Source organism: Oncorhynchus keta, chromosome 28 (genome assembly GCF_023373465.1).
Source record: "Oncorhynchus keta strain PuntledgeMale-10-30-2019 chromosome 28, Oket_V2, whole genome shotgun sequence".
Taxonomy (NCBI): Eukaryota; Metazoa; Chordata; class Actinopteri; order Salmoniformes; family Salmonidae; genus Oncorhynchus; species Oncorhynchus keta.
The window spans coordinates 70,856,585-71,000,763 of NC_068448.1; the positions used below are offsets into that span (position 1 = coordinate 70,856,585).

Sequence of the window (144,179 nt, forward strand, 5' to 3'; positions counted from 1 at the left end):
ACGTTAGATAATATTCTTCAAGTACAAAAAGCCTTTAGCTAGCAATATTGCCATAGCATGTTAAATTTGCATGTTGATAAGCTAGCTTTGCAAGTGGTGGGCAGGCTACTAGCTAGTAAGTTAGCAGTGCATTTAATCGCCTTTGCGCTGTTTCTAACCTTTGCCTTTTTTGTGTAAGTTTTATATGAACCAAAATAGCTATGTAACATATTACCTACCTAGCTTCCCAAAACATGCATTGTCAGCAAGCATTAGAGTAGAACGGTGCCATTGCAATTTAATATTTGCTCCCCCAGTCACACTCTACAAGAGGAAGCAGTTTAAGAAAAACCTTTCTGTGGTGAAGCGGGTAGAATATGTACTTGATGCAAAGAAAGGAAGATGTTTTCAGTGTGTTCCTATTCTGCAGTCACTGTTACAAGTATTGAGCAACAAGAATTTTCAGGAGAAAGCTTTAAAAAGTAGGCCTACAAGTTTTTCTCGATTACAAGTATTTTTATGATGGCACACATTTCAAAGAAAATGACTGTTTATCAGGAGATGAATTAACCCTATCTTTACTTCTCTATGTTGATGACTTTGAAGTGTGCAATCCCCTTGGAACATCCCGCGAAAAGCACGATATCCCAGGAGTCTATTGGGTGTTGACAAATGTCCCATTACAGATTAGGTCCACACTAAAGTCTATTTACTTAGCTGTTCTCTGCAAGTCTGTTGATGTTAAAACATACGGATATGGGAAGGTGCTACTACAGACACTTTTAAAAGATCTTGCAAAATTGTAGGAAGAATACCTTTTCATTCCTGTGCTGGGAAAGATACTGAAGGGCACTGTTGTTTGTGTGGTGGCAGATAATCTTGGAGCCCACTCTACTGGTGGATTTGTAGAGAGTTTTAGTGCAACGCATGTCTGCAGGTTCTGTTCGGCTGAGCTGTCTGAGATCCAGGTAAAAGAAGTGAGAACTGGGGCATTCCAACCCAGAACAAAAAAGCAACATTCTGAACAAATACAGACAGTTTTAGAAAATTCCACCTAAATACATTGCTATGCTATGGTGTGAAAAAGCAATGTGCTTTGACTGAAAAACGGAAACATTTTGACGTGCTGTCTGGCTGTCCACCAGATGTGCTGCATGACTTTTTTGAGGGAATCCTGCCTCTGGAACTGGCATTGTGCTTAAAGGTTTTAATCAAGAATAAATATGTTACTCTGTTGGAACTCAACAATCTTATCACCCAGTTCCCCTGTAAGTGGACTGATAAAACTGACTGCCCACAATCAATTCCTCTTGACTTGATGAATCCAAGGAAAATAACTATGGGAGGAAATGCTCATGAAAACTGGTGCCTACTGCGTCTGCTTCCATTCATTATAGGAACTAAAATACCTGTAGGTGAACCATCATGGGAAATTCTTATGAACCTCAAAGATATTGTTGAACTTGTGGTTTCGCCAATTCACACAGAATAATCCATTTGGTACCTTGACAGCAAGATATCCAAGCACAGGCATAAATTCTTAGAGGTTTTTCCTCAGGGTAGTTTTATCCTGAAACATTTCAATGAACTCTACCCGCAGCTGATGAAGGCCTGTGGACACCTTATAGCTTTTTGGACTCTATGCGCTTTGAAGCTAAACACAGCTTTTTGGACTCTATGCGCTTTGAAGCTAAACACAGCTTTTTGGACTCTATGCGCTTTGAAGCTAAACACAGCTTTTTGGACTCTATGCGCTTTGAAGCTAAACACAGCTTTTTGGACTCTATGCGCTTTGAAGCTAAACACAGCTTTTTGGACTCTATGCGCTTTGAAGCTAAACACAGCTTTTTGGACTCTATGCGCTTTGAAGCTAAACACAGCTTTTTGGACTCTATGCGCTTTGAAGCTAAACACAGCTTTTTGGACTCTATGCGCTTTGAAGCTAAACACAGCTTTTTGGACTCTATGCGCTTTGAAGCTAAACACAGCTTTTTGGACTCTATGCGCTTTGAAGCTAAACACAGCTTTTTGGACTCTATGCGCTTTGAAGCTAAACACAGCTTTTAGGACTCTATGCGCTTTGAAGCTAAACACAGCTTTTTGGACTCTATGCGCTTTGAAGCTAAACACAGCTTTTTGGACTCTATGCGCTTTGAAGCTAAACACAGCTTTTTGGACTCTATGCGCTTTGAAGCTAAACACAGCTTTTTTAAACGGATTGTTCGACAGACCGACAGCTTTCGAAACATTTTGCTGTCACTTGCAGTTAAGCATTAACTAATGCTTGCATGCAATCTGCATGGCACCAATCTTGTCAAGCCTGCCCTATCTGCCACAAAGCTGTCCACTGTTGCTTTGGAGATGTTAAAGGATGACAAAGGAAGCGGTACAATTTTCTTTTCTAGATGAGACTTTTGTTCAGATGGCAAACACACTTTCCTGCAATGGTACCAACTACTCGGTTGGAATGATCCTAACCTACGGATCCACTGGAGGTCTACCAGACTTTGTTGAAATCATTTGAATGACCGTTGTTCATGGTGAACTTGCTTCTATTGCCAAGTGTCAGAATGCTTGGTATAGTGAGCACTTTAGGGAGCTGGAATCCACACAGAAGTTTAAGGTCATTAAGCAAAAGGAGTTGGCAGACATCTACCCACTAACAGCATACACTTTTGGCCAAGGTAAACCTGAAGCACCATATTTGCCTGCAATATTAGGTAACAACCTTGGCCAGCAGCATACCACCCTGCATACCACTGCTAGCTTGCTTCTGAAGCTAAGCAGGGTTGGTCCTGGTCAGTTCCTGGATGGGTGACCAGATGCTGCTGGAAGTGGTGTTGGAGGGCCAGTAGGAAGCACTCTTTCCTCTGGTCTAAAAAAAAATATCCCAATCCCCCAGGGCAGTGATTGCCCTGTGTAAGGGTGCCGTCTTTCAGATGGGACGTTAAACAGGTGTCCTGACTCTCTGAGGTCATTAAAGATCCCATGGCACTTATTGTAAGAGTAGGGGTGTTAACCCCAGTGTCCTGGCTAAATTCCCAACCCTCAAACCATCACGGGCACCTAATAATCCCAGTTTACAATTGGCTCATTCATCCCTCTCCTCTCCCCTGTAATTATTCCCCAGGTTGTTGCTGCAAATGAGAACATGTTCTCAGTCAACTTACCTGGTAAAATAACAGATAAATAAAATGGAATCGTTTTAAATGTGGTGTATTTATACATGGGTTTAAAAACAAAGCATAAGTCATGACGAATTTGGTATAGAATTGCTTGGTTTTGGACGTTTTATTATGAGATCTAGTAAGCAGCACTTGATATCGATTTAATGGGACACCAATGTTTGACATCATACCCATTTGATAACGTTAATGCATTTTTTCTTGACAGGATCACTATCGCTACAACCGAATAGGATTGTCTACCAGGCTACAGGCCCTATTGGAGGGCCCTGATATCCGTAAGCTAACATTGCCTTCTGGAATCCCTGCTACTGTGGCTGAGCATGGCACAATTGTGAAGAGACATTTCATCTTAAAAAATAATTTGTTCTACAGTACATGGACAGTGCATTTGGAGATCAGTTATTTTCTTTTCTTGATACTGAAGACCTAAAGGATGAAGACACCATCAAAGTGGATGACCTTGACTGCCCACCTCTTATTACTTTAAATGTAAATGTAAATTACTTTAAAAGAACTCAATAACAGTTCCACAGAGACATCTGATGAGAGGGGCTCCCGTGGATCACGTGATACTGTCCTCTCCAGAAAGTACCTCTTCCCAACGCTCCAGTCCGTGGCCATCTGAGTCTGAAGTTCCTCGCTTTGCTTATGATACAGAGCTCATTCTTGAGGCAGCTAAGGAAGCACATATGAAGGATGGAATACTAATCAACAATCTGTGAAATCAGCCATCCTGGAAAAACTGAAAGGATCTTTCAGTTAACAGCCTATCCGTCATGTCTACATATTTGTCTGGTTGCAGAAGCTTTGGTAAAAAAAAGTATGCATGTCTTAAAGAGCCTGGGTCCTTCTCAGGCCTGTATGGATGGCAAACCAGCCTGAAGTACAAGATGGGCAATTACAGATTGAAACTGAGAGGAATTGGTTGCCCAGAACTGGAAGTGAACTCTGTCAAGAGAAAATTACCAGAGGACAGGTCCGTTGCCAAGAACATAAAAAAAACAAAGAAGGCGGAGGTAAATGACCTCCAACCCCACCCTGTTGGAGAAACAGATGAGACCCTGGAGAGGGAGCGAGTGGAGCTACTGGGAGAAGTACAAATATGTGACAACCACAACATTGTGAGTGCCAAAATGGCAAAGACCTTTTCATATGGAAGACAAGATGTCGTTCAGGCCCTTCCTGTGAAGGACTTCAAAGAAAGACGGCCAGCCCTGTTCCAGCCCACCCAGGTACAAAATACAGCTGAATGAAAAGAGTCAATGTAAGTAAAAAAAGTATTTTGATTTAAATATTTATAAGATCATTTTTTTTCTCTCTCTCAAGGAAGAATTCAGAAGAATTACAACCCTTGCTCTTGAGTCCAACGTCGTCTAGCAGAAACTAGACGAATTTACACCAAAACTATTGGACTTGTTTAAGTCAAAAGGAGGTGCTGTAAAGGCAGACAAGCAGATAATCATTGAAGTTCTGTACAGGGTATGCACAGTAACACCTTCACAATAGTATTTAGGTTATATTGTGCATTTATTTCCCGGTATTAAATGCAATTATTTGCATAACATCATATTACAGTGTAATACCATCCAGGAAAGAAGAGACAGTGTGATCCTTGGCTTGATCATACACCTCTGCAAGAGGGTTGAAGACCTTATCACAGAATACAACGTAAAGGTTTTTATTTCTGTATCCTTATTTATCTTTAAATTAGGTATCTTCCTTTCTTTCCCTCACTTTCCTCTCATGTTTCACAGTTAATCTAGTAGCATAGTCTGTTATTTCTTAATTTTTTCACTCGTGATGCTGACGACACAATGATCTGAGAGGACCTCGTTCAGCAGGTGATGAAGGTGTTCACTGTGAAGGATCTGCACCAGAATACAGAGCATGGGATCTGCACCAGAATGTAGAGCATGGGATCTGCACCAGAATATAGAGCATGGGATCTACACCAGAATGTAGAGCATGGGATCTGCACCAGAATATAGAGCATGGGATCTGCACCAGAATATAGAGCATGGGATCTGCACCAGAATGTAGAGCATGGGATCTGCACCAGAATGTAGAGCATGGGATCTGCACCAGAATATAGAGCATGGGATCTGCACCAGAATGTAGAGCATGGGATCTGCACCAGAATGTAGAGCATGGGATCTGCACCAGAATATAGAGCATGGGATCTACACCAGAATGTAGAGCATGGGATCTGCACCAGAATATAGAGCATGGGATCTGCACCAGAATACAGAGCATGTGATCTGCACCAGAATGTAGAGCATGGGATCTGCACCAAAATATAGAGCATGGGATCTGCACCAGAATATAGAGCATGGGATCTGCACCACAATACAGAGCATGGGATCTGCACCAGAATATAGAGCATGGGATCTGCACCAGAATATAGAGCATGGGATCTGCACCAGAATGTAGAGCATGGGATCTGCACCAGAATGTAGAGCATGGGATCTGCACCAGAATGTAGAGCATGGGATCTGCACCAGAATGTAGAGCATGGGATCTGCACCAGAATGTAGAGCATGGGATCTGCACCAGAATGTAGAGCATGGGATCTGCACCAGAATACAGAGCATGGGATCTGCACCAGAATACAGAGCATGGGATCTGCACCAGAATACAGAGCACGGGATCTGCACCAGAATGTAGAGCATGGGATCTGCACCAGAATACAGAGCATGGGATCTGCACCAGAATATAGAGCATGGGATCTGCACCAGAATATAGAGCATGGGATCTGCACCAGAATATAGAGCACGGGATCTCCACCAGAATATAGAGCATGGGATCTGCACCAGAATACAGAGCATGGGATCTGCACCAGAATACAGAGCATGGGATCTGCACCAGAATATAGAGCATGGGATCTGCACCAGAATATGGAGCATGGGATCTGCACCAGAATATAGAGCATGGGATCTGCACCAGAATATAGAGCATGGGATCTGCACCAGAATATAGAGCATGGGATCTGCACCAGAATATAGAGCATGGGATCTGCACCACAATACAGAGCATGGGATCTGCACCACAATACAGAGCATGGGATCTGCACCAGAATGTAGAGCATGGGATCTGCACCAGAATATAGAGCATGGGATCTGCACCAGAATGTAGAGCATGGGATCTGCACCAGAATATAGAGCATGGGATCTGCACCAGAATACAGAGCATGGGATCTGCACCAGAATGTAGAGCATGGGATATGCACCAGAATATAGAGCATGGGATCTGCACCAGAATATAGAGCATGGGATCTGCACCAGAATACAGAGCATGGGATCTGCACCAGAATACAGAGCATGGGATCTGCACCAGAATATAGAGCATGGGATCTGCACCAGAATATGGAGCATGGGATCTGCACCAGAATATAGAGCATGGGATCTGCACCAGAATATAGAGCATGGGATCTGCACCAGAATATAGAGCATGGGATCTGCACCAGAATATAGAGCATGGGATCTGCACCAGAATATAGAGCATGGGATCTGCACCACAATACAGAGCATGGGATCTGCACCACAATACAGAGCATGGGATCTGCACCAGAATGTAGAGCATGGGATCTGCACCAGAATATAGAGCATGGGATCTGCACCAGAATGTAGAGCATGGGATCTGCACCAGAATATAGAGCATGGGATCTGCACCAGAATACAGAGCATGGGATCTGCACCAGAATGTAGAGCATGGGATATGCACCAGAATATAGAGCATGGGATCTGCACCAGAATATAGAGCATGGGATCTGTATCGAAGGAGCAGAGGTCCTGGCTGGTATTCCCAGTGTTACACAGTCATGTACATTGCTTATGGGCCTCATCAATGGCTTAAATCTAAGGTACCCAAAGAACTGAAATATACCTTTGAGGTGTTGCAAAAAGTATTCTTGGAACTTGATGATCTCAGGACGTCCCCACGGGTCTAAGCTCTAAAGATGACGTTACTTGTTTTCAAAGATATCTATGAGAACTCTCAAAGGGCCACTCACAAACTGTGGTCTAAACCCTACTCAGTAAGCCGAACAGCTAGTTGCTAGGTGTTATAGGACCTACAGTTTACATTATGCTCTTTGTAAGGTGAAGTCATAAGAGACATTGTCAATTCCTGTTTTTAAAAAACTGCTTTGTTTTAAAACTTACTCCATATGCATTAGTGGATATCTGAGACTACATGTCAGGTGCAGCAATCTGGATGTAACTTTACCTAAGGAGGCAAGGTGGAGTTATACCCAGAATGCTAAAACCTGTCAAAATAATATGTCCATACGGGCTTCACTTGTGCATATGGAGTCAGGTTTAAGGGACAATTTTGCATATATTGTGTAACAATATGTGCAATGTATGTTTTGAAAACCCATGTTTTCCTTAATCTAAAACAGTTTGAAGGAGGTTGTATTTGAGCTAAAGTTCATATTGTGCTTTGTGTAAAGTATGTTAAGACAAATCATTAATTTACGTTTCTGTTAAAATATTGCTTTGTTGTTAAGGGGCACACAGACCACCAGAAATGTCTTGCCAAACTGTACAAGATGTGAGGTCAAAGTGCTAATTCCAAGCTATCACCTAAACTTTATGCAGTTTTTATTTATTTATTTATTTTATTTTTTATTTTTTTTACCTTTATTTAACTAGGCAAGTCAGTTAAGAACATTCTTATTTTCAATGACGGACTAGGAACAGTGGGTTAACTGCCTGTTCAGGGGCAGAACGACAGATTTGTACCTTGTCAGCTCGGGGGTTTGAACTCGCAACCTTCCGGTTGTGAAGATCTAAAATGATTTGTTGTCAGGTGCAAGCAATCTGGATGTAACTTTACTTAAGGAGGAAAGGTGGCGTTATACCCAGAATGCTTACAGATTACAAAATACGATTGCCTAACGAGTAGGGTTTAAGGGACAATTTGAGATTGAAGTTTGAAGAAATTATAAAATTCGAACATTTATTTTATTAAAAATAAAGGTGTGGAAGTTTGAAGTTGAACACTGTTGTTTCTTTTTGCGTTTTCCCTTGTATAGAAATTATATATTTTTTGTAAATTATCCCAAGTATATTGAGGTAACTATTTGCATCAACTTTTTGAGTATATATTTCAATAGTAGGAACCCAATTTAAATACATTTTACTAACCTGCATACCATAAGTAACTGAGCAAAAAAACATTTGTAGATAAAACATGGAATATCAATTACCATACTGAGTAAATTCAGCAAATTAAACGTACAATATTAGTTCTGTAACTGATTACATTAAGTGTATCAAACTTATAACATTAGTTCTTGGACTTGAATGATTTAAGCAGGTAAAAAAATAAATGTTCTGAACCTGATAAAATGAAGTTGAATGAAAGGAATTTTGGAGATCCAGTTAGTTGTTTGCACTTCATATATTTGAGTTTGGAATACACTAAAAGCGAAGTATATTATACAAAAGGTCCTCCTTCTTTGATTTACTTAAAAAGCTGATGCAAATAGTTTTTAAGTAAAAGGGGCACAATATTTTTTACAGTGCGGGTTTATTCTGTTTTTCTCTCAAATCATATTCAAGAAATAAAATCATTTTTGAAAAATGTCACTTGTAGTCTAGTTGGAATTGACTGAATTTAAATGAAATTGACCCCGTGAGTACCCTAACCCATCCTATATACAGTACTTTAATAAATTATATATTATGCTTATTTTGGCATTGTACAATAGGGCTATAATAAATTACATTAGGTCTAGTGTAAAGACAAAACCTGGCTTACTTGTCAAATGGGGGAAAAACTATTAACTGTACATGAACAGGACAAGGATGCGATGCGCGCGTCCATCAGAACCCATATTCTAACCAACTAGGCACAATTGCGGCAAACGGAATTGATGGAGACTGCGTCCATTTTTTTATTGGAGATTTGAAAATACCATTGGGATGAGAATAGCCTATGGTTTATGTCGTGAGAATGGTGTGATACTTTGCGGCACACGGCATTGAGCACCGCGGGGTGATTCGCCTCCTCTGTGGGTCTCTATCAATATGTTCTCAGTTTGCGTCCTCTTGGTCCGCCTCCAGGCAGAGCGCGTACAACCCTCATCGAAGCAGCTACAGCCGCGCATGGTCGCCAATCTGTCTCGTTTATGGGTCACAGCATCATTTTAGGCAGCCTTCACCGGAGGATAGCGAACATTTGGACAAAGCAGTCCCTTACAGGATTTCGAATAACATTTTACCGGGTATTCTTTCAAATAATTATGCTCTTTTTCATTATTTAGGCCAACGTTTCCTTGCCAACTGGATATTTTGTCTTTCTTGAAACCCTTATGGCCAGTCTTTAAATCAATGAAATGATACGTCTGCTGTGCGGTCCTGCGCGTCATCGGACACCTGGCTGGTTTTACAGGGCGTGGTGTTCATGTAAGTATTCCATTTATCTTAATGTGGATTTATAAAATCTGTATAGAAAACGGATGTATCAATATGTGGCATGTTTCTACGGGTACATGGCAGGTCGTCCCGATTCACATTGTGGTGGTGCAGAACGTCATGTGACGCAATTAATCCCTGAACGGCAGATGGATGGAATAGGTATTTTTATTATTGAGCACTGGCATAATATTTGTCGCAGCGTTTGCCCCATTAATTGGTGAGCATCACAGTCACCCATTACCTGCTTGTGTACCAGCTATACGTCAGTCTTGCTAATGATCCTTATTAGTAACATGTACAAAAATAATACAATACGGTTTATGATAATAGCCTAATAATTATTATTAGTGTTATTACATAACATTCATAAACTCTTTTGTTAATCATATTTGAGTTTATCATATAAAATGCATATATGATTTGCCTACATTTTGGCACACTTCATTGTAACGAATGCAAATGCGTGCCTGTTATAATTGAACTCTGATCTGATGACTATGCACAACAATATAGCTAATGGGTTTCTCCATGAAGTCAGCAATACCCGCCAGTGTCTGTATGTCATTGAAATGGTCAGCCCTTATACATGACCCAAACCTGGGCACTGTTGGAAGAAGAAAAAAAAAGAAGGGATTTTAACTTCCTCCCTTTCCGTGGAATATGTACTGATCTGACATGATTCGACCTGTAATAGATACCGTGCTTGATTTGGGCAGGAGCTCAACGGAGCTGAGTACCCACACCTCAACATCTCTACTGCTTGAGCTCCTGCATTATAGAATATTAGCTCAAAAGTCTTATGGAGCTCCTGCACCTTAATATAACCAGTGCAGGCACCCAACATGAGTACCTGAACCTACTTCAGTCCAAGTCAGCACTGAATAGATATGAGGTGGAAACACTACTTCCTCCTATCTATACTGAACAAAAATATAAACTCAACATGTAAAGTGTTGGTCCCATGCTTAATGAGCTGAAATAAAATATCCCACAAATGTTTCATATGCACAAAAAGCTTATTTCACTCAAAAGTTGTGCACAAATTTGTTTACATCCCTGTTAGTGAGCATTTATCATTTGCCAAGATAATCCATCCACCTGACAGGTGTGGGCATTTCAAGTTGCAGATTAAACAGCATTATAATTACAAAGGTGCACCTTGTGCTGGAGTGCACATGTGTAAGGCCACTCTAAAATGCGCAGTATTGTCACACAACACAATGCCACAGATGTCTCAAGCCTTGAGGGAGCATGCAATTGGCATGCTGACTGCAGGAATGTCCAACAGAGCTGTTGCCAGATCATTTTAATGTTAGTTTCTCTACCATAAGCCTCCAACGTCGTTTTAGAGAATTTGGCAGTATGTCCAACCGGCCTCACATCCGCAGAGAACGTGTAACAACGCCAGCCCAGGACCTCCACATCTGGCTGTATTTCTGTCTGTAATAAAGCCCTTTTGTGGGGAGAAACCTATTCTGATTGGCTGGGCCTGGCTCTCCAGTTGGTGGGCTGGCCCAACCATGGCTGCGGGCCCCTGCCAAGTCATATTAAATCCATAGATTAGGGCCTAATTAATTAATTAAAAAGGACTGATTTCTTTATATGAACTGTAACTCAGTAAAATTGTTGCATGTTACGTTTTGTTCAGTATCCGTGCTTAGCCTATAGGCCTACTCTAAGGAAGAGAAGAGAAAGGATGCATGCGATTAATTTTCAAATGGGATCCTGGGATTTGTGCACTGGTGGACCAGTTATGCTAAACCTCTCTGTCTTTCTAGGCTAGACACTACAGGAGACACAGATCAGGTGTTGTACTGGAGAGACACGTGTGCTGGCTAGACGCCACTAACAGCAATGTGCTGTACAGCAACCAAGACTGTTTCCTAAGCCGGTGTAAACAATAGTAGTTATCCAAAACACAGATATAGAGAGAGTGTGAACTCGACAAAAAAAATGACTCACTTGCAAGCGGGCCTGAGCTCGGAGACCACGGAGAAAGCTCGGCTGGAGCTCAACGAGAACCCCGACAGCCTCCACGCAGACATCCAGCAGGTGCGCGACATGATCGTGACTCGGCCCGACATTGGCTTCCTGCGCACGGACGACGACTTCATCCTGAGGTTTCTACGGGCGCGCAAGTTTAACCAGGCAGAGACCTTCCGGCTCCTGGCCCAGTACTTTCAGTTCCGCCAGCAGAACCTGGACATGTTCCAGAGCTTCAAGGTGGACGACCCGGGAATCAAGCGGGCGCTGATGGACGGCTTCCCAGGAGTCTTAGAAACACCGGATCAGCACGGCCGGAAGATACTCATCCTTTTCGCTTCCAACTGGGATCAAGGCAGGTGAGTGTACAGGCATTTTAGTAAGCACATTTGTCTCACTGAAATTACTTCAGTGATGTCTCACTAAAATGGCTTCTGTGATGTCTCACTGAAATTGCTTCTATGATCTAATTGTTTCGTCAATCAAATAAGCAATTGTGCTCTAGCTACTGATTGATACTGATTTGATAGAATACTTTGGAACATTTAGTTTGGAACAAAATAGCAAAACTCACTTGCCCAGACAGTTTACTCCAGCCCTTGTCTGGACAATGTCAATGATCAGACACATTAGAACAGAGCCGGAACAAAAATCATTGAATTATTGTAATAGTCTTGATACAGCACAGGGCTGCATTCTTCTGGATTTTATCCCAATCAGATGTTTCCTTCTCTCTCTGTGGTAGGAACTCTTTCACAGACATCCTCCGAGCCATCCTCCTCTCCCTGGAGGTTCTCATAGAGAACCCAGAACTCCAGATCAACGGCTTCATCTTGATTATCGACTGGAGTAACTTCTCCTTCAAGCAGGCTTCCAAGCTCACACCCAACATCCTCAAACAGGCCATCGAAGGGCTGCAGGTAGGCCTAACCAGGGTTGTGTTCAGTAGGCATGAAACGGAACAAAACAGTCTGAAACAGTGAGGTACTACAGAATCTGATCTTGTCCAATAAGAAATGCTTATTTTCATGTTACTATGGTGTGCCCTAATGAACATGACCCAGCACTGACTGGATTTAATCGACCCAAAGCAGATAGATGTTGTAGCTAGTTAATAAGCATGAAGTTGAATATACAGTAGTCCTGGTTGTATAGTACAGTTGGATTGTACTGTACAGCTATTATGTAGACATTTTCTTGAAGTAAATTGTGCTGATTGGTTAGCTGAGCGAGAAAAGGTGGAAAGTGATGAGTATCATCAACACATTCCTACTGGGCACACACTGGTAGAACCAATGTTTTTTTCCACATTATTTCAATGAAATTACATTGAAACACGTGGAATATACGTTGAATTGACGTCTGTGTCCAGTGGGTTGTGTCCTGATCATATAGAGTGGCAGGTAGCCTAACGGTTAGATCGTTGGGCCAGTAAATCAAAGGTTACTGATTCAAATACCAGGGCTGACAAGGTGAACAACCTGTTCATGTGCGTTTGAACAAGGCCCTAATTTGCACAGTTCACTGTACCCATCTGGTGTAACAATTGTTACTGTACTGAATGTTGAAATGAAGATGGATTGTATGGTTTTCGTCTAATCTACAGCCACATGTCTCTACGCTCTGGTTTGATTATTCAACCCAAGTCTATTCCACTAGATGTTTTGACCCATGTATTATGTGGAGCCATCGCACACTATATGGCCGACTCTACAGTCAACTTTTTTATTGCATCATTTCAGGGTTCTTCTTTATCGGTTCTAAGAACAGACAGATAGACAGCGTATCCTGCCTTGTAGTGTAGTCTATACTATATGACTACCATTAACTAAAGATTTCTATACAATATGATGATGATCCTGACTTTAGGTCTACATACCAATGGGATGTCCTGTTGCTAAGTAACAAGGTGAAGCACAGCAGTTAGTGTATGCCCTGATTTTAAATGCTATGATAATCAGACAGTTAATGCTGTGGACACATTATATGGGCAGATCAACAAGAAGACAGTGGATATATCAGGGAATATATTAATTTGAAGTTGAACAACAAATAGATAGTTAGCCCAAAAGTGTTGTGAAAACACCAAATGTTTATGGCTTATGAGAGAATTATTTAGCAATGACCATGATACGTCTCAGATGTACAACCAATCCGGTAGCAGTATTCCACTTTACATCAAACTCTATTTTTAAATTTTTTAAAAACACTTTCATAAAATGAAATCCTATGAGATGCATGATTGAATGACCCAGCATGTAACGATTCTCCTCCTCTTCTGAGGAGGAGTAGGAAATATCGGACCAATGGTAAGTGTCCATGTTGTTTGTTATAACCGGAACACTGAAACAAAAACAAAAGTAGAACAAAACGCAACAGTTCTGTCAGGTACTCACACAAAACAGAAAACAATCACCCACATCTCAAAATGGGAAAACAGGCTACCTAAGTATGGTTCTCAATCAGAGACAACGATTACCAGCTGCCTCTGATTGGGAACCATACCAGGCCAAACACAGAGACAGAAAACATAGAATGCCCACCCCAACTCACGCCCTGACCAAACTAAAATAGAGACATAAAAAAGGAACTAAGGTCAGGACGTGACAGGACGTGACAGTACCCCCAAAGGTGCGGACTCCGGCCGCAAAACCTAAACCTATAGGGGAGGGTCTGGGTGGGCATCTGTCCGCGGTGGCGGCTCTGGTGCGGGACGTGAACCCCACTCCACCATAATCTTGGCCCACTAAAGTGGTGCGTTTGGAGTGGCGACCCTCGCCGCCGACTGGGACTGGGGACCCTTGTGGAGTGAAGGGGCGACTCCGGCAGCTTAAGTTGGAGTCATTCAAACTCATTTTCAACCACTCCACACATTTCTTGTTGACAAACTATAGTTTTGGCAAGTTGGTTAGGGCATCTACTTTGTGCATGACACAAGTCATTTTTCCAACAATTGTTTACAGACAAATTATTTCACTTTTAATTCACTGCATCACAATTCCAGTGGGTCAGAAGTTTACATATGCTAAGTTGACTGTGCCTTTAAACAGCTTGGAAAATTCCAGAAAATGACGCCATGGCTTCAGAAGATTCTAGTAGGCTATTTGACATCATTTGAGTCAATTGTAGGTGTACCTGTACGTATTTCATGGCCTACCTTCAAATTCAGTGCCTCTTCGCTTGACATCATGGGAAAATCAAAAGAAATCCCCCAAGACCCCAGAAAAAAAATTAGCAGACCACCACAAGTCTGGTTCAATCTTAGGAGCAATTTCCAATAATAGTACGCAAGTATAAACACCATGGGACCACTCAGCCGTCATACCGCTCAGGAAGGAGATCTGTCTCCTAGAGATGAACGTACAATGGTGCGAAAAGTGCAAATCAATCCCAGAAAAACAGCAAAGGACCTTGTGAAGATGCTGGAGGAAACAGTTACAAAAGTATCTATATCCACAGTAAAACAATTCCCACATCGACATAACCTGAAAGGCCGCTCAGCAAGGAAAAAGCCACTGCTTCAAAACCGCCACTGCACATGGGGACAAAGATCGTACTTTTGTCCTCTGGTCTGATGAAACAAAAATAGAACTGTTTGACCATAATGACCATCGTCATGTTTGGAGGTAAAAGGGGGACGCTTGCAAGCCGAAGAACTCCATCTCAACCGTGAAGCACAGGGGTGGCAGCATCATGTTGTGGGGGTGGTTTGCTGCAGGAGGGACTGGTGTACTTCACAAAATAGATGGCATCATGAGGTAAGAAAATGATGTGGATATATTGAAGCAACATCTGAAGACATCAGTCAGGAAGTTAAAGCTTGGTCACAAATTAGTCTTCCAAATGGACAATGACACCAAGCATACTTCCAAAGTTGTGCCAAAATGGCTTAAGGACAACAAAGTCAATTTATTGGAGTGGCCATCACAAAGCCCTGACCTCAATCCTATAGAAAATATGTGGGCAGAACTGAAAAAGCGTGTGCGAGCAAGGAGACCTACAAATCTGACTCAGTTACACCAGCTTTGTCAGGAGGAATGGGCCAAAATTCACCCAACTTATTGTGGGAAGCTTGTGGAAGGCTACTCAAAATGTTTGACCCAAGTTAAATAATTTATAGGCAATGCTACCAAATACTAATTGAGTGTATGTAAACTTCTGACCCACTGGGAATGTGATGAAATAAATCACTCTCTCTACTATTATTCTGACATTTCACATTCTTAAAATAAAGTGGTGATCCTAACACCTAAGGCAGGGAATTTTTACTAGGAATAAATGTCAGGAATTGTGAAAAACTGAGTTTAAATGTAGTTGGCTAAGGTGTATGTAAACTTCGACTGTACATGGTTTTGTCATGGGGACTACATTGTTGGTCTTGCACTGCAATCATTAAAGGTGTCAATTGCAAGGGTGAACGGGACATGTCCAAGCAATGCGTTGTTGCAGTACTGCACACTGTAGATGGCTTGCAGTTTCAAACAGCAAGGAAAATCCTCATAATCAACTATCAATCAATAATCAATATATTAAAGCAACAAGGCTTGAGAACCTGGGGATGATTGTGTGAAGGAGCAGACTTTAAGAGTATGTAATCATAATACTATTCTGTTTCGGGGGCTTTTACGTTTATAAAATGTATATATATGTAATATATATATATAATGTATAAAATATATATATATATATATAAAATGGTTGCCAACATATAAAAAAAGATGAACAACATGATTTCATTAACAATGTTATTTTAATGAGTAAATGTGTTTTATTTCATCCTTCCAGCATACAGTATAGCCTGGGCAAAAGCCAGTCGTTTAGTTCTGATATTCGGAAGTTGCTAGCCAAACAGGCTGGTTGTCCCTTCCGTTCTAAGCAATGCGCTTGGCCTGCTCCCCCCAGTTCATTTTGCTGCAGGCTACTGTGCTGTCAAAAACCTTTTCAATAAAATAAGGAATGCCATTTCGTTTAGCTATAATAACAGAGAAGAAAGAGGAACTGGGTTAGCCTACCATTTAATATATATATTTCTTATGCTATTGAATTTCTAAAGTCTCTCTATTGCAACTAACATAAAAGAGTGAGCAGAGTTTGAAAGAATATTTAGTAAAACAAATATAGCAGTATTTGAGTATCTCAACCTATTTTCCCCTCCCTGCTTCACTACAGGACAGCTTCCCTGCTCGTTTCGGTGGGATCCATTTTGTAAACCAGCCCTGGTACATCCACGCCATGTACACCATCATCAAGCCTTTCCTCAAGGACAAGACAAGGAAAAGGGTATTTGCCTTTTCACTGCTTGGTCACTTTCTCTAACCCCTCCTGTTCTTTCTATTCATTCCGTTATAACTGCCTCAGTTGCAGTCCTGTTGAATGGTCTGGTAGAGGTAGAACACGAAGCCAGATAGAGAGATGTTGTTAAATACCTTTACTAGTTGAATAAAATGAAAGGTGACACAAAGGGGATGTATAATTTAGTACTTCAACCTTTCCTCAGGGTAGTGCAGGTTAGATCAATGGAAATGCTAAAAGCTATTTTGTAATACAGCTTCCTTCAAAGAGTTTAATTATTTTGGGGAGGGGTGTGTGATTACACTGGTTAAAAGGGGAAGTAAGAGAACAAGAATTGTGGATAGTTATGAAATGTATTGGCCAGGGCTCCCATAGAATGAGAACCCCTAGATAAATAAACATTCTTCCCAACAGATTTTCCTCCATGGGAACAATCTCAACAGTTTACACCAGTTAATTCTACCCGATTGTCTACCGTCCGAGTTCGGTGGTACGCTGCCGCCGTATGACATGGGCATCTGGGCACGGACCCTCTTAGGGCCCAACTACAACGACGAGACGGAGTACACACTCACCTACGACGCCCTCCACGTCAAAGAGAACTATGGTGGCGGAGACAAGGAATGTGCCGACAAACTTCTGAAAAGGTGAGCTACAAAAAAGGCGCCAAAATTCAACTAATTTTCAAGCGGGAAAATATCCATGGGAATATATGGGATTTGTGGGAATTTAATGGAATGTTTGGATGATTCCCTTCCCTCGCAACCTTAGCTACAGTATAGCAGTGCAGAAAACGAACAAAAAACTAAACAAAGTTAGAGAACACAAACGATCAATCCAGCGCGGTCATTCTTCGTCGTTAGTATAGACATGCCGATTGTTTGAAGTTTGTCAGGGCAATTACGCAGTCCAAAGACTTCCAGATAATGACCGCTATGGGGCTGATCACTGACTAGTGTATTCCCTAACAATTACCCCTTTCAGTACGTGGTCATTACACTTGAGATTTTCTGACTGCTGTCTCCTAAACAGCTCAGAGACCCACTGCAGTTTGCCATTAATTCTCGCCCCCCCCCCCCAGATAAAAAAAAGACTCCTCTCTGAAACACAAAGGTTACACCAGAGCTATGTTTAGAGCAGTGGAGGCTGCTGAGGGGAGGACGGCTCATAATAATGGCTGGAACGGAGACAATGGAATGGCATCGAAACACACAGAAACCATATTTGATGCATTTAATACCATTCCACCCATTCCGCTCCAGCCATTACCACAAGCCCACCCTCCCCAATTACGGTGCCACCAACCTCCTCAGGTATAGAGGTACTGTATATGGCTCCGGGTAATATTTATTTTAGGTTCAGAGCTATTGGACATCGTGCCCTTTTAAAAGCTAAAGGCTTATCTATAAGAATGAGCATGAATGAATACAGTATACAGTACTGTAGATGGACGCTTTGTCCTAAAGCAATGGGGAAACAGAACATCTTTGAGAGAAGAGAGAGACATCTAAAAAGCATGCAGAATCTCTCCCATCTGCAATCAACAGAAAGCCATGTAAGATCAGGTCTCGGGAGAGCGGGCTCCTCGGAATTGATTTAATTAAAAAAGCACATATAAGACCCTCTTCCTGACCCCAGCTAGTGTCTGCTCCAATCCCAGGGACCCCAGTCACATTCGCTTGCCACGATAACACAGGGGATGACAACTGGAGGGAATGGGGCGTAGATGGGGGGTTGGTGCAGAGAACATGAACCAGCTCCCGTTCATCATGTTGATTGATTAGATTAGGGTTCACACTATATAGCCAAGCTGCAAAGTCAAAATTGACTATATTATGAAAATGTATTAGCATGGAAATGAGCTTTTAGTCCTTAATTTAATGGTTAGGGTGAGGCACATGGTTAGGGGTATGGGTGAGGTTTTCTTTCAAAATCTGATTTGTTTGGAGAAGCTGCCATACGACTGGCTTTGTAGCTTGGCCCAATAGTGACAACCATTGAAGGATCTTCAAATCAAATCAAATGCTTGCCTGTTATTGGTCATCATTGTCATTAGTGCATCCTGTTATCATCGTAGTCATGAGCAATGAGATGGCATGAGCCCCTGGATGCAACAATCAGATGGATAAAACAGATTATTGAAGATTGGGTCGTTTCTGGGTTGGTTGAATATGCCTAATGTTCTATGATTAGATCAAGGAGGGCTTGTTAGCCTTTGATTGCCGCTGTTTTGCTCCAGTGTGGACTAAGTAGGCCATTTTGCCTGTAGTCCTGCAAGGCTGTGCAGCAGAAGGGCCTGACAGATGTAAGATGTAAGAGAGAGTAAGGCTGCTAATGACCAGTGAAGGACATCCTCCCAGAAACAAGATGGCAGAATAAACTAATCTCACTGATTGTACTGACTAGTAGAATTTTGCTACGATTTGATAAGCTCCAGATGTAGAGACCCTGCTATATAATCCATTATAAACTGGGTGGTTTCGAGCCTTGAATGCTGATTGGCTGAAAGTTGTGGTGTATCAGACCATATACCGCGGGTATGACAAATCATTTATTTTTACGGTATATTAGCCATATAACACACCCCTTCAGGCCTTATTGCTCAAGTAGAATAGGTTGACCGATGCATATACACTGAGTATAGAAACATTAGGAACACCTGCTCTTTCCTTGAAATATACCGACCAGGTGAAAGCTATGATCCCTTATTGATGTCACTTGTTAAATCCACTTCAATCAGCGTAGATGAAGGAGAGGAGATAGGGGCGGATCCTTAAGAGGTTCACCCCCAAGAATTTAAGCTTTCTGCCAATATCAGATATGTCTGTGTCTTGGGCAATGTTCTTGTTACTTACAACCTCATGCTAATCCCATTAGCCTATGTTAGGACACCGATCCCAAAGAAGATGAAGGGTTTTTGAGCCTTGAGACATGGATTGTGTATGTGTGCCATTCAGAGTGCGAATGGGCAAGACAAAAGATTTAAGTTCCTTTGAACGGGGTATGGTAGTAGGTCCCAGGCTCACCAGTTTGAGTGTGTCAAGAACTAACATTGCTGGGTTTCACACAACAGTTTCCCGTGTTCATCAAGAATGGTCCACCACCCAAAGGACATCCAGCCAACTTGACACAACTGTGGGAATCATTGGAGTCAACATGGGCAAGCATCCCTATGGAAGCTTTCAACACCTTGTAGAGTCCATGCCCCAACAAATTTAGGGATATTCTGAGGGAAAAAAATGGGGTGTACATGATCCGTGAAGCTCTATGTATGTTTTATAAAGGATTATGGAGCGGCTTTATTAAGCCTTATAAAGCTATACTTCTACATTGAGATATAATGTGAATTGGGACCTTTCACTGACATAAGCATTTCATTTTGTGAGTCGCATTCAACTATATATTTGAGGCAAAATTGAAAACGTTCTATTTAATACTATATTTATCATGTTAAATCGGATAGATATTAAACAAAGCTAATTTTGGAATATCTAAATATCTCAGTACTCTCAATGCGACAGGACAGGAGACAGAAGGACATGTTTGTGCCACTGTTTGTCTGTCTTTCTGTCTGTCCTTCCTTCCTTTCCTTAGCAGAGAGAGTTCTGGGTAGGCTCCATTTCCACCAGCTGGTGATTTTAATCAGTGGGCTTACAAAGGGAGATGAGAGGAGAGCTAAGCTCCCCACTGGTGTTAAACAGCACGGAGCAGGGATTTAGTCTTAGCCCCATCGGATTTCCCTCCTCAGCTGGGTCATTAAGGTCATCTTTAATGGACCAGTCATAACCTAGCATGTTATAAGTACTTCCTGGTAGCTAAAGGAGACAAGAACACAGAGGCTTTGTGATGACGCATGAAAATGAGGGTAGAGAAGAGCACAGGGAGGAGTGATTATGGACGAGGGGTATTACATCATGCATTTTACCATTGGCAGTGTGCACTTTTCCTAATCTGGATTTCCCCCCAAAATGGTTGGTTTTCAGTTTGTGTTCAGACATGGCCCCTGATGGACTTTCTCCATTATACTACTTATAGTAGCCCACCTGTGTCTTACAGGAAATGACCATCACTTGCTGTTGTTGTTGTTTATCTCAGGTCCCAGTCAGCCGTGGAGCCGGGTACCCTACGACAAGGAGACAGGGAGAACACGGCACAGCCGCTCCTGGCTCTGGACTGATCTCTCCTGTCCGTCCACATTGGATTCAAACCCCTCTCATTAGGATTCCAACCCCACTGACTCCAAAACCTAAATCTGAACTTTGAGAAAGTCAAAAATTGACTCGAAAAGGAGACTCTAAACCCTTGTTCACATGGAGCTGCTGTACTGAAAACCTCTCATCTCTTGACTCTGAGCCAGTGGCAGTTTCAGATCAGGACCTTCAAAATCTGTGCCATCCACTTTCACTGGCAAACCTGTCAGTCATCAGCCATCCAAATCAATGCTGATAGGAGTAGAATGATTAAACGAATGTCAGTGTTACCAGTACCACTAGGAGGGACCGAGTTAAATGTCAAAGTGTCTCGTGAACAAAATGCCAAACTGTATCTTACTGTTTTAGGGGATGTCGTTTCTATGAAAGTCAATATATTTCAAGATTGTATATTTATCAGGGCAACTGCACTATCAGTGTGACCTCCATCGAACTGCAATGTATTTAAGTAATCTTTAAAAGAATGTATAGAAAAAACATTTTTAGTTGTGTGCTAATTACGTGTGTGAATGTTCAGGTTGTCATTGAAAATCACACAAAGGAGTAGAATTTCAAATGAGAGGAATCAGCATTACAATATACAAATTAAGCTACCTATGTATTTAATGAAACTACACAACATTCTGATCACCTGACACCATTTTGACAATTGTTTAATTTACTGAAAAAAAAAGCTTTACAATTTTTAATAGTAACTGATTACAACACACAAAATAGAATTGAAAGAAACATGACTTATTTGGCAGGCCAGTTTCAACAGCTCAGTGATTTCAACATCATAAAAGTATTAACTTCCTAAGATGAGTGATAGCAATTCATAACAGAGGACCACAAAAGGTGAAATCTCAAACAATGTGGCTTTGTAAAGGTGTTGGATTTGTTACCCTTGTAACTAAGGGAATCATTTGAAGCATGGAGGAGATAGCTTGAATGTGTCATCGTCATAACACAAACTGATAACCACAAATACCCCCAAGACACCAATGACCATGACAATGTTGAAAGGCAATCCAATAAGCCTAAGGTTTTGACTCCATCCCTTTGGATTGTGTGTTCACATGCTCCTCTGAAGTAGGGGTCAAATTATGTTAGCCAAGTTTCCCACACATATTGCTCATTATGAACACTTTGGGACCTCAAACTCGTAGTTTTGACGAGTCCCTGGGATTGCCAAGAATTTGTTAGTCCAGAGTTTCTAATAGCACATGAATGCTGCATAATACCACCGGTCTGATTTGGACATAATATATATATGTTTTATTGTCACATACACCGGAGAGGTGCATTTCATTGCTGCAGTGAAGCTTGACTACCAATGCTCATAGAGAATGATAGAACATGCTTTGGCATTTTTCTTTTGAATAGCAACAACATTGGTCAGGCAAAGCCCCTCTAATCAGCTCTGCTATACATGGAATGCAGCAGACCTGGGTCCAATACTTTCAAGTATAGCCTATAGCTTGATTTAGCCTGGGGTTCTCCTTTTAGGGACCATTCCATTGGCTCCATTGTACAAGGCAAACTAAATTAAGCGCAGCGGAAGTATTGGGAAGTATTTGACCAAGGTATGGAATGCCGTGTAACAAGTCTTGCATACATTCAACATGCTCCTGCTGAAGTTTTACACAGGGAAATTGTCATTTTATAAAACATAAAATGTTTATGTATCTGACAAATACATGCCTTCAGTCACATGTTCATATTTGACACATTTAAGAATGTAAATACACACATTGTAAGATTTTAAATGCCAAAAGACAAGCCTGTTGAGTAGAATGTCTGTGTGAGCTCCTAGGTCAAGGCGCAGTTCAAAATAGTGTATATTGTTAGCGTACAAAAATAAGATGTAACAGTCAAGATTCTTGGCAATATTAATTCTGCAATAAAAACATTCTTGGCATTGTGATTTCCTATCCATTGATCCAAAGAGACATGCGAAAATCCTACAAGTGAAATGGAATGGCCTAATAAGCAGTGTGTCTGTATTACAATTCCCCCCCCAAATACAGTAAGAGGCAGGTTACTTTATAAAGTTATGGAAATTACAGGACATATATTCACAAATCACGTTAGAGAAACAACATATTTAGGTTCCCACTTTTCAGCTAGCAGAAGTTTAGCTAGCTTAACATCTTAAAAAGGGATCGTTTTCTGTGTTTTAACCCACATCATTTACCTACCTCATAAGTAATCAAATACATTTTCTTGAGGTAAGAAATTCATTAAGATCGGGGTAAAGACCTGAAAAACTATCAATTTTAAGTATCAGTAAGTGTCCAACAGTAAAGTCAATAACTGCAATAGTACAGCTTTGTGCGGTTACCGTATGTTAGGTATGTTTCAGACATATAGCACTTCGGTTCCCTAATGAAAACAAAAATGCACTTGTGACAAATTTACAACACAACCTACGTGATATTCAACCCACACCTTAACGTTATTAAAAACAATTCACATTTATGCCTAAAAACCTACTTGGCGAGTACCACAGTTAGCAGTCAGTGTTCCCAAGGGTCGTTGTAAGGCTTTTTCCAATCTGAGAGGGCCTTTAGTAACTCTTCAAGATGGAGCCAAAATGGCACCCTGGACTGAGCAGAGGCAAGTGTCACAATTGTCCCGTTTGACCTAAAATGGCTGGCTGTGGGGTCAATACTTGTGAGGGAATGGGTTGACAGATACCTTGGACCTGTCAGTCAGTCTGTCGGACAGTCTAAATGGGGGAGAGAGTCTGCCGTTGGTACTGGGTGAGCTCGGGGTGCCACACGTCCACGATGAAGATGAGCCGGTAACTGTCGGCGTCCTGCCACACCTCATGCTCAAAGGAATCATCAAAGATGAGCACTTTCCCCTCCTCCCAAGCCCTGGAAGAGAACAAAAAACAGACCATAGCCTCTCTGTTAATGAAGCCACATGGATCCAATGGCAGTCCAATGGCAGCTCCTCCAGTTAGTTTGGTATAAAGCTGAGGGATGGGACTGGGGAAACGTAACCACTCAAATTCATAGGCGGAGCTATGGATGCAAAGACTTACAGTCCACAAGATCAGACAAGATAAAGTTAAAGACATTTTGCAGCAATACTTAGTCTTGAGTGATATTAGGTACTGAGCACTCCTATGGTAAGTCTCACACTGTACCAAAAACTAACAAGTGGGTGATGTTATTAGATGTAAAAAGGCTTGACGTTGATGGCAGTGGAAGGTGTTACCTGGTATCGTTGGTGCACCTGATCTTGCAGCCCGTCTTGGGGATGACCAGGCCCAGGTGCATGCGCAGGCGACAGTTGGTGGGCCCCGTGTGGGGCCAGACATGAGTACCAGGCTGCATCACCGAGAACTTGATCTGGAGCCCAGAGAGAGAGCGGGGCGGTCATACACCCAGAGAAAGTAAACACATCTGAATTTAAAGTATTAAAATTAAGTATGTTTAAAAATAAATCTCACTTGTTTTATTTTTTTAAGCAACCTATTAGCTCAAAGGCACATTGGCCAACCACATTCACAAAATACAAACATTTCCTATTTTTGCAACAGAAATTTAAATAAATTGCAGTGAGTGCAGCATAGTGCCTTTATAACTCCATCCATCTCCAGCAGGAGCCTGCAGGGCCAGACTGTCTGTCCATCCCCTGCTCTACAGCAGTGGTGGCTGGCATGAAGCCTAATAGTTGGCATGTCATTCACGTCTGCGGAGGGGTGACCTACCTGTCCTCTCTTGCAGCCTGTAGCCTCTGGGTAGCGCTCCAATAGGCCACAGGTCTTTGGAACACTGCGGCAGGACTCCCCTGCCTTCTTGCCTGCATGACCAGGAGAGAAAAACAAGGAAATAGAAGCCAGGTTCAGACACCACTAACCCCTAATCCTAAGGCACTTTTTTATTTCAATTAAGTTCAGTGTATTTGTACAATAGGAACTTGCCAGGTGCTAGTTGTGATGGGTTTGATTGCTTTACCTTGCTGCCAGAGGGTGAACTGGCCCCACTCCCCTTTTTCTCTGAGGTTCTCCTCCTCTGGAACAAAGAGGCCAGTGGTTTTATCCATCACAGACTGGGCCTCGTCCCTGATGATCCTCCAGTTCCTCTCCAGGGTCTGTTCCATAGACAGAGGTAGGACACGTTAGTTTATTTCTACGGTCTTCCCCAGGTACAGCAAAGGGAATACATGGCCAGCTTTATGCCCGTTCAAAACTCAAAGAAGAAAGCTACTTTAAGACGCAGGCAGCCCTCTATGTTCAATCAATCAAATATATTTTATAAAGCCCTTTTTAAGCAGTTGTCACAAAGTGCTATACAGAAACCCAGCCTAAAAGCCCAAAGAGCAAGCATTGCAGAAGCACACAGCTAGCAAAAACTCCCTTGAAAGGCAGGAACCTAGGAAGAAACCTAGAGAGGAACCAGGCTCCGAGGGGTGGCCAGTCCGCTTCTGGCTGTGCCAGGTGGAGATTATAAGATTACATTAGGGAAAGGGGGATACCTAGTCAGTTGTATAACAATGCAATAACAGAAATGTGTCTTCCGCATTTAACCCAACCCCTCTGAATCAGAGAGGTGTGTGTGTGTGTGTGTGGGGGGGGGGGGGGCTGCCATAATCGACATCCAGGTCTTCGGCGCCCGGGGAACAGTGGGTTAACTGCCTTGCTCAGGGGAAGAACGACCATTAAAGCCAGATCGTTCTTCAGATGTCCCTGCCCACGCTGTCACAGAAGTGATCAATGGAACAGAGAGGAAGTAATCGCTCTAGGCTTTATTGAACTCGGTGACATTGATCAATCAACTAGCAGAGAGAAAAGACAACCAGCTGAGACATTATCACGTCTACCATCATCAGTACCTTGACTAGATCCATATATCCAGTGTCCTTGGGCGTCCACCACGGCTGGGCTTTGAGACCGTCCACATTATAAAGAGATCGCTGCCATACGGAGGCAAAGTGACCTCTCTGGTGCCCTCTCTCATACCACTTGTAGGCCTGTGAAAGGAGAAGACCATGGGGCATGTAGTATTCAAAAACCAACACATTGGAACTCAGTATTTTCAAATTATCTGTTTTTTCTTATTGTCAGAAGAAAAAGAGTAATCACAAGAAGTCATACTGTTACCATACAAAGTGAAGTTACTCTAGTGAATACTGTTGGTGTTGAGTCAGTATTGGTGTAAGCTTGGTGTCTGAGTTTGATCTTAACTCACACTGTCGTCTCCCATTCTCTGTAAAGCGTCTCCGAGGTGGAAGTAAAACCTGCCGTCGTCTGTGCCAGGGTCTCCTGATTCCAAACCATCCTGCAGTGCAGAGGGGGTTCAGTGCAGAGAGAGGGGGTTCAGTGCAGAGAGAGGGGGTTCAGTGCAGAGAGAAGGGGTTCAGAATCAGAAGAGTGGTTTGAATGTGTGATCATGATTCATGTATTATTTATAAAACACACAGTACTTACCCGGAGGAATGGGATGCTCTCTGCTATCTTGTTTTCTGATTTGAGGATGAAGCCGTAATGGACTTTAGCAAAGCCGTCACTTGGTGCAGTGGCCAACACCTACCGGGGAAACATCATTCAAAATCAATTGTTAATCAAACAAGAACACTCATTGAAGCTTCCCTACTGAAAGTGGCCACATTTCATTTACTTGTAAATCTTGCAAATTACGATCACATTTCAATTGTGTTTGCTGAAGCACAGACATGGGTGAAAAAGTGCAACACAATAGCAATCCATTTTCTACACATTGTTTCACCAATATGGTGACGACTTTGGCTCACCTCCTCGTAGACCCTCTTGGCACTGTTGTTGTCTCCGATGAGCAGGTGGGCCACACCCAGATCGTTCTTCAGGGCCATGTCCTCAGGGAAGATCTGTACCAGTTTCTCCAACGTGGCCAAGGCACCCCTCATACGACCTACACCAGAAAGAGAGAGAGGGGGGGGAGTCACCCTATGTACAACCAGACTCCCCAGAAATCTCAGTTATAAAAAATATATAATAAATAAAATCTACATGAGAAAGACAACCACTACAACCCCTTTTCTATTAATCTGAGTCCAAATTGGTATTCAAACTTAGTACACAGGAGAAATGGACAATATAATATCCTCTCTCCCTTCAAAAATATGTGTTTGTGTGCGGTCACTCCAGCATGCTGGGCCTTGTGTATTACCGAGGAACTGCTGACGCTCAGCCCGTTTCTTCAGTGTGGCCTTGATGAGGTCAGGTGTGGCGTTGGGCAGCTCTGACGCCTCCTTGTATGTGCCGATGGCCTTCTGCAGCATGTCGTTGCTGAGCATCTTCTCTGCCAGACCATCCTCAGCCTGAACTCACATAGCACACACACAATGAGCCCTACAACATTTCAGGTATTTTCCCTATTTGTACATGGGTGCAATTTGTTTATGCTCATAGTATACAGTATTTAAGTGTTTTGTTAAAGTGTAAAACACTAAGTGTTAAACGGTTACAAATTGTTCGACCAGTTCAAAATAAACCAGGAAAATTGAGACGTTGTTCTCACCAGGGCTTTCCCATAGCGACATCTGGGACTCTGAGGATACTGCAGCACTAGAGTTTCAAAAGCCCGGACAGCCTCTTCCACTTTCCCCTGGGTGGTGAAACAAGACAACAGATCAGCATGGATTCAGCCATTTACTTTCAAGATAACAACATGTTCATTAAAACCTTGCACAGGCTTATAAAGAGGACAACACCAGACTACCTTTTTACGTAACTTCTCAGCAGCGTCAATCTCCGTCTTGATCGTTTTCTCAAATTTATTCAAGAGTTTGGGCTTCTTCTTTTTGGCTGAAACGAAGAACAGAACCTCACTGAGGGGTTGGTTGGATCATTCCAACCAACCATTCCAACCAGGGGCGGCAGGTAGCCTAGTGGTTAGAGCGTTGGGCCATTAACCGAAAGGTTGCTAGATCGAATCCCCGAGCTGACAAGGTAAAAATCTCTCGTTCTGCCCCTGAACAAGGTAGTTAACCCACTGTTCCTAGGCCGTCATTGTAAATAAGAATTTGTTCTTAACTGCCTTGCCTAGTTAAATAAAGGTTAAACAAAAAAAATTGAAGTGTGTGTGGCTGCAACCTCAGCATGTGACTATTGTATGCAGTTTCTCAGTGAAAATGGCAGAGCACACTGTAATCACGGTTATTTTCTACTCTGAAGTCACTTCCTCATTGTGACTCATTTCAATGACATCAGTATTCACAATTAAACGACTGACACAGCGTAATGTCGACGGAGGACAATAACTACAATACTATGGTGCGGAAGTGAACAACCCTCCTGCAGAGCTTCGGCGTGTGCACGATTTTGCTACAGGCCTACACTTAAACACCCGATTCAGTAAATCAAGGTCCCCGAGGAGGAGAATTAGTAGGTGCGTCAGTAGCGGTGGAACAAAACCCCAGCTCTCCAGGAGGGTCGACCACCCATTGCTATCTTGCTTCTGTAAAACTCATGTCCGCCATAAAAATATAGATAAAATAAGCAATTACCTTTTTCTTTAAGCTGATCCTTGGGATGGTCCTCAGCATTTTCTGAACGATATACAAAGGGAAGAAAATGACAGCTAGACAAATGAATGCTAGCAACATACTGTGGCAGCACAAATAACAAATATTGAATAAAGATTTTCAGATCCATGTAACTAAAGCATGGTCTAAAAAACATTACAAGATTTTCAATAGTTCTTATAAAGAAAGACACATTTAAGCCCCAAGAACAGATCTGGTTTAAAAAGCATAATGATTTTCTTGGAAAAAACAAAGGTTTATTTAAAGGATTATATTGAGAATAAACTGGTGTCCACCAACACAGTAAAGTAAACAATAACACCAACAGCAGCAAATCAATGATTTATATATAGTAGACACTAAATGACTGTGCTGAAGCCACCATCTTGGCACTCCCCTACCATGAAATGCATGAATTAATGTCTACATTGGTTTTTGCCATGTTTATTTTATTACAGACACCCTACTTTTAAATTATATTATGTGAGCTAAACATAAAAATTATATATGTAAATAATAAAACATTTTCCTCAAAGTATATTTTTTGAAAGTTCTAATATTACGGTACCCACTTCACCCAAAACAAAAAATACATGTAATTTTGTCCTTGAAACATTTAACAGAAATACTGTAGAATTCCATTCATTCTTAAGGACATTCTTGCTTGTTCTGGGGAGGGCCAATATGGCCGACCGGTGGCTTCAAAGTCTCTCACTGACCAATACATAGCATTACAAACACTCTGCAATAATAGACACTTGACATTGTAGAGGTCTGTTTTTTCATGACATTGGATACAGGCCATAGGCCAGGGATCTGGGGGGCTTTTTAAAGTGCACTCCACACTTCCATCTTCAGACCAGTGGGTTTTTCCCCTACTGCTGTGTAGGCAGGGTTCGTCACACCACAACATTGTCCTTGCAGTTAATGACCACAAGAGGATACTGACGGGCCGGTTTAATCAGTCAAGGCTTATTTAAGAGGAACTGTGTGACTTTGATACCTAGTCATGTAGTGATACAGGTCTATTGAACATCTTACAGCCAACTCATTAAATGTCAATAAGTGACAATTTTTTTAAATTAGTTTTTCCTTCAGGGGGTGCTGCAGCAGCTATGGGAACCACCCCAAAAAAACATCCGGCACAAATGTTTACTGAGAATAAAGCGTGAACGTGTGTGTTGTTGGTGTGCCGACGTTCTGAATCTAACCTATGGTGTTTTGTCCTCTACCACCACTGGCTCCTCAGCTACAATCCACACGTACAGGTGAGCAGGTACACTGCACTTACAGTAAGAAATCAACACTATTCACAGGAGCTCTAAGTGAGAATGTTCCTTTAAAAAGCAATGGTTTGAGACTATGGTATAACACGTGTTATACTCCTAACCTTTCAGTTCTGGAACAAATTCAGCTTCCAGTTCCAGAACAGATTCCACCTCTGGTTCCACGTCAGCCTCCGGTTCCGGAACAGATTCCACCTCTGGTTCCACGTCAGCCTCCGGTTCTGGGACTGATTCAGCCTCTGCATTGTATCGCAGTTGTACTAAAGATTAGATTTCAGTGCCATATGTAAGATTGGGGACTTATCTAAGATATTCCATTGGTGTTTGTGTGTGCATGCATGCACCTGTTTCCTTTGTCTCCGGGGAGCCTGGTTGGTTGTTGTATTGCTTTGATTCTTCTGCAAGACAAGCAAATAAAACACGTCATAAATACACAAAGTAGATACAGACCATTCACAACGTCTAATAAACACACCATCACCAATGGTCATATGGAAACATATAAATGTAGAATCAGTACTGCAGCTTACCTAGTGTCTGCTGTGGCTGTGCCTTCTCAACCAATTCTGAAAATATACATCCAGTTTATTTAGTGCAAATATGTCTGCTTAGTATTCAGTGCAAGGTTACAGTTAAGACCAGTTAACCAAGGAGAAGGCAAGGAAGGAGAGTAGAAGAGTATTTGTCCAATGAATAAATCAAAACATTCTGAATCTCACCTCCTTTCGTGTCAATGGCATCGTTTTCATCCTCTAAAAAATAAATGCAAAACAGACTCATGTAAGTATGGATGAGTTAAAGACACATGGTAAAACAAAATTGAAGACATACTAACCATAAGGATGTGTTGCGTCATCTCTACTATCATCTAAGGAGAGACAAGACAGAACATTTAAAAACGTTAACTATCATGCTAAAACACAGAGCAGCTTATAAAGGGTACTGGTACGATAAGTAGTAGGGATGTAACGACTCTGGATTCAAAATGTTTAAGATGCAATCGTAACGGTCCCACTGACCCCAAACCGATCCAAATGTAGCGGTCAGAAAATCGACTCAAACGTTACTAAAATGTTTTGCTTCTATTACTTTCCGCCTACCTTGTGAAAATGAGTCATCTTTTGTGACAACTGGTGCATCCTCTCCTTCAGTGTGGAACTAAGCACGTAACTGTGTTGAGTGTCATTGATCTACATGTCATTTTGCATGCTGAACAGCCCTAGGCCAGGGTTCCACAACTGGCGGCCTGTGGTTTTCTTTGGCCCCCCCAAGTTCTGAGCAAAAAATAATCATAAATATATACAGTACCAGACAGAAGTGGACACACCCACTCATTGCAGTGTTTTTCTTTTTTTATTTCATTTGGAAACATGTAGTAACCAAAAAAAACTCCAAATATATTTTAGATTTGAGATTCTTCAAGTTGGTTGAGAGAATGCCAACAGTGTGGAAAGCTGTCATAGAGACAAAGGTTGTCGACTTTGAAGAATCTCAAATATAAAATATTTGGATTTGTTTAACACTTTTTTGGTTACTACATGATTCCAAAAGTCAATACCCTTTGCCTCGATGACAGCTTTGCACACTCTTGGCATTCTCTCAACCAGCTTCATGAAGTAGTCACATGGAATGCATTTCAATTAACAGGTGTGCCTTGTTAAAAGTTAATTTGTGAAATGTCTTTCCTTCTTAATGCATTTCAGCCAGTTGTGTTGTGATGAGGTAGTGGTGGTATACAGAAGCCCTATTTGGTAAAAGACCAAGTCCATATTATGGCAAGAACAGCTCAAATAAGCAGAGAAACGACAGTCCATCATCATTACTTTAAGACATGAAGGTCAGTCAATACGGAAAATGTCAAGAACTTTGAAAGTTTCTTCAAGTGCAGTCACAATAACCATCAAGCTCTAAGATGAAACTGGCTCTCACGAGGACTGCCACAGGAAAGGAAGACAAATAGTTACCTCTGCTGCAGAGGATAAGTTTATTAGAGAGTTAACAGCCTCAGAAAACGCAGCCCAAATAAATGCTTCACGGAGTTTAAGTAACAGACACATCTCAACATCAACTGTTCAGAGAAGACTGGGTGTGAGTCAAGAAATACAAGCAATGGACATTAGACCGGTGGAAAATGAGTCCAAATGTGATATTTTTGATTCCAACTGCAGTGTCTTTGTGAGACGCAGAGTAGGTGACTGGATGATCTCTGCATGTGTGGTTCAGACCGTGAAGCATGGAGGAGATGGTATGATGGTGCTTTGTTGGGGACAATATCGCAATTTATTTTTAATTCAAGGCACACTTCACCTGCATGGCTACCACAGCATTCTGCAGCAATACGCCATCCCATCTGCTTTGCGCTTAGTGGGACTATAATTTATTTTTCAAAAGGAAAATGACCCAAAATATACCTCCAGGCTGAGTATGGGCTATTTGACCAAGGAGTGCTGCATCTGATGACCTAATTTGAATCTCAAATATATTATGATTTGTTTAACAGTTTTTTGGTTACTACATGATTTCATGTGTTATTTCATAGTTGATGTCTTTACTATTATTCTACAATGTAGAAAATAGTAAAACTAAAGAAAAAACCCTTGAATGAGTAGCTATGTCCAAACTTTTGACTGGTACTGTATCTAATAATCTTAAAAACTGGAGAGATGCATCTCTAATGAATATATATATATATATTTTTTAGATTTATTGAACGTTTTTATAACTAGGCAAGTTAATAATGAATTATTATTTAGAACTACCCAAACCAAACCCGGATGACGCTGGGCCAATTGTGCGCCAGACGTGATACAGCCTGGATTCGAACCAGGAACTGTAGTGACGCCTCTTGCACTGAGATGCAGTGACTTAGACCGCTGCGCCACTCTGTTACAGTAAGAGTATGTAAAAGAGCCTATTTTGAGATTTATTATAACATGTTGTGCAAGCCATTGCTATGACATAGCATGTGTTTATAATTGTTGTCACATTAAATTAAGAGGAGACGTAACACATACCTGGGATAAAATCATCCGATATCGGGGGGAGAGGGACAGCAGCTGAAATGACATTGACATGAAGCTTGAGGAAGAGAGAATAAATACTGAAACTTGGAAGGCAGTCACACCATACTGTACAGCAGAAGCTTTTTTAACTAGGGTTAAACTGAGCTTGATGGCATTTCAAACTACGCCGGTTTGCAGTTATGTGCTTTAGCCTTTTGCTGTTGTGGCCATTGACAGGTACAGAATGCTTTTATTGGTAGGTAGTGGGCCAATCCAGGGCTTCCCCATTATTACTTTCCCCAGGCGGGTCGTATCAGTTTGTACAGTTGCCAGAAACACTCCGGCTACCTTTTCGGGTGGTTCTCAAGGTCCCCAAAGCAACATCCAGGGTCTAGTTAAGAAACATTTTCTATGGGAATAGGAGAGGAAGCACTGGGCCAAGCAGGTTACTGGTCCTGCCATTGCTTTGACTTCTCCAGCCTTTTCAGAAGGATGAGCCATCACAGTAGGGTTAAAAGGTATAGTATTAAATGAATGGAGCCTAGCAATTGCCTCATCTTTCCAAAGGTATTATCATAACCTGTGCGGCAGAGCATTCTCAATACAAAAAATAAATCAATGTTACGATAAGATCTCTGAATCTGAATAGCAGCTTTTTATTGAATTCCAAATCGGGATGATAAGAACGAGTGACACGAAATAATGGATAAAGAGGCTGGTGCCGATTTAGTATCCATCCAAAACGGATCGGACCAATGGTTCTTCTATGGGTTCATACTTTGAGGGCTTGCAGAGATAAGACAGCCAAAGTTGAAATTTGTCAATTTTTTTACTGATCATGGATGTGTAATGTCTTCTTCGGGCATTTGATCCGTCTCTGTGTGGCCGGCACCAACGATGCTACATGACTGAGGTGAGTGGAGAGAAGAGCACTACAAGCTCTTGACTACTTCTATCATTCACTATTAGTCTGAGTCACACAAACCTTGGATTTCAGATTCCACATCCGTGTTCTGAGATCCATCAACTGTTATGAGTAACGACATTAAAAAGGTCAGTGGATAGGCTAGTGAATGTTACAGTCTGATGGTTAAGACGGAAACAGAGAAAATATACCATCATCATCAGGAGGGGGGACAGCATCTGGAAGGAACAGACAGGACATGTATTGCTATTGCAAATGGACAGAAACCAATTATATTCTGTGATTCCATTATTCTGCAATGAAGCACAGCAACAGAGTGAGTGGAATATATTTTCCTCAAGAGTCACAGTACACATATCTCCCCACTGAAACTGTATGCCAACAGACTGACATGTTGATGGGACTATGCTTAGCTACACATGGAGGAAATGGAACAGCAGTTGATATAAGCCATGATGACAGTATGTAGCAGGTGATAATGATGTTTACATTCGTACCCTGGTGGGATTGGGACAGACCATGTTTTATCAAGAGGGGTATTCACCTTCCACTACCTGGACAGCAGCCTCAGAGAGCCTCAAATGAGCCTGCTTTAACCTCCAGTTTCCCCTCAAAAGAATCCTCAGAGGTAGCTTCCGATTTGACTAGAGCTCCCTCAGCATTCGGACTCCCCCCTTCAAGGGCCTGCAGATCCTGTGACGGGGGTTGGTGGATGCTGCTCTTCTTCCTCAGTCCTCTCTGTTGTCTGGACAACTTACTTAACAATGGGCTCGGCTCAAAAGTTGAATTTTACAATCCAATGACATTCGTTTAGGGCAGGGACTCTATCCTTATGAAGACATGTTTGTCAAAACGCATCTGTCGTAAGTGGGAGTTTTACCCTCTCTTTGAGATACAAACCACAGCTTACATTGATTTTTGTCCTTCATTTTTAGACGAGTTGACAGTACTGCATGGCCAGGCAGTGTAGCACGACTCCATCATTTGTTTTTGTAGCTGTATGGGGTTCTGCTGGCCGGAATTCATGCATACGTTTTGTCATTCAAATACCTTCCCTTTGTGACAGTCGCTGACCAAATACCAAAGTCATGCTAGAGAATGTGTACCGGTTGTGGGTCGTTCCACGGGTCCTACAGTGCAAACTCTGCCCAGCACATTGAATGAGGATTTCCAACACTCCTATACTAGGTGGTGTTTTGAGATGTTTATCTGTGTAACGAAACATTGTAGAATAATGGCGAAGACATCAAAACTATGAAATAATACACATGGAATCATGTAGTAACCAACAAAAGTGTTAAACAAATCCAAATATCTTTTATATTTGAGATTCTTTAAAGTAGCCACCCTTTGCCTTGACAGCTTTGCACACCTGTGGCATTCTCTCGACAAGCTTCATGAGGTAATCACCTGCAATTCACCTCAATTAACAGGTGTGCCTTGGTAAAATGTTAATTTGTGGAATTTCTTTGCTTCTTAATTCATTTGAGCCAATCAGTTGTATCGTGACAAGGTAGGGGTGGTATACAAAATATAACCCTATTTGGTAAAAGACCAAGTCAATATTATGGCAAGAACAGCTCAAATAATCAAATCAAATGTAATTAGTCACATGCGCCGAATACAAAAACCTTAGTGAAATGCTTACTTACGAGCCCCTAACCAACAATGCAAAAAAAAAAATACAGATAAGAAAAATAAATTAAAGTAACAAGTAAAGAGCAGCAGTAAAATAACAATAGCAATACACAACAGCCCATCATTACTTTAAGACATGGTCAGTCAATCCAGAAACATTTCTTGAACTTTGAAAGTGCAGTCGCAAAAACCATCAAGCGCTATGATGAAACTGGCTCTAATGAGGACCACCACAGGAAAGGAAGATCCAGAGTTACCTCTGCTGCAGAAATTGCAGTCCAAATAAATGCTTCACAGAGTTCATGTAACAGACATCTCAACAACTGTTCGGAGACTGCGTGAAATCAGGCATTCATGGTCAAATTGCTATAAAGAAACCACTACTAAAGTACAACAATAAGAAGAGCCAAGAAACATGACCAATGGACATTAGACCAGTGGAAATCTATCATTTGGTCTGATGAGTCCAAATTTGAGATTTTTGGTTCCAACCGCCTTGTTTTTGTGAGATGCAGAGTAGGTGAACGGATGATCTCCCCCGTGTAGTTCCCACCATGAAGCATGGAGGAGGAGGTCTGATGGTGTGGGTGTGCTTTGGTGGTGACACTGTCTGTGATTTATTTAGAATTCAAGGCACCCTTAACCAGCATGGCTACCACAGCATTCTGCAGCGATGCTCCATCCCATCTGGTTTGCGCTTAGTGGGAATATCGTTTGCTTTTCAACAGGACAATGACCCAACACACCTCCAGGCTGTGTAAGGGCTATTTGACCAAGGAGAGTGATGGAGTGCTGCATCAGATGACTTGGCCTCCACAATCACCCGCAGCCAACAAGTGCTCCACATGTGGGAACTTCTTAAAAAGACTGTTGGAAAATAATTCTCAACCAGGTGTACCTGAATGCCAAGAGTGTGCAAAGCTGTCATCAAGACAAAGGGTGGCTACTTTGAAGAATCAAAAACATTTTTTGTTGTTGTTTAATACCTTTTTGGTTACTACATGATTCCATGTGTGTTATTTCATAGTTTTGATGTCTTTACTATTATTCTACAATGTAAAAATAAAGGAAACCCCTTCAATGAGTAGGTGTGTCCAAACATGTGACTGGTACTGCAGCCGTAGGACAGGACAAATACATTTTCTCTTAACAAATAAGCCCAGAGGGCTTCAGTTGAGTGAGAGTTACACCCACTCTAACCTGTCCTCGAACAAAATAAATGTAAAAAAAATCTGGTGAGGATATGTACACAGGCGTCTTTGACATCACAGTATTTTTTTCAATGTAGTATCACAACCTCATTGTCTCTTGGTCGGGAAAGATGGATCAAATCACATTATGCATCTGTGTTTTTTGGGTAAGAAGAGTATGTTTGTGTGAGTAAGATAATACCTTCCTTTATGCAATATGAATGGACACTAAGTTTGGCCCTTGCATGGAATCCTTGAAAAACAATCACTCAAGAAGGTGTGGTCTTACCTGGTTCTTTCACAGCAGATTCCTCCTTGGCTTCCCTCAGCGACACAGAAACCGGACTCTCCTTCAGTCCTGTTAGTTTGGAAATGTTCATGTGGGCATGTGAAACATTAGGTTAAAAAAAAGCAGCCATTTCTCACCACCACACAACTCTAGAAACCCAATCTCAGCTAGTCTATTTGCAACACAGACAAAACAATAACTATTTCACAAGAGTATCAATTTCAACTGTCAGGAATATGATTGATTTAAATACATTCATATGTTACAAGAAGTGAGAATAACCAAAGAATTAGGTATTTTGTAGAGCCCGACCGATATATTGGCTCATCGATATAAAAAATATAAAAAATAAATAAAAAAAAAATAAAAAATTTAAAATAAAAAAAAAAACGGCCTTGTACCGATATATCGCTATCAGCCGATAACCAATATTCTATAAATAGGATGACAAAAGGGAATCACTTGTCTGAACACTTGCGGTCAATCTCATCACATATCATTATTCTCACAATGTAAGAAATCAATATCTGAAGCATAGTGATTAGACAATTGCTCTTTTGGATGCCAAATTATGAGAAGTCAGTGTAGAAAATGTCACTTTTTATTTCCCCGCAGTAAAAAAAATAAGTTTTGTCCCACTCCCAAAAAATCTTTATCGGAACCAAAAATACACATTGATCGAGCTCTGGTCTTTTGAACCACAAGGCCAATAAATGAAAGAATAGTTTCTGTAAAGATTAAGGGAAATGAAATGAGTCATCAACAATGCACAACTGACTTGGGTTTACAGTTTGACGTAACAGTGCCTGATCCAGCAGGTATGGGAACACTTCCATGGGCCATTAGTCACACAGATGGATATAACATCCTGAACTATTAACCCCCTCCCAACTTGATTGGTTGTTTTAAGGGGATCCTTTGACAGTCCTGGCCATGCCCTAAGCAATGTCAACATTGACATTTTATCAATCACATATCAGGGCTACTGGCAATCTGATCGAAAAGGGCACTACTACTAATGTAAAGAACAAAATATGTACTACATGCTTGAAGATGAAACAGGTTGGGGTTGGGCTACAACATTTTGTATGAAAGTTGCTATAGATAAAGTAGTTATAGCTATTGAAGGAGCACACACCAATTTGAGAACTGATCTTTAATAAATCAGAGGCTTTACATTGAGGATACAAGCTTCCCTTATCTGGTATAATTGCATTTTTGGAACAAAAACTAAGTCAGTAATGATATGATTCAACAAATAACCTGAAATTGGTGTTTCAGCAGTACTACCAGCACCTAAGAAGATTTATGCTACACAAAATTAAGAAATAGCCTACATCTAATTATGAAAATACACCTCAGCTGTTTCAAACACAAAGACACAAAAACAAAGATTCTAAAAAAAGGTAGTGTTTTTTTCTGTCATCCAATTTCTAAATAATACCTTTACAGCAACAATAACACAGTACAGGTAGGATTTACAACTGGTAAATGGCAATAACAGTGGTCTAAAGAGTTGCTAGGTTTTTCCACCCGGAGAGTTTCACCCTCTCACTAAAAAGGCATAATGAAATATCTACGAAAAAAATCTATGTACAGCCTGGTTTCATAAGGCTTTTCACATAATATGCAAAGAGGTGCCCAGGTTTTTACTGCAGATACATTTCTCTCTAAAGGATCAATCTTATTGTCATCACACACAAAAAAAAATACAATAGCTAGCTAACACAATAAATATTATTTAACTAGCCTATAAGTGGAAAGCGAAAACTGATAGCACACAGTTGACAGTTAACAATTGAGTCTCTAGCGCTCGTATTTGAGATGGGTATTTCACAGACATTTCAATTCACTGAGAAACATCTTATACTAACACAAATATCTCTGTTTCGTTTTCAAAATGGAGAAGAAAAACATTGCTTCAAGCAAATGATCTTACTTCATGTCTCTAGTCTGAAATGGATCATACTTCATGTCTCTAGTCTGAGTTGATCATACTACATGTCTCTAGTCTGAAAAATGGATCATACTTCATGTCTCTAGTCTGAATGGATCATACTTCATGTCTCTAGTCTGAAAATGGATCATACTTCATGTCTCTAGTCTGAAATTATCTTACTTCATGTCTAGTCTGAAATGGATCTTACTTCATGTCTAGTCTGAAATGGATCATACCTCATGTCTAGTCTTAAATGGATCTTACTTCATGTCTCTAGTCTGAGTTGATCATACTTCATGTCTCTAGTCTGAAATGGATCATACTTCATGTCTCTAGTCTGAGTTGATCATACTACATGTCTCTAGTCTGAAAAATGGATCATACTTCATGTCTCTAGTCTGAAATGGATCATACTTCATGTCTCTAGTCTGAAATGGATCTTACTTCATGTCTAGTCTGAAATGGATCTTACTTCATGTCTCTAGTCTGAGTTGATCATACTTCATGTCTCTAGTCTGAAATGGATCATACTTCATGTCTCTAGTCTGAAATGGATCTTACTTCATGTCTAGTCTGAAATGGATCATACTTCATGTCTAGTCTGAAATGGATCATACCTCATGTCTAGTCTTAAATGGATCTTACTTCATGTCTCTAGTCTGAAATGGATCTTACTTCATGTCTCTAGTCTGAAATGGATCATACTTCATGTCTCTAGTCTGAAATGGATCTTACTTCATGTCTAGTCTGAAATGGATCTTACTTCATGTCTCTAGTCTGAAATGGATCATACTTCATGTCTCTAGTCTGAAATGGATCTTACTTCATGTCTCTAGTCTGAGTTGATCTTACTTCATGTCTCTAGTCTGAGTTGATCTTACTTCATGTCTCTAGTCTGAAATGGATCTTACTTCATGTCTCTAGTCTGAAATGGATCTTACTTCATGTCTCTAGTCTGAAATGGATCTTACTTCATGTCTAGTCTGAAATGGATCTTACTTCATGTCTCTAGTCTGAAATGGATCTTACTTCATGTCTCTAGTCTGAAATGGATCTTACTTCATGTCTCTAGTCTGAAATGGATCTTACTTCATGTCTCTAGTCTGAAATGGATCTTACTTCATGTCTCTAGTCTGAAATGGATCTTACTTCATGTCTCTAGTCTGAAATGGATCTTACTTCATGTCTCTAGTCTGAAATGGATCTTACTTCATGTCTCTAGTCTGAAATGGATCTTACTTCATGTCTCTAGTCTGAAATGGATCTTACTTCATGTCTAGTCTGAAATGCATCTTACTTCATGTCTCTAGTCTGAAATGGATCTTACTTCATGTCTAGTCTGAAATGGATCTTACTTCATGTCTAGTCTGAAATGGATCTTACTTCATGTCTCTAGTCTGAAATGGATCTTACTTCATGTCTAGTCTGAAATGGATCTTACTTCATGTCTAGTCTGAAATGGATCTTACTTCATGTCTAGTCTGAAATGGATCTTACTTCATGTCTCTAGTCTGAAATGGATCTTACTTCATGTCTCTAGTCTGAAATGGATCTTACTTCATGTCTAGTCTGAAATGGATCATACTTCATGTCTCTAGTCTGAAATGGATCTTACTTCATGTCTCTAGTCTGAAATGGATCTTACTTCATGTCTCTAGTCTAAAATGGATCTTACTTCATGTCTAGTCTGAAATGGATCATACTTCATGTCTCTAGTCTGAAATGGATCTTACTTCATGTCTAGTCTGAAATGGATCTTACTTCATGTCTCTAGTCTGAAATGGATCTTACTTCATGTCTCTAGTCTGAAATGGATCTTACTTCATGTCTCTAGTCTGAAATGGATCTTACTTCATGTCTCTAGTCTGAAATGGATCTTACTTCATGTCTAGTCTGAAATGGATCATACTTCATGTCTAGTCTGAAATGGATCTTACTTCATGTCTAGTCTGAAATGGATCTTACTTCATGTCTCTAGTCTGAAATGGATCTTACTTCATGTCTCTAGTCTGAAATGGATCTTACTTCATGTCTCTAGTCTGAAATGGATCTTACTTCATGTCTCTAGTCTGAAATGGATCTTACTTCATGTCTCTAGTCTGAAATGGATCTTACTTCATGTCTCTAGTCTGAAATGGATCTTACTTCATGTCTAGTCTGAAATGCATCTTACTTCATGTCTCTAGTCTGAAATGGATCTTACTTCATGTCTCTAGTCTGAAATGGATCTTACTTCATGTCTCTAGTCTGAAATGGATCTTACTTCATGTCTAGTCTGAAATGGATCTTACTTCATGTCTCTAGTCTGAAATGGATCTTACTTCATGTCTCTAGTCTGAAATGGATCATACTTCATGTCTCTAGTCTGAGTTGATCATACTTCATGTCTCTAGTCTGAAATGGATCTTACTTCATGTCTCTAGTCTGAAATGGATCATACTTCATGTCTCTAGTCTGAGTTGATCATACTTCATGTCTCTAGTCTGAAATGGATCTTACTTCATGTCTAGTCTGAAATGCATCTTACTTCATGTCTCTAGTCTGAAATGGATCTTACTTCATGTCTAGTCTGAAATGCATCTTACTTCATGTCTCTAGTCTGAAATGGATCTTACTTCATGTCTAGTCTGAAATGGATCTTACTTCATGTCTCTAGTCTGAAATGGATCTTACTTCATGTCTAGTCTGAAATGGATCTTACTTCATGTCTCTAGTCTGAAATGGATCTTACTTCATGTATCTAGTCTGAAATGGATCTTACTTCATGTCTCTAGTCTGAAATGGATCTTACTTCATGTCTCTAGTCTGAAATGGATCTTACTTCATGTCTCTAGTCTGAAATGGATCTTAGTTCATGTCTTTAGTCTGAAATGGATCTTACTTCATGTCTCTAGTCTGAGTTGATCTTACTTCATGTCTCTAGTCTGAGTTGATCTTACTTCATGTCTCTAGTCTGAAATGGATCTTACTTCATGTCTCTAGTCTGAAATAGATCTTACTTCATGTCTCTAGTCTGAGTTGATCTTACTTCATGTCTCTAGTCTGAAATGGATCTTACTTCATGTCTCTAGTCTGAAATGGATCTTACTTCATGTCTAGTCTGAAATGCATCTTACTTCATGTCTCTAGTCTGAAATGGATCTTACTTCATGTCTAGTCTGAAATGCATCTTACTTCATGTCTCTAGTCTGAAATGGATCTTACTTCATGTCTAGTCTGAAATGGATCTTACTTCATGTCTCTAGTCTGAAATGGATCTTACTTCATGTCTCTAGTCTGAAATGGATCTTACTTCATGTCTAGTCTGAAATGGATCATACTTCATGTCTCTAGTCTGAAATGGATCTTACTTCATGTCTCTAGTCTGAAATGGATCTTACTTCATGTCTCTAGTCTGAAATGGATCTTACTTCATGTCTCTAGTCTGAAATGGATCTTACTTCATGTCTCTAGTTTGAAATGGATCTTACTTCATGTCTCTAGTCTGAAATGGATCTTACTTCATGTCTCTAGTCTGAAATGGATCTTACTTCATGTCTCTAGTCTGAAATGGATCTTACTTCATGTCTCTAGTCTAAAATGGATCTTACTTCATGTCTAGTCTGAAATGGATCATACTTCATGTCTCTAGTCTGAAATGGATCTTACTTCATGTCTAGTCTGAAATGGATCTTACTTCATGTCTCTAGTCTGAAATGGATCTTACTTCATGTCTCTAGTCTGAAATGGATCTTACTTCATGTCTCTAGTCTGAAATGGATCTTACTTCATGTCTCTAGTCTGAAATGGATCTTACTTCATGTCTCTAGTCTGAATGGATCTTACTTCATGTCTCTAGTCTGAAATGGATCTTACTTCATGTCTAGTCTGAAATGGATCTTACTTCATGTCTCTAGTCTGAAAAATGGATCATACTTCATGTCTCTAGTCTGAAATGGATCATACTTCATGTCTCTAGTCTGAAATGGATCTTACTTCATGTCTAGTCTGAAATGGATCTTACTTCATGTCTCTAGTCTGAAATGGATCATACTTCATGTCTCTAGTCTGAAATGGATCTTACTTCATGTCTCTAGTCTGAAATGGATCTTACTTCATGTCTCTAGTCTGAAATGGATCATACTTCATGTCTCTAGTCTGAAATGGATCTTACTTCATGTCTCTAGTCTGAGTTGATCTTACTTCATGTCTCTAGTCTGAGTTGATCTTACTTCATGTCTCTAGTCTGAAATGGATCTTACTTCATGTCTCTAGTCTGAAATGGATCTTACTTCATGTCTCTAGTCTGAAATGTTTTTTTTCTGTCGTCTTTTGACATTATTCTGACATTACCACTTTATGTTAGAAAATGGTAGGATGATGTAAATGTTTGTAGCAAAATAAAGAATACACATGTTAGTCGTTGCTCTTATATTGCATTGTAACTAGATTTAAAGTAGTGTACGCACTATCAGTGATTTGCAGGGTACAAAAAGTACACAAATGAAAGACAGATACCCACACACTAATGAATGCTTGGCCTGAATGTGATTGAGTTCAGCACCATCAATTATATTTGCTCAATTCCAAATCAATTCCTAGCCCCTCCTTAGACACACGTGTATATCTGAAGGGGTGGCATAGGTGGAAACAATATGGCGGAACACCCATCCAGCCAATCAGAAGAAAAGATGAAGCAAACACTACATTGCATATACCTTTCTGATCCATTCAGATATACAGTTTCTGCCTTTTCTTTGAATACCCGTTCTTTTTCAACTCTGTCCTTCCCTGCCTTCTCCGGGGGTTAACTGTTCCATCTTGACCTTGGTTTGACTAGGCGCTCATTCTCTAACCACTCTTGATCTTTAGCAGCCATCTCTTTGGCTTGTTGCTCCTTCACTGCCCTCTCTTTGACTACCATCTCCTTTTCAGATTTTTCTTTGGCTACCCATTCTCTCTCCATCCTCTCCTTTTCCTTGGCGGCCGGTTCCTTCTCCATCCTCTCCTTTTCTGCTCCCTCTTTCTCTAGTCTTTCCTTTTCTGCCTTCTCTTTGGTTGATCGCTCCTTTTCCAGTCTTTCTCTATTCTTTCCAGCTCTGCCTTCTCCTTTGCTATTCTCTCTCTGCCTTTTTCTTCTCCAATTTCTCCTTATGTGCCTTCTCAGCTTCCCTCGGTTTTTACAGCCTCTTTTTCTACTCTCTCCTTCTCCTCTGCTTCCCCTAGCCTATCGTTCTCTGCTTGCTCATGTGCTCTCCTTTCCTCTTTTCCCTTCTAAAATTGAGCCTCTAGCATTTCCTGGGCTTTTTGTGCCGCTTCCTGCCTCCTAAGCTCCAGAGCATTGACAAATTCTCTCGTCCTCCTCTTTGGTCAGGATACTCCTCACTTCAGCCAGAGCCATTGCGGCAATTTTTTGGGCTTCAATCTTCTCCTGGATCATCCTCAACTGTTCCCCTAATGCAGCCTTTAATTTCCTCCCAAGTGATGTACTTCCGGCGCCGACAGAGATGGCCGCCTCGCTTTGCGTTCCTAGGAAACTATGCAGTTTTTTTTTTTTACGTGTTATTTCTTACATTAGTACCCCAGGTCATCTTAGGTTTCATTACATACAGTCGAGAAGAACTACTGAATATAAGAGCAGCGTCAACTCACCATCAGTACGACCAAGAATATGACTTTCGCGAAGCGGATCCTGCGTTCTGCCTTTCACCCAGGACAACGGAATGGATCCCAGCCGGCGACCCAAAAAAACAACTTCGTAAAAGAGGGAAACGAAGCGGTCTTCTGGTCAGACTCCGGAGACGGGCACATCGTGCACCACTCCTCCCAGTATACTTCTCGCCAATGTCCAGTCTCTTGACAACAAGGTTGATGAAATCTGAGCAAGGGTAGCATTCCAGAGGGACATCAGAGACTGTAACGTTCTTTGCTTCACGGAAACATGGCTCACTGGAGAGACGCTATCGGAGTCGGTGCAGCCAACTGGTTTCTCCATGCATCGCGCAGACAGAAACAGACATCTTTCTGGTAAGAAGAGGGGCGGGGGCGTATGCTTCATGGTTAACGTGACATGATCATAACAACATACTGGTACTCAAGTCCTTCTGTTCACCTGATTTAGAATTCCTCACAATCAAATGTCGACCGCATTATCTACCAAGGGAATTCTCTTCGATTATAATCACAGCCGTATATATTCCCCCCCCAAGCAGACACATCGATGGCTCTGAACGAACTTTATGTGACTCTTTGCAAACTGAAATCCATTTATCCGGAGGCTGCATTCATTGTAGCTGGGGATTTTAACAAGGCTAATCTGAAAACAAGACTCCCTAAATTGTATTAGCATATCGATTGCGCAACCAGGGCTGGAAAAACCTTGGATCACTGCTATTCTGCTATTTTGGCAGGGATCAACAAAATGGAGTCGTGGTCAGCGTTTCCGAAAGGAGGGCGGGGCAGGGCCTTATATGCGTCGCGGAAGTTAGTGCTTCTAGTTCCGACAATGCCAATGAGCTGAGGTAAACGCCAGTATGTGATGGTTATGGGTTGGACCACCATCCCTTGTTTGTAAACACATGCATCACGAACTTCATTCTCACCATTGACCATCAGACTAGTTGCAGTCACGCTGTTACGAACAGCAGTGTTTTGGAAAGTAGTATTTTGGAAGCAGTATTTTGGAAAGTATTTTTTCAACGATTTCATTGAAGATATCATGGCGAATAAAATCAGGAAAAGCGAAGTCCAAGTCTAAGTATACAGATTTGCACCAGATTATAGAAGAGATTGATTGGGAAAGTGAGACAGAGTTTTTGTTTGAGGAATCTTTGAGTGAACAGTTATGATTCAAACATTGAGGAGCTGTTTCTGCAAGGACAGGGCATACTTCTGGACTGGTAAGTGCTAATGCAGTTTTATGATTTTTTTAAACATTTTTTTATATTATATTACGATACATGGCCCCGATACATGGCCCCATTCATTCTTTCCTTTACACGGATCAGTCGTCCGGGTCCCTTTGCAGAAAAACAGCCCCAAAGCATGATGTTTCCACCCCCATGCTTCACAGTAGGGATGATGTTCTTTGGATTCAACTCAGAATTCTTTGTCCTCCAAACACGACGAGTTGAGTTTTTACCAAAAAGTTATATTTTGGTTTCATCTGACCATATGACATTCTCCCAATCTTCTTCTGGATCATCCAAATGCTCTCTAGCAAACTTCAGATGGGCCTGGATTAAGCCTCTGTACTGGCTTAAGCATCTCTCATCTTTTTAAGTTGGAGAACTGACACAATTGGTGGCTGACTAAATACTTTTTTGCCCATCTGTATATACACTGCTCAAAAAATAAAGGGAACACTAAAATAACACATCTTAGATCTGAATGAATGAAATATTCTTATTAAATATTTTTTTCTTTACATAGTTGAATGTGCTTGTACAAGCTTGCTTGTTTTCGTAATATTTGTCGATACATTTGTGTAGTCATATGATTTGTTTTGTTATCCAGATTGAAGTTTATTATCTACCAGATTGTGTAGTGCTAATATTTAGTCTAATTTACCGACATTGAGTACTATGTTCTAATCTTGAGGTGGTCTAAACAGCTGTGTTCAGTCTGCCATCTTGAAGACTTCAAGTTAGTTGGTCAATTCAAAAGGAACACTATTCCCGAGGAAAACCAATACTGCGTGGATGCTTTGGAGTCTGATAAATCTGAGGACGACGTTGGGAAAAAATATTTTGGGTATTGAGTATACTGATCCCCCCCATTTCATTGATCCCCAATCCTTATGTAAAGCTTTACAGTGCAATATGTATGGCAATACACACAATAGGCTGACTGGGAAGGTGATTTCACACACAGTCACAGTCCCACAATAAGAGCTACAATGCTAATATTTACGTAAACTCTAAACAGTTGTGTTCTGTGGGTTCACTGAGTAGACTGATACCCCATTTCATTGCCTCACATTCCAACCTTGTTTAACATTATCTAGTCTAAATAATGGCATGATTCCAACAATTGTAACCTCCTGCATCACTTTCAAAAGTGGTACTTTTATTTTCAAGACAAACCGCAAATTCCACTATTGTGCCTAATCCTTATTGTGGCTAGCTTCACAACACATAACCTGGTCCGGTCATTTGTCACTAGCCAGATGAAGCTAGCTGGCTGCTTATGACGTTAGCTTTGGGCAACAAGGTGAAGTAGCTGACTAGCTATTTATTTTCATGAACTGAAGTTCAATAGGTGAACAACAATAAGCTACCTAGCTAATACTTACTCACAAGGATTCCTAAATCATTGCAAAGAATAATGAAAATGACTGCAGTTTCTAATGGTCATTGTTTACAGGCTGGTTGCATAGGTGCTAGCTAGGTACCAAGCTAAAAGCTAGCTACCCCAGAAGTTTCAGTCAAACAAGTAATGATTTATTACCAACGCTGTATTGTAAGCACATCGTTCGTGGCCAGTGTTTACAGACTTTGTACAGCTTTGACAGTGCTACTGATAGTAGTGGTGGTGCTTGGCTTGCAAATACAGAACACACAACATTCTATAATAGAACTGTGTTATTTGACAAGCAAAGACCCAAATGGCGTTCGTATGTCGTATGTCGTGAAGCGGATAGCAGTGACGCTATTACTGGGTAACTCCGTGTAGCTCCCTTCAGTAACCACGAGCACAACCGTTCCTTGATTTTAACTGGCGGCTTTATTCTGTAGTTTTAGTCAGAATTATCACCTTCCGTGAGAACTATAAAGTAAATGAAAAATACAGTTAAGCACACTCTTACGACCTTATCTTACGAGTGACTTATTAGCTTGGTATAACTCTGAAGTGCTTACATACATAACAGTTTAACCGGCGTTATAACAGGTTCAGATTAACACATGAATAAAGGAACAAATACCTCATTGGCTGCTTATTACAGAAGGGAGGAAATCAAACTTCACACTTATTATTCCTGGCATGAATTCACACTTCATCCTAACATACACTCTTCAACCTTTATGAACTACACCCGATGACATGAAAACTTAGCTAACGCAGCGCAGGATTGCCTTCCCTCCAAAGGTGTGTTGCTACAATAAGGATCCCGTTACAACAGTATTAGCTACGTAATTCCGCTTGTATTATCATTTCCCCGCACAGCGGACACATAAACAATTCAAACAAAAGACAACGACATAACCTGTAAGTCTAACTGTCAGTTACACTCCCACCAATCACCAGTGATTTCTGTGAAAGGGGTCTGCAGGTTTCTTGATCGGCTTCCAGGAGGGTGACTGTCTTATGGATGGGCCTCTCCAGACAGGTGGGTTTGGTGATGCGTTTACCTCTCTCATCTTCGGTTGAGTCGCTGATCAGTAACTTGAATCTTCTCACCCGGCCATCCTGTCCCGGTACACTTCTGTAACCTTTGCCAATTTCCACTGGTTGCGTGGTGCAGTATCATCTTGCAAAATGACAATGTCATTAATCCTTGCGTTTCTTCTGTCTTTACTCCATTTCTGTCTGTGTTGGAGGTTTAATGCGTTGAATACGGTTAGCTACAAAGACGTGGAATCTTCTGGCTTCATTGTTGATGTAGCCAAGAACTACCTTCGACTCTGTCCAGAAGTATTCCTGTAGACCTTGTATCTCTAACTCCTTTTTGAGCATGTCACTTGTTCGAACAGCTACCACCGCTGCTGAAAGTTCCAGTCGTGGTATGGTCGTAACCTTGGAAGGGGCGACTCGACTTTGCCATAACTAGGGAGCAATGAACTCTCCTGCGGTGCTGATTGTTCTGAGGTATGAGCACTCTCCATAACCTGAGGTACTAGCGTCGGAGAAGTGATGGAGCTCATAACTCTGCACCTCCTTGAAACTTGATGGCAAGTAGCTTCGTTGGATCCTTACTTCAGACAAGTTTTGTAGACCTTGGAGCCAGAATTCCCACTGGGAACGTAGGTCATCTGGAAGGGGGTCATCCCAGTCGATTCTGTCACGACACATCCGCTGCAAGATCTGCTTCCCCACCAGGACAAAGGGTGCCACAAACCCAAGCGGATCATATACAGAGGCTACTGTAGACAACACTCCTCTTCTTGTGAGTGGGCGTTCCTTGACAACTACTCTAAACTGGAACTCGTCTGATGCGACACACCACAGTACACCAAGCGCTCTCTCCATGTGTGGTTCACCCAGAGCCATATCCAGGTCTTTGGCACCCTTGGCACGTTCTTCCTTGGGAATTGTGTTAGAGATAAACTTGTGCAACCGAAGTTTGCCGATGCTGCAAAGCTCTCTTGCTTCTTTCCCCAGCTGGGCCGCTTCAGCTTCAGACGATACGCTCGTCAACCCATCATCAACACAAAAGTTCCTTTCTATGAACTGGATAGACTTCTCGCTGAAGCTTCCTCGTCCTTCGGCAGCAAGATGTTTGAGACCATAGTTGGCGCAACCAGGAGATGAAGCTGCGCCGAACAAGTGGACCTTCATACGATACGCTGAGGGTTGAGACTCTAGATCTCCGTTCTCCCACCAAAGGAACCGTAGATAATCTTGGTCTTCTGCTTTCACATGAAACTGGTGGAACATGCACTCTACGTCACACATGATTGCAACTGGACCCTTACGAAAACGACAAAGGATGCCCAGCAATGTGTTTGTCAACTCTGGACCGGTAAGGAGATGATCATTCAAGGACGTCTCTCGAAACTTAGCTGAGCAGTCAAAGACGACTCGTATCTTCCCAGGCTTTTGTGGGTGATAAACTCCATGGTGCGGGATATACCATGCTGGATGCTTGTTAATTTCCTCTTTAGAGACCTTTTCAGCATCTCCACAAGCTATAGTCTCTTCCATGAATGCTGTGTAGTCCTTGTAGTACTGCTTGTCTCTCCTTAGGCTCCTTTCCAGGCACTTGAGTCGGTGAACTGCACATGGTTTATTGTTCGGCAGATTGGGTCTTTCTTCCTTAAACGGCAGCGGCATCTCATAATGTCCATTGTCCTTACGTCTGATGCCCTCTTTCATTTTCTTCAGGAACCGGATATCCTCTTGAGATATGAGGTCCTCTTCTGCAGCTCTCTCGTTGAAGTCAGATTCAAGCGTCTTGATAATGTCCAGTGTTGTGATTACCTCTCTTGCATGTGTTCTACAAACATAGTGTACTTGATTTGTGAGGTTGGAAGAAGATTGAAGGCTTGGCATCACCTGTCTAACGATAACCCGATGACTCACTCCAATAGGGTCGCCATAGTCGATACATGGATTTCCATAGCCGACTATGCTCCAGCCAAGATCTGTTCTCTGAGCAAAAGGCTGATTTCCCTTACCAGACACAATTTCTCTTGGAAGGAGAGCCTGGGAGCAGTTGTAGCCAATTAAGAGACCGACATCACAGCTCTGTTGAGGAGCAATCTCCTCTGCAATGTGTTCAAGATGAGACCATGCTCTTGCAGTCTCTGGAGTAGGAATATGATCTCTGTTTGCAGGAATAAACTCTCTCGAGTAGGTCGTTGGCAGAGGGATTTTCTTCTCCAAGTAAAACCCTCTAACCTGCAAACCAGACAGCTTCTGGCAGGGCACAGTGGTATTTCTTGAAGCCATTGTAGAGAGTTTCAGTTGGACTGGCTCCTTCCTTGTATTGAGAGCCTTTGTTGTCTCTTCAAGGATAAAAGTGGTGTCGCTCTGGGTGTCAAGAAGTGCATACACAAGAACTTCACGATCTGGCTCACTTGTGGTTGACACCCATACTGGAATGATTGTTGAGGTGTGAGTGTTAATGTCCCTTACGACTCTGTTAGATATGGCCTCACTTGACGCTCTTGTCCCCTTATCTTGTGAGGTCTTCCTATCCCTTAACCTTTCTTTAGTACGATCTTCGTGCAGGCAGGATGGATGCCTCCTCTGACACGTGTCGCAGGTGTTCCTGTTATCACAATCTTTCGATCGATGCCCAGGCTTTAAACAGCCAAAGCACAACTTATTCTCTTGAACAAACTTCTGTCGCTCTGCGGTGGGCTTATCCATGAACTTCCAGCATTTGTGGAGACTGTGACCTGACTTCTCACAGAAGACACAACTAGTAACAGTATCTTTCTCATCAGAGTTAGTTGCTAATACCCTTGCTCCGGGGTTTTGAATCCTTGGCGTCTTAAGTTTCCCATCTTCACTTGGTTTCAAAGCATGAAGGGATGTTACAGGATTGCAAGCAATCTTGGCTTCTCTTGTGAGAAACTTCACAAACTGACTGAAGCTAGGAAAGATCTCCGTTTCTTCTAAGATGTCTGTGACCTTTCTATTCCATCTTGAAGTTAGCCAATCTGGAAGTTTAGCGAGGATCTTTTGGTTTTCATTACAGTCATTAAGCACCTCCAGGCCCTTATTCTGAGACATAGCAGCTTCACAGCTGCGAAGAAAGTCTACAAGGTCTCTAAGTTCAAGACTGTCCTTGGATCCTATCGTAGGCCATGCATTGAGCTTATCTCTGAAAGACTTGGCGATGAAGAATTTGTTTCCGTACCTTTCTTCAAGAATGGTCCAAGCAGCATGGTAGGCTGATTCTGTTCCTAACATAAAGTAACTTTCGATGGCTTTCTTGGCAGGCCCACCGACATATTTTCTTAAGTAATATATCTTCTCAGTTGTTGGTATGTTCTTCCTGTCTATCAGAGTCTGAAAAGAGACCTTCCAGTCAGTGTACGAGAGAGGCTCTCCATTGAATGTTACTGGTTCTGGTATGGGGAGGCGGCTTTCACTGATTGCTTCCGCTAGTAACCTGAACATGGTCTTGGTGCCATCTTCTTGCTGTGTGCTTGTCACATGTTGTGGTGAGAGACTGTGAAATGAGCCACTTCTGTGCATGACTTCTTTCACATATTTGCAGTTAGAGAGTAGTTCTCTCTTCTCGTCCTCTGAGTTTTCATCTTGCTCATACACTTGCATTCGCGCCTTGGCAGCATTTAGTTTCTTGAGCACTTCTAGGCGCTCTAACTCTCTACGCTTGTCTTCTAGTGTCCTTTGTCTGGCAGTATTTTCTACCTCTAACTTGACTCGCAGCCTAGCTTCTTCTAAGCTGCGTTTCACAGCCTCAGCTTCTTGCTCCGCTGTCCTCTTCTTATCTTCATCTTCGAGTCGCTGAAGCTCTTCTAGTTGGCGTTCTTGCTTAACCATTACTTCTAAAGCTGCTTGGTTAGCAGCAACTTCCGCCGCAGCCTCTTGTATCTTGACAGATGACACGCTTGAGCATCTGGAGTTGACCTTTGAGTTGCTTTGAGACTGGGAGGAAGCACTTGAGGGCTGATAGTTGAGACTTGACTTATGTGAGAGTTCGGACATGCACAAGGAATTGCTGTCCTTCCAGTGCAACTCTATCTGGTTACTTTGACCTTCTTCCCTGCCTTTTAAATGACACCTTACAGTCTTGATAATAGACATTGTAACTGCTTCACAAGTATCAACTCTGCGTCGTATATCGTTGTCGGGAATGTCGATTTGACGCACATTTACATAGACACGGTTTAGCTCTGTAGAGGTATGGCTAATCTTGTTTAAGAGGTCTTCTAGTAGGTCTTCAGAGCAACAACCTGTCAGTGACAGTTTTGCTTCCTTTACCAGAGCCTTCCACTTCTCATAGCTGACCCTGAAACGTTGTTCGAGCTGTCTCCACCTTTCGTCGCGCAGTTCTCTGCCCTTTTCAGTTAACCTGCGGACCCTCTCACCTTTTCGTGGCTCTTGTTGTGCTACCTCTTCCTGCTGCTCTGTTTGTTCTGATGAAGGCTCGAAGTTTGCGAGGTGTTGCTGCAGCTGCTCAACTTGACCCACCCCATCTCTATCACCTTTAGTGAAACTACCTCTTTCTGACATTCTAAATCAAGTCAAATCAATTCTAGCTAAGGTTTGGATAAGTGAGTAGGTAATTTATACTCTAATTCACTGTCATTTATACCTCAGTACGTGGTATAAACATGTATAATGCTTGAAACAAAGGCTTGAACAAACACCTTACCAAACAATTACACTATTAACTTACAAGTGAAAATAGAATTAATAGGTGTACGCTGACCCTTAATGTTTGTGACTATATATATATATTTAGTAAGTATCAAATAATATTTTTCAGTAATACACATACCAGCGATACATTAAGATAGAAAGAGCAAATGCATAATACCAGAGTCTTTATGAAATAGACAACTATCTCCAGTCCTTACAAATTGTAATCTTAAAGTCTCTTATTAGCTGTTCAGAAGGCTAGGACCACCTTCAAACACCTTGACTTGTACTTGCGTGTCTGACTTTCCTGTTAGTCTTGACCTTATGTTGCCTCACGATGCTTCCTTATGTGGAGATTTTCTTCTTAGTTTGCAGGTAGGTGCAACACTCTTATCTGGCAGATGACAAGGTCTACCAGGATTTGGGAATCTTGTAGACGTTTTACAGCTGGATGAGATTCTTCTTTCTCTCTTGCTCGTGAAGAGCATTGAGTTCTCACTGTAGCTCCCTTCAGTAACCACGAGCACAACCGTTCCTTGATTTTAACTGGCGGCTTTATTCTGTAGTTTTAGTCAGAATTATCACCTTCCGTGAGAACTATAAAGTAAATGAAAAATACAGTTAAGCACACTCTTACGACCTTATCTTACGAGTGACTTATTAGCTTGGTATAACTCTGAAGTGCTTACATACATAACAGTTTAACCGGCGTTATAACAGGTTCAGATTAACACATGAATAAAGGAACAAATACCTCATTGGCTGCTTATTACAGAAGGGAGGAAATCAAACTTCACACTTATTATTCCTGGCATGAATTCACACTTCATCCTAACATACACTCTTCAACCTTTATGAACTACACCCGATGACATGAAAACTTAGCTAACGCAGCGCAGGATTGCCTTCCCTCCAAAGGTGTGTTGCTACAATAAGGATCCCCGTTACAACAGTATTAGCTACGTAATTCCGCTTGTATTATCATTTCCCCGCACAGCGGACACATAAACAATTCAAACAAAAGACAACGACATAACCTGTAAGTCTAACTGTCAGTTACACTCCGGTGGGCAACATTTGTACCAGTGCTCGATCAGTCGGTGAAAACCAACATCACCCAGAACAGAGAACGGTTGATTGTCAAGGGCAATGAATTCCATTATCTTGGTTGTTAATGGATTTCGCCTTTAAGTTGTCTCGCTGAAATGTTATTTCTCTTTCAAATGACTGCTCGATCCACACGGCTAGGTTAGGAATGCTGTGTTGCACGTGTAATGCAACATTTTACGTGGGGTCATTACGTCATGTACCTACGTTATATTGGTATGCACGTCAGCTTTGACATGTTGGCATTTTGAGCTAATATCGTCCGATTCTGATATGTTCACCGATATATCGTGCATTCCTACTCACAACCAATAAAATAAGTAGGCTACCTTTTGGCTTTTCTGTTTTTGGAACAGGAACCTCAAATCTTCTCCGATGACATTTTTTCAGAGGAAAATAGCCTTTCTTTCTAACTTCTCTAGGGTAGGGGGCAGCATTTGTAATTTTGGATGAAAAGCGTGCCCAAATTAAACTTCTACTCAGGCCCAGAAGATAGAATATGCATATAATTGGTAGATTTGGATAGAAGACTAAAGTTTCAAAAACTGTTAAAATAGTGTTGTTGTAGTTTTCTATTCAATGCCATTACAGTATCCATTGACTTAGGACTCAAATTGCAGTTCCAATGCCTTCCACTAGATGTCTTTAGAAATTGTTTCAGGCTTGTATTCTGACAAATGAGAGAGTAAGAGCAGTCTGAATGAGTGGACCCTGCCGTGTCACAGAGCTTTTTCATGCGCGCGACCGAGAAAGTGCCTTTCTTGTTTACCTTCTATATTGACGACGTTATTGTCCGGTTGAAATATTATTGAATATTTCGTATGGCATGTTTCTATGAACTTTACGGATACAATTTGGATTTTTTTTGTCTGCCTGTTGTGACTCCGTTTGAGCCTGTGAATTACTGAAGAAAACTGCGAATGGAGGTTTTTGGAGAGAAAAAAAAGACTATGAACAAAAGGAACATTTATCAAATAAATGAATGTCTTCTGAGTGCAACCATATGAAGATCAAAGGTAAGTGATTAATTTCTCTATTTCTGACTTGTGTAACTATTTTACTTGGCTGGTTACTGTTTGTAATGATTTGTCTGCTGGGCTATGTTCTAAAATAATTGTACATACCGGTATACTTTCGTGGTAAAGCATTTTTTAAATCTGAGACTGTGGTTGGATTCACAAGAGGTTTATCTTTAAACCTATGAAAAATAGTTATATATTTTCTGAATTTTTATAATGAGTATTTCTGTATTTGAATTTGGCGTTCTGTAATCTCACTGGATGTTGGCCAGGTGGGACGCTAGCGTTAATAAGCATGTGTTAAATCAAGAAGAATTGATCATGCTATTCCAGAGTACACCATCACTCCAAAGTCAACCTCAGTCTCTGAAAACAACTAAGTTAATCAAATGCGCTGCCAAGTTCGTCTTTCATAACACAAGCAATGAAACACAAATGTAACCAAACTATATCTATCTATATCTATATACACATACACACATACACCCTTCGGAAAGTATTCAGGCCCCTTGACCTTTTCACATTTTGTTACGTTAGTTTCATACATTTTTTATTGAATACAAAGAAAATCCTCAGCAATCTACACACAATACCCCATAAGGACAAAGCGAAAACAGGTTTTTAGAAATATACAAAAAGGACAAATACCTATTTACATATGTATTCAGACCCTTTGCTATGAGACTGGAAATTGAGCTCAGGTGCATCCTGTTTCCATTGATTATCCTTGACATGTTTCCACAACTTGGAGTGTTAAATTCAATTGATTGGACATGATTTGGAAAGGCACACCGGTCTGTATAAAAGGTCCCAAAGTTGACAGTGCATGTCAGAGCAAAAACCAAGCCATAAGGTCGAAGGAATAGTCTGTAGAACTCAGAGAAGGGATTGTGTCAAGGCACAGATCTGGGGAAGGGTACCAAAAAATGTCTGCAGCATTGAAGGTCCCCAAGAACAAAGAACATCATTTTTAAATGGAAAAAGTTTGGGACCACCAAGACTCTTCCTAGAGCGGGCCACCCGCCCAAACTGAGCAATCAGGGGAGAAGGTCCTCGGTCAGGGACCAGATGGTCACTCTGACGGAGCTGTAGTTCCTCTGTGGAGATGGGGGAACCTTCCAGAAGGACAGCCATCTCTGCAGCACTCCACCAATCAGGAATTTATGGTAGAGTGGCTAGACAGAAGCTACGCCTTAGTAAAAGACATGACAGCCCGCTTGGAGTTTGCCAAAAGGAACCTAAAGACCCTCAGACTATGAGAAACAACATTCTCTGGTCTGATGAAACCAAGATTGAACTCTTTGGCCTGAATGCCAAGCATCACATCTGGAGGAAACCTGGCACCATCCCTACAGTGAAGCATGGTGGTTGCAGCATCATGCTGTGGGTGTGTTTTTCAGTGGCAGGGACTAGTCAGGATTGAGGCAAAGATGAATAGAGACACCCTTGACGAAAACCTGCTTCAGAGCGCTCAGGAACTCAGACTGGGGCGAAGGTTCACCTTCCTAATCACAGTGCAAAGACAACACAGGAGTGGCTTCGGGACAAGTCTCAAAGTCCTTGAGTGGCCCAGCCAGAGCCCGGATTTCAACCCAATCGAAAATCTCTGGAGACCTGATAATAGCCGTGCAGCAACACTACCCTTCCAACCTGACAGTGCTTGAGAGGATCTGCAGAGACGAATGGGAGATGTTCCCCAAATACAGGTGTGCCAAGCTTGTAGCGTCATACCCAAGGAGACTTGAGGCTGTAGTCACTGCTAAAGGTGCTTTAACAAAGTACTGAATAAAGGGTCTGAATACTTATGTAAATGTCATATTTCCATTTGTAATTTTTTAAAATAAAATTAGCAAACATTTCTAAAAACCTGTTTCTGCTTTGTCATTATGAGTTATCATATGTAGATTGATGAGGGGGAAAAAAACAATTTAATCCATTTTAGTCTAAGGTTGTAACGTAACAAAATATGGAAAAATTCAAGGGGTCTGAATATTTTCCGAATGCACTACTGAGATGCCATTGTGCCTTGCAAAAGCCTGCAGGAGCTGCAGTTTGTCTTACATCATACACATTCACAGTCTAACCACAAAACAGAGAGGATTTAGAGTCAAAACATGAATTGGGCAGGATTGTAGAGGAGTAGGTTGGCTTCCGCTGGATGAAGAAAACAGATGAACAGTCTCATTTAAAATTGAACAGTTAAAAATAATCCAGCCTCTCCACTTGCACAACTTGAGTCCGAACTCAGGTCTTCGTTGGCTACACACTAGCAAAAACTCCTATTATTTTCTCTCTCGCTCTTCAAAATGAGAGGCAACAGCGTAACACAAGCTAATTCAACCACAGTTTTGACTGAGGTGTTGCATGTGGTTTTGTCTACTATAATTTGCTTCCAGGTCAAAACACCACAAGTTTTCTACCTCTGATCCCTGACTGCTGAACAGTCTGTCAAAAGGTGTTTTCAAAATCCCTGGCAGACACGCAAACAGAGCCAAGGGTCACAGTCCAGAGAAGGTTGATTCTCACACAAATGTCATGCCCACCAGAAATGGTCTTAAACACACACGCGCAAACAAACAGAACAATTTTATTCCCTAAGGAGAATAAAATCATTCTGGACAATAAATAACACTGGGAACGATACCTTTTGGTTTGGACTTTTTTCTTGTCCTCTAATTATGTCAAATGAAAGAAGAACAATTAGCTACAGTGACACATTTCGACATGTTTTTTTTTTAAAAGGACGCAGGGTCATGAGAGAGTTGAGCAACAAACAGAAAATGTTGGCCAATGACAACACGCACAGACCAACCAGGAGGATGTACCTTTTTTCAGCCTTTCCATTTTGGGAGCAGGAACTTTGATCTCTTTTTCATCTAACATACAAACAAAACCAAAAAAGAAATTAGAGACAGCATGGACCATGTCGGAGGGGACTGTACGTGCCAATTCCAAAGTGTGCATCATAGCGCCAATTTGACAAGATCGCTCAATCAATATCAAACAGAAACCAGTCACTTATTCCTATCCTGTACAAAATGCATAAAATACTTAAATCGATGCCCATAACCTTTGACAGTGCCCATGCTTGTAGACAGACACTAAATATAAGTTCAATCAACATTTATTCCATAGACAGACATTCAAACTACCTCACAACATAAAATATCTGAACACTGCATTTTGTTTATGTCAAGATATTAATAGGCTAGGGCAACATCTTGCAATATGCCTACTTAAAATGGCCTAAACGGTTGTCCCTCCAGTCTGAAACAGAAATACACCCCTCTTAGTCACCATGACCTTGGTAAATAAAACTGAAAACAGTCCGAAACCCCTCAGTAAATACTTAGCCCATGGCCACAAGTCAACGTGGACGACATTCCCAAACTCTGGGGTTCATGCTGACCTTTATGGGTCTGTTTAGCAAGAGATGGGTGAAGTTCAGGAACTTCTCTTCAATCCAACAATAGCATGGGGGCATATTAGCAGTTAAAAGTTTAACAATCATAAGTACCAAAACATTAGTTGCACATTCTGAGAATAGGCCCCGCTCAAGTGGTCATTCACATTGCATCATTCCAACAACACACTCAGTGTTAGCACTTCCAATATGTAAGCCTAATAACATCGAGTCATAGGAATTTAAGAAAATCAGTCTTCCTTGACCTACTGCTGGGTAAAGAGACGACTTCTAGACTTAGTCTTAGGACAGACAATGCAAATAGATACAGCACGTTTTGAATTAAGTTTACATTACTACATTATTACAGTACAACAAGCTAACTAAACAAAGTTGATCAACGCTGACGTCCTCTGTTACTGAGTATAAAAACTGCATGAACTGCAGAATCTAACGTTGCTTTGCTTAAAAAGCTACATGACATCATTTTTTTTCTAATTAAACTAGGAGTCACCTGAACTGCAACATCCAACGTTATCAGAAGCCTGAACAGTGTTATGTAGATGGTGAGTGAATGGTTATATAGATAGAAGAAATGGACATTACAGTAAAAGGAATTACTGTAAGGCTTAAGAGTAAAGATTAAGTGATTATTTACATTTAAAAAATGAATTACAACTAAATGTGAAACACAGTTTAACTTGGAAAAATGAAAAGATTAGAATAGCAAAGGATTCATTCAGGTCAGAAAATAGATGAGCAAAGAATTAGTGCATCACAATGACGGTGACAAGTACAGATTGCAGAATCTTAGAAAAAGTACAAAGCATAGTCCCAAAAATCCAGGTCAATATTCCCAATGGCAAGCACCACTGCAGCAAGGCCAAAGTCGACGAGGACAAAAACATAATATCCTTATTTCAGACACTCTTTTCACAGAGTCCTTCATTTGACAGGATCAGCGCCAGATTCAACTTCCTCCAGTTAAAGATGGGGGTGTGGGGGGTGACCTTTGGGTGACCTTAGACCTCACCCAGTAGACTACTCTCCTTCTGCTCCTCATGGATGGCAGGCTAATAGGCGAATGCTCAGGAGCTTTTGGCTATTGATCCTGTAGGTCTAATATAACGCCCTGAACCCCACCGTCATTCTGGGACGTACCATCACCCTCCTCCTCCTCCTCCTCCTCCTCCTCTGCTGTCTGACTCTCTGGAATCTCTGGATCCTTCTCTACGGGAGGAGTGATCACATCATAGAGAAACGTGAAGAAGCCGTAAAACCAATCAGAGCCTTCCTCGGCTAAAATACCGAAGATTTCCTCTAGGGAATCTGCGTTTTCATTAGTAATTTCACCGCCATCTTTGGTCAAGCCTGACGAGAGAGAGGAGAAAAACAAGGGGGAGAGAAGAGGAGCGAGAGGATAGAGGATGGAGAGAGAGGGAAGAGAAATGAATAAAGTGGATGGTAATGCAGGAAAGAGAGAGGCGTATAAGTCGAATAGAAGAGCGGCAAGAAAATACCCCCCTTTAATAGTTGTGTAGCACTGTTGAAAGTGTGGAATAATGAAATGTCATTGCCAGCTATGTTCAGGGATTGTGGTCGGTAAGGTAGAGTCTTTTGTTCTGGTCTTTGATTGGTTTATTCTTTATTAGTCCCTTTATTTATTAGGATACACAGGACAAGAGCTATTAGGCTAGGCATAGTGGGAAATGACAAGTGTCAGTAATAAAGCAGTATTTTAGATACTGTACATGCAGCAGGTGACCAACGTTACAACAACCATAAGCAATATTGTTGGTTTTCAGCACAAATGCACAACAGAAATGTAGACTGTCGAAGTTAAATAACGCTGTGTAGATGCTGCAACAGGACTTCAAGCTCTTTTGAGCCGTATACTAAATTAAATAGCTACTGCTGAACAACTCTGTGCAGGAGTACTTACATGGAACTATTTGTTTAACAGACTTTTGTTAAAAAAAGACTGGCAGTTTTTAAAGCCACCCACTTGAGTTTTTCCCCATTGAAGTAAGCTCTAAGTAAGCTGTTAAGTTCATGGCACTGGTACTCAAACACAAGAAAACCAAGTCAGTCATGCATGAGTAACATTTTAGAGTTCACAAAAAGGTCATTATTAGAAAATGCACTTGCCGAGTAGTACTTTGGCGTCCTCCACATCGAAGTCGCCATCGCCATCTGCGTCATACGCTGAAAGTTTACCTGCAAAAAGGGAAGTCTTAAAGTAATATCATAAACAATGTTCATAGTACAGTCCTTTCCACAAATGAGCCTGTTCTTGGCCTTTCCATCAAAATCATTGTGTGGGTGTGTGTGTGTGTGTGTGTGTGTGTGTGTGTGTGTGTGTGTGTGTGTGTGTGTGTGGGGTGGGTCTAGGGGACATACACTTCCTCTGTAATTACAGACAGTTAATAGGTCATAAGGATTCTTTAATGTGACTCTCCTGATTTTACTGATACTTCACTACTTGCCAATGAAGTCATACTATGGTGTTCAGAGTGGAACCATATCATATCTACAGCTCAGCTCTGAATTCCTTCTGTATTTCTGACAGGGAAGTTGTGGTCATGGTCATACTGCAGCAGATATATATATATATACTATAATGTAATCTATTCAAAACTAATAACAGATAGAATTGAAGATTGGTGATACATGCAAGTGAAGACCATACCTTGTAACACCTCTGAAAAGTTAAAACGGAATTCCTTTGCTCTCTCTGCTTTGCAAGATTAAAAGACACACAGGAGCAGTTTGTTTATAGGGACATCATCAATATCAAAAGTTAATGAAACAGTAACAGTGTCAGTATTACTTCATGTTACACATTAAATTGGGTACTAAAATGTAAATTAAAAAAACATTTTTACAAAACCCTCTTACTAATTTCAATCGGGATTCCTCTTTCCCCCTTAAATTTTCTTCAAAAAGTCATGGCCTTCTGTCAGAAACGGATCTCTGTCTAAACCACATAATGCCTTCTCAGAATCATACAGGAAGTAAGTAGTGTTCTCATGCACCTACAGAAAGCTTTGTGGTCAGAACATCATCTATAGGGGATTACTCAATTTAGGCTAAACACTGCAGGTTGAAATGTAGCATACAAACTAGGGATGCATGATATAGCGGTATGCATATCGGAATAGTCGCTAAAAATGCCAACATTGGCCCGATGTCTAGTTTAACGCCGATGTGCAAAACCGATGTCAACGCTGTGCATAACTATATAACGTAGGTAGATGACGTGCATACCTATATAACGTAGGTAGATGACTAATGACGCAACAAAAATATAGCGTTAACATGCATCACAGCATTCCTAACCTAGTCCACAATATCTGCTGTGTGGATCGAGCAGTCAACAAGTCGCGCAGTCATTTGAAAGAGTAAGAAATAGGGTTTACGTGACATGTTACAGCTGGACAAGATGGAAACGAACACAGTGACAGTGCACAACGAGGAAGAGAGGCCATGGACACAGAGTTGAAAATTCACTGCTTGACATGTATGATGAAATCCTGGTTGAGACTGAACAAATGAACAATGAAACAGCACAGTGAGTGAAATAGGTTTTGATTATGTTTTACTGGTAATGGGGACATTTGTAAATGCCAACAAAATAACTTTTTGGTCAGTGTGTGTGTTTCAACTATTTCACTGTACTAGAATGCGTAAAAAGGCTGTGGTTATTGGTATCGAGTTTTTTTAGCAAGGAAAATGTCTTATCGGTGCATCCCTAATACAAAACATAAACCAATGCCCTTAATTTTACATGATATGCTGTATATTGCAATACATACATTTTGTAACGTTGTGCATTTTTATATTTAATCAGATATAACTTAATTCTTATTGTAACATAAAAGGGCAAGGGTTTATCAGATAACGCTTTGTTATTTACAGCCTGTTGATAGTTACTTAGAAATTACTTGTTAAAACAGTAGCCTGATTAAATAATACTTCCATGGTAATTACACTTTGGTTTCTTTGAAATTCATTGACATACTATTGGTAACTACTAACTACAAAAAAATGGTGTGTAATTATTTGAGGTGAGTATTGTAACCACAAAAGGTTCCTTTGTGAGTAACATGTCAATACCAGGTACCAGCTTAAACCGAGCTGTTAAATAAAGCATTACTGTTTATCATAGGGCTGTGGGGAGGTCAGGTGACTCACCGATGACATTGTCGTAGTCCACCAGGTCAAACCACACCACGGCCACAGAGCTCCAAACCCCCAGCAGGGCCAGCACCATGAACCAGGTGAAGATCTTTGTTCCGCTAAAACCACCACTGCTAGCCGCAACAGAAGCCTCCACTTTCACACCATTCTTATTCACCACTGCTGCAGGCTTCACCTCTGGAAAAGGACACAATGATTAGGTTAATAATTCTGACTGGAACATAGGCTACCGGGACATATCTCAGTCATTCTTACTGGAGCATACAGTGCCTTGCAAAAGTATTCAGACCCCTTGGATTTCTTCACATTTTGTTGCGTTACAAAATGTGATTTAAAATAGATTTATTGCAATGTTTTGTCATTTACATTACATTTACATTTAAGTCATTTAGCAGACGCTCTTATCCAGAGCGACTTACAAATTTGTGCATTCACCTTATGACATCCAGTGGAACAGCCACTTTACAATAGTGCATCTAAATCTTTTAGGGGGGTGAGAAGGATTACTTTATCCTATCCTAGGTATTCCTTAAAGAGGTGGGGTTTCAGGTGTCTCCGGAAGGTGGTGATTGACTCCGCTGTCCTGGCGTCGTGAGGGAGTTTGTTCCACCATTGGGGGGCCAGAGCAGCGAACAGTTTTGACTGGGCTGAGCGGGAACTGTACTTCCTTGTCAACAATCTACACAAAATATTATGCCATGTCAAAGTTGATGATTTTTTCAAATATAGTTTTTTTAAAGACTATTTCAAAAGAAGGTCGTTGCATAAGTACTCAGTTCCCTGAATCAATACATGTTAGAAACACCTTTGGCATCCATTACAGCTGTGAGTCTTCTTGGGTAAGTCTATAAGAGTTTGGATTGTGGAATATTTGCCCATTACTCTTTAAAAAAAACGTGGAACTCTGTCAAGATGCTGGGGATCATGGCTAAACAGCAATTGTCAGGTCTTGCCATAGATTCAAGCAGATTTGAGCAGACTGAAGCAAGTTTTTCTCTAGGATGTTGCATGTGCTTAGCTCCATCCAGTTTATTTCTATCCTGAAAAACTCCCCACTATTTGCCGATGTCAAACATACCCATACCATGATGCAGCCACAACCAAGCTTGAAAATAAAGAGGCAGACACTCACTCTGTGATGTGTTGGATTTGCCCCAAACTTAAGGCTTTGCATTCAGGCCAAAATGTGTGTTTTGCACTGGCTCAATGCACACTCACGAGACTCTACCCACACACTCACTACAGAGAGTCCAACACACACACACACACACACACACACACACATCACTACTACTCTGTTTATTATCATCCTGATTGCCTTTTCACTTTTACCCCTACCCACATGTACATAATGTATTACCTCAACTACCTCGTACCCCTGCACATTGACTCACTTCCGGCACTCCTTGTATATAGTCTCATTATTACTTTGTCACTATTTGCTTTTTTGCAAATTTGTTTTACTTTTTAATTCATATATATATATATATATTTTTTTCAATTGTACCTTTATTTATACAGGTTTTTCTCATTGAGATAACATATTTTCCAATAGAGACCTGGTCCAATAGCAGCAGGGCTAACAACGTTTCAGACAAAACATCTTACATACTATAACACAACATGAAACAAAAACACATATACAGTACAACAAAAACATTTTACGTTAAAAACATGAAAGTCTTGACTAAAAACAGCTGGCCTAAAGACAATTACACTCTTCTATGATATATACGTCGAGCAAGTGTTTAAAAGTCCACCAACAAAAGTAGATCATCAAATTTTAAAATGTTCAGGAAAGAATTTCAGGACCACAGAGCTAAGAAATCAAAACTATTTCTAACATGACCTGTTCTAATTTTTGGTACTGTTCGAAGCAAATGAGAATGGGACCGTAATGATATTGATATTTATTTACCAACCTGACTAAAAAAAGAACAGAGATAAAATGGCATTTTACCCAATATGGCCTTAGAAATCAGTGTATGCCAGTGTTTATGCCTACGCAGTATTTAAGCCTGGTCAATGATGACCAGCCAACAGCTCTGTAGAGATCACAATGATGACCAGCCAACAGCTCTGTAGAGATCACAATGATGACCAGCCAACAGCTCTGTAGAGATCACAATGATGACCAGCCAACAGCTCTGTAGAGATCACAATGATGACCAGCCAACAGCTCTGTAGAGATCACAATGATGACCAGCCAACAGCTCTGTAGAGATCACAATGATGACCAGCCAACAGCTCTGTAGAGATCACAATGATGACCAGCCAACAGCTCTGTAGAGATCACAATGATGACCAGCCAACAGCTCTGTAGAGATCACAATGATGACCAGCCAACAGCTCTGTAGAGATCACAATGATGACCAGCCAACAGCTCTGTAGAGATCACAATGATGACCAGCCAACAGCTCTGTAGAGATCACAATGATGACCAGCCAACAGCTCTGTAGAGATCACAATGATGACCAGCCAACAGCTCTGTAGAGATCACAATGATGACCAGCCAACAGCTCTGTAGAGATCACAATGATGACCAGCCAACAGCTCTGTAGAGATCACAATGATGACCAGCCAACAGCTCTGTAGAGATCACAATGATGACCAGCCAACAGCTCTGTAGAGATCACAATGATGACCAGCCAACAGCTCTGTAGAGATCACAATGATGACCAGCCAACAGCTCTGTAGAGATCACAATGATGACCAGCCAACAGCTCTGTAGAGATCACAATGATGACCAGCCAACAGCTCTGTAGAGATCACAATGATGACCAGCCAACAGCTCTGTAGAGATCACAATGATGACCAGCCAACAGCTCTGTAGAGATCACAATGATGACCAGCCAACAGCTCTGTAGAGATCACAATGATGACCAGCCAACAGCTCTGTAGAGATCACAATGATGACCAGCCAACAGCTCTGTAGAGATCACAATGATGACCAGCCAACAGCTCTGTAGAGATCACAATGATGACCAGCCAACAGCTCTGTAGAGATCACAATGATGACCAGCCAACAGCTCTGTAGAGATCACAATGATGACCAGCCAACAGCTCTGTAGAGATCACAATGATGACCAGCCAACAGCTCTGTAGAGATCACAATGATGACCAGCCAACAGCTCTGTAGAGATCACAATGATGACCAGCCAACAGCTCTGTAGAGATCACAATGATGACCAGCCAACAGCTCTGTAGAGATCACAATGATGACCAGCCAACAGCTCTGTAGAGATCACAATGATGACCAGCCAACAGCTCTGTAGAGATCACAATGATGACCAGCCAACAGCTCTGTAGAGATCACAATGATGACCAGCCAACAGCTCTGTAGAGATCACAATGATGACCAGCCAACAGCTCTGTAGAGATCACAATGATGACCAGCCAACAGCTCTGTAGAGATCACAATGATGACCAGCCAACAGCTCTGTAGAGATCACAATGATGACCAGCCAACAGCTCTGTAGAGATCACAATGATGACCAGCCAACAGCTCTGTAGAGATCACAATGATGACCAGCCAACAGCTCTGTAGAGATCACAATGATGTGTTAAACCATTTTGATTTGTAATGAACCTGAGGGCTGCATGATACACTGAATCAAGTGCTCTCAGGGTAGTGGCCGAGGCCTACAGTGTTGTGAAAATGAATTTGCCCCCCTTCCTGATTTCTTATTTTTTTGCACATTTGTCACACTTAAATGTTTCAGATCAAACAAATTGTAATATTACAAAGAAACTGCATTTTGTGTTTACTTGGGTTAAGTGATAAGTGTATGTATTAAAGGGAAAAAAGCTATCCAAACCTTCATGGCCCTATGTGACAAAGTAATTGTCCCCCCCTTGTTAAATCGTGATTTGACTGTGGTTAAACACATTTTTTGGAAAGCTGAGTTCAATTTCACTAGCCACACCCAGGCCTGATTACTGCCAGACCTGTCGAATCAAGAAATCACTTAAATAGAACCTGTCTGACAAAGTGAAGTAGGCCAAAAGATCTTAAAAAGCAAGACATCATGCCACAATCCAAAGAAATTCAGGAGCAGATGAGAAACAAAGTAATTGACATTATCAGTCTGGAAAGGGTTACAAAGCAATTTCTAAAGCCTTGGGACTCCAGCAAACCACAGTGAGTGCCATTATCCACAAATGGAGAAAATTTGGAACAGTGGTGAACCTTCCCAGGAGTGGCAGCGACGACTCACCCAAGAGGTCACAAAAGAACCCACAACCACATCTAAAGAACTGCAGGCCTCACTTGCCTCATTTGTCAGTGTTCACGACTCAACCATAAGAAAGACACTGGGCATAAACAGCATCCATAGCAGAGTTCCAAGACAAAAACCACTGCTGACCAAAAAGAACATAAAGGCTCGTCTCACTTCTGGCAAAAAACATCTTGATGATCCCCAAGACTTTTGGGAAAATATTCTGTGGACTGAAGAGGCAAAAGTTTAACTTTTTGGAAGGTGAAGTCCTGTTACATCTGGCGTAAAAGTAACACAGCATTGTGTGGTCTTGCCCCTCCACCCCTATGCCGGCATATCATGCTCAAGGAAATCACTGCCAGGATAACACTAGAGGGGATTGCGCTGTTCCTTTTTAAATATATGTTTATATCAGCCAATCAGCCTTCACTGTTAGAGCAACAATATACTGGAATGGAATGCCCATGGACTTGAGAAGCTGCACTGATTTATTGTACTTTTAAATTGAAAACATGGCTAAAATCTATCCAAACCTGTACATGAGTTATCTGTGATGACAGTGTTGTTGTTGTTAGAATAATATATTATTGGATGTAATGTATTTGTATTTGTATTGTGGCTGTGTAATTGTCCTTAGCTCCCACAATACATTTTGGTTTTGTTCGATTACGTCCATATTTATGTCCAAATACCTCCGTTTTGTTCGCACGTTTAGTTCACTATTCCAAAGGCACAATGTGAAAATCAAGACAAAGTCAAGAGTTCCATTACAGTTTGTAGAAACATGTCAAACGATGTTTACAATCAATCCTTAGGGTCTTTTATTAATAAATCTTCAATAATATTCCAACTGGACAATAGCGTATCATTACAGAGGAAAAAGAAGGAACAACGCGCCCGCGAGACCGCACAGTAAACAACTGATTGGCCTCAGCCTAGTCCACTTGTTGAAACAGCTCTTATTCGACACCCTTCCACAATAGAAGCCTCAAACAACTTTCTAAAGACTGTTGACATCTGCTGGAAGCCTTGGGAAATGCAATCTGGCCCCATAGACACAGCATATTGGATAGGCAATCACCTAAATGAAACTACAAACTTCAGATTTCCCACTTTCTGGTTGGATTTGTCTCAGGTTTTCGCCTGCCATATGAGTTCTATTATACTCACAGACATTCAAACAGTTTTAGAAACTACAGAGTGTTTCCTATCCAATACTACTAATAATATGCATATATTAGCATCTGGGACAGAGTAGCAGGCAGTTTACTCTGGGCACCTTATTCATCCAAGCTACTCAATACTGCCCCCGTCACCAAGAAGTTAAGATTTTTTTGAGGAGCCGAGGGCCCATGCCAAATCTTTTCAGCTTCCTGAGGGGCAAGAGGTGCTGCTGTGCCCTCTTCATGACAGTGTTGGTGTGTGTTGACCATGTTAAGTCCTTAGTGATGTGGCGCCAAGGAACATGAAGCTCTGGCCCGCTCGATAAGGGCGTGCTCTAACCTTATTCTTCTATAGTTCAATATTAGTATCTAACAGATATGGGCAATTTTCTGGATACGATGAGAGTATTTTTTGTAATTATTTGTGACCTAAAAAAATATAAAGAATTGTGTGCCACGCATCTTTCAATTAGTCATTGTGCGAGGTTCTACATGGTCTAAATAAGTCAACTGGGAAGTTTGGCACAATACTGGAATTTGCAGTTTGCCTTCAAAATAAAATATGTCATTGACAGGGTTGCAAATTAATACAAATATTCAAATTATTCCAAACTTTTATTTTGAAGGCTACCCGCAAAGTCCACTATTGTGGCTAATCCTTATTGTGGCTAGCTTCACATAGATGGGTTCGACCACCATTAATCAAATAACCCTAATTTAAAAGACGGTTCTTATTTTAGATGATGAAACCTAGCTATATAATTAGCTAGCTAACTATAGCTACTGAAACAGATTATGTTGTGTTATTTGACACGTGAAATAGTGTTATTTCACGTGCATCTTTTTTGACATGCAAAGACCCAAACAGAGTTCCATAGAAAACCTTGTTGAGAATGAAACGACAAAACAGCACAGCAAGTAAGTAAAGGAAATAGGTTTTGATCATGTTTAACTGGTAATGGGGACATACGTAAATGCCAACAAATTAACTTTTTGGTCAGTGTGGTGTGTGTGTAACCTTTATTTAACTAGGCAAGTCAGTTAGGAATAAATTCTTATTTACAATGACAGCCCGGACAATGCTGGGCCAATTGTGGGCCGCCCTATGGGACTCACAATCACGGCCGGATGTGACACAGCCTGGATTTGAACCAGGGACTGTAGTGACACCTCTTGCACTGAGATGCAGTGCCTTAACACACACATAGATGCAGTGGTCTAAATATTTAACTGTGCTAGAATGCTTAAAAGGCCGCAGTTAAAAAATATATATATATATGTGGTGTTGATGTGTGTCATGACTAGCCTTTCAAAGCACTACATAATTACAGATGTGAGTGCTACAGGGTGATAGACATTTAGGCAGGTTACCTTTGAGCTCTTGGGAACAGGATCAGCTTGAAACATGTTGGGATTATAGACTGGGACAAGAGATTGAAAAATGGTCAGAAATCTCCAATTACGTAGAGATGTTTTCAGTGAGACCCTGGGAATATTCCCCCTCTAACAGTTAAATACATCTATATTTTTTAAATACAGTAGAGGGGTAGTGTCACGTCATACTTTGTGACATTGGCTATTCACGAGGAAACTAGATAGCAGAGAGTTGATGGTGATATTTAATAACGTTTTGGATGTGTAAAGAAACAATGTGATAATCAACTAGAAAATAAATGGTCAATACATAAGGTCTTGCTGGATCCTCAAGAGGTCAATTAAGAAGTTTATGAAACATTGAAGAAGACCAAGACTACATTTTATTGCCATTTCTGGGAGTGACCATAGTCACACACCAAAATAGGCCCATCTCAAAATGGACAGATCAATTTGGCTTACCATATCAAAAAAATGTGCCTTAGACAGCTTTGACAAAACAACTCAAATGGAGGCACTGTACAGAAGCACAAGCTCCGCAGGAAGAGGTGAAACCAATGAAAAAGGCAGTGCAATAGCTCATTAGGACCCGCTAGGTTTACAAATCACAATTCCTCCATAGAAGGAAAATAAGACATTCTGGGGCCAGGGAAACAGAAGTGGCCACTACATGAACAGGTACTGTAGTCATAGTGCTGTAAATGGAACTATACAACCATAAATAGAGTGAGGGTGACAATATGACCTGATGGAGGAGTGGGGAGAGTTAGAGCGAGGAAGATCATGAGTGTGAACAGGTGTTATTCAACTACTAAAGGCTTCAAAGAAACAAGGTTTGAACACACACACACACACACACACACACACAGCTGCCCTACTCTAACTGTACAAATTCAAGGTCACGTTCTTCAGTTACAAACAATACAAAAATACTCTGGCCTTTGTCACAAATAACAACATATCCTGTTTGTGACAGTATCCGAGCCATGACAAGTCACTATGTTCTATATATAGTCCTTTTAAACATTTAGCACACACACACACACACACAACCAGTCAAAAGTTGACATACCTACTCATTCCAGGTTATTTATTTTGTATTATTTTCTACATTGTAGAATAATGGTGAAGACATCAAAACGATGAAATAACACATTTGGAATCATGTAGTAACAGAAAAAAAACAAATATAAAATATATTTAATATACTTCCTCAAAGTAGCCACCCTTTGACTTGACGACAGCTTTGCACACTTTTCACATTCTCTCAACAAGCTTCATAAGGTAGTCACCTGGAATACATTTCAATTAACAGTTGTGCCTTATTAGAAGTTAATTTGTGGAATATTTCCTTCTTAATACATTTGAGCCAATCAGTTGTGTTGTGACAAGGTAGAGGTGGTATACAGAAGATGGTATTTTACCAAATAAGCCTAAATCCATATTATGGCAAGAACAGCTCAAATAAGCAAAGAGAAATGACAGCCCGTCATTACTTTAAGACATGGTCAGTCAATCTGGAAAACTTCAAGAACTTTGAAAGTGCAGTCGCAAAAACCATCAAGCACTATGATGAAACTGGCTCTCATGAGGACCACCACAGGAAAGGAAGACCCAGAGTTACCTCTGCTGCAGATAAGTCCATTTGAGGTAACAGACTCAGAAATTGAAGGCCAAATAAATGCTTCACAGAGTTCAAGTAACAGAAACATCTCAACATCAACCCTTCAGAGAAGATAGCGTGAATCAGGCCTTCATGGTCAAATTGCTGCAAACAAACCACTACTAAAGGACACCAATAAGAAGAAGAGACTTGCTTGGGTCAAGAAACACAAGCAATGGACATTAGACCAGTGGAAATCTGTCCTTTGGTCTGATGAGTCCAATTTGATATTTTTGGTTCAAACTGACGTGTCTTTGTGAGACGCAGAGTAGGTGAACGGATGATCTCCGCATGTGTGGTTCCCACCATGAAGCATGGAGGTGTGATGGTGTGGGGTGCTTTGCTGGTGACACGGCCAGTGATTTACTTAGAATTCAAGGCACACTTAACCAGCATTGCTACCACAGCCTTCTGCAGCGATAGACCATCCCATTTGCTTTGTGCTTAGTGGGACTATCATTTGATTTTCAACAGGACAATGACCCGAAACACACCTCCAGGCTGTATAAGGGCTATTTGACCAAAGAAGGAGAGTGATGGAGTGCTGCATCAGATGACCCGATTAGAATCTCAAATATGTTTTGATTTGTTTAAAACTTGTTTTGTTACTACATGATTCCAAGTGTTATTTTCAATGTTCTGATGTCTTCACTATTATTCTACAATGTAGAAAATAGTAAAATAAAGAAAAACCCTGGATATAAATAAAAGACAACGGAGGCTGCTGAGGGGCGGACGGCTCATAATAATGGCTGGAACGGCGTGAATGGAACGGAAACCATGTATTTGATAACACTTCACTTATTCGTCTCCAGCCATTATCACGAGCCCGTCCTCCCCAATTAAGATGCTACCAACCTCCTGTGATGACTTCATCAGTATAAAGGCAAGGTAGTTTATGCTGTTAAATAACTACAACGCTACCTATTTAGGTTGCTGGCGAAGGTTGCTATGTCGACTACCTTTTGTAATAGCCCTACTTTACTGCAGACACTGCTCTGTTAACCAGAATAACAGTCCCTCATCCTACTCAATTCAATATTTTAAACTGGGTGGTTCGAGCCCTGAATGCTGATTGGCTGAAAGCCGTGGTATATCAGACCATATACCACGGGTATGACAAAATATTTATTTTCACATTAGTAACCAGTTTATAATAGCAATAAGGCACATCAGGAGTTTGTGGTATATGGCCAATATACCCAGGCACTCCGCGTTTCATCGCACGTACGAAAAGCCATTAGCTGTGGTATATTGGCCATATACCAAACCTCCTCTGATCTTATTGCTTAATGGCACCACACTGTCGGTTACCATTCAACACTTCTGAATGAAGCAGTTAAGCAGAACCATTAGCCTACCATTTATAAATCCCCTTGACCCCATCTAGGATTTCTTTAGCCAATACGGCTTCTTCACAGATAGGCTCCTCCATCACAGGTTCCTCCATCAGGGCAGATGAAGTGATTTTTCCCAGTTTCTAACAAATCCCCCCTGCCTGAATGAGGCGTAGAGTGACCACTTGGACAGCTGGAACTCGATACTGGCCAAACTAGCCCAGGGGACTATTTTTTTAGAGCCATCAAACAAATATGGGGAGGACATGCAGAGTGTGTGTGAGACACTCATCTGCCATAGCCAGATAGGACACAAGAGGGACTGTGCAGAACAAGGTACACAAAGACATTGCAGCAGAGTTGGCACTTGTCCAAACACAGAAAACATGACAGTTGCCTGTCAGTTGGTCTTTAGTGAAGATCTGGTGCAGAGATTGAAATTCTCTTGAAGTTGAGCACATTACACTACAGCATTTAGCAATAGTTGTACAGTAGAAAAGTGTGTAAAGGAGCAGTTCATGACTAGGCTGACACACCCATTCTGGTGCAATACGGGCACTACCACCTTCTCACTAGATGGGTGGAGTAGTGTTTTATCAGCTTACAAACTTCCAACCATTTAACCTAGAAGTTGACTATGTAAATAATTTGGGATTTTCAACACAATAGTGGTTATTATAAAAAGCAGTGATGCAGTCAGTCTCAACTCTTAGCCAATAGGACTGGCATGAATAGTATTTATATTAGCCCTCTGATTACAATGAAGAGCAAGATGTGCCGCTCTGTTCTGGGCCAGCTGCAGTTCACTAGGTCTTTGCTTGCACATGGCTGGATAATAATCAAGATAATACCAAACTAGACCCTGCAGGACTTGATTTTAGGAGTTTGGTGTGAAAAAAGCACAACATCTCTTTATTACAGACAGACCTCTCCCCATCTTTACAACCACTGAATCTATAAGTTTTGACCATGACAGTTTACAATCTAAGGTAACGCCAAGTAATTTAGTCTCCTCAACCTGTTCAACAGCCACACCATTCATTAACAGATTCAGCTGAGTTCTAGAACTTAGGGAATGATTTGTACCAAGTACAATGCTCTTAGTTTTAGAGATGTTCAGGACCAGTTTGATTACTGGCCACCCATTCCAAAATAGACTGTAACTCTTTGTTAAGGGTTTCAGTGACATCATTAGCTGTGGTTGTAGAGGTGTATATGGGATTCTGTCCCATGTTGACTCCAATGATGCCCACAGTTGTGTCAAGTTTGCTCGATGTCCTTTGTGTAGTGGACTATTCTTGATAGACACGGGAAACGGTTGAGCATGGAAGAAATAAAAAACAGCAGCATCGCAGCTCTTGACACACGCGCCTGGCACCTACTACCATACCCTGTTCAAAGGCACTTCAATGTTTTGTCTTTCCCATTCACCCTCTGAATGGTACACATACACAATGCATGTCTCAAAGCTTAAAAAAATATCCTTCTTTAACCTGTCTCCTCCCCTTCATCTACACCGATTTGAAGTAGATTTAACAAGTGACATCAATAAGGGATCATAGCTTTCACCTGGATTTACCTGGTTAGTCTATGTCATGGAAAGTGTTCCTGAAGTTTTGTACACTCAGTGTATTTCAGCCATCATGACTGAAGACTATAACAACTTCCTCTAAGGCCATTGGCTAATCTTCATGTGTTTATAATAATAAAAAACTGTTAACGGCTAATCATAATTTGTGTTAACCTAATAAATCATCATCCTCTTTTTCAATAGGCGAGTGCATCAGAGTAGTAGGTCCATAAATGGCAGCCAAAGATTTCGGCAACAATCTGTCTAACAAAGGATGTTACAGGGCATGGACCATGAAGATTAACAACTGTCAGGCATACGCACACCTACAACATTTTTCTGTGGTTGATGTTGCCTTGGCAGTTGTGACACCCAAGTGTAGATTCAGTGTCTCTTTCCCAATACCAGCACAGCACTGCAAACAGGGCCAAGCATTAGTAGGCTATGCCTTCCAATCAGATATTACAATCACAGTGCATGTTGACTTTTTATGGTAGCATCACATGCACTGCGACAGACAACTTCCCATGTCTTTGCACTTCTGATTAAAACCCACTTATAGTGGGAAATACTTGTTATAAACTATGCCAGTTTGTGCAATGAAAACAATTAAAATCCATGCATTGACAGTTCCTTGTTATAAGTAACTATTATCCACCAGTCACAACACAGGACACTTTTCACTAGTTTAGACTCAGTCCTCAATTAAAGACACTCATATTCTAAGATAATTGAAGAGTAGGCTATTAGTGTGAAAAATGTTAGGCAACCCTTTAATGACACAAAATCCATTAAACAGTTAGACAGGTTTTTTTTATATATATATATATTTTTTTACCAGATATGTGCCTAGGGATGGTCTGGATGAATGACATGGTGTGCACTGGGAATATGGAATAATTTGATGACCATTCCCCACAGGCCAACATAGCATCATTCACATTCATCATCATTTGAGAAGAGAGAAACACGAAGCCTAAACCAACAACAGAAGACAAATAGCTAAACATATAAACTCCCTTCTAAATGGAGTGAAGACATTAACTAACCCGCTGACACAGTGGACAACAGTGAACGTTAGCAGCGGGGCTACATTGTATCATTGTAACATAGTTGCTACATTGTAGCGTTTCACAATAGATTCTGCACAATTGGCTCGAGGAAAGAACATGATGAATTACATTATTCTTTGTCTGGTGGTGGTGCAGTTGCATAAGTGTCAAATAAATATTTAACTAGCTAGACTTGCACAATCCTTTAGCGTACGAGCTATGCTGTTAGCTAGTTAGCATTGGGAATGGTACCGACCTTTTTTGGCTTGGTTTCTGAAATTCTTCCTTGGAGCCATTGTAAATGCACGGATGCTGACTGTTCAAATAATTAGCCTGTAAACTCCCTTCTTGTTCCCTAAATTAATTTCCGATACCACCTTGATAGAGACAGCTTCCTATTACCTACCATTCCAACAAAATAATAATGTCCTCATGGATACTGACTGACAAGCTGAAGTCCATGGTAACCAGTTTACTATTGAGTGATCTTAAATTCCGCCAGTCCGCGACAGGGAATGAAAGATGGGCGGAGTTTTCAGCGGATTAGTTTTTGTTGTAATTCTACCGCTTGGACCACTACTTGTTGGGAGTGCCCAGAGATTTCCGCCCTGCAGTTTTGATAACAGCGATAACAAACGTGTCAGAGTGTCCCCTGTATATCGCGACATCTTCACATAACATAAACATCAACATTTAAGTGGCTGCTGAGTGGACCTGGAAGGGACAGAGAGGGCTGTAAATAGTATCCAACCTGAGACAGGCGGGGGTTTCTCTGCCTGGGTCCCTGATGGGGATGCCTGCAGTATCTTCTGGAGGGTCAAATACAGTGATGTATTTAAACCCTAAATTGTAAATGCTATATATTGGCCAGTGGGAGGCTTTGAAGCCACGGATCGGCCATACTGCCACTCCCCAGGAGTGGGAATAAATGGAATTCTACAGTATTTCAATTAAATGTATTTTTGTATTGTTTGTTGTAATGGGGACAGTATAACTTTCAAAAATAGTTTACTCAAATCTTTATGTTTATCTCACATAATATAATCAATAATAATAACAATAAACAATCATTTAAAAGTATGCATTAAGGTGTAGGCTTGCGCGGAATACAGATGTTCATATTGTCATACTGGGATTTACGGTAATACCAGCAAAGCACATAAGGGGCGCTAAAAATGCAAGAAAAGCCCATTGGGCCTTTATCACCAGAATGCTAACAAATGCATCACTAACTAAAAGCGAAATCACAGATGATGTTAGCGAAAGGTTTAAACTAATTGCAAAGACAAGCAAATCCAGCTCATAAAGTTATACAAGCATAGCTAGTAGCTACCAAATGTCATTTTCGGTGAGTGTTGACATTTCTAAGCGACGGTGAACGAGAGAAATTGTGCAAATTAACAAAGTTGTGATGTGTAAACGTTACACGGACCAGATGGGAAAAGAACGGAGACAAAAAAAAAACTAAACGCTAGTAGAAAGCACACAAAAAAATGACAGCTGTACAGATATCTCATCCAGAGCTCTTTGACTTCTGGAAGAAAGCAATTATAAGATATCTGATGGAAAACATTTAGTAGTGAATTGCATACAAGTGTAACTTCATCAACTCGTACGCCACACAACAGCCTCGTCGATAGATATGGAACGCTATGGCCTCACCCGCATGCTTTCTCTTATTGTGCTATTTACAAACAAAACACCTGACTGGCCCAACTGTTCTGGGGATCTACGGTAAACGTAATCATTTAAAATAAGTTGACAGATGAAATGAATGCAATCTTCTTCATCTTCTAGGGAATTGCACAAGTTGATTGCAGGTAATAACTAAAAATGTCGCAAAAAATATGAACATTTATTGAAAAACTTCCAAATTAATAGTTTTAATGGTATATATAGTATAGAAAAATCATCCTGTGGCTTTTTCCAAATACCACTGGTATACGGTATACCGCCCAAGCCTATTAAGGTGTCTGTAATATAATAAACATGGCAAAAACAAATGTAGACGTTAAACTCATTTCTATAGCTTCCAAAATCGTTTTCTACGTTGACGGGGGAGTGCCAAGATGGAGCCATGTTGGCTTCCAAACAGCTCCCCGTTAGTCATCTAGTGTATATATAAATAATTGGTCAGATCGAACCATGCGGGGTTCCCCAACTGGCGGCCATGGCCCCAATTTCAAATATTAAATCTGTTTGGGCTTCTTGCTGTCAATTTGCAGTCTACAAATTATTTGTAATTATGTTCAGGTCCCCTGACCATCCGTTCAAGAAATAAATCGTCAGGTGGCTGATTCTAGTTGATCCCTGTTTGGCTCTCTGGAAACAATCTGGAGATACAGATTAAGAGAGCTTCAGAGATGACTATACAATTGCAAGAAATGTCATATATATATATATATATATATATATATATATATACACACACACATACACACACTGTATAGTTGAGCACTTACACATGCCTTGCGAAAGTATTCGGCCCCCTTGAACTTTGCGACCTTTTGCCACATTTCAGGCTTCAAACAAAGAAGATATAAAACTGTATTTTTAAATACTTGCAGATGTACAGACCCATAGCTGACAGAGCTCAGACCATTTTTTTTTTTTCACCTTTATTTAACCAGGTAGGCTAGTTGAGAACAAGTTCTCATTTGCAACTGCGACCTGGCCAAGATAAAGCATAGCAGTGTGAACAGACAACACAGAGTTACACATGGAGTAAACAATTAACAAGTCAATAACACAGTAGAAAAAAAAGGGGAGTCTATATACAATGTGTGCAAAAGGCATGAGGAGGTAGGCAAATAATTACAATTTTGCAGATTAACACTGGAGTGATAAATGGTCAGATGGTCATGTACAGGTAGAGATATTGGTGTGCAAGAGCAGAAAAGTAAATAAATAAAAACAGTATGGGGATGAGGTAGGTGAAAATGGGTGGGCTATTTACCAATAGACTATATGCAGCTGCAGCGATCGGTTAGCTGCTCAGATAGCTGATGTTTGAAGTTGGTGAGGGAGATAAAGACTACCAGAGGACCGGACAGCATGCCCTCCGATTTGACACACTGAACTCTGTCTGCAAAGTAATTGGTGAACCAGGCAAGGCAGTCATCCGAAAAACCGAGGCTACTGAGTCTGCCGATAAGAATATGGTGATTGACAGAGTCGAAAGCCTTGGCAAGGTCGATGAAGACGGCTGCACAGTACTGTCTTTTATCGATGGCAGTTATGATATCGTTTAGTACCTTGAGTGTGGCTGAGGTGCACCCGTGACCGGCTCGGAAACCAGATTGCACAGCGGAGAAGGTACGGTGGGATTCGAGATGGTCAGTGACCTGTTTGTTGACATGGCTTTCGAAGACCTTAGATAGGCAGGGCAGGATGGATATAGGTCTGTAACAGTTTGGGTCCAGGGTGTCTCCCCCTTTGAAGAGGGGGATGACTGCGGCAGCTTTCCAATCCTTGGGGATCTCAGACGATATGAAAGAGAGGTTGAACAGGCTGGTAATAGGGGTTGCGACAATGGCGGCGGATAGTTTCAGAAATAGAGGGTCCAGATTGTCAAGCCCAGCTGATTTGTACGGGTCCAGGTTTTGCAGCTCTTTCAGAACATCTGCTATCTGGATTTGGGTAAAGGAGAACCTGGAGAGGCTTGGGCGAGGAGCTGCGGGGAGGGGCGGAGCTGTTGGCCGAGGTTGGAGTAGCCAGGCGGAAGGCATGGCCAGCCGTTGAGAAATGCTTATTGAAGTTTTCGATAATCATGGATTTATCGGTGGTGACCGTGTTCCCTAGCCTCAGTGCAGTGGGCAGCTGGGAGGAGGTGTTCTTGTTCTCCATGAACTTCAGTGTCTCAGAACTTCTGCCTGAAGAAGCTGGCCTTAGCTTTCCTGACTGACTGCGTGTATTGATTCCTGACTTCCCTGAACAGTTGCATATCGCGGGGACTATTCGATGCTATTGCAGTCCGCCACAGGATGTTTTTGTGCTGGTCAAGGGCAGTCAGGTCTGGAGTGAACCAAGGGCTGTATCTGTTTAGTTCTGCATTTTTTGAACGGAGCATGCTTATCTAAAATGGTGAGGAAGTTACTTTTAAAGAATGACCAGGCATCCTCAACTGACGGGATGAGGTCAATGTCCTTCCAGGATAACCGGGCCAGGTCGATTAGAAAGGCCTGCTCACAGAAGTGTTTCAGGGAGCGTTTGACAGTGATGAGGGGTGGTCGTTTGACTGCGGCTCCGTAGCGGATACAGGCAATGAGGCAGTGATCGCTGAGATCCTGGTTGAAGACAGCGGAGGTGTATTTGGAGGGCCAGTTGGTCAGGATGACGTCTATGAGGGTGCCCTTGTTTACAGAGTTAGGGTTGTACCTAGTGGGTTCCTTGATGATTTGTGTGAGATTGAGGGCATCTAGCTTAGATTGTAGGACTGCCGGGGTGTTAAGCATATCCCAGTTTAGGTCACCTAACAGAACAAACTCTGAAGCTAGATAGGGGGGCGATCAATTCACAAATGGTGTCCAGGGCACAGCTGGGAGCTGAGGGGGGTCGGTAGCAGGCGGCAACAGTTGAGACTTATTTCTGGAGAGAGTAATTTTCAAAATTAGTAGTTCAAACTGTTTGGGTATGGACCTGGAAAGTATGACATTACTTTGCAGGCTAACTCCTCCCCCTTTGGCAGTTCTATCTTGACGGAAGATGTTATAGTTGGGTATGGAAATCTGAATTTTTGGTGGCCTTCCTGAGCCAGGATTCAGACACGGCAAGGACCATGACAACTGCACTCCTGCTTCCAGCAACATTTGTATTCCAAGACAAATATCATATTCCACATTGCAAGTGGTAGCCTTTTGTGTCCTGGAATTCAGCAATGTGATTTCTGATCTTAAGTCTCAGATCAATGCAATTCATCTTCCTCTGAAATTCAAAAGCATGTTATTCTCATTGTCATTTTGGCAAATGTATTAAGAGCTTATGCACCCACAATATATATTAAATTACAATCAGCACTTCAGACCATAAGCGGTTGTGGATACAGAGGCATATAATTCTTTAGTAGCTTTTTTTAATGTAGAGATAATTCAACAACCAAAGTTTTAGGATTAAAACCAAATAAATTCTTTATTATAATACATTTGCTATAACACTGTGAAATTCACATTGGAGTTTGAGAGCAGTCTTCATTTCGTTGGCATAAAAAAAAAAGTTGTGAATCCCTCCACTTTCCTCAAGAATATCCCCCCATAAACTTTGTCAGTGTATAATGGATATAGGCCGATTTAGCAGCAGACTGTCATGGGTAATGCCAATGACAACAATTTAGCTTTGCTCTCAAATACAGTACAGTAGCCTATAAACATCCTGATTCAGTGGGTCCTTTAAATTGTACATACCTGTTGCTTCTTGACATTTTAATTATATATATATATATATTTTTACATGAGAAAGCACCCTTTTGAAAATAACATAGGTTTTGCTAAAAAAAAGGAAATATAATGTTCCTGATGATCAGAAGTACAACTTGTGCCAAGTTGCCTATAAAATATGACAGTCTATTTACAAAAAGAAAGATAAATTACTGAACCTAAGTGTTCGCTAAAGAGATAGTATGGGGAATGTGTACTTGTATGTGTCCATTTGGTGAGAGAAGCTTCACACAGCAGCTTTCAATACATCAGTCAGTTGCCAAACTGAGGTAACTGAGGAATATCACACGACATACAATAAACATTGTCATGTCTTTACATTCTGTCAAGTCTTTGATTGGTTTGAATGGTCACCTGACTATCCAGAAAATGTTCCTCAATAAACCCTTTCGTAACCATGGACGAGGATGAAGGGTGGTGATAGGTGGCCGGAAACAAGCATGTTCTAGGAATGTATGGGAGGGGGGGACCCCAACAAAAACTAAAACATACTCATGTCACAAAGTGAACCCCCAAGCATAGTGACTTTCTCAAGCTGGTTGTCACGCCTTCTCTCTCAGAAGATGGGCATGTCAATAAAAATCTTACTTACAAAAAAGGGGAAAAAATCATAACAAAAAGGAGGCAAGGAAACGTCATAAAATAAAACCTAAATGACAAAGAACCTTAAAATGCCCTGGAAATGTCTTCAGTCCATTCACTGTACACAGTAACAATAGTTACCCTCCTTTCTCCTTGTGTGTTCTGGCTGATTGGAAAACAGTGATTATTGTGTGACACTCTGGCTACAGACCAAACAAATGCTTTCTGAGGGGTTATAAGGCTCTAACAAGGAGTCGTTGAGCACAGGTTTGTGTTACTAACACATGGATCTGGTTGGATGAGTTTGAACAGTCCATGTTTGGTTCCAGAAGGTGGTGGTGGTCAGGATCGCACAAGGTGACACCGGCGACCTCACGTGGACTTCTGCCGATAGTGAAGGGTTAGGTCTCCGCCACTCTTCCAGATAAAATGCTTGACCGTCCGCAGGTCCATGTTGGGATCCAATACCTACAGACAATGAAAAGTGGGAACATACATTAATACATTTTAGTCATTTAGCAGACGCTCTTATCCAGTTATCCAGAGTGGACTTACAGTTAGTATATTCATCTGAAAATAGCTAGGTGGGACAACTATATATCACAGGCATAGTAAGTACACTTTTCCTCAATAAAGTAGCTATCAGCAAAGTCAGAGCTAGAAAGGGGGGGGTTGTTTAAGATACTCTTTGAAGAGGTAGGGTTTTTGTACAGTACCTGATCCTGACAGAGCAGCTCAATCTTCTCCTCGGCCAGCACGGCCACGTCCTCCTCCTCCTTCTGCTGCTCGCTGGGCTTTTCGTTGTTCCCCGAGGCCCCTGTCTGAGACTCGTTGTCCAGGTTTATGATCTTCTCATATACGTGTTCCATCACCTTCCTCACCTGGAGCATGTCGCTGGCCGACAGACGGTCCCTACGGAAGAACCACAACGTTGGAACATAACTGCAAGCTTAGAACATTGAACGGTGAGATAAATAGTTCAAGTGAATGATCCCATTAGGAAAATGTGTTTCGCAGGGAAGGATGAACAAAGAACAATAATAGGAACAGAAAAAAGATTGTTGGTTTAAAATGTTGTACTTACTTCTTTAAGGTTTTTGCACCGGAGGAAGAATGAGGCTGGAGGTAGAATGGGATTTTGTTGAATTTGGGCATATTTTTCTAAATCACAGGGAAGAATCAAACATGAGAACCATATTGTATCAACACTACACAATTAGCTATAATACTGTAATGTTAGAAGCTATATAGACAGTACCAGTCACAGAAGAGTGTGCAATGCTGTCATCAAGGCAACGGGTGGCTACTTTGAAGAATTTTAAATATATTTTGATATGTTTAACCCTTTTTTGGTTACTACATAATTCCATATGTGTTATTTCATAGTTTTGAGGTCTTCGCTGTTATTGTACAATGTAGAAAATAGTACAAATAAAGAAAAACCCTTGAATGAGTAGGTGTGTCCAAACTTTTGACTGGGACTGTACATGTATTATATTTATCATTAATAAGTCGAGAGCTCACATCCACGGTAATGTCGATGACCCACTGTGGCACGGTCTCGTTGAGCAACATGGACTCAGTTTCACCACCTGAGTCTCGACACAACAACCTGGAGAAAGAGAGGGCCGGGTGGGTGGGGTTTGCACTACTGGGACTATTCCATTGGTTCCATTACACTGGCAAAAGCTTGATTGAGTGCCGCTTAGGTACAGTATTTCAACGAAAACCAGTACTATTTCCAACCATGTCTGACTGTGACAGGGCGGTTTAGCACAGACTTCAACAGCAGCATGGATGGAAAATGTTCATATTTCATGTATTCTAAGTAATGCTGTGTATTTTACCTGAACAGGGTCCTTCCCCCTGCCTCTCCAAAGATGACTGGCGTGTGAGGGGGAACATGGAAGTAGCCATTACCTTTCTGTATCCTGCTCTCATGCTCCCCGTTCACTGAAGACATACACACACACACCATCAGAACATGGACTATCACTGACAGATTTAATTCAACTCAATAACGTCAGAAGAATATCAAAGACTGCCTGCATTATACTATTATTATTATAATATACATATTACTACAGTAGTAGATGTAAGTGTGTTTTTCAAGTGTTAATGTCACGTGCACAAGTACAGTGAAATGCCTTTTTTGCAAGTGTGTGTGTGTGTGTGTGTGTGTGTGTGTGTGTGTAACAGCGCACCGTGGTTCATCTCGGTTTCTTCATCCATAGGGTTGACGTGTGTCCGGGGCCAATACTCCAGTAAGGCCTGCAGCAGAAGTCCACCCAGGTTCACTAGAAGAGAAGACAACTCTATACCGATGGTACTGCACATATGGGACCGTATTCACTTTGTGTGGGTAAAAAGTCCACTTGATCTTGCATGGCAGTACATTTTATTTTAAAAGCGCTCACATTTGGGATCAGCCCCATCAGGGCTGGAGAAGCCTGCATCCTTGGCCGACACCCACGCAGCAAAGCAGTCACTCTCATCCAGCGTGATGGTCAACATCTACCCAACGGAATATGTGCATTAAAATGAAGGCAAATCACTGTCCTACCTATTGCTATAACTGTCCACAGCTTTACAATGTAAAAAAAAGAAGGCAGGATCATCTTACCCCAGTTTTAAGATCCACAGAGAACCAGTTTGGCACATACACCATTTTAAACCTCTTTTTAATCTCTTCGTCGAACTCCATCTTTCCCAGGTCTTCCCCTTTACACGCCTGAATGAGGACAAGAGGTATTCAATCAAAAAATATGGCAAACGATGAAGAGATGGCAGAGAGACGGAAGATGGCAGAAAACCCAAATGTAAAACACAGAAGGCAATGGGCACGCACCTTTAAAATATCCCAGTATGCAACGTTGTTGTTGGTATCTTTGGTTAGTATATGTCTCTTGTCATTCAGAATGTGGCACTGAATAATGCTGGCTCCGCCTAGTGGACAGAAATACACATGACACCCATTTATGCCGAGAACGTACAGTGTACAAAACATTAAGAACACCCTCCTAATATTGAATTGCATTGAATTCCCCCCCTCAATTCCTCAGGGCATGGACTCTACAAGGTGTCTAATGCATTCCACAGGGATGTTGGCCAATGTTGACCCCAATGCTTCCCACAGTTGTGTGATGATGTCCTTTGGGTCGTGGATTGTTCTTGATACACACGGGAAACGGTTGAGCGTGAAAAACCCAGCAGCGTTGCAGTTCTTGCCACAAACCACAGCGCCTGGCACATACTACCTTTCCCCGTTCAAAGGCACTGAAATCTTTTGCCTTCTTGCCTTCACCCTCTGAATGGCAGACATAGACAATCCATGTCTCAATTGCTTCAAAGCTTAAAAATCCTTCTTTAACCCGTCTCCTCTACACTGACTGAAGTGGATTTAACAAGTCAATAAGGGATCATAGCTTTCACCTGGATTCACCGGGTCAGAAAGAGCAGGTGTTCATAATGTTTTGTACACTCAGTGTACAATATCTATTACATTCTAAATACCAGAATTTGCATTACTAAGATACAAACTTATGAAGTTAAATGTTTACCTTTAACAACCTGCTCGGGCTGTGTGCAGAGAGGCGTCAGGGGAGTAGTGCAGTCGTTGTCGTAATCTCCAGATGCTCGGAAATTGTGAATGCCCTTCAGAGACTTCAATGAATCATGACAGGAAACATTAAATCAGGGAGTGAACATTGCATTAAAAGTATACAGACACAAGGTTCTCTTAGAAGAGACACACAGGCTATATGGAATTCTTTGTTTCTACTGTGTTATATCCAGTTTAAATTCTACTTCCATGTAATATTAACATATTAATTACTCATATAAAACCCCCGTTGTTCCACTCCAGCTTTGATGCTTACCCATTTGTTGACGGTGGACTTGGTGGTGGAGACCCAGAGGGCCGTGGGGGGGTCAGCTGAGCGGTCCAGCTCCATCTGAACCAGGGAGAGACAGAGCAGCCTTCACTTAAAGGTCCAATGCAGCCGGTTTTAGCTCAATATCAAATCATTTCTTGGTAACAATTTAGTACCTTACTATGTTTGTTTTAAATTACAACTGTAAAAAAGAAAGATAAATAGCTTCTTAGCAAAGAGCGATTTCTCAAGCAAGAATTTTGGAGAGGTCACCCGGCAGGCCAAAACTCCATCCTACCAAAACAGGCTGAAATTTCAGGTGGTATTTTCAAACATCTCTTACACTAAAATGGCATTATAATCACTTTCACAATTGCACAGTATTATTCCAACCTCATAGTGTGTAAATCTATATAAAACACAGGTAAATACATGTTTTTGACTGCACTGGGCCTTTAAGGCTGAGATAAGAAAAAACATTGTAACATTATGATTGGATTGTTATGGCTCAAAATACCTAAGTCCAATAAACATCCAGGCCTAATATCTACAAGTTACAGATGTTGCTCAGAGTATCCCAGTAACCACACCCCTCTCACCTTGAGGACGGGGGCCTTCTCCTCACAGATGAGCATACGGAGCTCTGGGTTCCTCAGGTCAGTGCAGTAGATCTTGCGGTCACGGCCACCAGAGTAGACATGCGTGAACGCCTCGTTGACCTGTAGGGCCCATACGCCCTCATCGTGCACCCGGTAGGTGGCGATGCACCGCTGCTGCCCCAGCGACCACAACCGGATGGTCCCGTCTGAGCTGCCCGAGAGACACTGGGCGGAAAAAGAGAGCTGTAACATTAGGAAGGCGAAATCCCAGTCGAAAATTTCAGGTTGGAGGCGTCCCTCGCAGTTCATTCCCTGCTGATACCAGAAATTCTCCAAATGGTATTTTTTTTAAATGTAGTCCTCTTTGTCCCTATATGAAAAATAAGGCTTCCACAAAAGAGTACCAGTGGCTGACATTTTTAAAGGTGAGGGACAAGATTAGATTTTTTAAGGGCCATCCTTACCTGAGTGCCATCCCTGTTTAGCAGTAATGATTTGACGTTGTCAGTGTGGCCTTTCAACTTCATCAGTTTGGCACAGGTTCGAGGATCCCAAACTCTCAGTACCTTTAAAAGGGCACATTCACTCTTTATGAGGTATATGGGAAAAAAACATAGTTAATTTCAAATTGCCAAACCAAAAAATGTAAAAATATAGTTTAAGGTTTTTGTTGGTAGAACTCTTACACGCAGAGGTTTACATTTTTGTCGGTGGCAAACTCGTTCATGGTGTGTCCCACCAACAAAAACTGGCAGTAATTTAGTTAATAGACCAATGAGAAAGAGAGTTCCAAACCTCTCGGCCAATAACAGCTAGTTTTCCCTTCCCCACTCAGACCACTCCCAGAAATTGCTCTTTGCTAAGAACCTATTTTTGTTTTTGACCATTTTAATTGAACAATCACAGTAAGGTACTTAATTGTTACCCATAAATTATTTGATATTGAGATAAAATGGCTGCTTTGAACCTTTAAACAAATCTCACTTTAGAAAATGGCAGTAAAATAAATCAGCTTCAGTTAGCTGGAAGTATTATAACAAATGTCATCACACCACTGGAAACATTAAGAATATATCAATACAAATGTGATTTAAGAACCCACCTTTTCAGTGGACCCTGACACTATGACGGTGCCCATCTGATTCATAGCCAGACTGTAGATGGAGTCTTTGTTCCCACTCAGTGAGGAGGCTGGGAGACGACAACAACAGCATAGTTACAACACTCAGGTCTGTCTCAAAAGACTTCTGGTTAGTCAGTGGCACTTAAAGACCAGGAAAGATACCCATGGCCATCATTCAAATTGATGTGTACTTGAGGACATTAGCTGTGTTCGAATACCCATACTAACATACTACATACTTAATGCGTATGTACTAGCTAGACATCTTACAACTTCATTAACAATGTCCATTGAGAACGCACAACGACTATACCACTTAGCTAACCTAAGAATGACGTGAATACTCAAGTCAATAAACGTTGGGTAGTTAGATAGTATATAGTTAATATACTGGCAAGTTTGATGTATTAGTAGCCAACGACCTTTTAGGTCGCTAGCTAACATAACGGTACATACAAGCAACTGCTGTAATGATATGCTGTTTGTAAGGCTAGTGTGGCTAACACATTGTCAGCCAACATAAGGTGTAACGTAAGTTATTTGAAAAGGCATTACTTTACTGCTCAACATGGTCTTAACATTTGTCATAATTAGTTAAAGCAATTCATTTGTATCCGCCTCTCGTCGGACTTCGGCTGCATCTTCAAATCTGGAAATGTTGTGAAGCCTCGCCCATTTACGAAGAACTGCATTATGCACGGAAATAGTGTCTACTGCTTGTATGCTTCGTATTTTGGTGAATTTAGTACAACATCTGGAAACTTTTGGCATACTAACTATATCCATACAATGACCAATAAGCCTAGTACATACTCAATTTACATCACAAATAGTAGGTTAGTTAGGTTCGTATGAGCATTCGTACACAGATTTAGTCTTCAACGAGCGATTCCTCCGGATATACAGTACATCTATCTATATCTGTACAGTACATTCCAAGTAGTCCAGTGAACATTTAAAATACTCAGTCCAGGGTGTGCCTATGACATGGTAACTGAGTTATGTTCATTAGGGCATGCAACAGAAAACATTTGGAAGAAAATTAAATTAACAGTCCAGTCCTCCCCCGGTTAGTACTTGTTTTCATGTTTGGTGCTGGATGAACATGATCCAGATGAGAGAGCATACTCACTGGTGACAGTGTTATTGGAGGCAGTCAGTGCTGTTAGTGTGTTGACGTCCCATAGGAAGATCTGTCTGTCCAGCCCCGCTGAGGCCACCAACTCCTTGTCCTTGGCATAGGCTAAGGCTTTGACATAGTCCTGTACAGACAAAACCATAGGGTTTTGATACCAAGTCTCAGTGCTTTTAAAATTAGATTTTGGTTCCGATTAGGCTAAAGCACATATCCTGAAATGTGCATGCTAAATGTAATACAACTTTATTTCTCTACAGCTGCATCGTAACTTTCGCTTTAAATATGCATTGATCTCAAACGAAGATGTATGAACACTGGGTACTTCTCTTAAGATCACATTCAGGCCTTTGTGATGCCACTTGAAATGGGATTAGAGGTGTGGTATTTTGGAGCTATCAGTATGGTATTGCTTACCTTGTGTGTTCGCAATGTGGACATGCAGAATCCCTTATGCGCATTCCAGACTTTCACTGTGGTGTCTGAGGAAGCAGATATCACTGGAATACAGAGTGAGATTATGCAGACACAGGATCAATAGGAAAAGGTAATATGACTTTAAAAAGCGACAAAATGACAACTTATTTATAAAAATGGCATGCAGGCTCAACTGTACCAGACTGCAAAACATTTGAAATATATACAGTGTCTTCAACAAGTATTCACACCACCTGACTTTCACATTTTGTTGTGTTACAACATAAATTTGAAATGGATTACATTTAGATTTCAAAGCAGAATTATGTTCTCATAAATTAATTAAAAATAAAAGTTGGAATGTCTTGAGTCAATAAGTATTCAACCTCTGTTATGGCAAGCCGGAATAACTTTAGGATTTTTGAATGACTACCCCATCGCTATACCCACACATAATTACGTGGGACCCTCAGTCAAGCAGTTAATTTCAAACACGGATTCAACTACACACACCAGTGGGTTTTCCAATGCCTCGCAAAGGGCACCCATTGGTAGATGGGTCCAAAAAAAAGCAGACATTGAATATCCCTTTGATCGTGGTGAAGTTATGACACTTTGGATGGTGCAAGGCCAACCACTGGGGAGCCAGGCCGAGCCAATCAGAATGAGTTTATCCCCACAAAAAGGGCTTTATTTCAGACAGAAATACTCCTCAGTTTCATCAGCTGCCCGGGTGGCTGGTCTCAGACAATCCCACAGGTGAAGAAGTTAGATGTGGAGGTCCTGGGCTGGCGTGGTTACACATGGTCTGCGGTTGTGAGGCTGGTTGGACGTACTGCCAAATTCTCTAAAACAATGTTGGAGGCGGCTTATGGTAGATAAACATTAAATTCTCTGGCAACAGCTCTGGTGGACATTTCTGCAGTCAACATGCCAATTGCAAGCTCCCTCAAAACTTGAGACAACTGTGGCATTGTGTTGTGTGACAAAACATTTTAGAGTTGTCTTTTATTGTCCCCAGCACAAGGTGCACATGTGCAATGATTATGAAGTTTATTCAGCTTCTTGATATGCTAAACATGGATGGATTTTCTTGCCAAAAGAGAAATGCTCACTAACAGGGATGTTAACAAATTTGTGTACAACATTTTAGAGAAATAAGCTTTTTGTGCTGATGTAAAAAAAAACATTGGGGGATCTTTTATTTCACTTCATGAAACCAACACTTACATGTTGCGTTTATATTTTTGTTCAGTATAAATGACAGAGTGAAAAGGAAGCCTGTACAGAATAAAAATATTACAAAACATGCATCCTGTTTGCAATAAGGAACTAAAATAATACTGCAAAAAGAACTGAGCTTTTAGTTTGGGGAAAACACATCACTGAGTACCATTCTTCATATTTTCAAGCACGGTGGTGGCTGCATAATGTTAAGGGTATACTTGTCATCGGTAAGGACTAGGGAGTTTCTTAGGATAAGGACTTTGCATGGGCAAAGTCCTAGAGGAAAACCTGGTTCAGTCTGCTTTCCAACAGACACTGGGAGACAAAAATCCACCGTTTAGTAGGACAATAACCTAAAACTCAAGGCTAAATATACACTAGAGCTGCTTACCAATACCACATTGAATGTTCCTGAGTGGCCTAGTTACAGTTTACTTTAATTGGCTTGAAAATCTATGGCAAAACTTGAAAATGGAAATGATCAACAACCAACTCGACAGAGCTTGAAGAGTTAAAAAAAAATAACAGGCAAATATTGTACAATACAGGTTTGCAACGCTCTTAAGAGACTTACCCAGAAAGACTGACAGCTGTCATCGCTGCCAAAGTGATTCTAACATGTATTGACTCAGGGGGTTGAATACTTTTCATCAAAAATATATTGATTTTTTATTCTACTTCGATAGAGTATTTTGTGTAGATCATTGACAAAAAAAGACAATTAGATCCATATAAATCCCACTTTGTAACAAAAGAAATGTGGAAAATCAAGGGGTGTGCATCCATTCTGTAGGCACTGTACAAGCAAATATCCATAAAACAGTTGCCAATTTGCATGTGATGGATATGTCCTAAAATGTAGTTGTGTTTCAGTGATCATTCTTTAATAATAAAAAATATAGGCTATCCATTCTGAGGGGTAGGGCTCTGTTTCGACACTGTTCTCAGAGAACTCTGGCTGAACACATCACACGGACTCACATGTCTTCCCATTGCAACAGAGGACGATGTCATTGACCCAGTCCGTGTGGTGTTCCATCGATGCAATGTACGGGTCCTGCTGCAATAAATAAGACTTATGCTGCAATATCAGTGGGTTTATGCAAGTATTCTATGACAATCAATTCCAATAACAGCACAACAAAAAGCTTGGCGCTTTTCATTCAAACATTGACCATGGATATTGGTCTGTACATCTATACATATCAGCTCTTTCTCAATTTCTCTTTACTTGACACCTCACATCTCCCCCATATTGGAGAATAAAGTCAGAGGGCCGGGACCTTGGAGCCTCTCCTCCAATACAGTTGAAAAGTGATAGGATGCAAGCAATCCACAAATGTAGACTTAATGGCTGTGGAATCTGACTTTGTGGCTGTGTTATTTAGCAGAAACTATCACAGTGTGACCTAGAGTAAAAGTGTTCAAAGGGTCAAGATAGGATGGCATCCTGCCAGGTTAAGTGTGTAGGTGACGGACAGGTTACCTTGTGCTGGTTGACGCTCCATATCCTAATGATGGAGTCTCGGCCAGCTGTGAAGAGGCGGTTCAATGCCGGGTCGAGCTGCAGGGCGTTCACCCCATTGCGGTTATACTTCTCCACCTCATCCCTAATCACATAGGATACCTGCACAGAGAATTGGATATGAGTGCAATTTGAACCACATAACAAAATGAAGATGGATTGGGATTGTTTCTGATGAATCCTTGACATTGATTTTACTGAGTTACAGTTCATATAAAGGAAATCAGTCGATTTAAATACATTTATTAGGCCCTAATCTATGGATTTCACATGAATGGGAAAACATGCATCGGTTGGTCACAGATACCTTAAGAAAGGTAGGGGCGTGGATCAGAAAACCAGTCAGTATCTGGCCTCATGCATCGGTTTGGGCTGCGACACTTCTCCTTCACATAGAGTTGATCAGGCTGTTGATTGTGGCCTGTGGAATGTTGTCCCACTCCTCTTCAATGGCTGTGCGAAGTCTATGGATATCGGCGGGAATTGGAACACGCTGTCGTACACGTTGATCCAGGCCATCCCAAATATGCTCAATGGGTGGCATGTCTGGCGAGTATGCAGGCCATGGAAGAACTGGGACATTTTCAGCTTACAGGAATTTTGTATACATTAGAGGTCAAATGATTAATTCGGCATGGCCGATTTCAAGTTTTCATAACAATCGGTAATTGCCATTTTTGGACGCCGATTACATTGCATTCCACGAGGAAACTGTGTGGCAGGCTGACCAACTGTTACGCGAGTGCAGCAAGGAGCCAAGGAAAGTTACTAGCTAGCATTAAACTTCTTATAAAAAAAATAAAAAAAATAACTACACATGGTTGATGATATTACTAGGTTAACTAGCTTGTCCTGCGTTGCATATAATCAATGTGGTGCCTGCTAATTTATCATTGAATCCCAGCCTACTTCGCCAAACGGGTGATGATTTAACAAATGCCTAATCGTTGCACCAATGTACCTAACCATAAACATCAATGCCCTTAAAATCAATACACAGAAGTAGATACGCAGGTTTTAAGAAGTATTTAGTTAAAATAAATTAATGTTAGAAGGCAATAATAGCTAGGGAAATTGTGTCACTTCTCGTGTTCACAGAGTCGGGGTATATACAACAGTTTGAGCCATCTGGCTCGTTGCGAACTAATTTGACAGAATTTTACATAATTAAGACATAACATTGGAGGTTGTGCAATGTAAGAACAATATTTAGACTTAGGGTTGCCACCTGTTCGATAAAATACGGAACGGTTCCGTATTTCACTGAAAGAATAAATTAGTTTACGGATTTGGTTTACAAAGGCTCATATGTGTGTTTACTATATTATAATTAAGTCTATGATTTGATATTTGATAGAGCAGTCTGACTGAGCGGCGGTAGGCAGCAGCAGGCTCGTAAGCATTCATTCAAACTTGCTTGAAGCACAGCTCTGTTCATGACTTCAAGCCTATCAACTCCTGAGATATAGTATACCTAATACTAAAGTGCCTATTAGAACATCCAATGGTCAAAGGTATACGAAATACAAATGGTATAGAGAGAAGTAGTCGACGCGTCATAATTCCTATACTAACTACAACCTAAAACTTCTTAACTGGGAATATTGAACAACCAGCTTTCATATGTTCTGAGCAAGGAACTTAAACATTAGCTTTTTTACATGACACATATTGCACTTTTACAGTAGGATTGAGGTCAGGGCTTTATGATGGCCACTCCAATACCTTGACTTTGTTGTCCTTAAGCCATTTTGCCACAACTATGGAAGTATGCTTGGGGTCATTGTTCATTTGGAAGACCCATTTGCGACCAAGCTTTAACTTCCTGGCTGATGTTGCTTCAATGCATCCACATCATTTTCCTTTCTCATGATGCTAAATTTGTGAAGTGCACCAGTCCCTCCTGCAGCAAAGCACCCCCACAACATGATGCTGCCACCCCCATGCTTCATGGTTGGGATGGTGTTCTTCAGCTTGCAAGCCTCCCCCTTTTCCCTCCAAACAGAATGGTCATTATGGCCAAACAGTTCCATTTTTGTTTCATCAGACCAGAGGACATTTCTCCAAAAAGTACCACCTTTGTCCCCATGTGCAGTTGCAAACCGTAGTCTGGCTTTTTTATGGCGGTTTTGGAGCAGTGCCTTCTTCCTTGCTAAGCGGCCTTTCAGGTCATGTCGATATAGGACTAGTTTCACTGTGGATATAGATTATTTTGTCCCAGTTTCCTCCAGCATCTTCACAACGTACTTTGCTGTTGTTCTGGGATTGATTTGATTTGCAGAAGCATTTTGCTACACTCGCATTAACATCTGCTAACCATGTGTATGTGACCAATAGAATTTGATTTGGAGGTCCTGGGCTGGCATGGTTACACATGGTCTGCAGTTGAGGCCAGTTGGACATACTGCAAATTCTCTAAAACAATGTTGGAGGTGGCTTATGGTAGATAAATGAACATTAAATTATCTGGCAACTGCTCTGGTTAACATTCCTGCAGTCAGCATGCCAATTGCACACTCCCTCAGAACTTGAGACATCTGTGGCATTGTGTTGTGACAAAACTGGACATTTTAGAGTGGCCTTTTATTGTGCCCAGCACAAGGTGCATCTGAGAAGTGATCATGCTGTTTAATAAGCTTTTTGATATGCCACACCTGTCAGGTGGATGGATTGTCTTGGCAAAGGATAAAGGCTCACTAACACGGATGTAAACAAATTTGTGCACAACATTTTAGAGAAATAAGCTTTTTGTGCATATGGAATAATATAATAATAATAATAATATAATAATATATGCCATTTAGCTGACGCTTTTATCCAAAGCGACTTACAGTCATGTGTGCATACATTCTACGTATGGGTGGTCCCGGGAATCGAACCCACTACCCTGGCGTTACAAGCGCCATGCTCTACCAACTGAGCCACAGAAGGACCACAAAACTTGGATCTTTTATTTCACCTCATGATTCATGGGACCAACACTTCACACATCGCATTTATATTGTTGTTAATTTTATAATAACATGTAGGCACTTGCTGAAACTAATCAAGTGTCATAAATGGCTTGTAAACACTTGTAATGTACTGGACTAGTGAGTTTTTCAGAATAGAAAATGAATGGACATAATCCTAGAGGAAAACCTGGTTCAGTCTGGTTCTCAGATACGGAGTCAAAATTCACCTTTCAGCTGGACAATAACCTAAAACAAAGCCAAATATACACTCAAGTTGCTTACCAAGACAACATTGAATGTTCCTGAGTTGCCTAGTTACAGTTGACATAAATCGACTTGAAAATCTATGGCAAGACATGAAAATGGCTGACTAGCAATGATCAACAACCAACTTGATAGAGCTCGAAGAGTAAAAAATAAATAAATAAACGGGCAAATAGTGTACAATCCAGGTGTGTAACACTCTTAAAGACTTACCCAGAAAGACTCACAGCTGTAATCGCTGCCAAAGGTGATTCTAACACGTATTGACTCAGGGGGTTGAATACTTATGTAATAAATATCTTTCATTAATCTTTTTTTTTAAATACAATTTATCCACTTTGACAATATAATATTGTGTGTAGATCCTTAAAAATACAAAGACAACTAAATCAATTTTTATCCCAATTTGTAATAACAAAACAAGTTGAACGTCAATGGGTGTTAATACTTTGAAGGCAATGTACATACAAACTAACATTATTGAATGGATACAGAGTAAATCATATTGCAATCAGAGGACAAGGACACTAACTTATTGAACATACTGCCTGCCATCATTCGTAAAGCATGTGTGTGACAGCAGTTTGCTGACGTCGAGCAATCGCATAGGATCAAGGCTATGCAATTGTAATCGGACAAAGATAATTGCACCATCCGACTGGTTGCATACCACATTGCTAGCTTGCTAAAGGGGATGTGATTTTCTAGCTAACCAGCTAGCTCATGAAGTAAGGGTGGGCGCGGAGTAAATCTTCAATGTCTCTAGTGACCAGAAATAACAACCCCGCACGTTCACATGCAAATCCCTTGACAACCCATTAAACACGAGACACGGTCTCCGTCAAACGAATTGAGTCATTTGCAGCGGGTCGCAGAATTTATTGAGTAGCAGCAAGCTAAACTAGCTAGCTCTCTGCTAGTAATGCCAGAGCCGAGGGAGGAGTGACCGGCGGCACTTGCCCGCCACACATTGAGGGTTCAAAGACATCCACGGACGAGCAGGCAAAAGATACATTTCCACGGATAAGTATCGTGTATGAATGCAAATTGAAAAATCTTTACTCTGCACGCAACTGCATGACAAGATAGATACATTAGTGATTTACCTGGACTTTTCTCCGCCCAGCAGCATTCTGCCTGTGATGAGTCGCCATCTTTACATGATGACACCTTGACGTCACTTCCATAAGGCGGTTGTCCCTAGTTACCACACCCACAAAGTCATAAACCCCGCCTCTTTCTAAAATGTTCACGTTTCAAATTCAAAATTTCGTTTGATGTGGTATTTTAGTCATACGTACAGGATACGCACAGTCAGGCGTTGGGGAGTAACGGATTACAATCCGCTACATGTAAGGGACTACAAAAAAAAACGGTAACTGTAATCCGTCACATTACCAGCAAAACTATTGTAATCAGATTACAGATACGTTTGAAAAACTAGATGATTTACTTCGAGGATTATTTTTAAATTCAGAAAGGATGTTTGCGAAAAAAAAATATTTGACACTTCTCTGTTTTCTCAATGACAGACATTCAAATCAGCATTGAAAAAAAGCGCAAATTTAAATTTGTTCCACCTGAGCGTGTCTGACCACAAGTCAGAGACCACTATGATTAAACAGCAAATGCATTTGATTGATCGCGGGAAAAGAGGAGGAATAGGTTTTTGAAGGCTACAGTCCAAGCTATGTCTTCCAATGGTGTGACTGATGTCGACATCCATAGATTATCCAATTTGAATAAACGCTTGGAGGTAAGGATGAGAGTAATGGTGGTCTACGGTGATACGGACATCACTTATTATTGATATCTACATAGTTCATTGATGTGAATCACACTGCTGCTCTCTCATTTAGCTTCATGCTCAAACTTGCACACTTTTGATAGACGTAAAGGGGCAGTCTGTAATAGCTACATCCATTTTTGGATTTATAAAGTATATATATTCATGTAATGATATAATTTAATAGAAAGCGATGGGTTATAAGAAGCCTACATAACCAACCCATAAAGTCAAATTTTAGCATCCGTATATGGCCAGATATGTAAACTTTAACATTGATTTATCCTGCAATAGATGTAGTTCAATTTGTAACATACATGTTTGTTTTCTAATGCCTCATAAGGGGAAAGTAATCTAAAAGTAACTGAATGTAATCAGATTACGTTACTGAGTTTGGGTAATCCAAAAGTTACCGATTACAATTTTGGACAGGTAACTAGTAACTGTAACAGATTACATTTAGAAAGTAACCAACCCAACTGTGAGCATAGTATACATCATCCAACGAAATTCTTACTTGCAGGTTCCTTCTCGACAATGCAACAACAACAATAATAAATAATAAAAGATAGGAATACAAACAAAGTAAATGTCAGGTTAATGTCAGTAGAATAGAATAATAAATGTTAGCATGAGTATAATACAGGACAGCACAATTTATAGTCCAATATTTCCATTTAAAAAAATTATATATATAAAACATTTTATTGGTCACATACACGTGATTAGCAGATGTTATTGCAGGTGCAGCGAAATGCTTGTGCTTCTAGCTCTGACAGTGCAGTAATATCTAACGAGTAATATCTAACAAATTACACAACATATACCCAATACACACAAATCTAAGTAGTATTGAATTAAGACTATATACATATGGACGAGCGATGTCAGAGTGGAACGGACTAAGATACAGTAGAATAGTATAGAATACACAATATACATATGAGATTATTAATGCAAGATATGTAAACATTATTAAGTGACTACGATACCGTAGAATAGTATAGAATACAGTATATACATATGAGATGAGTAATGCCAAATATGTAAACATTTTTAAAGGGATGAGTGTTCCATTCCTTAAAGTGGCCAGTGATTTCTAGTTTATCCCTCTAGTCTATGCCTCTAATGTACTAGTGATGGCTGTTTAACAGTTTGATGGCCTTGAGATGAAAGCTGTTTATCAGTCTCTCGGTCCCAGATTTGATGCACCTGTACTGACCCCACCTTCTGGATGATAGTGGGGTGAACAGGCAGTGGCCCGGGTGGTTGATGTCCTTGATGATATTTTTGGCCTTCCTGTGACATCGGGTGCTGTAGGTGTTCTGGAGGGAGGGTAGTTTGCCCTCGGTAATGCATTGGGCAGATTCTCCCCTTTGGAGAGCCTTGCGGTTGCAGACGGTGCAGTTGCCATACCAGGCGGTGATACAGCCCGACAGGATGCTTTCAATTGTGTATCTGTAAACGTTTGTGAGGGTTTTAGGTGACAAGCCACATTTCTTTAGCCTCTTGGGGTTAAAGAGGCTCTGTTGCGCATTCTTCACCACACTGTCTGTGTGGGGGGTCCATTTCAGTTTGTCAGTGATGTGTACGCCAAGGAACCTTCCACCTTCTCCACTCTGATCCTGTCTATGTAGATAGAGGGGTGCACTCTCTGCTGTTTCCTGAAGTCCACGATCATCTCCTTTGTTTTGTTGACGTTGAGTGGGAGGTTGTTTTCCAGGCACCACACTCCGAGAGCCCTAACCTCCTCCCTGTGGGCTGTCTCGTCATCTTTGGAAATCAAGCCTACTACTGTTGTGTTGTCTGCAAACTTGATGATTGAGTTGGAGGCGTGCTTGGCCACACAGTCATGTGTGAACAGGGAGTACAGGAGGGTTCTGAGCAGACACCCTTGTGGGTCCCCAGTATTGAGGATCAGCGGAGTGGAGGTGATGTATCCTACCTTCACCACCTGCGGGGCGGCCTGTCAGGAAATCCAGGACCCAGTTGCACAGGGCGGGGAGGGTACTATGGTATTGAATGCTAAGCTATAGTCAATAAACAGCATTCTTACATAGGTATTCCTCTTGTCCAGATGGGATATGGCAGTGTGCAGAGTGATAGCAATTGCATCGTCTGTGGATCTATTGAGGTGGTAAGCAAATTGAGTCTAGGGTGGCAGGTAAGGTAGAGGTGATATGATCCTTGACTAGTCTCTCAAAGCACTTCATGATGACAGAGGTGAGTGCTACGAGGCGATAGTCATTAAGTTCAGTTACCTTTGCCTTCTTGGGTACAGGAACAATGGTGGCCATCTTGAAGCATGTGGGGACAGCAGACTGGGATAGGGAGAGATTTAATATGCCCCTAAACACACCAGCCAGCTGGTCTGCGCATGCTCTGAGGACGCGGCTAGGGATGTGTTTTGGGGAAGGGGGGATTGGGGGGCAAGTGTTTCAATTTAGCAGTATAATAAGAGTCTGGTAGCAGCAGTTGTGATGTGTGTGTGTAGCATGAAAATATGTCAGAGGAGGCGGGTGGGATGAACTATAGGAGGACGGGTTTATTGTAACATAAAAATCAAAACACTGAGATTAACAAGGAATTATTTGGGGCTTGAATCTATCCTGCAATCTGTTGTACTGGAACTATTTTATTACAAGCAAGTACTGTATATTCATGACGTCATGCAAAGATGATTGAGCAAGTCGGTCCGGGTGCATCCGTCGTAAACAAGTCCAGTGAAGACAGTCTCCTGTCTTATGTTACTTAATGTTTCACCATCTGCAGCTCTGCATACTGTTGTGTCTGCTTCTTGATGACATCAAGCTTGGTTGATGAACTGCATCCTCATGGGCCTCGGTTTCATTGGACAGCTCTGTGATCTCTCGTGTAACAGCTGCCTGGGAGTGTTTGGAAAGGGTGTTTTCTAAAACAAGCTGTTTCCACGGCACATACTTGGCTGTAGGGTTAAAATGCATTATGCGCATCAACAGTCTCTGACACCTCAAAGGCACTAAGTCAAGGTCATTACAGTTTATCAGTGGAATAAGATGTTTGTGATCACTCTGCAGTGTGAATGTATCTAGGCCATACAGATATCTGGTAAACTTCTCACATGCCCAGAGTGCTGCGAGACACTCCTTTTCCATCTGTGCATAGTGCTTCTCTGCATCTGTGAGAGTCCCGGGGCAATACTATTCTGGCTTTAACTGTATCTGGAGTAGGACCTAGCCTAAGCCATAACTACTGGCATCTGCACTGACTATGGTAGGCTTTGTCATATCATAGAATGCCAGTACAGGTGACTCTGTGATGAGTTGCTTTACCTTCCTAAAGGCGTCCTCCTGCACTGCACTCCACGTCCATGTAGCATCACTCTCGAGCAGGTTGTTGAATGGTTTGTTGACATCGGCTAGACCCGGTAGGTACATGCCTATGTAGTGAATCATACCCAGGATCCTTCTCAGATTAGACACATTACTTGGCGGCAACAGCTTGGTGATGGCCTGGATCTTGGCCTCATCAGGTAAAATGCCATTCTCATCGATGCAGTGTCCTAGGTTGTTAAGCCGTTTCTGACGCAGTAGACATTTGTCTGGGTTGAGCTTCGAACCTCATATCTCCAGTGTGTATAGGGTTTTCTGGAGTCTCACCTCATGATCCTCTGGAGTGTCTGAGAAAAGAAGTATATCATCCATGTACATATCCACACCTTCTTGGTCCTTCAGGACCTCGGTCATCTCACGCTAGAAGATTTCTGGGGCACTAGAGATTCCAAATGGAAGTCTGTTGAAATAGTACCTTCCAAAAAGCGTTATGAACGTGGTAAGCTTGGCACTCTCTCTGCATAGTGGAATCTGCCAGAAGCCACTTGCTACATCTGAAAGAGACAACACCTTGGCACCAGCAAGCTTTTGCAGGATATTGTCTATGATGGGTAGAATGTATTTCTCCATTTTCATTGATTTGTTTAACCTTCTCTGGTACAGCTCATAACCCTCAGCTGGTCTTTGTTCTTCTTGGTTACCAGGACCATAGGAGGACACCGCTCTGTAGCCTCCCTGAATGCTGTGATCACACCACTCACTACCATGCGGTCAAGCTCCCTATTTCACTTTGGGGAGGATGGGCACTGACACACATCTGGCTGTGTTTACACTGTAGGGCACCGCATCATCTTTCAGGGTTATTTTGATTGGTCATCTTGTTGGGTGCAATAACCTTGTTGGGTGCAATAACCTTGTTGATCACACGGGAGCGACAAACAACCAGGAAATGCCACAGCTTCCTACAGTTGCTTCCTACAGTTGTCCTATCATGTTCACATTGTGTCTTTTGCTTTGGCCCCTTTGTTTTGTCCATGCCCGTTTCTGTGTCTCTGTTTTACATTGTGCTACTTGCGTTTGTATGCTACTACATACTCTTCACTGAGTTGTGCACCGTTAGCATCAGCCACTCGTTTGCTAATATCCTCCTTTACTTGCTCTGACCTGCCTCACAAGCTCTACCACTTTGTCGAGCATCAAGTCAGGCATTAATTGAAGCTCCTCTGACAACTCCTTCTCTAATATCTCTATGACCAACCTGTCACGGACATTTTTGTTCTTGACAGTGGCTAAAGCACAGGTATCAGGTAGCTCGTGTAGGCTTCTGATGTATTCCTCGGTGGGTTTTGCGGGATTTTGGGTGCACCGATGAGAACGGGCTCTTTCATGAATAGTGTTCACTTTGGGCACAAAATAATTGCCCAGTTTACCCATGACAATCTCAGAATCGTTCTGATCCTCAGAATACGTGAATGTCTTGTTCTGCTTCTTTCCCCAGCGAATAAAGCAGAGTGCAAACCTGTTACTCTCCATCCTCTTTGTTTAGCTTAGTTGCTATCCTGTAACAATGAAATCATTGGCGCCATTCTGGCAGGTGTTCTTGGTGACCGAAGTCAAAGTTTTCTGGAGGTGGAAACTTCATTGATCATCTCCTGACAACATGTAGTGTTATGCGTGATATGAATAATGCGAATATCACTTTGGTTGACTTTAATGAAAAAATAAATAACAACTCAGGAGACTGAGCGGCAGAGCTGCAGATGGTGGAACACTATGTGACAGTATGCAACCGAAGGGCCAGAAAAGGTAAACGCCTACTAGACCTCCCGACAGAACCTCCCAACCTCACAAGGACTAGTGTTGTATGGTAATAGAATAGTGGTGTCTCAAGACATGAGAACTGAGATGTTAAAGACACAATGGCAAGTGCCAGGAGCGAGCTAGAGGTAGTGTGTGGTGGCCTGGATTAACTAGTCAGTACATGCAAAGAGTGCCATGAGTCCAAACTTACTCAGAGGGTGGAACCTCTGATCACCACTCCACTCCCCAGTCGCTCATGGGAAAGAGTAGCAGCTGACATACAGTACCAGTCAAAAGTTTGGACACTCGTACTCATTCAATGGTTTTTCTTAATTTTTTTACTATTTACTACATAATAGAACAATAGTGAATACATCAAAACTATGAAATAACACATATGGAATCATGTAGTAACCAAAAAAGTGTTAAACAAATCAAAATATATTTTATATTTGAGATTCTTCAAAGTATTCAATATTTGCCTTGATGACAGCTTTACACACTTTTGGCATTCTCTCAACCAGCTCCATTAGGTGCTTCTACACCTGCATTGCTTGCTGTTTGGGGTTTTAGGCTGGGTTTCTGTACAGCACTTTGAGATATCAGCTGATGTACGAAGGGCTATATAAATAAATTTGATTTGATTTGATTTGATAATCACCTGGAATGCATTTCAATTAATAGGTGTAATAATTTATTTTCTTCTTAATGTGTTTGATCAGTTGTGTTCTGACAAGGTAGGGGTGGTATACAGAAGATAGCCCTATTTGGTAAAAGACCAAGTACATATTATGGCAAAAACAGCTCAAATAAGCAAAGAAAAATGACAGTCCATCATTGCTTTAAGACATGAAGGTCAGTCAATCCAGAAAAGTTTCAAATATAGAAAAACCCTTGAATGAGTAGGTGTGTCCAAACTTTTGACTGTATGTGAACTCAACAAGCAACACTACTTGGTAGTTGGGGACTGTTTCTCTCTATATATATAGAAATAGTTTACCTCAAAGACATGTCAGGAGAAACTACAAGAGCTAAACTGAAGAACATCTTCGCCAGGTGGGGATGCCCAAATATTCTTATTACAGACAATGGTCCCCAGTTCTCAGGTAGAGACTCAGGACTATGATTTCAAACACATTACCACCAGCCCCCACTACTCCCAAGCAGATGGTGAAGCAGAGAGAACAGTGCAGACAGCCAAAGGGATCCTGAAACAGGCTGACCTATTCCAAGCTCTCATGACCAACAGAGCAATGACACCGCCAGCCACAGGTGTGAGACCAGCACAGTTCATGCTTGGCAGACAGCTCTGCACCACAGTCGGAATCCACGCCACCTGAAACCCAGTGCTTCAGAGGGTGGAGAGAAACACCCAGAGTGTGACACGGAGTTGTACCTACCTGTTCCAGATGCCGACCCAACTCCTGTCACAGCACCACAGACTCCAGTGCACTTGACTTCTCGTGGCAGAGTTGTCAAACCACTTGACAGAGAGTATGTGCAGTAATTAACACACAGCCTGCATTATGAAGCAGAATAACCTCACCCAGCTCACCTTAGAGTAGAATCTAGTTAGTGTTGAAGAAACAAGAGACTGACTGTTTTAAGGAAAGTTCAAAACAGAAAATTAGTTGATGTTTCATGAGTTGTTGAACTTTAAAGTCCGAAAAGTTTGTTTTACGAAGTCATATGTTAAGGAGACAAAAGTTTATTATAATATATAATAATATATGCCATTTAGCAGACACTTTTATCCAAAGCGACTTACAGTCATGTGTGCATACATTCTACGTATGGGTGGTCCCGGGGATTGAACCCACTACCCTGGCGTTACAAGTGCCATGCTCTACCAACTGAGCTACAGAAGGACTATTACAGAGCGAAACAGTGTAAACATTTTAGAAACACGTCTTAAAAGAAAGGGTGATGTGTTGGACTGGAGCAATTTTATTAAAGCACATGGCGCAAGGATATTCATGAGGTCATCTAAAAGGTGATTGGGCAAGTCGGTCCTGGTGCAGCCGTCGTAACAAGTCTAGTGAAGACAGTCTCCTGTGTTATGTTAATGATTGTTTCATTAAAGTCAACCAAAGTGATATTCGCCTCCGGATTCATCATATAGTGTATAACAGTACCCGCCTGATTTGCAATTTCAACAAAAGGCCTACATTTGTCTGTGTTCTGTCTGGATTTTATCACAGATATGTCCTTTCATTTCTGTCTTGGACTATTTATCCAGTCCCTCAAGGGGACTAGGAATTTAGTGCCCTTAAATGTAGCTGCACACCCTGAGGTGCTAGTCTCTCTATACAGAAGGGTTGGCTCCCACTATGTACCATTGATCCTAGGTCTGGGTTTCTGAGACTATAGAAGTGCCTATATTAAAGTAAGTGAATTGAAACGGTGAACTTATTGGTCCGTTTGAATTCATTGTTTTGTGTGCTCTGATTAGTTGCAGGTGTGACTTGGCGAATGCACCTCCACCTGCTTCCTACAAAAAGGTGGTGCAGTTTGTTCTCTGTAATGAAACTATCTAGTGGTGTTTTATTTACTTCTTAAATTATTTTAAATTATTGGGTTGTTTGCCGCTCTAGGTAAACCAAAATACTTTAAAGTACTACTTAAGTATTTTTTAGGGGGGTATATGTAGGCTACTTTTGTTTACTATTTATATATTTTTTAACTTTTACTTTTACTCCACTACATTCCTAAGGAAAATAGATACTTTTTACTCAAATACATTTTCCCTGAAATCCAAATGTACCAACCTGCATCCAGGGGTAGTTAATGTAAATCCGGGAGACTGTAAGGACAGACGGTGGGAGACGAGAAGCAAGTACAGGGAGTGAATATTTAATAAATAACCGACATGAACCAAAACAAGAACATCATCTGGACAGGGGGAACAAAATGAAAATAATGCTGACACGGGGATGAAACTGAGGAATAGACAGATATAGGGGAGGCAATCAATAAGTGATGGAGTCCAGGTGAGTTCGATGAAGTGCTGATGCACGTAACAATGGTGACAAGCGCCCTTCGAGAACCAGAGAGGGGGAGCGGGAGCAGGCGTGACAGAGACTCCAATTAGTATGATATGTTATGTTTCATATGGTATGTATTCATTTGTAGATTTCCATCATCCATTTTGTATGATATGTTCTGAATTACAATTTGTACAATATTTAATAATTTGCAAAACGTATGATATATTACAAATTCCAATTTGTTGTGGCTAACGTTAGCTAGGTGGCTAATGCTAATGTTAGTGAAGTGCCAAACATTAACTAGGCAAGGGGTTAAGGTTAGGGTTATGAGTTAGGGTTTTTATTTTTTATTTTATTTCACCTTTATTTAACCAGGTAGGCCATTTGAGAACAAGTTCTTATTTACAACTGCGACCTGGCCAAGATAAAGCAAAGCAGTGCGACGAAAACAACAACACTGAGTTACACATAAACAAACGTACAGTCAATAACACAATAGAAAAATCTGTATACAGTGTGTGTAAATGAAGTAAGGAGGTAAAGCAATAAATAGGCCATAGAGGCGTAATTAGTAGTAAGTGATTGCAATTTAGCAATTTAAACTGGAGTGATATATGTGCAGATGAGGATGTGCAAGTAGAAATACTGGTGTGCAAAAGAGCAGAAAAACAAAAACAAATATGGGGATGAGGTAGGTAGTTGGTTGGATGGGCTATTTACAGATGGGCTGTGTACAGCTGCAGCGATCGGTAAGCTGCTCTGACAGCTGACGCTTAAAAGTTAGTGAGGGAGATATAAGTCTCCAACTTCAGTGATTTTTGCAATTCGTTCTAGTCATTGGCAGCAGAGATCTGGAAGGAAAGGCAGCGGCCAAAGGATGGTGTTGGTTTTGGGGAGGACCAGTGAAATATACCTGCTGGAGCGCGTGCTACGAGTGGGTGTTGCTATGGTGACCAGTGAGCTGAGATAAGGTGGAACTTTACCTAGCAAAGACTTATAGACGACCTGGAGCCAGTGGGTTTGGCGACGAATATGTAGCGAGGACCAGCCAACGAGAGCATACAGGTCGCAGTGGTGGGTAGTATATGGGGCTTTGGTGACAAAACGGTTGGCACTGTGATAGACTGCATCCAATTTGCTGAGTAGAGTGTTGAAGGCCATTTTGTAAATGACATTGCCAAAGTCAAGGATTGGTAGGATAGTCAGTTTTACGAGGGTATGTTTGGCAGCATGAGTGAAGGAGGCTTTGTTGCGATATAGGAAGCCAATTCTAGATTTAATTTTGGATTGGAGATGCTTAGTCTGGAGTCTGGAAGGAGAGTTTACAGTCTAGCCAGACACCTAGGTATTTATAGTTGTCCACATATTCTAAGTCAGAACCGTCCAGAGTAGTTATGCTAGTTGGGCGGGCGGGTATAGGCAGCGATCGGTTGAAGAGCATGCATTTTGTTTTATTAGCATTTAAGAGCAATTGAAGGCCACGGAAGGAGTGTTGTATGGCGTTGAAGCTTGTTTGGAGGTTTGTTAACACAGTGTCCAAAGAAGGGCCAGAAGTATACAAAATGGTGTTGTCTGCGTAGAGGTGGATCAAAGAATCACCCGCAGCAACAGGGACATCATTGATATATACAGAGAAAAGAGTCTGCCCGAGAATTGAACCCTGTGACCCCCCCATAGAGACTGCCAGAGGTCCGGACAACAGGCGCTCCGATTTGACACACTGGCAGTCATTAGAAACCAAGTCTGTTGAGTCTGCCGATAAGAATACGGTGATTGACAGAGTCGAAAGCCTTGGCCAGGTCGATGAAGACGGCTGCACAGTACTGTCTTTTATCAATGGTGGTTATGATATCGTTTAGGACCTTGAGCATGGCTGAGGTGCACTCGTCACCTGCTCGGAAACCGGAATGCATAGCGGAGAAGGAACGTGGGATTCGAAATGGTCGGTGATCTGTTTGTTCACTTGGCTTTAAAATACGTTAGAAAGGCAGAGCAGGATGGATATAGGATGGATATAGGTCTGTAACAGTTTAGGTCTAGAGGCAGGGTAGGGCAGGGCAGGATGGATATAGGTCTGTAACCGTTTGGGTCTAGAGGCAGGGCAGGACAGGGCAGGATGGATATAGGTCTGTAACAGTTTGGGTCTAGAGGCAGGGCAGGGCAGGATGGATATAGGATGGATATAGGTCTGTAACAGTTTAGGTCTAGAGGCAGGGCAGGGCAGGGCAGGGCAGGGCAGGGCAGGGCAGGGTGGATATAGGTCTGTAACAGTTTGGGTCTAGAGGCAGGGCAGGGCAGGATGGATATAGGATGGATATAGGTCTGTAACAGTTTAGGTCTAGAGGCAGGGCAGGGCAGGGCAGGGCAGGGCAGGGCAGGGCAGGGTGGATATAGGTCTGTAACAGTTTGGGTCTAGAGTGTCACCACATTTGAAGAGGGGGGTGACCGCGGCAGCTTTCCAATCTTTAGGGATCTCGGACAATACGAAAGAGAGGTTGAACAGACTGGTAATAGGGGTTGCAACAATTGCGGGAGATACATTTAGAAAGAGAGGGTCCAGATCTGCTAGCCCAGCTGATTTGTACGGGTCCAGGTTTTGCAGCTATTTCAGAACATCTGCTATCTGGATTTGGGTGAAGGAAAAGCTGGGGAGGCTTGGGCAAGTAGCTGCGGGGGGTGCGGAGCTGTTGGCCAGGGTTGGGGTAGTCAGGAGGAAAGCATGGCCAGCGGTAGAGAAATGCTTATTGAAATTATTTATCAAGTTGATTAATAATGACTTCCATGTGATATAGGCTAAGTATCTCTGTTTTGCAGATGGCTCGCCAGCCTCTTAGGACCAGGGTAGCAGTGATGCTGACTCGTAGGCCTACTGTAATGTAAACTTGTCGGTGCAATTTACAACAGGCTGTTCTTACTCTTTACCAGCAGAGGGGGTAATGAACTCAGGTTTGGAATACATTTCAATGCGTTGATTCACTAGGGCTGCGTTTAGACAGTCAGCCCAATTCTGATCTTTTTTTCCTCACTAATTGGTCTTTTAACCAATCACATTTGATCTTTTCATTTCAGATATTTTTCAAAGCTGATCTGATTGGTCAAAAGACCAATTAGTGAAGCAAAATATCAGAATTGGGATGCCTGTACAAACGCAGGCCACAAGGCATCGACACACATAGCAGGTCTCTCCAACCCCGTTCCCGGGGAGCTACCCTCCTATACGTTTTATCTCCAACCCCAGTTGTAACTAACCTGATTAATCTTATCAACCAGATAATTAGTAGAATTAGGTGCGCTAGATTAGGGTTGGAGTGAAAACCTATAGGATGGTAGCTCTCCAGGAACAGGGTTGGAGAGCCCTGCATTATAGGCTACCCACAGAGGTGGTCGAATTTATAGAATATTGTATTATTGACTCATGTTGTTCTAACCATTAAGGATCAACAATAGCACTACGTTAAATCAACCCAGGATTAAAAAACATTTTTTGTTCCCATGAAAACGTCATAATCCTGATTGGCTTCATAATCCGCGAGTCTAGTTTTTCAAAACAACATTGGTCCTAATGTTAACTTCCTGAAAAGGGTTAAGCTAGCTAATTATATCGGGAATTCCACAAGTCTCCATCAAGATGAGGCAAAGACTCACTAATAGTTGAGTTAATAATAATATTCAAGATCAATCAAATGGCATAACCCTTTAATCCTATAGGGCTAGGCCTATATTTCAACTGTCGGCTATTTAAAAGCGCAATGTGCTTTTTGTGACACGTCTAAAGCTAGGAGGATTACAGACTCATCATAAGGAGTCTTTAATAAAACTGTTTCATTATCCAGACTTTCTTGCTCATCCTCATTCCGTCTCTACATTATTTAAACTTAGTAACCTATTATTGCATGCTCCGCTATAACTTTATTAGCCTTGTGCCCTCCTGAAGAACACAGCTGATGATGTGATGTACTGTCCGAACAGCACAGACAAATTGGAGTAGGCGTTACCTCTGAACGTCTGACTTCCTCACTTCGCGGCTCAAGGGCAATCAAAGGGTCCGGACTCGTTTTCCGAGACAGGTTACAGAATCTCACAGAAGCTTCTTGCGGTAAACCGTCGCGCGTAAAGTTGTTATAGACTACTTGGACTAAATCAGCAGCTTTGTGGACAACGACTTTCTGCACGGAGCATATTAAATCATTTATTTGGAGTCTATTTATTGGAAAGTGCAATAAAATATAAATGGTCAACTCAGAACCGTTAAAAATATGCCCAATAATGAGTTGGGTTAACAACTGGTAGAGTACGCGCGTTTTTTTCGAATCATTGGGTGCACCTTGCATTAACAAAAGAAATTATATATTCGAAATAATTATAACACTTTTCAAATAAGGTATTCGGATTGTTTGGAATTGTGTAAAGAGTGTTCGACATGGCCTTATCTCTTCCAGTGGATGGAAATGCCAAAATTTGTTGAAATAGACTGGGGGACGCAATGCTGTAAATAAAGGAGATTCACATGTAAGTAGCCTATTTTCATCTACTTTTGCTGTCCAGTGCCGGTTCCTAACCTCAACAAAATATGTCATTAGATTCCTACTGGCCCTACGCTTTTTCTTTAACTAAACATAGCCCATTTAACCTGTACAATTCAGCTAAATTGTAGGCTATGGTTCACAAAATAGGCGTCTATTGATTTACGTTGACTGTTTTAACCTAGTTTGAACCTTTCGAGGGGCCAATAGGGTATTTCATATTTTCAAATAGGCTAATGAATATCATATATGGGATATAATTCATGGAAATTATACTTAGGTTACGATAATGTAGCTTTTTCATTACAGTTTAAGACTTACATACATATGTTGCGTTGTTTAAAAAAAATCATTTTACACAGTTGACTTGGCATATGAAGTGGTGAAACAACTTGTGCTTTCATTTACGATTTAAAGATTATAGTCTTGGCTATTATTTGTTTAAGTTGTAATAATGTTAATTTGGGAAAGGGTTTTTGAAAATGCGCAACCCTTAATGCTTTGAATATGTTGTTAGGAAATCACCGTGGCGCGCGCACGGGGGATTAGTTTCCCCACTTGGTAATCATGTTTAGAAGCACTCTTTGGTTGATTACAAGAGTTGAAATGATAAGGGAACGGTAGTAGAACAAAAGGTTCAAGTCTTCAAAGCGATGACGGTGTCGTGGTTTTTCTGTTCAAATTTGGCACAACAAAATTGGTTGGGATTTGTGTTGGTTAGTGTTACACTTGTCCTTTGTCTTTATGTGATCCAAAGAGTGATTCCAATGTATGTATAGGTTACAGTATTAAAACACGTTTTAACATCAGATAACATCAACTAAGAGCGGCATTGGATACACCGCCAAGACAACTTATAATAAAGGACAACAGGTGTCTGCAGGCTATGCCTCGCATGCCAGGGTAGCCTAGATCTGAGAATGCCATCGCAGTTCAAAAGCCGTGAAACGGAGATGTTTGTTCAATGTACCAGCGAGCTGTTCTCCCGAATAACTGACCTTTCGAGGTGTATGTAGTTGGCTATGTAGACGCGGAAGCTGTCGCGCGGTGGTTTTCCTGGCGACGCAAACCGCTGTGCTCTTGTCCAAGGTCCTGAAAGTCAAGACAATTAACGGGGGATTCGGTTAAAGTCGAATCTCGTACTAGGTTAAAACCCTTTAAAGCTTAAATGTTGTTTTACATACTGTACTAAATCATTTGCTTCAACAGCTGCAAAATAACAGAGTTTAATCAGGACAAAAATAATAGAAATACAATAACTGATTAATGTTAAAAACATAATTATATATAGATATGAATATATATTTAAAAACATGAATAAGATATAGGCTAGTGTATATATATATATATATCTTATTCATGTTTTTAAATATATATTATATATATATATATATATATATAAATACACAAAAGAATGTGGACACCCCTTCAAATGAGTGTATTCCTCATAGACAAATATTGGCAGTTGAATTGCCTTACTGAAGAGCTCAGTGACTTTCAAAGTGGCACCCTCATAAGATGCCAGTTTTCTAACAAGTCAAATATCTGCCCTGCTAGAACTGTCCCTGTCAATTGTAAGTGCTGTTATTGTAAAGTGGAAATGTCTAGGAGCAACAACGGCTCAGCCACGAAATGCTAGGTCACACAAGCTAACCGAATGGGACCGTTGAAGTGCGTAGCGCACAAAAATCGTGTGTCCTCGGTTGCAACATTCACTACTGAGTTCCAAACTGCCTCTGGAAGCAACACCAGCACAAGAACTGTTCGTCAGGAGCTTCTTGAAATGGGTTTCCATGGGTGACCAGCCGCACATAAGCCTAAGATCACCATGCACAATGCCAAGCATTGGCTGGAGTGGTTCAGCATGACAATGCCCTCGTGCACAAAGCGAGGTCCATACAGAAATTGTTTGTCAAGATCAGTGTGGAAGAACTTGTTTGGCTTGCACAGAGCCCTGACTTCAACCACATCGAACACCTTTGGGATGAATTGGAACACCGACTGTGAGCCAGGGATAATCGCCCAACATCAGTGCCCGACCTCACTAAGGTTATTGTAGCTGAATGGAAGAAAGTCCCCGCAGCAATGTTCCAACATCTAGTGGAAAGCCTTCCCAGACGAGTGGAGGCTATTATAGCAGCAATGTTCCAACATCTAGTGGAAAGCCTTCCCAGAAGAGTGGAGGCTATTATAGCAGCAATATTCCAACATCTAGTGGAAAGCCTTCCCAGAAGAGTGGAGGCTATTAAAGCAGGAAAGGGGCGACCATATTCACCATATTTATTTGGTGAAAATAGCACATAATGACACAGCACTTAATGACACAGAAATGTGCAACATGTTTGGATTTGCTATGTCCAGAGAATTCTCCACTAAGGTGACATCATGCCACACATCAGATCGATGTTATGGCTGAAGCTTTTGCTTGTATTCCTCCAAACCCACACCATGTTCCCCTATGCCAGGTATCCAGAAGTGGAGCCTCTGACTGTGCTATGAGGAGGTTTGTTGGTTATATAAAATACCATGCTCATGCATGCTTGCTATGGGGTTGCGCATGATTAACAGCCTTTGTATTTGCATAAAACTGTCAAAACATCATCAACGCCTTTGGCAAGACATCCACAACTCACGCTGCCTCACTTGCCTGTTTGTGTGTATATATAGAGAGATAGTTATGAATTCATAGTTATGAGTCTAAGCAAAAGCTTTTCTCAGTTGAAGTCTTGTTATTATCAGCAATAGGCTGATAATCCAATTTGTAAGTCTCTCTGGATAAGAGCGTCTGCTAAATGACTTAAATGTAAATGTAAATAGGCGCATCTGGGATGTTCTCTCAACTTGTGTGTTCTTATCGACCCCCAGCATTGTAATAGGGAAAGAAATGAGGGCAAATGCATTCTCATACTCCAATTTCATTGTTATTTAACACTACAAATGGAAAGGATGTCACTTATAAGTTTTGCCTCTTGTTTGTCTAAAGCCTACACAAGGGCTATAGCCTATGGGGAGGATTCATCCGAGGTTTCATCAGGGTCCCTATAGTTATTTTTCCAAACGCTTCAGTGTGCCTTGCTATAAATGTGGCGACACAAAGGAGTCCAGTCAATCACAGAATGAGCATGTCCACATTACATCTCCCAGTCATAGCATCTCTGAAAATGTATGTAAATATAACCTGCACAGAGGTCTTTTACCAAGCTTGATACCTTGAGGTATCCCCAATTTCCCTTTTTTGGGGTAATGTAATTTTTGAAGAGAGTGTCATTACAATTATAATCAAATCTTGTATAATTACAGAAAATGAAAAGGACTGTGTTGGTACAGTAGGCCTACATTCAAAGATTTGTGTCTGTATCAAATCCAACCACATGTCAAGCTCAGATGAACTGATTTCTGGGTAAAATATCAAGACTTCTGGATGGAGCAGACCAGGCCTGGTTGAAACATTGTATCCCACATGTATTTGTTTCAATGGTAGAAACACAATTCTGACATGACCAGCATCTGTTTTGCTAAAGCAAAGCAAGCCATGACTCTCCACTAGCAGATACCGCCATGACTACTAGCAGACACCACTGAGGACCATGGGTTCATTATTTGTTTTGCAGCTCATGGTATTCTCTGTGTGAATACAGACATTTCTGTGATTTATCGGACTGCTTGTTTTTTATTATCCCTTTCTTGTATTTCCTCTCAACAGGAAGAAAGGAATCTTTCCTCTTGTTAGGAATAATTTTTATTCTGGGGAAGTGCAAAAATATTTCTTGGTATTTCACAGATGCATGCCTCAAACTATAGGTCTGACTTTACTTTAGGTACACTGTGAGCCCTTCGTTGGCTGCTATCACCATACAGATGTAAGATCTTGATTTGAGCCAGTCTCCTACAGCAGGAAAAAAATCCTGCAGTGACAGGAAATGTGAATTATAATTAATGGACATTTTTGTTGCGGTTGATATTGTCACGGCAGATTTCCTCCTCTTCCTCTGAAGAGGTGAAACAAGGATCAGACCAATACGCAGTGTGGTAGGTGTCAATGGTTTTTAATAAGAAAAACTAAACACAAATAAACAATAACCATGAACTAACCCGAAACAGTCCCGTGTGACACAAACACTGACACAGGAAACAATCACCCACAAAATACCCAAAGAATATGGCTGCCAAAATATGGTTCCCAATCAGAGACAACGATAGACAGCTGCCTCTAATTGAGAACCAATCTAGGCAACCATAGACATACAATTACCTAGAACGGGGCCAGCCCCATAAACTTACAAAACCCCTAGAAAGGAAACAGCCCCATAAACATACAAAACCCCTAGATAAGACAAAACACATACATCCCCCATTTCACACCCTGACCTAACCAAAATAATAAAGAAAACTAAGAGAAAATAGTCTGACATTTCAAAGTGGAAATGATAAACTTTAGAAAAGCTATTTCAAACCTCAAATACACTTGAGGTTTTACATTTTACTGCATTGCAGAGCAGGTGTGCATAATATGGATTGCCAGGTGTATGTGTGATGATGGGTTGGCAGGACCGGTGGTTAGTAAACCGGCGATGTTGAGCACCAGGGCGGGGGTAGACGTGACAGTACCCCCCCGTCGTAGGGGACGGCCATGGGACCAGGAACCACTGGCCTGATGGAAACATGAAAAGAGGGAGAGATTCGGTAATTAGTGGGGAGCTATAATCTATACGTTACCTCATTGACCCGCAGGATGACCTTGAACGGCCCTACAAACCGGGGGCTCAGCTTCTTACAGGACAGGTGGAGTGGGAGGTTTCTGGTGTAGAGCCAGACGCAATCACCAGGATGGAACATGGGAGCCTCACTACAGTGGTGATCTGCCTGCTCTTTCTGGTGGCAGAGCATCATGTGGGCATTGTTCCAAACCTTGTCTGCGCGCCTGAACCACTCGTCCACCGCAGAGGTTGCGGTCTGGCTCGGGGTTCAGAGCCAGGGCTGGCTCGGGGTTCAGAGGCTGCGGTCTGGCTCGGGGTTCAGAGCCAGGGCCGGCTGATAACGCTGGAAGGGAGTCAGCCCGGTGGAGGAGTGACACAATGAAGTCTGAGCGTACTCCGCCCAGGGAAGGAATCAGGCCCACTCCCCCTGCCGGTCCTGGCAGTGACTCCTCAAAAACCTCCCCAGCTTCTGCTTTATGCGCTCCACCTACCCGTTAGACTGAGGCTGGTACCCAGAAGTGAGGCTGACCGTGACTCCCAGCTTCTCCATGAAGGCTTTCCATACCCGTGACGGAAATTGGGGGCCACGTTCAGAGACGATGTCCTCTGGAAAGCCATTGTGCCGGATGGCCTGATGGAACAGTCTGGAGAGCGTTAGGGCGACCAGAGAGAGGGATAAAACGGCAGGATTTAGAGAATCTGTCCACAACCACCAAAATAGTGGTGAAACCATCAGAGGGGAGATCAGTGACAATCAATGGACAGATGAGACCAGGGAAGCTAGGCACGGGAAGGAATTTCTCAGCTGGAACATCCCGGGGAGATTTAGTTTGGGCACATACGGAACAGGAGTTGACGTAGCAACGTTGGACCTCTCAGTGGTGGGGGTTCCAGTCTGATGAGCGAAATAGAGGGAGTACTGGAATAGAAAGCCACGTCATATTTGTCCGGGAGGGACAAATGGGCATCGCTGACCTGGGCAGACTGCTGCATAGGCTGGGGTGCTGGTTCGACTTGTGGTAGAAAATCCTTCGCTAGTTGGAAGTGACGCCCCTCGGGTAATGTCGAGACATTGAAGAACGCAGAAAACCTCAGCCATAGCCATCCCCAGTTGCGCCAGCTGGTAGTGGTGAAATAGGTGTCCCTGTTCACCGATCATCTGGGAATGTCCTGATTCCCTGCTGCTTTCATTTGTAAAGGCAGAATTCTGTAACGATGACACAGGGAGTCAGGAAGCAGGTGGCGAGTTTAATAATAATAAACATAGAGCGATACAAACCAAGAGCAGCGTCTTGACATGAACACAGAACTAATACTGCCAGAATAGTGATGCTAGGGAGTGCTAGATAAAGGGTGAGTAATCAGGGTATTGATGAAGTCCAGGTGTGCCCTAATGATGGGGCGCAGGTGTGCGTATCTGCCAACAGCTCTGGTGGACATTCCTGCAGTCAGCATGCCAATTGCATGCTCCCTCAAAACTTGAAACATCTGTGGCATTGTGTTGTGTGACAAAATTGCACATTTTAGAGTGGCCTTTTATTGCCCCCAGCACAAGGTACACCTGTGTAATGATGATGCAGTTTAATCAGCTTCTTGATATGCCACACCTGACAGGTGGATGGATTTACTTGGCAAAGGAGAAATGCTCACTAACAGGGATGTAAACATATGTGTGCCCAACATTTGAGAGAAATACTGTTTTGTGCATATGTAACATTTCTAAGATCTATTATTTCAGATCATGAAACATGGGACCAACACTTTACATGTTGCGTATATATTTGTGTTCAGTGCATATTGATCATGCAGCTTCCCAAGTCCTTTTGAGGAGACAAGCCTTTGTCAATGGACAAAGAAAAGTGATTCATACCTTATTATGGAATAACCCCTTTTGACCAGAGTAGCAGTGTTTAAATGCTGTATTCAGAGTAAGGTTAGTCATATAGCACAAGATTACATTTCGCTTCGTCCCACGAGACAATATGAGTCTAATACGGTCTAATGAGATGATATCAGTAGGCCTTTATGATTGTGTGTACAAGTGGAATTAATATTTGAGAGTTTTGATTAACTCGGTCATGACATAAGAGCCCAGGACTGAATAAATACTGGTGGTCAGACAGATATGTGCTACCACTGTTCTAACCGGTTTGGGAATGTAAAGGCTTTGGGAGATGACCAAATCTCATCTGCAGTAACAGCAATCTAAGTCCCCTGCCTTTTCCTTTGAGATTTGCAGGCCGAACGGCATTCAGTCAGAAGGGTTCAAGTGCGGTATGAACTTACAAGAATGAGTTGGAGTTTTGTGGCATTGATAACGCTCAAAGGCACTATAATTAAGCAATAAGGCCAGAGGGGGTGTGGTATGTGACCAATATACCACGGCTAAGGGCTGTTCTTATGTACGACGCGATGGGGAGTGCATGGATGCTGCCCTTAGCTGTGGTATATTGCCCATATACCACAAACCCCAGAGGGGCCTTATTGCTATTATAAACTGGTTATCAACATAATTAGAGCACTAAAAATAAATGTTTTGTCATACCTGTGGTATACGGTCTGATATACCACGGCTGTCAGCCAATCAGCATTCAAGGCTCGTACCACCCAGTCTATAAAAGAATGTTGATGACACATAAACATAAGACGCAGGAATAAATGCAATTCCACAGAGGAAGTCCATTGTCTGAAACCCTGTGTGGTTTTACCTTACAGAATGCCAACTAAACAAGAAGAAGAAAAGTGGAGGTTTTTATTCGCCACTGACAAATATCTTGTTGGAGTGAATCAAAAATCTGTCATTGAGGTTTCAACAGTTTCTCTTGTCAGTAGATCACTCCTAGGTACCCATCTTGATGTTTAAACCATGTTAAAACGCGGAGTAGAGGTGGCACTTAGCTTTGAGGCTATACATCAGTGGTTTACAGACAGGATGCCATTGTGACTTTAGTGTTCTGCGATCTGATATCCTCAGCTCCATTACTAGTTGTGGTTCAGTTGAGCTAGTTTCGCAGAGTTTCCCTTCAGATAGGTCCTTTTCAAAAGGATATTTCCCCACACGTATCTCTATCGGTTTATCTTTTCAGAAATTAAAGGAGATTTGAGGGTTAAGAAGAGCAAAGGAGGGATGTTTTGTCCGTGTTAGCCATCAAACATACGTGTACATATTAGTCACTTTACCCTTACCTACATATTACCTCAATTACCTTGGCTAACCTGTACCCGGTACCTGTACTACTATATATATATATATATATACTTGTATATAGCCTTGTTATTTTATTGTTACTTTTTATTTTTTAAACTTTAGTTTATCTAGTAAATATTTTCTTAACTCTTTTCTTAAAACTGCATGGTTGGTTACGAGCTTTTAAATAAGCATTTCACTGTAAGGTTGTATTCGGCGCATGTGACAAATACAAATTGATTTGATCATTCAGTACATACTTTGAACAAAGTCAAATGTGTCAGACATGGAAGGGGGAAACACTGTACATATCTCTCCATAGATTGTGACATTGCCTCCATTGTACAGGAGAGGAGACACAGCTATTTTTGGAAGCCAGTTTGGATACATTATGAATTATACACACACTGATTCTGGCATCCACTCTGGTCTATGTCGGCAGTAGCCTCAGGGGAAATATGGCCATCACACTCGTAGTAGCTAGATGCACTGCGCTCCAACAGTGTTTTGTCAAGCTCTTTCCCATGTCTGACAAGCACAGGCCGTGCTGAGGTTGGCAGACTTCAATGCTAGAATAGACAGATCCTGTAGAAAAGCACAACAGTTATTTAAAAAAAAAATTTACAACTCTATTTATCTAGGTAAGTCAGTTAAGAACAGTTTTTGCCCAGTTGGGTATGATGTCCTGTGTGTATGTGAGATTTAGTGGGTATGTGTGTTTGTTTGTGTGTGCACAGGCGCGCGTGTGTGTGTGTAACAACAAAGTGTATGTTTGACCATAAAGTATTTTTAACACAAGGCGGATCCGGTACAAATGTATTGAAAGTACAGATGAAAACGATAAGTCAAGACAAATCAAATCAAATCAAATCAAATCAATTGTTATTTGTCACATACACATGGTTAGCAGATGTTAATGCGAGTGTAGCGGAATGCTTGTGCTTCTAGTTCCGGCAATGCAGTAATAACCAACAAGTAATCTAGCTAACAATTCCAAAACTACTACCTTATAGACACAAGTGTAAGGGGATAAGAATATGTACATAAAGATATATGAGTGAGTGATGGTACAGAGCGGCATAGGCAAGATACAGTAGATGGTATTGAGTGCAGTATATACATATGAGATGAGTATGTAAACAAAGTGGCATAGTTAAAGTGGCTAGTGATACATGTATTACATAAAGATGCAGTAGATGATATAGGGTACAGTATATACATATACATATGAGATGAATAATGTAGGGTATGTAAACATTATATTAGGTAGCATTGTTTAAAGTGGCTAGTGATATATTTTACATCATTTCCCATCAATTCCCATTATTAAAGTGGCTGGAGTTGAGTCAGTGTGTTGGCAGCAGCCACTCAATGTTAGTGGTGGCTGTTTAACAGTCTGATGGCCTTGAGATAGAAGCTAAGCTGTTTTTCAGTCTCTCGGTCCCAGCTTTGATGCACCTGTACTGACCTCGCCTTCTGGATGATAGCGGGGTGAACAGGCAGTGGCTCGGGTGGTTGTTGTCCTTGATGATCTTTATGGCCTTCCTGTGACATCGGGTGGTGTAGGTGTCCTGGAGGGCAGGTAGTTTGCCCCCGGTGATGCGTTGTGCAGACCTCACTACCCTCTGGAGAGCCTTACGGTTGTGGGCGGAGCAGTTGCCGTACCAGGCGGTGATACAGCCCGACAGGATGCTCTCGATTGTGCATCTGTAGAAGTTTGTGAGTGCTTTTGGTGACAAGCCGAATTTCTTCAGCCTCATGAGGTTGAAGAGGCGCTGCTGCGCCTTCTTCACGATGCTGTCTGTGTGGGTGGACCAATTCAGTTTGTCTGTGATGTGTACGCCGAGGAACTTAAAACTTACTACCCTCTCCACTACTGTCCCATCAATGTGGATAGGGGGGTGTTCCCTCTGCTGTTTCCTGAAGACTTACATAAAACCAGATTGGAGTAGATTGAACAACCCAAAAAAGACAGTAATGCGGAGAAAAACAGAAAGAAAAGCATGAGACCGAGCCTCATGACAGTGCATGAGCTTTATCAAGCCCTGAGTTCTATTAAAGAGGCTACACTGCTCTTTTAGCAGGAAACTACTGTGACAAGGTGGGGAGGAGAGGATTCAAACAAGATGAATCTAAGTGGGTCGCGAGAGCGTGAGGCAATTCTGCATCCATAAAACAGACGGAAAGGGAGCGAATCAATGTAAAGGCTATTAGGATGATCAAGATCATGTCATTTTAGGACCAGAACAGGGCCAAAACAGAGTTTGTTGAATTTAGGCAAAGGCAAAGCTTCCCGTGCTGTTGCTTTGTCTCAAATATGCACATATTAGGTCAAATTTAAGGTTTGGGTTTGAAATTCCTGTATTTTTCGGCTATTACCAACTCTAAATATGTCAGTAGTAGTAGTTTTTGTATTTTATCTGTATGTAGTGGCTATGTGTTTGACTATGTGTAACGATGTTATGCATAGGAAATGAACAGAACTAACTAGCAGTGAGCTTTGTTTTGATTCGACATTGACTCAGTAGGCCTCAATTTAGCCTCGGGGGAATTATTACTAAAACATTATTACTAAGATGGCAATTTAATAATTTCTAATGAAGGGGATTATAAATTTCCCTAAAAGTGGAAGTGGGTGGTTTGTTATGACATACACATTATATCAAAAGAAAGCCTTAAGGATATCCAAGGGGACAACATCAAAGGGGGGAGAATGCTGTGCCGCTTCACTTACAATACATAGTGCTCTGTCAAAGTGTATGGGGTCGAGAGTTTCAAGTTCCTTGGTGTCCACATCACCAACAAACTATCATGGTCCAAACACACCAAGACAGTTGTGAAGAGGGCACGACAACACCTTTTCCCCCTCAGGAGACTGAAAAGATTTGGCATGGGTCCCTGGATTCTCAAAAAGTTCTACAGCTGCACCATCAAGAGCCTCCTGACCGGTTGCATCACCACCTGGTATGGCAACTGCTCAGCATCTGACCGTAAGGCACTACAGAGAGTAGTGCGTACGGCCCAGTACATCACTGGGGCCAAGGTTCCTGACATCCAGGACCAATATACTAGGCGGTGACAGAGGAAGGCCCAAAGAATTGTCAAAGACTCCATTCACCCAAGTCATAGACTGTTCTCTCTGCTACACTACTGCACGGCAAGTGGTACCGGATCACCAAAAGGCTCCTTAACAGCTTCTACCCCCAAGCCATAAGCCATTTTTCCCCCTCCCCATCTGTCTACTGTAGAGTCTGAACTTTGCTCACGTTGGCAGAGAATTTGATCTCAATGTGTCCCCCCCGTAGCTCAGTAAACACTGTGATGGGGAGTGGAGACTCACCCTGAACTAGAGCAGAGGGGTGACAGGGTTTCTGCCCATTACACTATCACTCTGCTGCCTATTTGACGTTCAAGGCTGCACAAGTAATTGGCAAAGACAGGGAGTGCTGAACAATGATTCATATAGCTCTAATGGTATCCATATCTGTGGAATTAGAACTGATTGACTGTGGAGTATGGACGCCACACACTGACAATTAAGACAAACTATCAAAAACCACCAATCCTTTCTGACCTCTTTTCAAGCTAAATTAAAATCATCCTGAACATTGATGTCTAATTAAGCAATAAGGCCCGAGGGAGTGTGGTATACTGCCAATATACCACGGCTAAAGGCTGTTCTTATGCACGACACAACACGGAGTGGCTGGATACAGTCTTTAGTCGTGGTATATTGGCCATATATCACAAACCCCTGAGGTACCTTATTGCTATTATAAAATGGTTAACAACATAATTAGAGCAGTATAATTAAATGTTTTGTCATACCTGTGGTATACGGTCTGATATATCATGGCTGTCAGACAATCAGCATTCAAGGCTCAAATCAGCCAGTTTATTATGAAGAACACATACTGTGCAGTGAAGGCTTAAGCGGAGCACTCTGCTAAATGACTGAGCTACAGGTAGTCAATGTGAGGGATTCTGTGAGCCATTTCTCCTCATTAATTAGTACAGCATTCTGCGTTGCAGGGAAGGCCTCATAAAAACACAATATGTGACCAATTGTCTTAAAAAGGACTCAATATCTGATTTGTTGATTTTCTGTTGCTTTTTTGCAGTTCATTAAGAGCTTCGGAATTGTGTATTATACACTATATTGTCACAAACGTAAAGCTGTTTTTGGGATGTTTTGGTCCAGGTATTGCAAACTGCAACCTAGGCCTAAGTCTGAAGCAGCACCATAGACATAGATTTTTTCTAACCAAATGTGGCATGCCAAGCAAGGGAAAACATTTAAACTGCTGTAAACTACCATCTGTGGACAAGAAGGAGATTATGGATTTGAAATAATTATATCAGCGTTTCCTAACTGACAGTCTGATTAGATGTATCATTGTAGCTGCCTGGACGATGAGAGAGAGAGAGAGAGAGATGCCAAGAAGAGTGAAGAAAATGGAGGGAATATATACACTAAACAACCAAAAGTATGTGGACACCTGCTCGTCGAACATCTCATTCAAAAGTCATGGGCATTGATATGGAGTTGGTCCCCTCTTTGATGCTATAATATCCTCCACTCCTCTGGGAAGGCTTTCAACTAGATTTTGGAACATTGCTGTGGGGACTTGCTTCCATTCAGCCACAAGGGCATTTGTGAGGTAGGACATTAGGAGGTTGGGTGATTAGGCCTGGCTCGCAGTCAGCGTTTAATTTTCATCTCAAAGGTGTTCGATGGGGTTGAGGTCAGGGCCCTGTGCAGTCCAGTCAAGTTTTTCCACACCGATCTCGACAAACCATTTCTGTACGGACCTCGCTTTGTGCACGGGGCATTGTCATGCTGAAACAGGAAAGGACCTTCCCCAAACTGATGCCATAAAGTTGGAAGCACAGAATCGTCTAGAATGTCATTGTATGCTGTAGCGTTAATATTTCCCTTCACTGGAACTAACGGGCCTTGGCCGAACCATGAAAAACAGCCCCAGACCATTATTCCTCCTCCACCAAACTTTACAGTTGCCACTATGCATTGGAACAGGTAGTGTTCTCCAAACCCAGATTCGTCTGCCGGACTGCCAGATGGTGAAGCGTGATTCATCACTCCAACGTGTTTCCACTGCTCCAGAGTCCAATGGCTGAGAGCTTTACACCACTTCAGCCAACACTTGTAATTGTGCATGGTGATCTTAGGCTTTTGTGCGGCTGCTCGTCCATGGAAACCCATTTCATGAAACTTCCGACGAACAGTTCTTGTGCTGATGTTGCTTCCAGAGGCAGTTTGGAAATCGGTAGTGACGGTTGCAACAGAGGCAGGTGATTTTTACACACCAAGTGCTTCAGCACTCGGTGGTCCCATTCTTTGAGCTTGTGTGGCCTAGCATTTTGCGGCTGAGCCGTTGTTACTTCTAGACGTTTCCACTTGATAATAACATAACTTACAGTTGACTGGCGCAGCTCTAGCAGGGCAGAAATTTGAGGAACTGAATTGTTGGAAAGGTGGCATTCCTATGCCGGTGCCACGTTGAAAGTCACTGAGCTCTTCAGTACGGGACATTCTACTGACAATGTTTTTGTATGGAGATTGCATGGCTGTGTGCTCGATTTTATACACCTGTCAGCAACAGGTGTGGCTGAAATAGTTGAATCCACTAATTTGGCTTTTGTGTATATAGTGTATATGGTGTATATAGTGTATATGGTGTATATAGTGTATATAGTGTATATAGTGTATATAGTGTATATGGTGTATATAGTGTATATAGTGTATATAGTGTATATAGTGTATATAATGTATATAGTGTATATAATGTATATAGTGTATATAGGGTATATAATGTATATAGTGTATATAGTGTATATAATGTATATAGTGTATATAGTGTATATAGTGTATATAGTGTAAATAGTGTATATAGTTTATATAGTGTATAATGTATATAGTGTATATAGTGTATATAGTGTATATAGTGTATATAATGTATATAGTGTATATAGTGTATATAGTGTATATAGTGTATATAGTGTATATAATGTATATAGTGTATATTGCCAAACTGAAAATTGGACCAAGACAGTTAAAAAAAATGTACAGTCTTAACTGGACAGTTTTGTTGGAGCCCATCATTTTATTCTTCTTTTTAACCAATGGGTAGGCTTTTACCTCACTGCCAAATAGTGTAGAATTTAAAAGAGACTCCTAAGGCATGTGGATAAGAACCAATGAGACAATGGCCATTGTCCATACTAACATACCATGTACACTTGGAATAAGCAATGTATTGAGTATGCATTTCTAAATAATATGCTAGTGCTGCTATTGGAACAGACCACGTTGTGTTCCATTGCGAAAGGTCCGCTGTTGTATTGGAACAGAGCCTATGACACTGGACAATGAGAGTATGCACAATGCATGACTCCAACCTGAATGACACCTGTCACCGTACTCCAACTGACACCAGCAACTGTGTGTGTATGTGTGTGTGTGTGTGTGTTATTTAGCTAGCAGGGGCGTCTAACAGGGAGTCTAATAATATCAGAGTTGACTCGTCCACCACGGGGGCCCTGGTTGGCTTTGGCCCGGCATGGTGCGAGAGTGGCTGAAACAACACCGTCCTGAAAGGCACAGGACACAGGTGGTGACGAGATGCTGGTTGATAATCTTTAGGCGGGGGAATCAAAGAAAAGTGATTTCTGAGCAGCGAAGCAGCGAAGCACTTCCACAGTCCAAGTCCAAGTCTTTTTCGTTGTGTCGGACCCCAGTAAGACTAGCTGTTGCCATTGGTGTTGGCTAATGGGGATCTTAAGTAATCACATCAAAATCAAGGCAGCCAGGCAGCCAAGCATTTAGGCATTTAGGCATTTAGGCAGGCATCTAGATAGACAGGCAGGCAGGCATCTAGATAGGCAGGCAGAACTTTCAAATCAGGCACCACTACAGACAGAACATCCATATGGACAGGCCCACCTGCTGACACCTCACAACCTGCTGACACGAGATATATTCTCTCTCTCTCTCCCTCTCTCTCTCTCTCTCTCTCTCTCTCTCTCTCTCTCTCTCTCTCTCTCTCTCTCTCTCTCTCTTTCCCCCTCTCTCTCTCTCTCTCTCTCTCTCTCTCTCTCTCTCTCTCTCTCTCTCTCTCTCTCTCTCTCTTTGTCTTTGTCTCTCTCTCTCTCTCTCTCTCTCTCTCTCTCTCTCTCTCTCTCTCTCTTCGTCTCTCTCTCTCTTTCCCCCCTCTCTCTCTCTCTCTCTCTCTCTCTCTGTCTCTCTTTGTCTTTGTCTCTCTCTCTCTCTCTCTCTCTCTCTCTCTCTCTCTCTCTCTCTCTCTCTCTCTCTCTCTCTCTCTCTCTCTTTGTCTTTGTCTCTCTCTCTCTCTCTGTCTCTTTCTCTCTCTCTCTCTCTCTCTCTCTCTCTCTCTCTCTCTCTCTCTCTCTCTCTCTCTCTCTCTCTCTCTCTCTCTCTCTCTCTCTCTCTCTCTCTCTCTCTCTCTCTCTCTCTCTCTCTTTGTCTTTGTCTCTCCACCTCCACACACTGACTGGGGATTGACTGAGATGATGTGTTTTCTAATGTTGCGATTCACCTCATTTTTCATTCTAGTGTTTTCACCTCTTAGCACAGTCACCCTCTCGAAATTTGTCAATAACCGTCAAATTAACCAGAGCACAATTATGTGGCAGCATTCATATCACCATAAAATGGTGTGAAACAGCATTTTATAGGACCCCCAGAGTGGAATTTAATCTGAACAACACCACACATGGGACTGGTTTCCCAGACAGAGAATAAACTTAGTCTCGCACTAAAAGTTATATCAATGGATTTTCCATTGGATTCTTTTGTCAAGGACTAGGCTTAATCTAGTAAACCCTTAGTGTCATTTTAATTATTCTCTCTTGGTTATCGAGTCCTCCCATTCTATTGTTTCCAGTCCTGACATGTGGAGTCATCCTTGATGAGTGTTGCTTTGATGTTCTTTTAAATGTTGCCTCCATGTTGCCACCCGAGTAGATCTGGCCATACAGAGTATAGATTTCAGATGGAAATCAACCGCAACCCAACCAGGTGTTCTTCATTATTTACTGTACTTGTTTCCCACTCTGACAGCGGTCATTACTTTAGAGCGAGATGGATGTCTCACATGTTTAACCAAACTAAGCTGCAGCGAAGCCCAAGCCGCCCCCCTGAGCTGTGAATGTCCCTGTCAGTCAGAAGGCAGGCGACCTTAATGACTCAGTTAACACACACACGGACACACACACACATTTCCATGAACGAACGAACGAACACACACACACACACACACACACACACACACACACACACACACACACACACACACACACACACACACACACACACACACACACACACACACACACACACACACACACACACACACACACACACTACATACACACACACCACACACACACACACACACACACACACACACACACACACACACACACACACACACACACACACACACACACACACACACACACACACACACACACACACACACACACACACACACACACACACACACACACAGCTAATACACCTATTAATCCTCCCATTCCATGATCACTGGCCAACTCCCAGGCCACTGCCTCTGGATGAGATATTAATAACAGGATTGCTGGAGTATTCCACTGCTTGCTCATCCCAACGTCTAGCATTTGGCATTTGGTCATTTTTGGGTTGTTTAAACGGTTTGTTTGTATGGTTGTATAGATGTCGGATAACAACCATATTACAACCTGTGTTTTTTTTTTCATGACGGCAATCAAGTCAGGGAATTTTTGGTGTTTTTTTTTTACAATTAAATATTTTAGAGGGTGTCGTCATCTGATAGTTGTGCAGAAAATAATATTAATATTAAATAGGGAAAAATAGATTTCCAATTTGATTAATTTGCAACAAAATACAACAAAATACAAACATACATGACAAGACAAAGGCAAGACTGTAAGTAGGTGGCAGTACCTACAGTATACAGTCCTTGTTTGTGTATCAAATGACACCCTCCCCAATGTGCTGTCAGACAATGAGTTGACCTACTCCTGTGTGTGAAATGGTGAAACAGAGGCTTTACTTCTGATTAGGAGGGAAGAATTTCTGAACCTACCTGGGAGGTGTGTCTTTCACCTCTGCTAGGCAGTTAGTGCTAGTACTTCAGTAGCTCCTGTTTTTTTCATAAGCATCTGTAAGCAGCAGAGTTGTCAAGTGGCACTGCCGAGTTGCTTGGAGGAAGGAAAGTAGGAAGGCTCCACTCTCTCACTTGTGTATCTTACCTAGTTACTTTCAGATGATCTCATTTTGCTCTTCTGTAGCTTTGGCAAGTATGTGTGTTTTTTTATCCTAGTTCGCTCCTCTGCCTGAAGGTTTTACAGACGCTCTCCACCTCGTGGCTGCAACCCTTCTAATTTAGTGTACCCTGCGTGCACTACCCATGTGGAATTCCTAATCTCCGGCAAAACATTTGGAACTGACGAATTGCGGTCATTAAAACTGAGTTAATCTCAGCCTACAGTATATTGTCCTTCAGTCTCTACACTTTTTTGTCCCTGACAGAGACATGGATTTCCCCAGAGAACACTGCTACTCCAGCTGCTCTCTCATCATTTGACTGTGTGTTCTCTCATGGTCCGAGAGCATCTGGTCGTTGCAGTGGTGGCACAGGTCTACTCATTTCTGGAGATTTTCCATGCAGCCACTGTCACATGTCCACTCAAGCTTAACATTGTTGTCATTTATCGTCCACTAGGTGCCCTTGAACAATTCCCCAATGAGCTTGACATCTCGATAAGCTAATTTCCCGACACTGGCTGACCACTCATCGTACTGGGCGACTTTGACCTCCCGACACCTGACTTCAATTCATTTCTTTCCACCTTTTTCTACTCCTTTTCCTCTTTTGACCTCACCCTTTCTGACACCTCACAAGGCAGGCAATACGCTTGACTTCATCTTCACTAGAGGCTGTTCACTTACTAATCTCACTGCAACCCATCTCCATGTCTCTAATCAGTACGTGGTTTACTTTTCTCTCCATCTCTCCTCCAACCCTACCCACTCAGCTCCTACCCAGATGGTCATGCGTCACAGCAATATTCACTCTCCCTCTCCCACGACTCTCTCCTCTTCTATCCTATCCCCTTTCCTTTCTGCTAAATCCTTTTTTCTCCTTTTTTGGCTTTTGACTCCTTTTCGACCCTACTCTCCTCCCTTTCCGCATCAATTGACTCTCACTGTCCCCTTTCCTTCTAGCTGGCTCAACCTTCCTCTCCCACTCCGTGTCTGACTGTGTGCTAACAGAATGGGGCTGTGGGCAGCTGAACGGAAAAGGAGGAAAACTAAACTTCCAGAGGACCTATCATCCTTCCACTCCCTCCTCTCTGCCTTCTCGTCCTCTGTATCTGCTGCTACAGCCACTTTCTATCACTCCAAATTTCAAGCTTCTCCCTCCAAACTCTATTCCACTTTCTCCTCCAGCCTTAAAAACTTCTTATGGCTTGGGGTTCCACTAGCGGCACCCCACTGGAAAGGCAGCACGCGAAATTTCACACGTTAACAACTGCAATACAGCAAATTAAAGATAAACTTCTTGTTATTCTACACATCGTGTCCGATTTCAAAAAGGCTTTACAGCGAAAGCACAACATATGATTATGTTAGGTCAGAGCCAAGTCACGAAAACACACACAGCCATTTTTCCAGCCAAAGAGAGGAGTCACAAAATTAAGAAATAGAGATAAAATTAACTTCTTACGGCTGGGGGCAGTATTGAGTAGCTTGGATGAATACGGTGCCCAGAGGTGCCCAGAGTAAACTGCCTGCTCCTCAGTCCCAGTTGCTAATATATGCATATTATTAGTATATTTGGATAGAAAACACAGTTTCTAAAACTGTTTGAATGATACTCATATGGCAGGCAAAAACCTGAGACAAAATCCAACCAGGAAGTGGGAAATCTGAGGTTGGTCGATTTTCAACTCAGCCCCTATTGAAGATACAGTGGGATATTGGTCATGTTGCACTTCCTAAGGCTTCCACTAGATGTCAACCGTCTTTAGAAACTTGTTTGAGGCTTTTACTGTAAAAGGGGTGCTGAATGAGAGGGGAATGAGTCAGAGGTCTGCAAGCAGTCACGAGCTCAGTCACATGAGAGGTAGCTCCCGTTCCTTTGCTTTTCTGAAGATAAAGGAATCCTCCGGTTGGAATATTATTAAAGTTTTATGTTAAAAACATCCTAAAGATTGATTCTATACATCGTTTGACATGTTTCTATGGACTGTAAACGGAACTTTTTGACATTTTGAACTATCCCTTTAAGTATTAGAGTGCGAGCTCATTTTGTAAAAAAAAAAAAAAAATCAACAATCAACAATGAAGCAACATGTTGGCAAGAACACCAAGGACACATTTGAATAATCAAACAGTGCCACTGATTATAAACGCACACACAAGCTGCGTCTGAGGCCAATTCTGAGAGACTATGACTTCTCAAATCAATGACCCCTACGTGACCCCGTACCCCCCCCTCCTTTCAAGCCTCTTTATTTCTTAATTTACTCTCATTTCTCATCTTTTTCACTCTTCCCCTCTTATCTCCTCTTACCCTGTGGTCGGAGCGAGGGAGTTGATTACACAGAGGGTTCAGTTCGGGTACAGTTGTCTTGCCCAGATGAATAATCTGTCACGAGGTGGAAATAGGGTGGTCACCAGTCATCGATGATAGCTTTTTGTCCTCAGCCCCTTGTTATTAAGCATGTAACCGTTTCAGCGAGGCTCAGGGTGTGTGTGAACGCGCGTGTGTGTGTGTGTGTGTGTGTGTGTGTGTGTGTGTGTGTGTGTGTGTGTGTGTGTGTGTGTGTGTGTGTGTGTGTGTGTGTGCACATTTTAAGTGAAGGGAGCTAGATTAAAGACATGCTGTAACCCTATAAAATCAAATCAAATTTGATCTGTCACATGCTTCATAAACAACAGGTGTAGACTAACAGTGAAATGCTTACGGGTCCTTCCCAACAACGCAGAGAGAGAGAAAACCCCATTAATAATAGAAAAATAATAACACAAGGAATAAATACACAATGAGTAAAGATAACTTGGCAATATACACATGGAACAATTGCAGAGGTATGAGGCAACTGAGGTAGATATGTATAGTTCGGAAGTTTAGATCACTTAGGTTGGAGTCATTAAAACTTGTTTTTAAAACACTCCACACATTTCTTGTTAACAAACTATAGTTTTGGCAAGTTGGTTAGGACATCTACTTTGTGCATGACACAAGTAGCTTTTCCAACAATTGTTTACAGACAGATTATTTCACTTATAATTCACTGGATCACAATTCCAGTGGGTCAGAAGTTCACATACACTAAGTTGACTGTGCCTTTAAACAGCTTGGAAAATTCCAGAAAATGATGTCATGGCTTATTGACATCATTTGAGTCAGTGGGAGGTGTACCTCTGGATGCATTTCAAGGCCTACCTTCAAACCCAGTGCCTCTCTCTCATCATGGGAAAAGCAAACGAAATCAGACAAAACCTCAGAAAACAAATTGTTGACCTCCACAAGTCTGATTCATCCTTGGGAGCAATTTCCAAATGCCTGAAGGTACCACGTTTATCTGTACAAACAATAGTACACAAGTATAAACACCATGGGACCACGCAGCCGTCATACCACTCAGGAAGGACTCTTAGAGAGGAACGTACTTTGGTGTGAGAAGTGCAAATCAATCCTAGAACAACAGCAAAGGACCTTGTGAAGATGCTGGAGGAAACAGGTACAAAAGTATCTATATCCACAGTAAAACGAGTCCTATGTCGACATAACCTGAAAGGCCACTCAGCAAGGAAGAAGCCATTGCTCCAAAACCGCCATAAAAAATAGCCAGACTACAGTTTGCAACTGCACATGGGGACAAAGATCGTCCTCTCTGGAGAAATGTCCTCTGGTCTGATGAAACAAAAATAGAACTGTTTGGCCATAATGACCATTGTTATGTTTGGAGGATAAAGGGGGAGGCTTGCAAGCCGAAGAACACCATCCCAACCGTGAAGCACGGGGGTGGCAGCATCATGTTGTGGGGGTGCTTTGCTGCAGGAGGAACTGGTGCACTTCACAAAATAGATGGCATCATGAGGCAGGCAAATTATGTGGATATATTGAAGCAACATCTCAAGACATCAGTCAGGATGTTAAAGCTTGGTCTCAAATGGGTCTTCCAAATGGACAATGACCTCAAGCATACTTCCAAAGCTGTGGCAAAATGGCTTAAGGACATCAAAGTCAAGGTATTTGAGTGGCCATCACAAAGCCCTGACCTCAACCTCAAAAATATGAACGAACATGTGAAGTGTTGGTCCCATGTTTCATGAGCTGAAATTAAATATCCCAAAAATGTTCCATACTCACAAAAATATTATTTGTCTGAAATTCTGTCCACATATTGGTTTACGTTCCTGTTACTGAGCCAAGATCATTACACAGATGCACCTTGTACTGGGGACAATAAAAGGCCACTCTAAAATGTGCAGTTCTGTCATAAAACACAATGCCACAGATGTTTTGAGGGGTTGTGCAATTGGCATGCTGACTGCAGGAATGTCCACCAGAAATGTTCCCAGAGAATTTAGTGTTAATTTCTCTACCATAAGCAGCCTCCAGAGAAGTTGGCAGTATGTCCAACCGACCTCACAACCACAGACCACGTGTAACCACGCCAGCCCAGAACCTCCACATCCGGCTTCTTCACGTGTGGGATCGTCTGTAATCAGCCACCCGGACAACTGATGAAAATTAGGAATATTTATGTTGGCAATAAAGCCCTTTTGTGGGGAAAAACTCATTCTATGCCCTTCTAGTCCCACCCATGTCTGCGCCTCTGCCCACTCTTGAAATCCATAGATTAGGACCTAATGAATTTATTTCAATTGACTGATTTATTTATATGAACTGTAACTCAGTAAAACCATTTAAATTGTTGCATGTTGGATTCATTTTTTTGTTCAGTATATTTAACTAACTATTTAGCATTCTTATGGATGACCATTTTCAAGCCCTTCCTCTGACACCGCCTGGTATAGAGGTCCTGGATGGCAGGGAGCTCGGCCCCAGTGATGTACCGGACCATACGCACTACCCTCTGTAGTTCCTTGCGGACAGATGTCAAGCAGTTGCCATATCAAGTGGTCATGCAGCCAGTCAAGATGCTCTCAATGGTGCAGCTGTATAACAATTTGAGGATCTGGGGGCCTATGCTGAATCCTTTCAGTCTCCTGAGGGGGAAGAGGCATTGTCGTGCCTTCTTCACGACTGTGTTGATGTGTGTGGACTGTGATAATTCCTTAGTGATATGGACAGTGAGGAAATTGGAAGCTTTTGATAGGGAGTTAAAGGGATATGTGACTGCGTGCAGTATGAAGGAACTTAGCTGTAGTTTGGCGAGCCAATACTATCTAGCATTAGCACAATGACTGGAAGTCTACAGGTACGGTAGCATTGCAGTAGCATTGACCTTTAAAGTCTCAATAATAACTAACTGATGATAAAGAAGCCGTCTGCTATTACGCCGGCACAATTGATTAAGTATGATCCCCTTTCCCCCTTATCACGGTGACTATGGAATCAATTGAACAAAGTCTGTATTTTGTAGGATGACTTACAGCCACGAAAGGCTCAGTGCTTCTTACAGTGACTGGCTCCTTTGCGAACTGAGCATCAAGGTTAGAGGTGCACGACACACAATCACGATGAAGAATAACTCCGCTGTCAGCCTCGGTTGACCGTGGTACGTGAGTGTGAGAATGTCATGCTTGACACGCACATGCACTCGAAGTCTCTGTCCATTTATGTGACTCTGTTTAAATCCTAGAATGAATCGTCAATTGCATAGTAACACTTCAGAAAAACAGATAATGTTTCTTATCTACCAACATTCTTTCCTCACATCTCCCGATTAACTGTTTATATGTATTTATACAACGGGTGGGTCTAATCCTGAATGCTGATTGGTTAAAACCGCATTCCAGCCAGTGTCTATGTCACAAGTTACCACCGGCTAAATCTATGACGTTAAAATGCCCCCCCCCCCCAGGCTACCATACGATGGTGAGACACGGACGTGTGGGTATGAAGGAGAGTCATCCCACAGCATCCAGTCGGTCCCTTCAAGGTTATGGCTTTTCTTACATCCTAGTACATGTTGGGATTTTTTTAATAGGAAACATAAACAAATCATGTTGACAGCCTGTAAAGTGAGAGATTCTTCTCCCTGCTTCGGTTGAATAGGCTGGACAGAAGCTCTGACTGAGCCCTTAGCCTCTGGCACCGCTGGTACACTGCTCCTCCATGTGTTGCTCTTTATTTCTGATTTCCCAAAGCAATACCAGGTCAATCCCCAGTCCCAGGATAGACGGGTTTAGGGTGGAATGGGGGGCAGAGAGTGGTGGGCTTGACCCCAGCGCTGAAGTAAGGTGCCAGGTCTCCCTTGAAAAAGCAATATTTTAACCTCAATGAGATAGGTAAAATAAAGATTAGGTTAAGTTATGATTTTTGTTTTTTTTCCTGGGTTATGGCACAATAGCTGTGGTGTGTTCAATGAGGTGAAATGTTCATAACATTTCAGACAGAAATATCGCTGACATGATTCCTAATTCTACTCAGCAGACAATTACATTTGTTCTTTACAATATATTTCTATCTGCATGTTGTGCATTACTGAATAACCTACTGTTTTCATCCCATTAGTTTCAATGCCAGGGAACCTGACCAGGACTTAGGTCTTTAGCTCACTTTTGTCAATCCTACCAGAAAAAGAAAACATCAGTGACAGTGACATCGTTTTTATTATGATCAGAAGTATAGAAATATAAAAAATGAGAGGGTTGTAATTTCAGAGGAAAGAAATAGGCACTGGGGATCTCTACTTGAAATTATTTCTTGATAGGCTCTCTGCTTTCCCTCTTTATTTCCCTCCTGTCTCTTTATCTGCCCATCATATATAAATCATAATGCCTCATGTCTCTTTATCTGCCCCATAACGAAATCATAGTGCTGAAAGTGGCAAAGTCCTATTTTGCAATGTGTTTTACAATGCAAAGAAGCATCCTAGTGATATTCTCTGCTCTTGCCCAGTTGTTTTTGTGTGTGTGTGTGTGTGTGTGCATGTGCGCGTGTGTGTGTTTGTGTGTGGTGAGCAAGCTGTTCTAAATCATCGACATCTGGTCCCAGAAGTTTCGCGCTCTTATCCTCAGGTAAACCCTGTATTTCCCCCATATCCCTTTTGTTCGGACTTCACTTTAGACGCCTGCGCTCATGTGCTGCAGCTGAAGGACCCGAGCGGGGCAGGCAGCGAGCCTTTGAAATGAATCCAAGGCCCATTTAACTTGTTCAATGCCCCTGGTGACTTATATAGTGCACTCCAGTGGATCAACCCTATTTTGGGAAGGAATTGTATTTGCCTAAATGGACTCTCAGTCAAGCTGGCCGAGCTGGCCTTTACATTCAATGTACTCCAGCTATACTGACTACAGGGTGTTAGAGTACAGTTCGTTAAACTACAGGTCACTAGACTACAGGGTGTTAGACGACAGGGTGCTGGACTACAGGGTGTTAGACTACAGGGTGTTAGAGTACAGGGTGTTAGACTACAGGTCACTAGACTACATGGTGCTAGACTACAGGGTGCTGGACTACAGGGTGTTAGACTACAGGGTGCTAGACTACAGGGTGTTAGAGTACAGGGTGTTAGACTACAGGGTGCTAGACTACAGGGTGTTAGAGTACAGGGTGTTAGACTACAGTTCATTAAACTACAGGTCACTAGACTACAGGGTGCTAAACTACAGGGTGCTAGACTACATTGTGGTAGACTACAGGGTGTTAGACTACAGGGTGCTAGACTACATAGTGTTAGACTACATGGTGTTAGACTACAGGTCACTAGACTACAGGGTGTTAGAGTACAGGGTGTTAGACTACAGTTAATTAAACTACAGGTCACTAGACTACAGGGTGCTAGACTACAGGGTGCTAAACTACAGGGTGCTAAACTACAGGGTGCTAGACTACATGGTGTTAGACTACATGGTGTTAGACTACATGGTGCTAGACTACAGGGTGCTAAACTACAGGGTGCTAGACTACATTGTGGTAGACTACAGGGTGTTAGACTACAGGGTGCTAGACTACAGGGTGTTAGAGTACAGGGTGTTAGAGTACAGGGTGTTAGACTACAGGTCACTAGACTACATGGTGCTAGACTACAGGGTGTTAGACTACAGTTCATTAAACTACAGGTCACTAAACTACAGGGTGCTAGACTACAGGGTGCTAAACTACAGGGTGCTAGACTACATAGTGTTAGACTACATGGTGTTAGACTACAGGGTTCTAGACTACAGGGTGTTAGAATACAGGGTGCTAGACTACATAGTGTTAGACTACATGGTGTTAGACTACATGGTGCTAGACTACAGGGTGTAGACTACAGAGTGCTAGACTACATTGTGGTAGACTACAGAGAGTTAGACTACAGGGTGTTAGACTACATAGTGACAGACTACATTGTGCTAGACTACAGGGTGTTAGAACACATATTGGTAGACTACAGGGTGTTAGACTATAGGGTGTTAGACTACATAGTGGTAGACAACAGGGTGGTAGACTACAAGGTGTCAGACTATAGGGTGTTGGAGTACAGGTCATTCGACTACAGTGTGCTAAATTACAGTTTGTTAGACTACAGGGTGTTAGACTACATATTGGTAGACTACAGGGTGTTAGACTACAAGGTGTTAGACTACATATTGGTAGACTACAGGGTGTTAGACTACATATTGGTAGACTACAGGGTGTTAGACTACAGGGTGATAGACTACATATTGGTAGACTACAAGGTGTTAGACTACAGGGTGATAGACTACATATTGGTAGACTACAAGGTGTTAGACTACAGGGTGTTAGACTACATATTGGTAGACTACAGGGTGTTAGACTACAAGGTGTTAGACTACAGGGTGTTAGAACACATATTGGTAGACTACAGGGTGTTAGACTACAAGGTGTTAGACTACAGGGTGTTAGAACACATATTGGTAGACTACAGGGTGTTAGACTATAGGGTGTTAGACTACAGGGTGTAGACTACAGGGTGCTAGACTACAGGGTGTTAGACTACAAGGTGTTAGACTACAGGGTGTTAGACTACAGGGTGATAGACTACAAGGTGTTAGACTACAGGGTGTTAGACTACAGGGTGTTAGACTACAGGGTGTAGACTACAGGGTGCTAGACTACAAGGTGTTAGACTACAGGGTGTTAGACTACAGGGTGTTAGACTACAGGGTGTAGACTACAGGGTGCTAGACTACAGGGTGTTAGACTACAGGTTGTTAGACTACAGGGTGTTAGACTACAGGGTGTTAGACTACAGGGTGTTAGACTACAGGGTGTTAGACTACAGTGTGTTATACTAGATGGTGTTAGACTATAGGGTGTTAGACTACAGTGTGTTAGACTACAAGTTGTTAGACTACAGGGAATTAGACTACAGGGTGCTAGACTACATTGTGCTAGACTACATTGTGCTAAACTACAGTTTGTTAGACTACAGTGTGCTAAACTACAGCGTGCTAGACTACAGGGTGCTAGACTACAGGGTGCTAGACTACAGGGTGTTAGATTATAGGGTGTTAGACTACAGGGTGCTAGACTACAGGGTGCTAGACTACAGGGTGTTAGACTCTAGGTTGCTAGACAACAGGGTGGTAGACTACAGGGTGAAGACTACAGGGTGTTAGAACACATTGTGCTAAACTACAGGGTGTTAGACTACAGGGTGCTAGACTACAGGGTGCTAGACTACAGGGTGTTAGACTACAGGGTGCTAGACTACAGGGTGTAGACTACAGGGTGTTAGAACACATTGTGCTAAACTACAGGGTGTTAGACTACAGGGTGCTAGACTACAGGGTGTTAGAACACATTGTGCCAAACTACAGGGTGTTAGACTACTGGGTGCTAGACTACAGGGTGCTAGACTACAGGGTGCTAGACTACAGGGTGCTAGACTACAGGGTGTTAGACTACAAGGTGCTAGACTATAGGGTGCTAGACTATAGGGTGTTAGACTACAGGGTGTTAGACTACAGGGTGTTAGACTACAGGGTGCTAGACTATAGGGTGCTAGACTATAGGGTGTTAGACTACAGGGTGTTAGACTATAGGGTGCTAGACTACAGGGTGTTAGACTACAGGGTGCTAGACTATAGGGTGTTAGACTACAGGGTGTAGACTACAGGGTGTTCGACTACAGGGTGCTAGACTATAGGGTGTTAGACTACAGGGTGCTAGACTACAGGGTGTTAGACTACAGGGTGCTAGACTATAGGGTGTTAGACTACAGGGTGTAGACTACAGGGTGTTAGACTACAGGGTGTTAGCAGATGTTATTGGTCACATACACATATTTAGCAGATGTTATTGGTCTCATACACATATTTAGCAGATGTTATTGCGTGTATAGCGGGAAAAAAAATAGGAGCTAGAAGCAGAGCTGCCATGTCTGTCGGCGCCATCTTACCTATTACTGTTCTCTGACCGTGTAGCGGTGCGGGGGGGTTAACAGGTCACTGATGTGTTGAGAACGGGGGACAGCTCTGACCACCAGGCCCTAGTGACAGTCAATGTAATTAATACATTATGTTATTTGGACACACAGCACCATACTATCTGGGTTGTGTTCATTAGGGCACGTTTAAAAAAATGTTTTGGCAACGGATAAAAGAAAAATCAGCGTTCGTAATTGGACGAGTCCAAGTTGTCTGTTTTCTTCCGTTTTGGTGCCCTGTTCTCCTGTCTGCTTGGCCACACGTTGTGATGTTAGAGTCAGTGATGACCACATGCACACAATCCCACATCGCCTATACCATAGTAGGCCTATTACATAAAGACCTATAGACAAAAGACAGGAGAAAATAAATAGGCTCTGCATTTGCTGCTTGTGATGCATGTACAGTGCAGCTCAGTGCAGTACAGTACAATGCAGTACAGTCATTCTGTTTCAGTGGGGATGTGTTATCAGGATATCCAGGTCTGCGATGTTTATTCTCTTAGCTCCATTAGGTGTCTTTTCAGACAGCATCTCTGGGCTCCATAACAACAGTGCGTTATAAGCAGAGGTGTCCATTAAATTAACCACCATGCTTTCCCATGGATGTACACAGCAAATGCAAACACAACAACACGTTATTAACTCAAGCGCTCATTGAATTATCTTTATATTTCCCCAAATATCTATAATATAAGCACGGAACATGTTGATTATATTCATGTTACACATGTATCCTGGACTGGTGGTTACTACGATAATTATACAGACAATACATAAGGGGTCATGTGAGCTTGATGTGAAAACATGGACAGATGAGAGAGGCAGGATTCTGCGTTGGTTAAGATTCTGCTGTAAGGGGGTGAAAAGCAACCCAAGCGTACTGCCGTTCTGTTCCTGCACAATGTCCGTTGCATCAGGGGTCTGTACAGTGCAGGCTGCCCGGTTGCGGTGAACAACTAAAACTGTGTGGAAATAAAAGACAAGGTTTCAGATGCATGGTATACTGGCGCACGGGTCACACAAAGGCCAAGGAGTCAAACACAAATGAATTGAACCCGTTTTATAAAGCTGCAAAACAGGACGGGATACTTTTACCATAAGCTTTAATGCGGGTCAGGCCTGAGATGTTGTTTAACATCTTTAATATCTTATTGTGTGGTGGACTCTCATTGAAATGCTGCATTTGAGGACTATTTTAATGGGTGTATTGACCTAGAAAGTGATTCTGAAGACGAATATTGAGTAACACTTTATGAGCATTTATTTAAGTGATAATGCCAGAGAAGGTGGTGTTTGGAGGATACAGTTGAAGCCAGAAGTCTACACACACTGTAGCCAAATACATTTAAACTCAGTATTTCACAATTCCTGACATTTAATCCTAGTAAAAATTCCCTGTTTTAGGTCAGTTAGGATCACCACTTTATTTTAATATGAAATGTCAGAATAATAGTAGAGAGAATGATTTATTTCAGCTTTTATTTATTTCATCACATTCCCAGTGGGTCAGAAGTTTACATGCAGTATTTGGTAGCATTGCCTATAAATTGTTTAACTTGGGTCAAACGTTTCGGGTAGCCTTTCACAAGCTTCCCACAATAAATTGGGTGAATTTTGACCCATTCCTCCTGACAGAGCTGGCGCCACCATCTTTTTTGAGGACAGAGAGGCATTGCCCGTGCTGATGAGATAATGGGGGTGAATGGGAGGCTATATCAATGACAACCCCCCCCCCCAAGCTTTGCTTATACAGTACTATAGCAACCAAATAGGACCTTAGGCAAACTCAGGTCTGCTTTCAACCCTCCCATGTGTGACTGCAATGTTGATGAACCTTTTACGTCTCCCGATCTCTGTCTATCTCCCCCTCCATACTCTCTCTCTTTCCCTCCCCTCCTGGTAGCTGGTGAAGTCATCCCTAGGACAGGAGACTCAGGATGAGAAGATGGCCACCGTGCTGCTACCACCGGGTCCTGACAGCTTGCACCGGTTTACCTGGGAGTCCCTGGCTGCCGTGGAGCAGCGGATCGCCGAGGAAGAGGCCCGGCGCACCAAGCACTACCAGGAGGACCTGGGAGATGTGGAGCTGCCCAGGCCCCGGGCCGACCTGGAGGCCGGCAAACAGCTGCCGCGCATCTTCGGCGACATCCCCAACGGCCTGGTGGGCGTCCCACTGGAGGACTTCGACCCGTTCTATTTCATGAACCAGAGAGTGAGAAGGGGGTGGGAGGGGTTCTCGAGGGGGGCTGTGGGTGGGTGTGTGGGTGTGTGTGTGTCTTGAGTGTCTTTACACTTATGTGCTTGGATGCCTGAGAATATCAAACTTGTATCCAAGTGTGTGTCACTTCTTACATCACCACTGCCATCTCTTTCCTTTGTGTTTTCGACATCCTTGAAGGATGTCCTTTTTAGTGCGACTCCAATTACTGGAATCTTCCCGTGTTCTGTTCTGAACCAATTTCCTCCTCTGATGTATTCACAATGACCATCCTTATGAATGCTCTGAAATGGTATGTGTGTGTCTGTGTTTGTGTGTATGTGTCAGTATCAGCCCTAATGGAAACTGGCTGTGGCCAGAGCCTTTGAGGAGGGGTTGAAAGGATTCCCCATGCCCATGTTTGGGCCCTGTGACTGATCCTTTGATTCAGGAAGTGTGCGTGTGTGTGCGCGTGTTTGTGTGTGCCTTTGCAGGATGGAAAGGAAAGGACAGCCTGATGGATAGCAGGACACACAGGCAGACAGACAGACAGACAGACAGACAGACAGACAGACAGACAGACAGACAGACAGACAGACAGACAGACAGACAGACAGACAACTCTGTCTGTTTCCCTCACACTCCTTCTTCTTCTTCTTCTACCGCTAGCCCCTTTGTTTCCCTCACACTCCTTCTTCTACCGTTAGCTCTGCCTGTTTCCCTCACACTCCTTCTTCTTCTTCTACCACTAGCACTGTCTGTTTCCCTCACACTCCTTCTTCTTATTCTACCACTATCCCCTTTGTTTCCCTCACACTCCTTATTCTTCTACCGCTAGCTCTGTCTATTTCCCTCACACTCCTTCTTCTTCTACCACTAGCTCTGTCTATTTCCCTCACACTCCTTCTTCTTCTACCACTAGCTCTCTCTGTTTCCCTCACACCCCTTCTTCTTCTTCTTCTGCTCGCTCTGTCTGTTTCCCTTACACTCTTTTGTCTTCTTCTCCCACTAGCCCCCATGTTTCCCTCACACCCCTTCTTCTTCTACCGGTAGCTCTGTCTGTTTCCCTCACACTCCTTCTCCTTCTTCTTCTGTTAGCTTTCTCTGTTTCCTTCACACTCTTTCATCTTCTTCTACCGCTAGCACTGTATGTTTCCCTCACACTATTTAGTCTTCTTCTACCACTAGCTCTGTCTGTTTCCCTCATACTCCTTCTTCTACCGCTAGCTCTGTCTGTTTCCCTCACACTCCTTATTCTTCTTCTTATTCTACTGCAAGCTCTGTCTGTTTCCCTCACATTCATTCTTCTTCTTCTACCGCTAGCTCTGTCTGTTTCCCTCACACTATTTATTTTTCTTCTACCGCTAGCTCTGTCTGTTTCCCTCACACTCTTTCGTCTTCTTCTACCGCTAGCACTGTCTGTTTCCCTCACACTCTTTTGTCTTCTTCTACCACTAGCTCTGTCTGTTTCCCTCATACTCCTTATTCTACCGCTAGCTCCATCTGTTTCCCTCACACTCCTTCTTCTTCTACCGGTAGCTCTGTCTATTTCCCTCACACTCCTTCTTCTTCTTCTACCGCTAGCTCTGTCTGTTTCCTTCACACTCCTTCTTCTACCGCTAGTTCTGTCTGTTTCCCTCACACTAATTATTCTTCTACTGCTAGCTCTGTCTGTTTCGATCACACTTCTTCTTCTACCGCTAGTTCTGTCTGTTTCCCTCACACTAATTATTCTTCTACTTGTAGCTCTGTCTGTTTCCCTCACACTTCTTCTTCTACCGCAAGCACTGTCTGTTTCCCTCACACTCTTTCGTCTTCTTATACCACTAGCTCTGTCTGTTTCCCTCACACTAATTATTCTTCTACTTGTAGCTCTGTCTGTTTCCCTCACACTTCTTCTTCTACCGCTAGCACTGTCTGTTTCCCTCACACTCTTTCGTCTTCTTCTACCACTAGCTCTGTCTGTTTCCCTCCACTCCTTCTTCTTCTTCTACCGCTAGCCACTTTGTTTCCCTCACACTCCTTCTTCTTCTACTGCTACCTCTGTCTGTTTCCCTCACACTCCCTATTCTTCTCCTCCCATTAGCTCGGTCTGTTTCCTTCACACTCCTTATTCTTCTACCGCTCGTTCTGTCTGTTTCCCTCACACTAATTATTCTTCTACTGCTAGCTCTGTCTGTTTCACTCACACTCCTTCTTCTTCTACCGCGAGCTCTCTCTGTTTCCCTCACACCCCTTCTTCTTCTTCAACCGCTAGCTCTGTCTGTTTCCCTCACACTCCTTCTTCTTCTTCTACTGCTAGCTCTGTCTGTTTCCCTCACACTTCTTCTTCTTCTTCTTCTTCTTCTTCTACTGCTAGTTCTGTCTGTTTCCCTTCTTCTTCTTCTTCACTAACTGTCTGTTTTCACATTATTCTACTGCTAGCTCTGTCTGTTTCCCTCACACTTCTTCTTCTTCTTCTTCTACTGCTACCTCTGTCTGTTTCCCTCACACTCTTTCGTCTTCTTCTACCACTAGCTCTGTCTGTTTCCCTCACACTCCTTCTTCTTCTTCTTCTGCTATCTCTGTCTGTTTCCTTCACACTCCTTCTTCTTCTTCTTCTTCTACCCTAGCCTCTTTTGCTCTGCTCTGTTTCCCTCTTCTTCTTCACCGCTAGTTCTGTCTGTTTCTTCTTCTTCTTCTGTTTCCCTCACACTTCTTCTTCTTCTTCTGCTCTGTCTGTTTCCCTCTGTCTGTTTCTTCACACTCCACTTCTTCTTCTACCGCTAGCTCTGTCTGTTTCCCTCACACTCCTTCTTCTTCTTCTACTGCTAGTTCTGTCTGTTTCCCTCCAGTTCTGTCTCCTTCTTCTTCTTCTTCTACTGCTAGCCTCTTTGTTTCCCTCACACTCCTTCTTCTTCTTCTTCTACCTCTACCTCTGTCTGTTTCCCTCACTTCTCCATATTCTTCTCCTCCCTTCTAGCTCGGTCTGTTTCCTTCACACTCCTTATTCTTCTACCGCTAGTTCTGTCTGTTTCCCTCACACTAATTATTCTTCTACTGCTAGCTCTGTCTGTTTCCCTCACACTCCTTCTTCTTCTTCTACTGCTAGCTCTGTCTGTTTCCCTCACACTCCTTTATTCTTATTCTACCACTCCTGTTTCCCTCACACTCCTTCTTCTTCTACTGCTAGCTCTGTCTGTTTCCTCACACTCCTTCTTCTTCTTCTACCGCTAGCTCTGTCTGTTTCCCTCACATGTTTCCCTCACACTTTTTCTTCTTCTACCACTAATTCTGTTTATTCTACTCCCTTCTAGCTCTGCTCTGTCTGTTTCCCTTCTTCTTCCTTCACTGCTAGCTCTGTCTGTTTCCCTCATTCATTTTGTCTTCCTTCTTCTTCTTCTACCGCTAGCTCTGTCTGTTTCCCTCACACTTCTCCTTCTTCTCTTCTTCTACTGCTAGCTAGTTTCTGTCTGTTTCCACACTGTTTCCCTCTTATTCTTCACTGCTAGCTCTGTCTGTTTCACACTTCTTCATCTTCTTATTTCTACCACTAGCTCTGTCTGTTTCCTCACACTCTTTCTTCTTCTTCTACCACTAGCTCTGTCTGTTTCCCTCCTCACACTTCTTCTTCTTCTGCTATCTCTGTCTGTTTCCTTCACACTCCTTCTTCTTCTACCGCTAGCTCTGTCTGTTTCCCTCACACTCCTTCTTCTTCTTCTTCTAGCCTGCTCTGTCTGTTTCCCCTCACACCGCTTCTTCTTCTACTGCTAGTTCTGTCTGTTTCCCTCCACTCCTTCTTCTTTCTTCTTCTACCGCTCTTCTTCTACCCTGTCTGTTTCCCTCACACTGTTTCCATATTCTTCTTATTCTCCCAATAGCTCGGTCTGTTTCCTTCACACTCCTTATTCTTCTACCGCTAGTTCTGTCTGTTTCCCTCTACCGCTAGCACTGTCTGTTTCCCTCAATTATTCTTCTACTGCGAGCTCTGTCTGTTTCCCTTCTCCTCCCATTAGCTCCTTCTTCTTCTTCTACCGCTAGTTCTGTCTGTTTCCCTCACACTAATTATTCTTCTACTGCTAGCTCTGTCTGTTTCCTCACACTCCTTCTTCTTCTACCGCTAGCTCTGTTGTTTCTACTTCTTCTTCTTCTTCTAGCTCTGTCTGTTTCCCTCCTTCACCGCTCTGTCTGTTTTCTTCTTCTACTGCTAGTTCTGTCTGTTTCCCTCCACTCCTTCTTCTTCTTCTACCGCTAGCCCCTTTGTTTCCCTCACACTCCTTCTTCTTCTACTGCTACCTCTGTCTGTTTCCCTCACACTCCATATTCTTCTCCTCCCAATAGCTCGGTCTGTTTCCTTCACACTCCTTATTCTTCTACCGCTAGTTCTGTCTGTTTCCCTCACACTAATTATTCTTCTACTGCGAGCTCTGTCTGTTTCCCTCACACTCCATCCTTCTTCTTCTTCCCAACCGCTAGTTCTGTCTGTTTCCTTCACACTCCTTATTCTTCTACTGCTAGCTCTGTCTGTTTCCCTCACACTCCTTCTTCTTCTACTGCTATCCTCTGTCTGTTTCCCTCACACTCCTTCTTCTTAGCTCTGTTGTTTACCACTATCCTTCTTCTGCTATTCTGTCTGTTTCCCTCACACTCCTTCTTCTTCTACTGCTAGCTCTGTCTGTTTCCCTCACACTTCTTCTTCTTCTTCTTCACACCGCTAGCTCTGTCTGTTTCCCTCACACTTCTTCTTTTCTTCTGTCTGTTTCTACCACTAGCTTCTACTGCGAGCTCTGTCTGTTTCCCTAGTTCTGTCTGTTTCACTCACACTAATTATTCTTCCTGTTTTCACACTTCTTCTTATTCTGCTGCTAGCTCTGTCTGTTTCCCTCACACTCCTTCTTCTTCTTCTACTGCTAGCTCTGTCTGTTTCCTCACACTCTTTTGTCTTCTTCTCCCAGCTCTGTATGTTTCCCTCACACTCCTTTTTTCTTCTACCACTAGCTCTGTCTGTTTCCCTCACACTCCTTCTTCTTCTACTGCTAGCTCTGTCTGTTTCCCTCACACTCCTTCTTCTTCTTCTACTGCTAGCTCTGTCTGTTTCCCTCACACTTCTTCTTCTTCTTCTACCGCTAGTTCTGTCTGTTTCCCTCACACTAATTATTCTTCTACTGCTAGCTCTGTCTGTTTCCCTCACAGCTCTGTCTGTTTCTTCTTCTTCTTCTACCGCTAGCTCTGTCTGCACTGTCTGTTTCCCTCACACTCTTTCTGTCTTATTCTCTACCACTAGCTCTGTCTGTTTCCCTCACACTCCTTCTTTCTTCTTCTGCTTCTCTCTGTCTGTTTCCTTCACACTCCTTCTTCTTCTACCGCTAGCTCTGTCTGTTTCCCTCACACTCTTTAGTCTTCTTCTCTTCTTCTGTTTCTTCTGCTTATTCTGCTCTGTCTGTTTCCCTCACAGCTCTGTCTCCTTCTTCTTCTTCTTCTGCTAGTTCTGTCTGTTTCCCTCCACTCCTTCTTCTTCTTCTACTGCTAGTTCTTCTGTTTCCCTCACACTCCTTCTTCTTCTACTGCTAGCTCTGTCTGTTTCCCTCACACTCCTTCTTCTTCTTCCTCCCAATAGCTCTGTCTGTTTCCTTCACACTCCTTATTCTTCTACCGCTAGTTCTGTCTGTTTCCCTCACACTAATTATTCTTCTACTGCTAGCTCTGTCTGTTTTTCCTTCTTCACTCCGCTATTCTTTTCCTCCCAATAGCTCTGTCTGTTTCCTTCACACTCCTTATTCTTCTACTGCTAGCTCTGTCTGTTTCCCTCACACTCCTTCTTCTTATTCTACCACTATCCCCTTTGTTTCACTCTGTCTGTTTCCCTCCTTTTTCTTCTACTGCTAGCTCTGTCTGTTTCCCTCACACCCCTTCTTCTTATTCTGCTGCTAGCTCTGTCTGTTTCCCTCACACTCCTTCTTCTTCTTCTACCGCTAGCCACTTTGTTTCCCTCACACTCCTTCTTCTTCTACTGCTACCTCTGTCTGTTTC

General features: G+C 41.9%; 4 protein-coding genes across 19 annotated transcripts in view; 2 read left to right on the forward strand and 2 right to left on the reverse strand.

The window, feature by feature from the left end:
* The first annotated feature begins 9,042 nt into the window (after positions 1-9,042).
* On the forward strand, positions 9,043-21,780 carry LOC118361767 (clavesin-1-like). The gene is made up of 6 exons (XM_035741979.2): positions 9,043-9,577; positions 11,368-11,931; positions 12,318-12,492; positions 16,742-16,852; positions 17,279-17,511; positions 20,960-21,780. Exons 2-6 carry the CDS (start codon positions 11,543-11,545, stop codon positions 21,039-21,041), a joined length of 990 nt encoding a protein of 329 aa, XP_035597872.1. The 5' UTR covers positions 9,043-9,577; positions 11,368-11,542; the 3' UTR covers positions 21,042-21,780.
* LOC118361765 (aspartyl/asparaginyl beta-hydroxylase-like) lies at positions 21,713-75,417 on the reverse strand. Of its 13 annotated transcripts, none has more exons than XM_035741963.1 (26): positions 75,183-75,417; positions 62,542-62,724; positions 61,037-61,084; positions 60,496-60,564; positions 57,770-57,820; positions 36,903-36,971; positions 33,977-34,003; positions 33,846-33,887; positions 32,873-32,914; positions 30,694-30,726; positions 30,578-30,610; positions 30,389-30,424; positions 30,203-30,256; positions 29,963-30,118; positions 28,555-28,596; positions 27,768-27,853; positions 27,567-27,653; positions 27,216-27,366; positions 26,821-26,957; positions 26,498-26,596; positions 26,259-26,348; positions 25,903-26,040; positions 25,026-25,161; positions 24,779-24,870; positions 24,283-24,416; positions 21,713-23,936 (listed from the first exon to the last, which is right to left on the reverse strand). In XM_035741963.1, exons 1-26 carry the CDS (start codon positions 75,220-75,222, stop codon positions 23,786-23,788), a joined length of 2,226 nt encoding a protein of 741 aa, XP_035597856.1. In that variant the 5' UTR covers positions 75,223-75,417; the 3' UTR covers positions 21,713-23,785. The 13 variants fall into 13 exon arrangements, with proteins under 13 accessions (XP_035597856.1, XP_035597857.1, XP_035597858.1 ...); XM_035741964.2 differs by having other exon boundaries at positions 61,037-61,081; positions 75,183-75,416; XM_035741965.2 differs by having other exon boundaries at positions 29,963-30,097; positions 75,183-75,416.
* A 4,565-nt stretch (positions 75,418-79,982) lies between these two features.
* Positions 79,983-95,311, reverse strand: LOC118361768 (WD repeat-containing protein 48-like). Of its 4 annotated transcripts, none has more exons than XM_035741980.2 (19): positions 95,163-95,311; positions 90,800-90,940; positions 90,295-90,373; positions 88,087-88,169; positions 87,667-87,796; positions 86,514-86,602; positions 85,876-85,998; positions 85,412-85,636; positions 84,819-84,893; positions 84,501-84,603; positions 83,789-83,886; positions 83,564-83,671; positions 83,358-83,454; positions 83,145-83,237; positions 82,788-82,893; positions 82,465-82,552; positions 82,025-82,101; positions 81,657-81,852; positions 79,983-81,408 (listed from the first exon to the last, which is right to left on the reverse strand). In XM_035741980.2, exons 1-19 carry the CDS (start codon positions 95,241-95,243, stop codon positions 81,313-81,315), a joined length of 2,088 nt encoding a protein of 695 aa, XP_035597873.1. In that variant the 5' UTR covers positions 95,244-95,311; the 3' UTR covers positions 79,983-81,312. The 4 variants fall into 4 exon arrangements, with proteins under 4 accessions (XP_035597873.1, XP_035597874.1, XP_035597875.1 ...); XM_035741981.2 differs by having other exon boundaries at positions 79,984-81,408; positions 90,295-90,370; XM_035741982.2 differs by having other exon boundaries at positions 79,984-81,408; positions 85,876-85,977.
* Positions 95,312-107,998: 12,687 nt separating this feature from the next.
* The window catches only part of LOC118361769 (sodium channel protein type 4 subunit alpha-like), a 202,105-nt gene continuing 165,924 nt past the window's right edge, over positions 107,999-144,179 (forward strand). The window contains exons 1-2 of the mRNA XM_052483777.1: positions 107,999-108,449; positions 137,877-138,185. Of these exons, the coding sequence (XP_052339737.1) occupies positions 137,919-138,185 (267 nt within the window). The 5' untranslated portion in view covers positions 107,999-108,449; positions 137,877-137,918. The remainder of the gene's footprint in view (positions 108,450-137,876; positions 138,186-144,179) is intronic.

Excerpts from the sequence above, each read along its gene's own strand:
- LOC118361767 (XM_035741979.2), top strand. The coding sequence starts at position 11,543 with ATGACTCACTTGCAAGCGGGCCTGAGCTCGGAGACCACGGAGAAAGCT. Across the intron at positions 16,853-17,278 it reads AGGACAAGACAAGGAAAAGG|ATTTTCCTCCATGGGAACAA; the intron begins GTATTTGCCTTT and ends TCTTCCCAACAG. Across the intron at positions 17,512-20,959 it reads GCCGACAAACTTCTGAAAAG|GTCCCAGTCAGCCGTGGAGC; the intron begins GTGAGCTACAAA and ends TGTTTATCTCAG.
- LOC118361765 (XM_035741963.1), bottom strand. The coding sequence starts at position 75,222 with ATGGCTCCAAGGAAGAATTTCAGAAACCAAGCCAAAAAAG. Across the intron at positions 24,871-25,025 it reads GTTCACCCTCTGGCAGCAAG|GCAAGAAGGCAGGGGAGTCC; the intron begins GTAAAGCAATCA and ends CTGGTCATGCAG. Across the intron at positions 24,417-24,778 it reads CAGGCTGCAAGAGAGGACAG|ATCAAGTTCTCGGTGATGCA; the intron begins GTAGGTCACCCC and ends TCTGGGCTCCAG.
- LOC118361768 (XM_035741980.2), bottom strand. The coding sequence starts at position 95,243 with ATGGAAGTGACGTCAAGGTGTCATCATGTAAAGATGGCGACTCATCAC. Across the intron at positions 85,999-86,513 it reads TGTCAGGGTCCACTGAAAAG|AGTGAATGTGCCCTTTTAAA; the intron begins GTGGGTTCTTAA and ends TACCTCATAAAG. Across the intron at positions 84,894-85,411 it reads AGAAGGCCCCCGTCCTCAAG|ATGGAGCTGGACCGCTCAGC; the intron begins GTGAGAGGGGTG and ends TCCCTGGTTCAG.